Source organism: Balearica regulorum, chromosome 5 (assembly GCF_011004875.1).
Source record: "Balearica regulorum gibbericeps isolate bBalReg1 chromosome 5, bBalReg1.pri, whole genome shotgun sequence".
Classification (NCBI taxonomy): domain Eukaryota; kingdom Metazoa; phylum Chordata; class Aves; order Gruiformes; family Gruidae; genus Balearica; species Balearica regulorum.
The window spans coordinates 60154098-60274151 of NC_046188.1; the positions used below are offsets into that span (position 1 = coordinate 60154098).

The following is a 120054-nucleotide window of genomic DNA, read 5'->3' on the forward strand; positions in this document are numbered from 1 at the left end:
GACCACATTAAAGCCTTTTTTATAGCATTAAAAACTATACTAATATAAATAATAACATATCCTGTACAAAGTGCTACTTATCTCACCTTCAAGAAAGCATAGTGATAGAGAGGAACCTGAGAAGTTACATACTTTAAGCATGAAAAGGGAAAAGAGGTCATTTAGTTTTACTAAATCTTCCAAATAGATTTCCAATAACCTTCAGTACAATGTGTATCAAGAATTACCCCAAAATGCAAAGATTCTTGGACACAAAACAAAAAAGTATCCTCAATTCTGCACTTTTCCACAAGAGGACACTAAAATAATGAGAAAAATAGTTGTGAAAGATACAACTACCATACACCATTCTTATTCATTAGCTAAGTACAATGTTTTTCACTTAGAAACTATTTTGCAGTCAAGTAGACATTAATGTGTAGTTACTTTTCTTCAAATGTGTATTTTAGTCATACTAGTGATTATTACTTTACTTTCAATGTGTCTCAGGTAGCATGAAAAACAGATATATTTAAGCTTGTTGTAGACAAAAATCAACAAGTAATACCAGAGAAATATGCTTTTATTTCAATAGAAAATATGCTATTAACACTAAATTTACAGAGAAGCAAGCACATGCTTCACTTCACAGTATGACTTCAAAGAACAACTTCTAGGCACTAAGAGTGCCTGCACATCAACAGGATCAGGCAGCGCTTACTCTTCTACTCCTGCCAGCCTCCCAATACCACAGCCAGGCACTAGCAAGTTACATCCACATGTGAAGAAAAAAACCAAGTAAAACAAATGGAAACTGCAAACCGTGTCCACTAACTCTGACAAGGACCCCTCACCGGCAATACAGCAGCTGTGGAACAAAGCAGACCTTCATAGCATAGGAAGCTTGCTGGCTCCTATACCTCGTGTTACCTCAGAACAGAGGCCCAGCACACCAATAGCCCCGATGGCGAGCCTGCTCTTATGACCGGGGGAAGGCCCCCACGCCCACGGGAGGCCCGTATAAGCTTTCTCCCGTACCTGCAGACCATATCCTCTAGATACACTGCTTCCTCAATTACTTGGTGCAACGTAATTTTAGCTACTTGTTACTCTCTCTGCCACAAGCCCGGAGGCCCCGCGGTGCAGAGGGGACACCCCACACCGGCACGGACGGGCTGAGGAGAAAACAGTGCGTACAAGTGGCCCGTCCTCCCGCACTCGCCCTGCTCTGAGGCCCGTGCCGGCCTCCCCACGGAGATTTCCCGCCGCTGCTCTCTGGGGCAGGTTAACGTGGGGGGGGCGGGGGATGGCGACAGCCGAGCGCCATTGACGGCCCGTGAGCGCAGGACACGGGAGGGACAACGGGAATCGTGGCTGAGCCCCGGCCGCCTGCGAGGGGTTGTACGTTGCTTCTCCGCCTCGTACTTAGTCGACAACCGCGCGCTTGAGCTGGGCGGGGGAACACGCCAAGGGCCGCCGCGCACAGCAGGCCGCACTGCCGAGGGGAAAAGGAGCGCAACAGCAAGACGCGCCCTCACCGCCTCGGGTCGGGTCGGCTCTCGCGAGAGCGGCGGCGGCCATTTTCCCCATTGATTGGTGCTGGTGGAGAGGGCGGGGGCTGCGGCGCTGCCCTCGCCGGCTGGTGGGGCGGTGGCGGGGGAGGAGGATGAGCCTCTGGCGTCCCTCCGCCTCCCGCTGCTGACGACGACGCTCAGCCTGCTGCGGGCCCAGCCGCCGCGCCACCGGCCATGGTGCCCAGCGAGGAGAACCAGCTCGTCCCCAAAGAGGTGAGGTAGAGCGGGGTCGGGGTGGGGGAACCTTGGGTTAGGCGCCGGAGGGGGAGGCTGTGACGGTCCCTGTGGCGTGCGAGAGGCCCGGCGTGCAGGGGCCGGCCGAGTGGGGGGCGGTGGAGGCCCGGCCCGGCCTGGCTCGGTTTCGCTGTCTCGGTGCGAGGCCCGGCGGGAGGGAGGGCTCGTCTTTGTGAGGGGGCCGGGCAGCCCTTGGCCCGCGGGGCAGCGGGCCGGGGGTTAATGGTGGGGCGCGGGGCGGGGGGGAAGGGGAGGCTTTTCCTTGTGGGCAGGAGGAGGCCGGGGCAGAGCCTGTGCTGTGCATGGCCCCGGAGGCGGCCGGAGAGTTGCACCTGTCTGTGTCGCGGTATGCGGGGAGGCCGGCCTGCGTGGCGGCGGGGCTGGGGCTGGGGCCGGGCCGGCGGCGCCTGCGCTCGGCCGCGGGCCGGGCCGCTCCCCGTGTCAGAGGTCTTGTGCGCAGTCCTCCGGGAGGGCAGCCTGCCGGCTGGGCTGAGGGCGAGCGGCGGCTCGGGGTGAGGGCCCTGAGCTGAGGGGGCAGAGGACAGAGTAGGCCTCGCCGGCGAGGCGGGTCTCTGAGTGCCCGAGGGCGTCCCCGGTTGGGGGAAAGGGGCCGGCGTGTGAAATGGCAGCCGGGGCGCCGCTGCCGAGTTTGTGGGGCGGCTCCGTACCTCCCCGGCGCCGGTACGGAGCGCTGCAGAAAACGGGCGGTAGTGCCTGCGGTGGGTGCCCGAGAAAATGTGGCCCGGCTCAGCAGTGGATTGAGTTTCCTTTACTGTGGGCCCCTCGTAGCTTCTGTGCTGCAGGAGGAAGGGAGAAGACTTGTTTTGGGCTGTAGGCTAAAGATAAGAGGCTGCGTGAAAGAGGAAGACTAAGCCTCTGTCCTGCAGCGATAGGCAAATGACACGTGTCAAGTAAGAGCGATACTGTTCAGGGGAAGGAGTCTTCGAGTGATGGCGTGAAGCGTTTGGAAGCAATTATTCATAGACTAGCATTAGCAGAAACTTTTTCATGAGCAGCTACGCTTACCTCTTCAGCCAACTTTTCTGACAGTTTTTCTGTTCTGATAAATTACTCAAAGTCTTGCTGTTGTTTTTCATCAGATGTCAGTGGTTTGCTATATCTGCCTGTTCCATCATGTTGTCTTGTAGGAAGCTTTGCAAGGCAAGAACTTAAATTTTTTTAGAGTTTAGCAAAAAGAGGGCATGATCCTTAAATGCTATCCTTGAGCATAAGGGTGAAACAAATACCAATACTGAATTTTGGGAACAAATTTTTGTGCATACAATTGTACAGGTAAGTATAGGATGTATGTAGGACAAAGGTAAAATTTACTTCTTGTTTGCTTCCTTAAAATCCTAGGGTTTAAAGGACTATGTTAAATCCTTTTTACAGGAAAGAGAAATCTCCGGAAACTTCAAACAAGGGATGGAGTGTAGTAGCTAGTGTGCTTAAATATTTGCTTTGAAAAAAAAAAATATCATCTCCAAAAACGTAAGACCAGGGATAGAAGATAGTAGCTAGTACACTTAAATATTTCATTTTAAAAATAAACAAACATAGAGATAAAGGAGACTGGCAGGAGAAACCTTGTGGCATTAGTTGTAGTTAACTGGAACAGACAAGGTGATTAATAAAAGCAGCTAGCTGAGGCTGTTTCTTGAGTTATATGTATTAATAGTATCCCTGTTGGCTTTAAAGTTGTATTCAGAATATACATATGATTCAGATGTGTATTTTTAACTGACTCATTGGACTAGGATTTTGAATGCACTTTTATCTGTGGAGAGGGGAAGTGTGGGTAAGGGAAGATGAATACATGGTATTATAGATATGGATATCTTAAACATACAGTGTGAAATCTATAAACTTTGTACAATGATAATGCTAGTGTGAGTTGCTTTTTCTCAACGAGTTTTCTCAAGTTCTTCATTGTGACCCTATGCTTTTTGTACCTAAAAGAACCTGAACAGAATTTAAGAAAAATCAAATTGAGGCATGAAACGGATTAGCTATTTAAGCCTATCAGGAGATACATATATATACTTTGTAACAGAAGTTTATCTTCAGCTTTTCCAACGTTTTTCATTATATCCTCACTTTTATTTCAGTGATAGGAAGTTTAACGAATCTTATGCTACAGCATTCACTTTAAGTCCTTCTGAGATTCATTAGTAGTCTCATTGCAAAGAACACTGAGTTATGGGTAAGCAGAATTCTCCAGATCTCTGAGTTCTCAACAACCTTCTAAATATTCCTATTATGCCATTATTAGCAGCTGGAGGGAAAGCAGATCGTTTGGAGTTGCAGTTCTGCCCTTTAGGGGTGGATAAAGGATTATGGTTCATGTTTTTTGTCCCTTCTCAGTGGGCTGAGTGGTATTGCTTGTATAGCTCACTGTCTCGTGCTGTTTCAAGGATTAAACTGGGATGTGAACCAATGTCTGCTAAAGATGAGTACACAGCCATATCTTTCCTTTGCGTTCCAGCGTAAAAGAGCAAGAAGAAACATAATGTTGTTTGCTTTAGGCCAATCTGAGGAATGACTAATCATCTAAAGGAGTGGACGGGAAAAGGATTTTGGTTCTTATCTACCACGGCATCACATAAGCTTGTAGACAAGAACCAAAATCGCATATCTACCATGACATCGCATAAGCTTGTAGACATGTGATTTTGGTTCTTGTCTACAAGCTTATGTGATGCCATGGTAGTAGGAGGTATCTATAACACTAACAGCCTCTGTTTTAAGAATGGAAAGATGGGTATTAGGTTGTTAGTAAGTCTTCAATTTTGTTTGTATATATCTATGTATGCTAACAGTATATTGCATGATTTTTTTTCATTAGTTTTGTAAAGAGTAATAGCATGTTTTCATGGATAGAAAATACTAGTAGTTCACTGCTGCACTTAGAATATCTTTTTAGTCTCATGAAAACTTTTCTTTTGGACATTGCATAGGTTCAGATACATCTCTAAAGTACAGCTAGTCAGTGCCTTGTTATTTTCTGTTGCTCGTAACTTTGGCATGAAGTTCTTTTTCATTTGGAGCAGATGTATTAAAGCATTTTCTCATAACCCAGTGTTGGGATTTCTTTTTATATCAAGATTTTTGCCCAAGTTATACAGGCATTTAGTAAATTTGTTCTTGCATCCCTACCACTGCCTAAAGCTTTCCCAACTGTTCCTGTAGTTGTGTGACCAGTAATTCCTTATGGTGGGGGCAATGAGAATCCCTGTTCGCTAGCTCTGGGATTCAGTGTGAACTGGTCCATGTTCCTTTTCCTTCCAGTCCTCAATCACTTTTCTCTCTTCATCTGAAAGATAAGTCATTCAATTTAGTTATCTTTTATATCCAATAATACAGAAGGCCTTGAGTACCATACAGGACATTACTGCACCCTGGTAGTAAATACTAAGCATGTTCTTTAAAAATCGCGTTGTTCTTAGGTGTCAGTTTTTTCCCTGTGAGTCTAGTTAAACTAGACTCTCCTCCTGGGGAGGAAGGGGAAATAGTATAAGTAAGATAATAATGGAAATAAGTAGAGAATGGTGCCATTAGAAAGGAAAACACTTATACAGTTTTCAGTGTTTCTGAGAGGAAAAGTAGACCTGAAACTTACTTTGGGCACATCTACCTCAAATAGAAAATAATAAAATACTCTAATCCACACAGTTGATGAGAAAGTTAGATGCATGTGTTTGTTTACTGGTAATGTAAGTAAACTTTACTAAGGCTTTTCTTGAAAATCAAGATGCATCAGGACTTAGTGAATATTGCCCAGAATTGGTCAGAATATAAAAAGAATTGGTTGGAATATAAAAAATATGTTCTACTATGAGGTGAAGTGTCTGTGCCACTAATTGAGTGCTGCGCTGATACTTTCTCAACATGTTCCAGCATGAACTGTCCAAAGTACACCTGTCAGAATAAATATATATATGCTTTGTACCTGCTGCCATTAAAGAAGGTAGTGTGAGTTCTTGGCTAACTAGTGTGAGTCTTTTCATCCCTACAGTAACGAATCCATTTTAATCATCTGCATTGAACAAATAAAATATGTTTCTTGATGGGTATCGCCTTAACCTCTTCATTAGAAGGGCAGGAGTCTGATTAAGGTATTTTGCAATTCTGTTTAGTAAAGGGATGTTGTTCTTTTCAGTACTGGTGCCATCCTTCTTTCATTCCTGTGTATTAAGAGATTCTACAATTGGTTATGGCTTGTGTAATATATCAGGTTTTCCTGCTTTTCTTCTGGTGTGCTCTGTTGTAAAACATAAAGGTATGATTCTGACAAATAGAGAAACTGACTACTTCATTGACTGAGCAGACACTCTGGAAATCAAATTTAAGAAACAAACAGAAAATCCACACAGAATTTCACTAAGTCATTTGTTATTGCAAACAGGCACTTTATGAATGATATCCAGGTAGTAATTTAGTTTGGTGAATAAGGCATGAGAGAAGAATGGACGATCTTTCCCTGCTTAGTTCAGCCACTGGATTTCTCAGTCACAGCTTGGTTTCCCTTGCTATATACATCTGGGTATTTAATCTGGAGTGTGAGAAAGATGATTAGGAAAATTATCTCTCGAGATCATCTGATGAAAAGTTTTTGCCTAAGAGGTACCAACTACCTCAGTCTTTAAATGCTGTAGCTGAAGTTATTACTCAGTAGAATAATCTGACAACTAAATAACATACCACTTTCATTTTTAAAATTTTTTTTCTGTGGTAATACATTTTGAACATCACCACGAACAAGAAATGCAGTTTTCTCTAGTGTTTTATGGGTCACTGGTGATTAAAATTGCTAAATCAAATAAGTACAGTAGTATAAGTACAATCCTTAAAATTTTTTGTTCAGCTGCGCCCTGTTTCCTCAAACTAGTAATGAACTTTTTCCTAAGATGTGAAGTAGTTATTTGGTGGCAGAGAGTATTTTAAAGATCTGTCAGTGTTACATTCTATACTGTCTGTCTTGACCTCAGAATTTCAGTATACAGTGAAAAAGTGTCTAGTTCTTTTTGTTGCCACTTTTAAATAAAGTCTGCTAATTCTATTTTCTGTTTTTAAAACCTAAGCACCTGTGGATTTAGAGCAGTGTGGCGTTGTGTCATAGTTTTAAAATATGAATTTTCCTACCACACAAATACTGATGAAAGTCATTATCAGCCAACTTTCTTTTGCTGATAGAATGCATTGATATTAATATAAGATTAGAACTTGCGGATGCTTACTGAAATAGACCCATACCTTGACTTTGTATTACTTTGACTTGCATGTTGTAGTCTTGTCAGAATTAAAGTGGGGTGAGGAGAGGAAGGAGGGGAAGGTATTATTTTAAACCTTTTTCCCAGTACACTAAACTTGGTACAGTAATGCACTAAAATATAAACAGATGTTCATATATCCAGTCACAGTTCTACTTGTTTTGTTATATTTGAAAATATATTGGGGTTTATGTAAGAAACTAAGTGTGAAAGTTATGTCTCTAGAAAACTGAGTGATTGAGTTACATAAATATATTCAGTCTTTTTATTCAGTTTGAAAAAGTTTTTGATTTCTTTTGTGAACACTTAAAGCTGATATTTTACATTTTATCCCTCTGAGAATTAACATGGTATACGTTCAGGTGAGCTGCCTGTTGAGCATTTTAATTTTCTTGTATTGAACAAAGTATTCTCAAAACAATGCCACTATAACTAAAGAACTGATAATCGAAAATACTAGTATGTTTTTAAAAAATTTTTGTAAGCTTCTGATAAAATGACAACCAACTTGATAACAGTGTAAGTCACTGAAGCGTGTGGTATTTTCTTTGCTTTTCGCAATGTTGGGCATATAATCAGCTTGCACTGAACAAATGGTCTTGCGCAGCATTGGCAGATAAAATAACTTATAAAAAGGATATGCTGGCCATGTTCTAAAAAAATTAAGGGGTAAAATTGGTAAAAATCACTTGATTGAATTTAATCTATGAGATTGTGACCACAGGGATGCTTTAGGTGCTTCTGAAAAATGACAACAGATTATTTTTAGATCGGTAGTTCTGTGGAGAGCTTAGAACTGGTTATTGTGCTGCAGTTCAGGTATATCTTCTCAATAACTGCATGTGATGAAGGCCTTTTAAGTAACATGAGAAAGCACATATGAATTCCATAGGATTGATGAATGTTGTAATTTTGAAGCTGTGTGAGAAATATACTTGATATACTGTGAAAGTTTTCACTGCAAATAATATCTGAAAACAGATGTAAATAGTGGTTTTTTGAAGAAGTCTGGCAGAGTACTGCAGGAGCTAAAGGAATGGAAGGCAGATATGTTTATTGATTTGCATAGGTATTGTGTTCAGATCAGTAAAAATGACTGAAGGAAAAGAAAAAAATAGCAGGTATAACAACTTGCAGTGCCTGGTTTTTGTAAATAAAGTATTTTCATCAGTTAATATATAGAAAAAATCATCTAGGTCCTTCCTTGTACGTACATTGTATCTACACCTTCTGTGGAGACATTGTGTGTCAGAGTTCCATGTTCTCCCTGGAGCCCTTCGTGGTAGTGGTAGCAGGTGGTTTATGTCTGTGCTTCATGGGTGCTTACGTTCTTAATTATTATCCTTCGTTCTGTACAATATTGCTAGAGAACTACACAAAGAATCCCTGCTGACCCACCTTGCTGTTTAGCTTCTCTTTATCCTTCCCTAGCGCCAGGTGGACAGTTAAATATTAGAGAGCTATTAAAGAGTTAAAAATTATCCCTGTATTCACATCTTTTAATCTCTAAACTCTACAAAAATTTCATTTTTTAGCCTACATGTCTGTTGGTGATTCTATAGTGAAGTAAACCTTCATTTCAAAGTTGTCTAAAGAGAGAACTCTTATTATTTTTGCTCAGACTCTGATTTGGTTTTATGCTAATGTTGCATTTGTAACTCAGTCCAGCAGAAAGTCCTTTAGAATATTAGCAGCATAGGAAAATGTTTCAATAAAGTTCATGGTAGTTCTGTACTTGAAAGAATGGAGAGCAAGTGTAAAAGCATATCCACTGTTTCTGTGACCCTCCATAGGAAACAAATGATGTGATTATAGGTTAATATATAAAACGGTAATAGGTATCTTGTGATGTTCTTGCACCCCCTTTTTTCAGATTTTTTTTGAAGGAAAAACAAGGAGCATGGTGATTAAGAAGGTGGAGACAAGATGCAAACAAAAGATGAGGCTATTTCAGATCTGAATGTAAAGTTTGTATTGTAATGAATGTATAGAAGGTGACAGTTTGCAAATCTATAGAATTTAATTTACATTTAATTTTCACGATTAGTCTGGTTACAAAAACCCTTGGAAACTAAACAATTCAGGGTTATAGGATGAAAGAAAATATGATCAGTTGAAATTATAACCTTTAAGAATAAGAGTGTGAAATACTCAGTGTCCAGTGGCTAAATTATTTAGATTTTAAAACTCAGTCTGTTACTACTTTGGATGTATTCTTTGTTACCTCTTCATTTCCTTAATTTAGTAACAGGAAACTTTGTTAGAGTTCTTGTGTGATTGTAGGCATGACCAGGAAATATTTGTACTCTTTCCTTATTGACAATTGCTATGACTTTTAAGGGAAGTAATTAATCTCGAATCACCTTAATTTACCATGTTTAAAAGACCATTAGGAGATAAGCATAAGATGACTGTTTCCTCAAGACGTTCTTAAGACATGTTTAAAGTCTTTTAAAATACAGAACTTAGATGGAAAATAGCCTCTATAGAACTGAAAAGTAAATGTTTTCATCTCTTGTTCAGCTGTCCCCAGACACATACCTTCCCCCATATCCTTTTCTATAGCCTTTTGAACCCCCTGAATACATGTACTTATCTCTGGCGCCATATCAACTTTTTCTGGTTGTCATTTCTAGTCTTTCATAAATGCTTTTTACAAATGACCCAGTAATCCACAATAGTAGGAACAAACTCTCAAAGGTAAATGCTAACTTCGTATTCAAATACTCTTTATTTCTGAGGTGCAGTGTTACTTTTGCACATATTTAGAAAGTTGGAAGTATTAGACTTTGAAGGGTGTATGTATTACAAGAATAATTTGTCCATTGGCATGCAATTTTGTTTCAGTGAGGTGGCAAACACTTTGGTTAAATTTGTTTTAATTAAAATTTTGTTACTAGAGAAGCATTTTTAGGAGACGGTCTTTGAAAACAACAAATGAATCCATAATCTACATGAGGCAAAGAGTAAAACATGTACCCCTTTTTCAAAAAGGAACAAGGTCACAGAGGCCATGCTACAGAATTTTGTTTTGTACCTCTTCTCTTTCTGTGTTGAGTCATCCACCGTAGGAAAGCATTCTTAGGGTTCCCTTAGCCAGAGCCATTAGTCTCAGTATGGCTCCAGCCTTCTTCCATGATCCCCAGCAGTTACCCTGTATCTGTAGCAGGCTGGAAAACACAGTAAGCATGGGGTGAAAGTGAAAGCAATAGGATGGCTGCAGTAACGATGCTTTTTGCTCTTCTAGGCCATTCAGGATAGAAAGGGGAGTTACTCCTCTTGTCCTGTGAGCAGCACTGGCCTTTAGAGAGACTCATGCCTAGGGATGGAGTGTGTCATTTCAATCTTTCAGAATACTGAAGAAACTTGCGTTATGCCCAGGTGGTGTTGGTGTTTAGTATTACGTATAATACCTGCATTTAAAATACTGCTACTACTGCTCTGCTGATACCATTATATCACTCGATCCTTCTCCAGGAGAGTTAAGGATTCTGTTGAGAAGCTAGAGAGCTGACTCAGGTTAAAGCTAACCCACTGAAAAATCAACCAGAAATGATTAATTTTAAGAAGAATTAGCTATCTGAGCCTGCTCAACATGTAGCTACATGACCATTTGTACCAGCACGAGAAAGGGGACGGTGTGGGGGTGGAAATAAGCAGGTGGGAACAAGACTGCTTCTTCTGGCAGCAGTTGCAGCTAGTCAAGCCTTAACTCCTTGTGTAAATGAAGCGTTGCTGTGTTTGAAGCTTTTAGGCTGCCATATACATGTGATGTGTTTTAGTGCACTGTAAATTCAGGAAGGTCTTATGCGTTAAGTTTCCAAAATAGATGGGTATGTTCATATTATTGTACAGGGCTACCATAATTATTTTGTACTTGCGGTGGTCTTAATGAGTTATTTCATGCAGGCATCAATTTCATTCTTTTAAAGTATATCAAATACTATGAGAAGAAAGCATAGCTAAATACCATGGATTGAAGTAGAGGAAAATGGTATAACCAAGGACACAATGCTGCAAATGTTTTTAAGTGAAAGAGTAAAGCAGCTTGTTTGAACTGAAATAGATTAGGGTTCATGAGGTTGAAATTGGAATTCAGGCTTTGTAATGGGGATCATAACTGGGCTAGCCTGTATGGGTTTTGAGAGTCCCAGATTTCTACTCTATTAATTTTCTAAAATATTTTGTCAATTTTTGACTCTCTGTTCCTTGCACTGTCTTTGAAGTCTCCCTAACTAATTGTAGGGATGGGGAAGTTATTTGAAATCTTTGTGATCCAGCAGTGGTGGATATGTATTAAAAGTTGGTAAGCAATGAGGATAAAAACACAAACAAAAAATAAAGCCATATATCAGTTATGCTAAATTAAACCAATAATGATATCACTTTCAAGATTTTTTTTTTTTAAATCACCCTGTTGTGTGTTAGCCCTGATTGGTAGCTGAGCAGCATGCAGCTCCTTGCTCACTTCTCACCCCCAGTGGGACAGAGGAGGAGGAAAGGGAGAGTAAAAGCAAGAAAACTTGGAGGTCAAGATAAAAAAGTTTTGTAAGTGGAAGAGAAGAGGGGGAAAAAAAAACAAACCAAAACAAGGGATGCAAAGGCAATCACTCACCATGTCCTATGGGTAGACCGGTGCCCAGCCAATTCCCAAGCAAAGATGGAACCTAACTACACCCCCTCTTTTCCCTTTTGCTGAGCATGGCATTACATGGCATGGAATGTCTCTGTGGTTAGTTTGGGTCATCTGCCTGGTTGTGTCTCCTCCCAGCCTCCTGTTCACCCCTAATCTATTCACTGGGTGGAGGCAGAGTAAGAATTGGAGAAGGCCTTCATGCTGTGTGAACACTGTTCAGTGTGAGTTAAAACATTATTGTGTTATCAGTATTTCTTCAGTCACAAATCTAAAACACAACACAGAAAATTACCTCTACCCCAGCCAGGCCCAGTACACACCCTTTTAGTAGTTTTCCTTCCTATGTTCCAGTTGTGTTCCTAGTCAAGAGGGTAGACTGAAAAGGCTTCCCTAAGTCTTGTGATTCCTTGATATCCCATCCTGGAGAAAAAAAAAGGGAGGTTCAATGATTAGGAAAGCTGTCAGAATCAGGGTATATATTCTTGATTGTGGATGGTATTTTAGGCTCAGTGTGAAGTAATTTTTTCCTCACTAGTAATGGGACAGAAAGCTTCTGTTTAGTTTCACTAGCTTCAAAGCACAGTTGTTGGATTTTGCCTGAAGTTTCTCCAGGTGTAATGAAGAATTTCAAGTTGAGGATAAAATGTTATTCAGGTACTCACAAACCTGATATCGTAAAGTCAGTCAACCACATTCAAAATTAAGTGCTTGTGTCTAAAGGTTGTACAGGATTATTTTGCCTTGGGAAACATTCCAACATGAGATATATCAAGTTAACAGCTCAAAATTATTCTGTTTGAGACCTCCTGGGATCAGTGTTTAGAAGAAGTGTATTCAGTTTGCCACAAGTGTACTATGAAATACTTCTTTGTAAAACGTGTTTTTGTTCAGGCATTTGTAACAGAATTCTAAGTGCACTGTTCCCTCATTAACTTAAACTTGGCTGCAGCGAGGCACCTGTGTTGAGGAACAGCTTGTAATGCTCTGACAGAATTAGGGTATTTAAAAAAAGTTACTTCTTCCCTCTAAAATAAAGCCAAATGTGAGTCTGATTTCTCTTTTCTCTTAATAACTACAGCAGTGTCCAAAGTGATGGAGACCACCTGCTCATTTCAAGGACTTTTATTGTCCCTTTTTTTACTTGCCAGAGGAATGACCTGCTCACCTGGCTATATCAGGGAAGCTGGCATTTGAAAAAGCTTTTTTTTTTTTTTTTTTTTTGGAGCTGGGAAAAGCATGGAGTGCAACTAGCCTGGTTGCGGGGAGAAAGGAGTTGTGGGCTGTAAGGACTTTCTGAGGTCCATAGTTCAAAATGCACAGGGTAAAGAGTTTTTAGAGTGGAGACAGTAACCTAGCTCTCTGATTATTCTCCCCTTACTCGCTATATATTTGAAAGGGCTTTGGTCTTCATATTTTGTGCAGAATGCAATGCTGTCAGCAGGTATCCAGTGTGATGTTCAGTGAGTTGGAATAGGCGAAGGAATTCCTGAAATATGGTTGTGGTTTCACAAGGAGCTGATTTGGTAGGGATTTGTCATTGCTGAGAGTTGAAACAAACTTCTGCTCAGTTGAACTGTAATTAATGTCCGAATGTTTCTATGCGATGATACTTGAGATGTAAAATGAGAAGTCACTTTTTTGTGACTAAAGCTACCGAATTTCACTTTTATACCTGTAATTGCTGGAAATGCGCACCCAATCAGTTACACAAACTTGGAATGTACACTGTAAAGTTTGACCAGCACTAATGTGATAGACAGTAGTCACTTGTGTGCATTTCATAGGGGCATCTTAAGTTGCTGAAGCTACATGAAGTTTGGGAATTGCTGTCTTAGGCTTAATCATCCGAGTCATTTTGTGAATGTAAGCACGATGTCTGCCATCGCCACTCGCTACTGATCTCTTTCTTTCCTCTATTGCAGTGATTTGTGAGAATTATTTATAGGGTGTGGAAATGTAGGAACTTCTCTACTGGTGATCACTTTAAGTCTCAATAGGCCATTAACTTGGCAGTCAAACATCACACATCTGTTACTTAAACTCTTGACCTGAAACTTGTGATTTTACTTACTGATTCATGCTGTCAATGTTTTTGCCTGTTGGATATATTGGCATTTGGAAACATTGGGTAGAATCTACAGGAAGTTTGAGTTTTCAATTTCTGAAAACAATTTTTTAAAAAGAACTGACAGGAGTTAAAATGTTGTGAGAATCTTCTGTCATTTGAAAAATAGTCTGTATTTGTATTGGTTGGTCCTCATGAGGTTAGTAAAATGCTGCTATAGAATTTTAATGAACTCAGTGTTTCAAAGCTGAAAAATAGCAAGCCACATCTAAATGCAATGTTAAAACCACTACAGTTTTACATTTAAATATTGTTTTGACAGATCTAGTAACACAGTAATTTTTTTGTTCCTCTATTTTCAACAAATACAGAACCTATATGGTCAAAGGTAATGTCTCAGTCTTACAGATGGCACTAATACCAATGCTTCCTTTGTTAATGTATACAGAATTACAGCTTGAATTACTTCAGTGCTACGATATGCTTTATGCCATGCAACTTACAGATGCAGATCTTTCATGTAAAAAAGACAATATATTTTTTTAGAAAGGTACATGGGATAAATGCTTATGTAGAATGGTGCTCTAGAATGTCCACATCAGACCTGTGTGTTGATTGCATGTTTGTATTTTAAAGAGTCTTTTGGAAGTCTGGTCTAATACATAGTCAGAAACTTTCTACCTACAGTTTTGGGAATGTGATCTCCTTTCTAGAAATGGAAGAGTATAAAAGATGGAATGACTTGGGATGAAAGTGTCAGTGTTTCAATGTTTTTAAAAGGTTAACATTTGAAATTACAATTTCAAATATTTATTGACCAAAATATTAGCTTGAGAAGACTTCTGTGGTAAAATAATAATAGGATGGTTTCCTAAATTGTAGCCTTAAGTAGCCATATGCACTTTGCATTTGCCTTTTTAGATGCTTATGCAATTGAGGGTCTGCAGCTTATTTTACTAAGCTACTGGTGGCATGCATACTATGTCATGGTATGGCAAAGTAGCAACATCTAGCTTTGAGGATTTCTCACAAGTAGAGGATACTTGCTATCTGAGTAGTTGCTCTTACCTATTCTGAGGAATAGGCAGTAGGATATTTTTGTAGGTACCTGTAAATACCATGTGTATATTAGTTTGAAACCCCTGACCTGTGTAGTTAATATGCTCATCTATTTTGTGAGGTGTAATAAACAATTGGTTTGGTGAATTCCAGGGTCATTTTTATCAGGGTAAACTTTAGGCAACTTTATGGTACAATCTTTGTTCTCTTAACTGTGCTTCAAAGCATAAATTTCCATGGTGAAATGAGCTTTTCTGTAAAATGTAGAATTGAACTAGGGATTAGTATAAAATATATTCACAGTGGTAGAGTGAATAATTGAAAAGTGGGTAATGCTGCATTTGAAAGATTGACACATCTGTGTGATTTTGTGATTTGTCAGAGCAGCTGAAGGCTCTTAGTTACTTCTAAAATTCCTGAACATGATAAAACAGTAGAATTTGTAAATTTGATTTGTTTGTGTTACGTGGAATATCGAAAATCAATTTTTGCCATTCAGAATTTTTTAGAATGAAATATCTTCCGGCAGTCCTTTACTGAGAAATCAAGAGCTGAGAACCCAGCATTAGAGCATTCTTATAAAAGAAGCAACCTATAGATAATTCTGTCCGATTCAGGCAATGCTTGGAGTCTGTCCCCCCCCTCTCCCCCTCCACTGCACACACCAGGTAAAATAGCACACTAAAAAATTACATGTGCCCTGTGTATACTGGACTTAACTTGCCTCTCTCTGGAGAAAAGGAATTCAGGCTGAAGTAAGAGCTCTTTGGAGACACCAGTTGGGAGGAAAATTGAAAGACTCAACTCTTCAGCACAGGACAATATACTGATGATTATCATTATAAATCAGCAGTTTCAAAATTAGGCTTTGGGGACTCTATTAACCTTTAAGTCACTTCAGCAAAATGTATGTAACTTTCAGTTGAGAGTAGGTAAAACTAGTAAGCAACAAAACATTTAAACTCTAGTGGGGTTTTTTTCTGGGTTTTTGAATTTTTTAAAAATCTGTTAAATCTGAAATTAAAAACTGATGCGTAAAGAAAACAATTGCTAGATACAACTACTAATCTTGGATTATTAAGACTTCAGAACTAGAATTTCAGTTCTCTGTATGCAAGGAGGGAAATCTTGCCTTATGCGTCATCCTGCTGAGAAGTTAAATGCAGTGCTCTAATTTGGTCTATTTTTGTAGGTCATTTGGTGTGGCAAATAGGGTATGTCAGTAAAGATTATGTTAGTATTCTGTGTTTTGATAATCTTGACTGAGGACGCAGTTGAAATTTAGAAAAGAGCAATGATGTTATTAGCATCCTCATTCTCACTTCCTGATTTTCCTTTCTGGAAGAATACAAAGTGCTATGCTTCAGATTCAGAAACCAGTTAATTTGATGTTTGTCCATACTCAGAAAACAGTTATGTACAGGTGATGTTTATTGTTGCATTTTTGGTACAACAGAGATACTAAGGCAGGCTTTCTTTAAGAGCAGTGGGAATAAGAAAAGTCAGGAACTTCATCTCTGTTACTTTCAGCTGAATACTTCAAAATGAGTTCATTTTCATAAAAAACTTTCCTACAGGAAATAATTTAGGGATGAAGGAACAGTTTCATATGAAACTGGATAGCTTCATAATTTATAAATGCAATAATAAATGGAATTACAGGGTTATAAGCTAATCTTGCACTTGAGCCATTTGAGGTAAAACATTTACCTATGTCTGGAGGGCTTTTTTTAATTTAATGAAGGAATTTGTTAGTATGAATTTATATCTTGAGCTGTTTACATTTTCTTATCCACTTCCTGTGTTTTTTACTTTATGAAATGTAGTCTGTGTATTACAACTTAACTAACATTTTTTGTAACACTTTATGATAATTTAAATGTTAAAATAGTGTGTGCTGAATGTCATGCTACTAGAGAACTTGTTACAGTATTTAGAGGCTATTCCTTTTAAAGTTATTCTGTGAATTGTGGTTAGGAACTTGGTAACAATCATTTACTTATACTATAAAACTGACTTTATAAAGAAAGTCAATGTACTATGTTAAAGACTTATGACTTGTTAATTTTGTTTTTATACACTATAGGATATGTTTTGGAGTTGCAGACAAAGTATCTTTGCTGAAATGAAGAAGAAATTTTCACAGGTAGACAGATGAAAGCAACTTTATAAAATGATAACCAAGATAAATAGTAACAGCATGATGCTGTAGCTTTTATTTCTTAACATGAGCATGAGCTTTTGAATTTTGTGTGCATGTTCTTGAATACAAAGATTATGTACATATTAAATGCAGTCTTAATAGGAGAAGCTTCAAACTGAGTATGTGTTTATATGCTTTTACACTGGTGTGTGGGTTTTTGGCCTGCTGTAGCTTTTCATAAAAAATGTAATTGTGTAGCTGTTGTAATATCAGATTATATAATGATTAAAATTAAGTTTTGTGTTTACTTTGTGGATGCAGTTTGATAACAGCCTGTCAAAACAGTTTAGAGACCTATTGCTGGACAGTATTGCCTTTTATACTATTTTCATAGTAGCCACAAAGATGTTTGTGTTGTTATCTGATAGTTCAGATGGTATATGTGAATGCTTGCCATGAATAGAGTTGGACTGAGGGTTTTTTCTTTATTTACTATGAACAACTTGAAGCAGTGGCAGCACAAATGATGGCTTAATATCCTTTGCTATACTAACCCTGAGTTAAACCAGTTCAGTCTGTCAGAATTGCATCTCTGAACAAGGAAGAGAGGATTTGTCTGCATGGAACATTCAGCAACCGAACCAGCACACCTTCTGTAATCTTCTATAATTTGTTTGCATAATGTTATATCCATCTATCAGATACTGTGACTATTTTCAGTAGCAACTCCAATGTAAGTCACAACTTATTCACTATCAAAGATAGTGGGAAAGTGTGAGTAGGATGAGTTTGATCCTGTGTAGAAGGGAGGGGAATTAAGGTGTTGGCTACGTAAAGGCAGTAGGATGACAAGGAATTGAGTCTTCAGTGGTGAACTTGTATTCCTGACGTGCTCATATACAGTAGTAGATCAAGTTGTAGGATCAGTACTAAATTACTGTGGGTATCATTAAATCTGAGTTAACTGACATTTTCCTAGATTAAGCTGAATGAATAGTAGCAAATGCCTCAACCTCTCTGCACTGTTTTATAGAGGAGAGTGGGCTTCCACCCAGAGCAAGTGTCTACCATTGCTGGGGAATCTGGATCATAAGTGAAGGTTGATCTTATGAGTTTGTTGGGTTTTAGCTGTTGCTCATCTTTTCCAGAAAAATCAAGAAAGTAGACCACTGAAGGAGCTTCATTCTCTTTTGCAAGCACAATAAAAGAGGCAAATTGTGTGCTTATTCTTTAGCAAAAAAATGAAGAATGAAGTTGTGCTGGGAAATTTAAAGGAAAGAACCCAGGAGAAGTAATCATTGGTGGAATTTAATTTCAGTCTACTCAAGTACCGCCCTGTGTGTGTCTGTGGGTTCTGTGGATGAAAGTGAGGATATAATATGTCAAAATTACTTTGACTTCTAAATTGTGCTTTTCCTAATGTGTGGTTTATGTTTCAGGAATAGTTTTGTCTGGAAAGTTTTTCTTGGAAAGTAGTTCATAAACCTAAAATTCTCCAGTAAAGAATAAATGTATGAAGATGAAGTGTTGCAGATTTGCTGGAAATAGTGCCTTGAGTCTTTTTGAACATAACATTAATGAAGATTTCCACACAGGACATTACATCTGATAAACTTAGATAAATTGGACTTTAAAGTCTTAAGAAAAAGTCTAGAGCAAACTAATGTAATACACATTGGAGGAAGTGTGGTTTTATTTGCCCTTCTGTGACAATGTTTTTCTGATGATGATAGGAATAGACGTTGCAGTCAGTTAACGTTTTATTTTATAGTTGCGTGAAGACTGTCAGCTGAACTTGAAATTTCGTAAAATGAAGGGATGCAGCATCAGCCAAAATGTTTTTGTTCCCTCTTACACCACCAAACCTTTTAAAAAGGGTCTCATAAATGACTATACTGCTTTGGTGGTCATCTGTGTGGTGAGGCTGGTTGTGTAGAAATACAAGGGATGTTGAACTTGTTTAGATCTTCTTTGTAGTTCTTTATTCTCCAATAGATGCTTATGACATGGCAGTTAATAAATAGCGAGAACTGTGTTCACGCTAAAACTAATGTTTTTATCCGCTGAAAATTGTGATAGCATTGCATGTATCGTTTTGCTGGTTTAGCCATGGACTGAGGTTTGGGTGCTCTGACATGCATTGCTAATGCTTTTTGTGTGTTACAAGTTGCAAAGGCTGAGTCCTTGGGGACTAATTATTCCTTTTACTGACCTGATGCTTTCTTGTGTGACCTGTATTTAAATATTAGTTATTCCTTATTGTTGTACAACTTTGGATAATTGAGAGAATTAATTGATTGTGCTTAGGTCTTTGACTTCCTGTGGTTTCTGTGGAAAGTGTTGGGGGAAAATGTCATTTTCTTGGCTTACCTGGGTCCATAAAATTTTATCACTATTCCGTTGCCACTTCTGTTCAAGATTGTTACTTTTCTGATTTCAGATGTATTGAAGTTGCTGTTTAAAAATCTCTTTACTTTGTCTTGTAGCCATTTGGCAATGTTAATTTTCTTACTCTGTTCAGGCAGAAGAATTTCTCCTGAGACTCAGCAGTGGATTTAGTAGAAGGAAGTTGGTGGCTTGATTATGAAACTTTTTGTTTAATAGTCAGCTTCCAAGATTATTTAGAAACTTGCAGATCTGGGTTGCATTCTGAAAAATCATAAAAAGTATACTTGTACCTCAGCAGGATTTATGATCATGTCAAAGCAAAATATGAGCTTGAAGTGATGATTTAAAAGTCTATTCCTGATTTGAAGCAGTCTTCTATCTGCTTACTGGCTGAAATTCTGTGCAGAACTTGAGAGTATCTCTACTCAGTGATCCGCCCATCCAAATTCCTTCTTGTTCTATAAAAATGGAGCTTGTTTTTACGTAGGTTTTCCAAAACTGGAAGGTTCTTAACTTTCTTATGCCTGCTTTCAAAAATTAAGTCCAGTTTTAGGATCCTTAGGTTGTAAAAGTATATCACATTTTATTGGTGAATTCATGTTTTGATTTTTCAATTAAACTCCAAAATGTTCATAACTTTACTCATTAATTGTTGCCTGCTGTCATTTCAGGTGGAAAGTGCTGCTGAGGAACCCAGGGTGCTGTGTATAATACAAGATACCACCAATTCCAAGACAGTGAATGAGCGTGTTACTTTGAACCTACCAGCCTCCACACCACTTAAAAGGCTGTTTGAAGACGTGGCTTCAAAAGTGGGCTACGTGAATGGAACTTTTGATTTAATGTGGGGGAATGGAGATAATGTAACTGATACGGTATGGCAAAAATGACTTGTGTTTCCTCTTGATAGCAAATATTTAAATCTTTATGTTATAGAAAAGTGCTATCTGTATTGCATAATTTTCATTTTAAGTCCTGTAAAAATTAGTAGTAGGTGTACCAGAGTCGACAGCCAAATCAAAATAGTGGTGTCAGAATTCTATTTTGTGTTATATCTAAACTGTATGTATAAAATGTGCTCTTAATTGATACATGTATTTAATCATTAAACAAAAATGATCATTCAGATGTAGCGCTAGTTTTCATTATCATTAGTGATAATCTCTGATTCCTGTTGTTTTGTTTGGAAAATGTTTTCTTCTCAACAGAAGCATGTTGAATAGTGACTTTCCACGTTGCTTATACCTATTTGAATTTATAATGCAAAAAATTATGATTAATATGACTTCTGTGCTTTACTGTAAATCAGTGTTGGTTTTAGCTAATATGATTTCTGTAGATGGATCTAGAAAAGTTTGTAAGATTCCTTAAGAAATAGATGTTAGTTTATTTCAGGTCATGTTTATGCTTGCTGAACTTTTTTCTTTTACAAAAAATGTATGCAAGCTATATAGGACACTAGATGGTTTGATGTTCTGCAAGAAACTTGGAGACCAGTGTCTTGACTCCTGAATAGATTAACCAACTTTTAAGTATTAAACTGTACTGCAATACTTACTTTACACTGTTTCTTAAAACTGTTCCCAAGTTCTTTCGGTATTAATGATGTTTTGTTTACACAATCTTAGTGTGTCAGAAGCTATTTCAAACAATGTACTTGGATAGAATCTGTTAATTGTGTATAGATCTGTTTTAAAAAGTGGTTTGGTTTTTTTTTAGCAGATTCCAATAGATCAGAACAGTGACAAAACTATTCTTGATGCTGGTTTTGAGCCAGGGAAGAAGAACTTTCTGCATTTGACAGACAAAGATGGTGAGCAGCCTCATATAATGCCGGTAAGTAAAATCTTCACTCAGCTACTGAGCTGTAGTGTTGCGGGGGAGAGAAATGTATGTTCTATGTATTACTCTTATGAGATCGGAAAATGAAATAAAATTGGGCTGTATATTTCATACAGTGAGCTTCTTCAGAAACCTTCTCACAGACTTTTAGACTAGTATTTTACACTTCTAGGTTTCTCCTGAGTAGAACCAATTCCATTAGTAATGATTTGCTGTCACTTTTCCTGTTTGTCAAATATTTATGTAATGCTTTGCTGTGAGTAATTTTCTACGGTTATATAATTAATCTTTGACATGTTTAGCGATAAGTCGTCACAATACAGGGTTGAATCATATGCTTAATCCTTTTCCTCTTGGTGTTTGAAAGCAGTATTAGGCCACTCTGACAGAATTCTCAGAAATGGCAATCCTGTATCAGCAGTTACCTGTCTGCACACTTACCTTTAAGAAAAAAAAAATACATAAGAGGAGTTGTCAGCATTGCTAGAAGCAACTGTCTGCCATAACAAAATATTTTTAAATTTCCTGCTTCTCAAATACATGATGCAGTGAAGGATAAACACAGCTGCAGTTTATTTAAATCAGGGATTGGATAGACTAGTGATATATTAAGATTTATTACTCAGCTCTCATGTCAGCATAATGCTGGCCTACTTAGCCTTTGTTGTGAACTTAACCATCTGAAAAGGGGGGGGAAATCCCCCACATTTAAAAGTGCACAAGATCAGAATTTGAGGGTGATTCTGAAAGAATATTCAATTGTAATTTTTGTGTCTAAAAAACAAGTAAATCTCATTCTGTATTTCAGTGCATAGGAGCTGAACTTTGAGGCATAGGAGATGCTAAATTGCAAACTTGCTTGTTGTATGCATTATAGTACTATATCTGATTGTACAGTGTTCTAAAGGCGTTTGTATGCATTAATGCAAAGAACAATTTCTCAAGGGATTGGGAATTTGGAGGGCAGAATTAGTTACACAAGCAACTGTATATTTGCAATTTTGTAAAATTTGTGATACGCTACCAAAATTGATTCCTTAGCCATGAGAGAAAGTAGTAAAACTTGCAGGTGCTTCATTAAAGATTTGTTGTTTAATTTTTGTGTAAAATCATTGTATTTGTTTTCAGGACGAGTCAGGTACAACAGATGACAGTGCACAAGACAGATTTATAGGCCCTCTTCCAAGAGAAGGCTCTGTTGGCTGTACCAATGACTATGTCAGTCAAAGCTATTCCTATTCTTCAGTCCTGAGCAAATCGGAAACAGGTAGTGTGCGCTCTCTTGTAAAGGCAATGCTAATTTGTAATTATTTTAGCATATTTTCAAGTAACAGCACTTCAAAATTTTTTGAAAGAAATTGCAATTTATTTTTAAAGAAACCCCACATCACTACTACATTTTCTATCATGTTTTCTACAATATTCTCATATTGCTTTGGGAACAGAAGAGCTGTATCCCATCCCTTTCTTATTTGGACAGTGCAATTCAAATTTTGTTGGGGCCCTCCTTTTCAGTATTAATCTGCTGCTGTGTCCCTTGCTGGTAGTCAGGATTGTATTACCAAAAAGTATTCACCTCAAGCTGTGTGTTCACTCACAGCTTCGTGAGTATTTGAGACTGTTATAGAGGGACTGTTGCAAATCTCTTCATGTGTTAACCGAAGTCTTCCTCCTGTAGCCGCCTGGTTGCAGTTTCTCTGCCTGCACTGTGATTCCCCAAGAGGTTCATCCTCTGCCTGGCTCCCTGCTGGCCAGCAGAGACTCCTCGGGAAGGGAAGTGCAGCTGTGGCTGCAGATGAGGGCCAGGGCAGATCCTGGGAGGCTGGCTGGGTGCCTTGGCTGTGCAGAGCACAAATGGAGGCAGCAAGTTACAGCTCAGTAATTAGACAAACTCCTGATACTAAATTTGTTGAGCAGGCACAAAGAGGACATTCATATTACACCAATTCATGCATGTTCAAGATGTTTTTAAGAGATAAGAAAGTTTATCTGCCACATACTGTTTTTCATTTAATGTAACTATGAAAAGTTGATCTGTATAGAGTAGAGTAATAAATAAAATACACATGTTCTTGCTCTCTTCACAGAAAATGTCTTTGTTTTGCATGGAGTAGCTGCCTTTTTGTTACTAGTAGGGGACAGATTTCTTTGAATACTTTCTAAGAGCTTCAGAGTATAAATAGACATTTAATTTCTTTATTACACTGTGCTTCAGTATATGCTGCTTACTTATTGGCTGTTAATATTGTATATTTTGGAGAAAATCTTCAAATGATGGTAAGATGAATATAAGTAAATTCCCTTTTCAGCTAATGAAGATTACACTGATTTGTAGTGGCTGTTTTAATTGGTTATTTTGGAGAAGGTTTTAGAAGATACCTGCGCATGGTGGCTGTAGAGATATCTTTATAATTCTGAGATGATAGTACAAACCAACACAGATATAAATTATATTTATAACTAGGATATTTTTAGTTGACATCAGGCAATAAGTAAGCTAGTACACAGTTGTTTCTCAACAAATTCTGGGTGGTTCTTTAAAATATTTAAATCAACTATTAAAATATTTAGTTACCTGTGTCCCCATTGGTGCAGTATTCAACATTAAATATTGGTTATTGTGAAACATAATTCATGATCACCAAAATAGCTTTGTGTCATTCAGGGAAATTATTTCTCTGTAAACCATTACTGCCTGCTCTCAAGTGAGCAATTGCAATATTCCCTCAATTTGTATAGTGCAAATAATAAATGACAACAACTGGGTGCAGTTCTTGAAATGAAACAATTCTGTAATAATGTTTAAGTGTTTAACTCTTGAAGTGGTTTCCTATATTTTTGCATTAGTTCCATCTCATTCTTCTTGTACTTTTAGGTTATGTGGGGCTAGTAAATCAAGCAATGACTTGCTACTTGAACAGCCTTCTACAAACACTTTTCATGACTCCTGAATTTAGAAATGCATTATATAAGTGAGTATATATAATCAAAACCTGTTCTTAAATTTGTCCTGATATATATTGGTAGTAGACTGTTTTGAATTCCTCCTGTCGAAGTTTTCTTGTTTGGATACTGAAAAGCATCCTTGAAGTCAAGCTGGATAAATTATTATAAATTATATCTGCTTAAAAGCTTCAGATTTTTAGTAAAATACTAAGGTATATTATTGGTTGTGACATGGGCAAGCTTTTTAAAGAATTTGCCCCATCTTGAAAACATCAAACTTGAAAATAAGTTTGATACTAAGTGCAGTTCGTGTCTGTATTTGTGCAGTAAATGGCTTCAAATGTATTTCATTTGTTTGTGTTAGGTTTGTACATTTAAAGAATAGTATTGTCATTTACTGCAGAAATGGAAAGCAATTCCATTTGACTTCTCCCAAGAAACAGAGCTTCAGTTAACCTCTGTAATCTGGCAGACCTCTTGAAATGTAATAAATGCTGATTTAAATGCCTTTTTGAGTAATGTTTTCAAAGTATTTTTAATTGTCAAATATCTTGTGTTGTGAATAGATGGGAATTTGAAGACTCTGAAGAGGATCCTGTGACAAGCATCCCCTACCAGCTTCAAAGACTGTTTGTTTTACTGCAGACCAGCAAAAAAAGAGCAATTGAAACAACAGATGTTACGCGAAGTTTTGGATGGGATAGTAGTGAAGGTAATATGCAGCTATTAAGCTTGCAGAAGTTCAGCAGCTGCCTGTTAGGGGCCTAAGCTGCTGTTGATGGGGAAAAATGCTGAAATAATTAAAAATAATTATTAGAATCCACTTTGTTTCAATGGAAACAAAATAGCCTAAATGGATACTTTGTTTTGGTGTGTGTTTTGGTTTTTAAAGAAATTATGTCTGAGTTTCAGGCTGTTAAAGTAAAAAACATTTTTGTAATTAAGCTGCTGTTACAGTTGTTAATTGTTTCTTGAGAAGTAGCTTTTTATGAGAAACTTGCATCTGTTTTGAATCACAAATGTCAAATCACTTAAGTAGATAATATATGGATAATTTAATAAAATCAAACACTGTATTTGTCTTTTTGACACTTGTATAGTGTAATTTTGCCTCATAACCTGCTGATTTTTCCGTGGACTAATCACGTGATAGAGTTGGATTTCAGTGTCCTTATAAGGAAAAAAAAAGACTTTTAGAGAACCAGCACAAAGTGGGAAATAAGTCAGAAGCAGTTTATTCTGTAACAGTGCATATTAGCATTTCTGTATTTTTTTATGTATTCTTGCTTATGTACACAATTCTTGTTTATGCATAAGCATTGTGAGTGATGTCACTGCTTATTTTTCTAACTTAATTTGAGAGGCAGCTGCTTGTGGAATTGAACACTGGGCCAATAGTGAATAATGTAAATAATAGGTACAGGCTTAAACAAATTGGTAACTTTTTGGAAAGTATTCTCAAGCTACAGTTAGTATTGGGGCTAATAACATTTCTTGTTTTTAATTAAGATTAATTTAAATTTCTAACAGCATGGCAGCAACATGATGTACAGGAGCTTTGTAGAGTCATGTTTGATGCTTTGGAGCAAAAATGGAAGCAAACAGAACAGGTAATTGTATAACAACTTTTTGCCATTGTCAGTGGTGTGGTATTGTTGTGGGGTTTGGGTTTTTTTAAGGATGATTGTGAAAAATATTAACTGAATTTTAAATACAAGGTTATTGAAAGTCTGTGATAATTGCCTGTTTTCTTGTTTGATGCAGTAGTTAAGCTACTATAATGTAGCACTTCAGAGAGTGTCTTGCCTATGTTTTCCTCCCCCAGTTAAAAGTGGAATATTCTGAACTCTGGTTATTTAGTCTTTATTTGAAGTACATAAAGTGATTGTGTAACTCGTCTTCTATGATAGCTTCCTCACTGTCATTATTTATTAGGGTACAGGGAGGACTCTTGCAGCTCAAGCCCACTCTTCTGACGTAGGAGAAAGATAGGAATACATTCATAACACATGCTGCATTCTGATAAGTGGCCAACTTGTTAGAGGCCAATTTTCAGATTTGTAGATAGACAAATCCTTCCTCTGTCTTTCTGCACCTACCTCTGGAGACACAGGGAAGGACAGCCATATCAGTCTGTCAGCAGTGTCTGGAAGTTCAGGCTTGTTTTTAAAACAAACTTCAATTTTGGTAGTTTTGTAGTCACCCTTAAGATGTGACCATAAAAGATACTGTGAAGCTTGTATAACATGCTTTGAGAAGCTCATTTGAGATGTGTTTTGTGCAGTGGTGAGGCAGGGGAAAACAAGAAAACGAGATGGATGTCCTACTGGGGAACGGTATTCTGAATGTGTAGCTATGCAATTAAGATATAATTAAAAAAGGCATTTTCTTGTAAAATTAAAGAAAGGAAATATGTTCTGTTTCATTTGTTTAAAGCTCTGTTGCTTATTTGTTTGTTTCAGGCTGATCTTATAAATCAACTGTATCAAGGCAAACTGAAGGACTATGTAAGATGTCTAGAATGTGGCTATGAAGGCTGGAGAATTGACACTTACCTGGATATTCCTTTGGTCATCCGGCCATATGGCTCCAACCAGGCATTTGCTAGCGTGGTGTGTACTATTATGCTGACTAATAGTGCATCCATACACACATAGAATACATAATGCGACAGTGGTATAATTTGTTACATGGTAAGTATCATCCTAGATACTCCATCTTGGGGTGTTCGTCTTTGTGCAGTGAACCAGCTAGCAAGTTCTAGAAGATTTTTTTTTGGCTTTTTGGTTTATTTTTTGTTTTGTTTTTTCTTTTGCCCTTCAATGAGTCCTACTGGTGCATGTATAAGGGGAGGGGAAATGCAACTTTATTGCCTTAGGGCTGCAGTAATCAATTATTTTCTTCCTGATAAAATCCTCAGCATTTACCCAAGATATTTTTATGAGATCACTAAGTTTTATTTGGGTTGTTCTCTTTGACACATCTGCTAAATTTTCATAGCATTGTTGAAAATCTTACTGAAAGAACAGGATGTTGACTTAGAATTTTTAGTTTAATTGCCATGTTGTTGCTGCTGTGCTTTTTAAAGTTCACTTCTCAAATACCATATGCTTTTAACAAGCGATTTAATAATAAAAAATCGTATCGTACATCAGTGTTCTTGATCACTTTTGCTCCAGCATTACTGATGTTGGCAAGCATATATATTGCTTAGTAAATATGTGGAAGTTTTTTGTTTCATTTTTTCCACCCCCCCTGAAAAGAAGTGATTACAAACTGTGAAATTCCACTGTTGTGGCTTAAAATACCTGTACTGTGGATGAAGTTGTGAGAATAAATCAAGTCTTTCAGTAAAGGTTGTTTTAAACAAACATTTGTTGTGTAATTGGCTTACCAGGATTATTTATATATATAAAGTATTTTTCCTTTTGTATTTAGTATGCTGGCAATATTTTTTAAGCACTAGTAGTCCATCATTCTTAACAGTAATTCTGTTAAGAATTGTTAGAATTAGGTTAAACTGCAGTGTAGGTTCAAAGTACTTCATAGTTTAAAACTTTAAATACCAATCTTGAGAAGTGGTAAAGATGAGGAACATTGATCTCGCAAAAAGGATTCCAGTTAGTAAAGTCCTTTGAATTTTTTTAAGATTACATTAAAATTTTAGAATATCCAGCTAATTGAAGCTGTATTTTGAGCTGCCATTCCATTCATATAGATTGATGTTTTATGTAGATGGCTTCCCTTTTCACCTTTTAACACTTATTTCTAGAAATATTCCCTAAGACAAAATTTTTTGTTGTAATTTTTATTCAATAATGAGACTCTTCTGATCTATTAAAGTACTGAAAATTATTCAGTTCATGCAGTTGTATTCAGCATTTAACAATGCATTGTACATGTGTCTCAAATTTTTTCTTTAGTAGAGAAGTCTATAGCAGAATGCTAAAAAAAGGACTTTGTATATTTGTAAAAACACAAACAGCTTGAAAAATTAAGATCTTAAATATCAGATTACTTTTAGTAGTAAAATTTGATACTTCTCCTGTAAATCAGCATTTACTGGGTTTACTACATTGAGGAAAATAGTTTTAAGATTTTTGTTACACAGTTACATTGTTGCAGTTTGTACTGATGCTTCAATTTTTGAGCCTTTTTAATTCGTATTCTTATTGTATTCAGTTGATTCTCCTCCCTGCATTTGTATTATCTATAGCAGATGTAATTTTTAGTTTTGTAGTCTTCAACAGTGGGGAGATATGGAGGATACTTGCTTTTGGAGAAGGGAAAAATCGCCTGTTTCTAAATGGAATTCTCTGAAGGTAGTATCCTCCATTGATCCATAGATGATGGTGATTCATTAGGTGTAGGTCAAAGGGTATGAGTGAGAGATCAAAAACTTCACACATGCGCTAATAGGGCTTATAGAAGGGAATGTAAAACTTTTTAGACCTTGCTAGTCAGCTCCTGAGGGAACTTGCAGCAGGCGACACAACCCAAGATAGGGGATCTAAGGAGGATACTACCTTCAAAGAACTCTAGTTAGAGGTAAGTGATTTTCCATTACTTTCTAATAAGAGAGAATGGATGTATAAGCTTTAAGTAAGGTCAATCTGTAGAATGCCATATAAAGTGTATTATCCCACTGTTCGACATTGTGTACTACCAAAAAATGTAGATACCTGAAATGTTGCAATTATCTATAAATATATACGTACTGCTACTTAAATACATGGGAGCATTGAAGAACTGGGAGGGATAATGTTATGCTTTCTTTATTTCCTAATACGAAGTAATTCTGAAATTCTTCAGTATGTTTTTAAGGTTTGCATTTTGAATTCTTTTTTTCTGATTCCCCACTCCATCCCCGATTCATGTAGCAAGACTGCACAGCTACAAACTTCTTAGGGCTTCTCTGGGGCACCGGGATCTTCTCAGTATGTATCTGAAGATAGTATAAGTACTTTTTCAGAAACTGTCTGCATTGTTCAAGGACATGGTTTCAAAAAACCTGAATCAATGTTTTCATGAGGTCATTAGAAATATAAAAGTACATAGCTTATTTCAGGAAGGTAATCAGGAGCAGCAATTCACATACTGATTTTTTGTAGGTACTAGTATCTTTTGTGTAGATGCCTGAATTTAACAGCATTAGACATAAGCTAAAATTTTTTTTGACTGCAAAACAAAAGTTTTACAAGGTGGAGAACATCTGAGAGAAGAGTAGATGCAATGGGGAAGTAGCTGTCATGCTGAAATTATGTTAATAGAAAACAGTGGAAATTGCTCTGTAATACCAGAAGACTGGTAATAGTACAATTATTCTGGAGATGTAGCAAGTACAGTTCTGTTTCATTAAGTGTTGTTAGTTTTCACCATCTTTTCTATGTTAACTTTTCTTCTGAGGGTGTAAGTAGGCATACAAGTAGACCTTTTTTGGGCAGAAATTAATTTGGACTTGTGTGAACTTTGTGGTGTCATTGCCAAACTAAAAGTGCTGGCAGTTAGAATGTGGATGATGTGATACTAACTTTAAGCTAGACTGGTAACAAGAAGGTCTTATATTTTTAATTGAGCATATTCTTTGGACATGATAATACTAGATGAGCTCTGAAAATCTGAGATGGCAATTAATTTCTAGCTTTTTCCATGAACAGTTCTGCCTGATTGCTATTTGTTGTGTAACTTTTCTTAAAGCTTCTATGGCTCCTGTTCACAGGTTTTATACAAATGCTTGCATTAAGATACCTTTCAAACTACTGACTGTATCATAATGCAGTTTTGTGGAGGAGAGTGTGTCCTAGGTGCCTACCTTCAGCCAGACAATAATTAGTTTGAACTGTTTGTTATGGCATGTTAGTATGCTAAGTGTTATAAATCTCATAATCAGAATATTAAAAAAATGGATTTACTCAGAACTTGGCTGGACAAGGCCCTGAGCAATGTGCTTTAAGTTGGACCTGCTTTGAACAGGGAGTTAGGATCAGAAGATCTCCAGAAGTCTTTCTCAGCCTATATTGTTCTTCTGATTCTGTAAATTATAAAAAAAGTTTAAATAAACTTTGTCGTACTAATCTGTTGTTTCATCTTTTATTGTATATTTTGAAGTGTATGTGTGTTAGAAAAGCTTAGTAGCTCTAAGACTACACAGTAGTTACATCTTTGAAGATAACTTCAAAGGTAACATTTACTCTAAAAGTGGAATTACATAAAAATGGGGAATGTCATGTGACAGGTTGTGCAGTGTAGAAGCTTTATCACTGGTTTTGCTGAGTAAATGGTCAGAGTAGAAAATAATGAACTGCATTAGAGTAGGAATTGTATTAAGAAACATCCTAATCAGCAGAACTAGCTTTGTTGTAAAGATTACATGGGATAACACTAGAGGAGACATAAATGAGTAAACCTGAGGAACAGAGTTGTTCCTTATACAAGGATTGAAAAATACATGTGTATTTATATAGCTCAAAAATAATGGAATTCTCAAGAGTTTTAATCAGGTTTTTCAAAGCACAGCTAGCTATGTGCGGTAAGCAGTGAAACCAAAAGAGTAATGTAATAGTCTTCATTCGGTTTTTGGGAGTCTGAAGGATTATCACTTTTTTCCATACATAAAATGTAGTGTGTTTCCTTGTTACATTGCACATCACATGAGTCTGTCAGCATTACATAACCATTTGTCTCCCATCATTCATACATTCCCATTCATTTATATTCATGTTGATGCATGAATTGCAACTTTTTTCTTACACTTGAAATATTTTTTTATTGTCTTAACTGGCATTTGATTCATAAAAGATAGTTCTGTGGTCATTATGTAATGTCTTTATGCTTCATGTTTTCTGTGCTGGTTATTAACTTTTTTGCTTTCATTTAAATAGTTCTGAATATTAATTCCTTGACTAGTTCACAGAAGAGTCAAAATGCAGTAATCCCCTACTTCCCCTTTCTCTTTAAGCAGGGTTATAACTTGGTTAGACCTCTTGCATTTTAGAATGAGATTCCTCACATTTCAGTGTATGATCTTACTAAACATGAGCTATTTGTTGCCCTTGAGTAAAAAGTAACTCAGCCTCTGTAGCATTCAGGAAGTAAATGCGTAGACAGTAGTTTAATTCAGACTCTAAAATGTTTTCACATGCCTAGAGAGTCTCTCTGCCTAAGAGCCATGATTTCAGGGCTGTTCAAGGGCTTTTCTGACTGGATCCGAAAATTATGAAGTGATATGACTGCCTTCAACGTACCATTGTCTTACTGAGTTTGGCATGTTTTTCATTTGCGAGTGATTGTCACCTGGAATACAGTCCTTTTTAAAAATTCCTTTCTTGTTGAACAGCAACAGAGCCTTTGTAAAACATTTTTTTTTATTGTTGTTCTTGCTGCTTCTCTGAGTTCTCAGAAAGAAAAGAGGGAGAAGGGGAGAATTGGAGGTGTTTTGAAGAACTTGACATATCCTTGACTTCCTCCCAATCAAACAACATGATTTAGATGGTAATCTTAAGTTCTGTGCCAGCCACATTACAACTGGTTAGTTTACTCTGCCCAGTTAAGCCCCTTCTTATTCAGACTTGAGGGAACAGCTGCACTCCTTTGTAAGAGATGCTAATTTTTAAAGCATTGCTTCTGTTCATCTTTGCTTTAGACTGAATGTCTAAATATGCAGATGGTACTTGTTTTCACCACCGTATGTGAACAAAAAACTTCTGGGTTCCACTTGGAGTTCAGAAACCCAAAGCCTATCGGCTTGCAAGGTGACTGCATTAAAGGTTTTAACTTTTAAAGTCTCTGGGTAAAATTCTTCACTGAATCCATCTCAGTATTCTTAGTGAATTTTGTTTGAACAAGTTTGTTCTCAAGTATATAGAATTTCTGTGCAATATCATTGTTGCAAATGATGTTAAGGGGAGGACTAATGATCAGTTTGGTTGTATTTTAAATATTCTTTGGTGTAGTGAGGAGCAAAGTAGAAATCATTAAAACTCCTGAGTTTAAGGATTACTGACAGATCTTTTAGGCAGCTGCTAAAGGACAAAATTCCAGTTATTGGTCAGTCACTTCATAAGGTTTATTCTAGGAAGCTGGTCCTGTCTTTATAGGAGATGGCCATATCTCATTCTCACTCCTTTAGGAGTGGAGCTCAAATCCTCTCTGTCCTTCCTTTCCCCACCTTTCACTTAAAAGAAGTAATATCTTTAAATGTAGTTTCCCAAGTCCTTTTGTGGAATGGGACCATGGCTGTCTTCAGGCAGGGCACTGAGGAACTAAGTAACACTGTTTCCTGCTGCCTCTACCCACCCAGTAATTCTTGGATGATAGCTGTTGGGAAAAACTCTTCTTGAAATACAGAGGAACCATCTCAATTTATGGGAGGACGGGGCCAAAGCAGGATTAAAAAATACGCACATTTTCACAGCAGTTGATTGAACAGACATAACTAAATGTGATGTGCAAGGTAACAGGAGTAAATGTCATTTTATATTGTGTTTTTATAAAAGAAAATGGCAATTTGGATTCATCAAATGCTGAATGAAATATAGTTAGCAGTAATTTGTGGTTTGACTGTTTAACCTTGGGCTGGGTAGAAAGGTTGGTTTCTCTTAATATTTTCCTGACTGTCTGTATCAAAGTCTGTCAATCAAGTTTTGGTTGTAGATTTAATTGAAGTAGTTTGTATGTGTTTGCAACTTCATTGTAAATTTGTCATTATGCTTTACACCTAAGTAGCAAACATTTTTGTTAAAAATCAAGTAACATCTTTTTATTATTAGGAAGAAGCACTGCATGCTTTCATTCAGCCTGAGATTCTTGATGGCCCCAATCAGTATTTTTGTGAACGATGTAAGAAGAAATGTGATGCAAGGAAGGTAAAGACTGTCCAAATCATTTGTGAAAATGACTTTTGGTAAATACCAGTCCTGACGATGGTAGCATAATCCTGTCTTTGCTTCATTTAGGGTCTGCGGTTCTTGCATTTTCCATATCTGCTGACGTTACAGCTGAAGAGATTTGACTTCGATTATACCACTATGCACAGAATTAAACTCAATGATCGTATGACTTTTCCTGAAGAGTTAGACATGAGTGTCTTCATTGATGTTGAAGATGAGGTAAAGTGTTTGGTTTCAGAGAAGAGTCTTTAACATCCCTTGAAGTTTCTCATTAAGAAAATTAAAATGTTGGTCTAATAAACCCATTTTAACAATGTTATTCATCTATGTAAAATGTTCTTTAGCTATGACAATGTTTTAATTTGAGGTTATTAAATCTCTCCAAGTGGATTTTTCTTATATTGAAAAGGAAGCATGTTCCATACTCTCTATAGAGTTTCCATGATTGAATAAGAAGCTGTTTTTGATTTCTTATATCTTCACATAAGTAATTTAAAAAGGAAAAATCTCAAGGCTTCTACGTACACTGCAAATCCAGAATGAAACATATTTCTTAAACTCGTGTCTGAATCAGTTTTGGTCACAAGAGGTGATCTAAAGTTTTGAAACTCTGAATGGTGAGGTTAGTCCAGAAAGCATTACTGACTACTTCCTCCCCTCTGACTCACAATGTTGTGTACACTGCAAAATTTTGTCACTTCTAGTTTTGGCCAAAGTCCCTGTTGCGCAATTACATTCACCAAAAAGTATTTAACATGCCTTCTGCATTAAAGACTAAATTCACTCCTCTGATTCCATTCCTGAAAAATGATGTCACTCTGCTAGCTTGTTGTGGTATAAGAGAAATACTGCATTGATACGCATATGGAGAGGCTTTTCTGACTCTATACAAACCTTTGGCTTATGAAGTATGCCATTTAAGCAATTTGATAGCTCTTGAAGTGTTACTGGGGGGCTAAATGATAATGAAGATTGATCTAGGAGAATAGAACTTGAGACAAAATTAACAACTGTCAGAAAAATCAAAATAATTATGCAGAGGAAAGAGGATCAGGTAAGAGATGGATATGCTGACTTCTACTAAATGAATTACATTCATAGTGTTATTGGCATTGTGCTTCTAAGCTGATAGAACACTAATCAGTCTTACTGTAGATACCTTAACTCTGTCCAGTGAGTTGAAATGGAAAAAAATCTTTGTGGATGAAAATATTTTCAGTCAAATCACTTCTGATTAACAGGGCCATGTTATAATAGGATTTGTTACCTGATGGTAGACTTCCAGGTTAATTCACTTAACTAGTAAATGGAACAGGGTAGTAAGTAACAATCTTGTCAAGTGTGAAACCAGCTAATTACCATTCAATTGCACACAAGATGTGAAAATATTGATTTAAGAGGTGGACTGAAGGCAGTTGCTAACAGGAACAAGTCAGTTCTCAATGCTGAATTGCAGAGGCTTCTAGATTTTTGACAAGTTTCATTGTTTTGCAAATTGGAATTTTTTCACAAATGTATTGTTATTTCTTGTTCTGTGTAACTTTAAATGTTGTATAATATTAGTATGTGTGTCTTATTTTCAAGAAGTCTCCTCAGACTGAGAGTTGCACTGATAGTGGAGCTGAAAATGAAGGCAGTTGCCACAGTGATCAGATGAGCAATGATTTTTCTAATGATGATGGAGTTGATGAAGGAATCTGCCTCGAAAGTAATAGTGCAGCAGAAAGAATTTCTAAAGCTGGCAGTGAAAAGGTATGTTTAAAAAACGTACTGGGTCTGATTGGGATGGAGTTAATTTTCCTCATGGCAGCCTGTATGGTGCTCGGTTTTGGATTTGTGACTAAAGCAGTATTGACAGCACACCAGTGTGTTAACTCTTGCTGAACAGTGTTGCACAGCACCAGTGCTTTCTCTGTGTCTCATTCTGGCTGTGTAATGAGTAGGGCTAGGGGTGGGCGAGAGGCTGGAAGGGGAACATAGCTGGGATGGCTGCCCTGGATTGACCAGAGGGATATTCCATGCCATTTTCCCTGCTGTGTAATGTCATGCTTAGAAGTAAAAACTGGGGACTTCCCAAAGTAGCTGTTGCTCAGAGACTGGCTGGGCATTGATCTGCTGGTGGGAGGTGGTAAGTAATTGCCTTTGGATCATTGCATCATTTTTTCCCCTCTTTCCTTCACTTATTAAATTCATTATCTCCAACCACAACTTTTCTCACTTTTGCTCTTCTGATTCTCTTCACCATCCCACTTGAGGGGAGGAGTGACTGACTCAGTGCTTAGTTGTTGGCCAGGGTCAACCCACCGCAAATGTGAATGATAAAAATATAATTAATTCTGATATTGGGGGCGAGGGGGGTAGGTGGGACTATGTGGTTTTAATCAAATTCCAAAAATTGACACTGCAGCAAAGGAAAGCGCGCAACTGACTTGGAGGTCACCTGAGAATAAAGGTCTTCCGAGCTTGTCGGGCTGAGAATTCCCAGATAACTTGTTTTGGCAACAGACCTTCAGATTGAAGATTGTTTTGTCTTGTGAGCAGTGTTTTTTGTCATTGAGGTCAACTGTTAAAGGCTTACTAGCTTTGAGTGTAAAAATGTCTTGCAGTTTAGTAGGAGAAGATTGGAAAGTTTTGATCAGTCTCTACCATCCATTTTTTGTCCTTATAAAAATGGTTGTATAGATGAGGCCATGGGTGTAAATGTTAAATATTCATTCTGTCACCTTGTTAATATAAAGTAATAGAGCAGCAAGTCAGTCTACAATAGCAGTCATTCTTTAGTGGAGTGTAGAGATTAGCGGAGATCTTCGGAAAACCTGTTTTCTTGCCGAAACAAAATGCGTGGAAAATCTTGAATTTTATGTTAATATCTATGATGTATACTTCATGTGTTGCTATTCAGTGCTCCTGTGAAACTTGGCCAATAGCTTGTGTCAGATTTGTTAGGAAGCTGTTTGGCTGTAACTTTCATAAACATTTAAAGGCTGACTTGTATTTTAATCTGCACATCTGTCCCTGTTTACATTTACCTTAAACCATTTGAGAGGATTTTTTGATAAATGTTCTGAATGCTGTCAATCTTAGCTGGAAAAAAGAAATTAATTAATAGATAGTTACTTGCGTGGAACAGGGACAGAATATTGTAATGTAGTATATCTGTAATGCAGATGTCATGTCCTAGTATTGACAGTAGCTTTGGACAGTTAATTCATACTGCTTGTTCTCAAGGCAAGCCAGCTGTCAAGCCATGTTGTTAGCTTTTTGGTTTGGACATCTTAATAATGGATGCAGTATATGCTAAGAATTTACAGAGCATTTCCTCTGTATAATCTAAAAATATTTATTTCTTGAAACACTTGTGTGAGTCAGTATTGTTCACCTTTTAATGTATACACAACACTGAAGGTATTTTCTTAGTACCCTTTATTTCCATCCTTTCATCTATGAAAAGAAAGGTTTATGACAGCAAATGTGGAGTGCTCTGAGAAATTAATGCAGAGTGCTGATAAACATTGAATGGTGCGTTGCTTGTTTGCAATATACATTAAGTGGCAAAAAGCAATCTTCAAGAGTGAAGAGTGATAGATAGCAAATAAGCCTAAACTTTGTAGCTACAGGCAAGTTGGTCATTACTTTATTTCTTTTGTGGAGATATATTTAATACCTGTCTAGCATAAGAATTCATAAATTCAGAGCTCTAACAGAAAAAAGTGACAGTAATGCTTTAAGCCAGTTCAAAAATGTTTCCATGATTTTTTCTTAAGTCATTCCCCACCAGCAAAAGGGGAAATTCCTCTTTACTTCCATTATTACATATTCTTGTATAATGTTTAGCATATCAGAGCTGTGACTTTGTTCGGTGTCTGTTGCAGTAGTGCATTTCTGTTGTATCGATCTGGTTTGTAACATACAACTATTTATATATTTGGATTCATGTAATTGTTTTAAAACTTTTTAATATGATAATTTGGTTACCTTTTCTTAATATATATCACACCTCTTTTTCTCTCCCCAGAGTTCTTTACTGTATGAGCTCTTTTCTGTTATGGTTCATTCTGGAAGTGCTGCTGGTGGCCATTATTATGCCTGTATAAAATCTTTTAGCGATGACCAGTGGTACAGCTTTAACGATCAGCACGTTAGCAAGGTAAAAGTAGTATTTCTACTTCTCTTGTGTACTCATAGATGAACCAATGAGTTTGTATTTTGCATGGGATTTTTCACTTGCATGTAACAAAGCTGGATTTATGTGCAGGTATTTCAAGCATTTACTTTGTTTCATCTTCTCATCCTAATGTCCTGCCATATGCATACATTTCAGGTATTAACTGATTTCTAGGGTTTTTTATTTATTTATGTGTGGGGTTTTGTACATTGAGAAGAAGGAGTGTTTCTTCTTGATGGTTCATAAAGATGCCTTTATTCATGTACATTTAGACTTCTGGTTTCTGTACCTGTGAATAATACTTGCTTAGAGAAGTACATTTATAGATGTATTACAACCTGGACTGTGTTGTTAAATCTGTCCTGCTGATGCATTTCAGGTGTTACATGTGTCCATAAATGTTATTGCAGTCAAGAACCTGGATATTTTTTTCTAAGAAGTTCCTACTTTTTAAAAAAAAAAGATTGTTTACATTCATTGTAAAATGAAGAGGCAGATCACTTTGAAACAGATTTTTTTGCAGTCAGCAAATAAGCAGAAATATTTAAAAAATAGAATGATTACTATATTAATATTGTGTGTTAGTTATGTAATGCTTTTTTCCCTAAAGAGAATAAATGCATCTTGATGAGTGTGAGTTTCTCAAATAATAATTAAATTGATTTTCTGTTAGATAACTCAGGAAGATATTAAGAAAACATATGGTGGATCTTCTGGAAGCAGAGGCTATTATTCCAGTGCTTTTGCTAGGTTAGTAGTACTGTAATACTACTTTTCTTTCTGGTGGTGTTTTGGTGTAATCAGATGAATGGCCAAGATATATGTGCTTAACATGTTAGCTGAAAATTAATGGTAGATACTTCAAATAGTTCTAAAAATTATCCTGACTGCTGCTTCAGATCATTAAAATAATGTGGTATTTATTTTTGAAAATCCTTTTTGGTTAGCATATTGCTAAGATATGTATGATACAGCTCCTTACTAAAAAACCCTAAAACATCTTTTGAAGTCAATATTGTCTTCCTGTTTGATAAATTCAGATAACTATTTGTTTCTCCACCAGCTCCACAAATGCATACATGCTGATATATAGACTGAAGGATCCAACAAGAAATGCAAGTAAGTATGTTTTGTAGCTCTTAACTAGTAAGAGTCTGTTGTGGACTAAGGAGATGTTTTACATGTCATGAGTCCTAATTTTTGTGAGGATGGTGGTGATGGTATGGCAAGATAAAATAACTTTCATATAGGAAGCCTTCTTGTATAGCTTCTCATGATTCTTATAGTAAAGCTTTAGGGATCATTAGGAGGTAATCACAAAACAAATTTTCTAATTTTTTTAGTATTTTGGATATCATGGAAATGAAAAACAGATGTACTGGGTGACACTGAATAAACTATAATGTAATACTATATTAGTGTCATGATTAATAGTGGAATAAAAAAAATTACTTCACATAATGGCAAAATTTTACACTTCATAACCAGCCCTTATTGTTTGTTTCAGTTAGGAGGTGAGACAGTATACTGTAAGTTATATAGTCAGAAACAAATCTTGGATTTCATGGTCTTTTATTCCTCTCATCTCTGATACAGTTCACCAAGGCTTAGAGGATGTGTGGCCCCATGTAATAGCTGACAGGTTGATTAATCCTTTCGAAATATGGCACAGTGGAAAATGAAGATTCTATTTGGATTCAAAACAGGAATGTCTGGTTGGAGGCGTCATTCAAGTATTGGCTAATTTCATAGGGTCTTAAACTGTTCAAATTACTAATAACTGTAAACTTCCAGGATTTCTCGTGTTGTAGAGTTGTTTAATAATACTGTATTTGCTTGAAAACACTAATGTTTCTCATTTGAAATCTGAGCACACCTAAATGATGCAGTAGTAAACGGAAGTTTGATAGAGTTTTTTTAATTAATATCAAAATAGAAGCAAGCATGTTAGTTTGCTGTTTTCCCCTTGTTAGAAGCACAGATGTGGAAGGGAAACCAGAAGAGCAGTGGCTAGTCACACTTGCTCTCATCAGCAGCATGCCTGTAAGAATCAAGTGTTTTGTTGATACTCTAACTGGTTGAATTGAGTCAAAGATTAATTTGTCTGCAGTATGAAAGCTGTATTTATTTTTTTCTTAAAGAAAAAAGTCAATAGTCTGCCCTTATAAAGGGAAACTTGTCAGTTTGTAGCCTGTTTGAAGTTAGGCTGATAGTGTAGACTGTTCTAAGTTTTCAAGGTGTATATAGGTCAGTTGCCAGAACTTTAATGCCCTGAAGTGCACATAAAAATCCTGTCAGTGGATAATTTTTCCTAATAACCTGAGCAGATGAGAAGCCACATAAACTTTCAAAGGCAGGTAAAAAACCTCTAGTACCTCTGCATTCCTTTTTTTTCTTTTTCATTAAATGCTCAAGAGGTCAGGTGTCCCATAGAATAGATTTACATTCTCAGTCTTAAAATCATCCTTTGTAGGTAGAATATTTTGATAGCTGGATTTATTTTCATTTTAATTGTTAAACTGAAATTACATATTACTTAAGAGGAGAATGCCACTACTGAAACCTTTGGCACCTCACGTTGTGTAGCTCCTTTTGGGGCATTCTCATTGTTTTTGAAGAGTACGCAAGTGTAGAAAAGACTTGTATACTTGAGAAAGTTTGTAACGCACCAGCTTGTAATGTGTCCAGTGGGGGAGGGAATAAAAAAATCTTTGGAAATAACATTTTGTTATCTTATTCTACTGCTGTAAATGTTTTAGGAGGGTCATGAATGTTTTGTCTGTTTCCTTTTAACTGCTGCTTTTGGGGTAAAATTTTGAATTCCACCATGAGAAATTGAGGATGACTATTAGCAAGAACAAGGAAAGACATTGACAGTGCAAGGATGAGTAAAACAAGCTTTAATGCTTTTTAGAATACAAAATAAAAAAAACCCAAACACACCTAAGCTTATACTAAGTTTTATTTTAAAAACAAAAAATAAATAAAAGTAAACTTGCAACTACTTCTATATAGGTATATTCTAAAAAGTGTTTTATGATACTTGGAGCAAATTTGTCATCTCATTTCAACATACTAATAAACACAAATTACATTTTTTTTAGCAACAATCTGTTTCATCATACATAGAGTACTTTCAGACATGTTATTTTCTACTTTTTTTCCTACCTTTTTTCTTTTACTTTTCTACTAGTTTCTCCGTAAAGTTGAACAATGATATTTTCTCTGAGGAAATAAGGAGGGAAAAGCCTAAGTATCTCACAAAATCAATTTTGCTGGCTTCTGTTTGTTTCTGAGAATCCATGATACAGGGGACAGTGCAGTTATAAAAACGTATCATTTGGTTTTAAAGTAACTGTGTCTGAAGTAGATGCTTGATATAGTTTTGAAGTGGATTCAGCACAAGGATACTGTTGAAGCCTTTTATCAACAAATTGATAAAGTAGTAAGTCTTAAGAGCAACAAAAATAATATTGTTTCAATATTTGAATCATTGAAACAATATTATTCATTCTGAAGAAGTGACTGTAAATTGTATGAAGCTTAAGAATAAACAGCAGCCATAAAGGAAATCTTTGGGTCAAGAGCTGTCTTTGGAAATAGATTTTCCTGTAAGTGCTATGATTGTTAATTCTTCAACAAGCAAATAAAGAAACTGAATCTGCTATTTCAGATGTCTTGAACATGCCAAATGCATTTTTAAATCTGAAATATTATTTGCTCAATTCCTTGCGATTAGGGGTGGCACCAGGATTGCAAGAGAACTGTATTTGCAAAAGTTGATTTTTTGAAACTTGAAGTATTGCATGTTCTGTTTTTGTTTCACTTTATGAAACAAAATCTCATGAAATACACTAATCTGTATTTAGTGCAAAATTTATTTTATTAGAATATAGATTATATTTTGTGACTTTTATTCAATTTCCAGAACAGAATTTACCTTTATTGTAAAAACAAGCTCAAGTGCAGTCATTAGTCTGTGTATTTCTTTACAATAGTAAAGCTTCCCTTACTGATACTGAAATATTAATCTTGTAGTAATGCATTTTCTGGTGTTGCTGATGTGTAATTAGGCAGAATAAAAGGCTGACTTCACTTTCATTTAAATCATGGAAAAGAGAACAGGACGTGGTATAGTGGGGAAATTTGGGTGGAGAAGAGAGTGGGAGGAAGGCAAGACAATAACTTACCCATAATTCCTAAGATGTTGCCCACAGTGGAAAAAAATTTTTAAACTACTGTTTTGTTTTTATTGGCAGAGTTTCTTGAGGCACATGAGTATCCAGAGCATATTAAACAATTGGTACAGAAAGAGAGAGAATTGGAAGAACAAGAAAAAAGGCAACGTGAAATTGAGCGCAACACTTGCAAGGTTAGAATTTCTGCTGATTAAAGTAACAATACTTTTCTAGTTAGAAATGTTTCTACAGTAAATAACATTTTTTTTACTACAATACAGGGATTCTTTTGTGATAAGTGTATTTGTATTAATAACTCTTTAGAAGTAATTGTACACCTATTGGAAGCCTGTACACAGTGGAGGCATCTGTTAGAGGTATTCACCAGAGATTTTTGTTAAGTTCCTGTCTTTCATGTGAATATGAATTGATATTAAAACCAAAACATAACTAGTTAATCTGACATCACTTGCAGTGAAATGTGCATTTTGTTTTGAAGGATTTGCACACTGCCTACAGTTTAAAGATGTTCTGGTTGTAGACGATGTATCTTAGCTTGCAAAATGATAGAGATAGCACTAGTGTGTACATACGTATATCTACTGTGCCTTTGGCATTTTCTATCTGCAGTCGTATAACCAGCTGAAAGTAAACTGTCCTATAGGTGAAATAGAGGTAAAGATGTATTTTATACTAGATTGTTTGAATATAGGGTTGTAAGTTTAAATGTACTCTAATACGAAAGGTATTTGCAAATACCTTTGTGATCATTTTTCTTCCTTTTGTATTTCATAGATTAAACTGTTCTGTATGCATCCTACAAAGCAAATAATGATGGAGAACAAATTAGAGGTTCATAAGGATAGGACACTGAAGGAAGCTGTGGAAATGGCTTACAAGGTATGCTACGCGTAACTGAATAGCTTCATTATTAAATGTAATATTTTTCTGCTGTATATTTTCAGGTTTTATTTTTATTTTCATGCTAGGGGAATGTTTTGTGGGTGGTTGACTGGGATTTTTTTGTTGTGGGTTGCTTTTTTGGGGTTGGTTTGGGGTTTTTTGTGGGTTTTTTAAGAGGTTTTCTAGTTGGGTGTTATTGACTGAGTTTTCTGTTAACCATTAGATGATTTCTGATATAGCCTGCCTTTTTTTTTTTTTTAAAAGGCAGTATGATTTTACATAACCTTATTTTAAAACTAGTGAGAGCTGCTCGTAGACTCGCCACAGCCTCAGTAAATTGAAAGAATTCTGGATGCTTATATTTGTAGTGCAGTAAAAATGTTGTATTAAATATGTAATAAGAGAATTCTTTGAAGAAACTTCCCACATAACTAATACAATAACATCAGCAGGCACCAAAGCATCTGTTGATTTTTGCTTCCACAAACAGGTAGAAGTTGAAGACATCTATTCTTGCTTACCTACTTGTACTCTTTAGTTCTTGCCATATGCAACTTTGGCTGGGAGAGTACCAGCAAGGCAGTTACAGATTTGGAATGAGTTAACATCTCCTTGAGATGCACGGAAGATTAGTGGATGAGACTCCCTCAGGTCTCAAAGATGCCATTTGGTGTAACTGCTAGGCAGTATATTCTTCTGCATGTACTTCCAGGACCTGTCTTCATGTGCTTATATACATACTTTTCAAACTTCCCTGTTCTCTGCGTTTGGATGCAGGCTTCTCTTTTGATTTTAAAAACATGTATATATATTGCATGTGTGTGTATATAATATATATGAAGTATGTGTATGGTTTTTTTCTAAAACCAAACTGAAATCTGTGAATTCAAAGGATTCCTGGATGTACATGTATTGAGATATTTCTAGCTTACAAGGGAAAAACTAAACTCACAAATAAACCACTATTAAATGTTTTGGGGTTTTCTTTATGTGCATGATTTAGCTAATGGATTTAGAAGAGGCTGTTCCTTTGGATTGTTGTCGTCTTGTCAAATATGATGAGTTCCATGACTACTTGGAACGGTCTTATGAAGGAGAAGAAGATACACCAATGGGTTTATTACTTGGAGGTGTCAAATCAACGTACATGTTTGACTTACTTTTGGAAACAAGAAGACCTGACCAAATTTTCCAGTGCTATAAACCTGGTGGTAAGACATGTAATTACATATAATCAAAGATAAACTAAAATTGTATATTGCCTGATGGCATGAAAATAAAACTTGTAAAACATAAACAATTATGATGGGTGAAAGAAGAAAAACTTTGTTGTACTAAATTTTATGAAGTCAGTACTCAGAGCTACATACTGTGCTGTGTTGTCAACTTGTTTCTAATTGAAGCAGTTCTAAGGTATACTAGAATTTGTCAAAATATGGAACATTTTTGCTTCTCTGGTATTAAAATTGATCTGAAAATGAAATTCTGAAATTGGACTGCTTTTCAAATTCATTATTCTTTGTATGCATTTAATGCAATCTCTTAATCAGTGTACGTATCAGACAAGTGTATGTGTGTTTTGCCTGTTAAATTCTCTCTCCCATATATATATGGTTTTGTTTTCTTTTTCCTCTTCCCTACAGAGGTCATGGTGAAGGTTCACGTAGTTGACCTAAAGACTGAATCTGTTGCTCCTCCAATAAGTGTACGAGCTTATTTGAATCAAACAGTTTCAGAATTTAAACAGCTAATTTCAAAGGTAATTTACTGTCATTAAGGACTCATAATACACAGTTTTCTTTCATTCTGACTGTGAAAGTGTCATAATTTAAATACCTAAAATGAAAGCCAGCACCTTTTGCAGTTCATACTGTATGTCATGTCCAGAAGGATTAGGTTAGTTGTTAGTTGAGCTTGTCTGTCCTCTCACTGTTGCTAAAAGCAACAATCTGCTGCTTACTTCTATCCAGAGTTCTACCCTGGCTTTTGCACAAGCTTAGCCACTATCTGGCCATATTGCTTATTATCTTACCAGATAAGTTTTTTGGGGAAGTTGAAGAGTCGGGTTCATATTCTTTTGGATTAGTATCTTGAATCACCTCACTGAGTATCCAGTCAGTGGCAGAACTATTGAACTGTTACCATATAACTGAACCAACATCTAACTTCCCCCATTGGCTTCAGTAATTGAAATTAACATCCAAAGCTGTCTGCATTTTCCCTGCAAAACCTCCTTTTCATCCTAGCAGCCACTTCTTAAGATGCAGATTGATTTTTATATTGTCTTAAACCATGGGATATTACCACTTCCATTGAATTGGAAGATGGATATTTTACTCGGTCAGTTCTGTGTAAAAATAATTCAGTGGTTGGTGTAACTTCATAATATTTGTTATGAAACATGATTTCAGTAATTTGAATTCAGTCTAATGAAGAATTAAGTAAATAGTGTGCAAAGCCTGGTGCTCGAGAATATTTTTTTATTTTCAGTTGGTTCATACCCTAAAGAATAAGACCAATTCCTTATATTACTGGTCATTAACAATTTGCCAGTTCTCTGCAAAGTGGAGCCATTTTAGTGTACTGAACTTTTGGAAAACCTAACATTTGCTACATGTCAAAGGAACTAGGACTGAATGGGTTTAGGAGGTTTTCCCCCATGTTGTCTTTGCAGTTTGTAAGTCAGTAAAAACAACCTTCTCCTTTCCCTAGGAATAGTCTTTAAAAAATTAAATACTTGGAACAAGTATTTGAAATTATTTGTAATGCACATATTACCTTGCTGTCAATGTCTTATTTTAGGCTACCCACCTGTCTGCTGAAACAATGCGAGTAGTATTAGAACGTTGCTACAATGACTTGCGTCTTCTGAATGTTTCCAGCAAAACACTGAAAGCTGAAGGCTTTTTTAGAAGCAACAAGGTACATGCTCTGGTTTTTAAAATGTTCATTTCTTGTATAGATTTCTCTGTCGTGTTATTAAAAAGTATGGATATCTGTATAAAATTAATAATGGCTGTCACTTAAGTATCAAGTACTGTGGGGTTTTTTAACTAGCAAATATTGTGCTGGTGAATACTGTAGGCTGTATATGAAACCAAGTGTACATAACAAGGTAGAGCAGATTCAGAATCAGACCTCTGGTTGATACCCGGAGGTTCAAATGATGGTGAACTTAACAACCTTATGATGAAGATTTTTAAAAGCTGACCCTTCTTTAGGGAACAAAGGTTGGCATAGTACTGTGAAACCTGCCTAGTTTTCTGAACCTTCTGAACAGCTGTGCCTGCTCTCAATATTAAAGTTCTTAAGAAACAAATGTCAAAACTAAGAGCAAGTGTTTGGTAGGTTTTTGTCTTAAATTCAGTAATTTAAGCTATTGTGTTTCCAGAAAGACTTTTAAGTAAATGTTTCCAATAATATTTGTGTAATGCATTCAGAAAAATAGTAACTTAGTACTTAAATAACATCTGTAGCATTGCCCTTTTTACTGCAGTATTAATAGCGCATCTTTAGCACTTTTGCACATCCTCTGTCTCCTGAAATTTAGGCCCAAGAACATACTGTCCTTGATGAAGAAAGATTAGTGAAGGCTTTGGCTTATAGCTGAGCAAAACAGTGACATTGGCTTGTTATTCAGTTATTTCAAGCTCTTTCACATTCACATTGTCATTACAACACAGTGGCCTTTGACAAAGGGAAAAGAAAAAATTGTTCCCGTGTGTTCTCATTTACCCTATTGCTTACCCATGTATACATTAAAAGATGTCTTATTTGTGATGCTGTACTAGAAAATAGACTGCCAACTGTAGTTGTGGGACTCATTACTACTATAAGCAGGGTTAGTGTACAGGTGAAGGACGCACATGAAAGTGATACATAAATATGCTTCTGAACATGGAAGTGCTTACTGCAGCTGGTCAGTCTGCTTACAATTCACTCCAATCTTAACATGATTATGAAAATAAGGAAGAGTGAACTCATTATTAAATTACAGGCTCCTTAGTCTTTCTAAATATGTATTTTAATTTTCATAAAAGGTGACGTTTCTTAGTGACATAATTTCTCATGTGTGCTCAGTCCTATCTCTTTGCTGTTGTTGCTTTTACTTTTAACTAAAATAACACTGCATGATAAAACACTGTTATCTTATGTTCAGGTGTTTATTGAAAGCTCAGAGTCTTTAGATCGTCATGTGGCATATACAGATTCTCATCTATGGAAACTTTTGGATCGTCATGCAAATACAATCAGACTATATGTTTCATTACCAGAGCAATCTCCTGGATCTCAATTTAGACGAGGAGTTTATCAGAAGTCTAGTGGAGATTCAGGCAACTTGGATGAAGCCTGTGAAAGAGTAAAAGGACCTGTAGGTAATATGAAATCTGTAGAGGCAATTCTGGAAGAAAGCACCGAAAAGCTTAAAAGCTTGTCCTTGCAGCAGCAGCAGGAGGGGGATAATGGAGACAGCAGCAAAAGCACAGAAGCCAGTGATTTTGAGAACATTGAATCACCTTTAAATGAAATAGACTCTTCAGCATCAGCAGAAAACAGAGACCTTGACAACCAAATTCAGATTTCCGATCCGGAAAACCTCCAGTCCGAGGAACGGTCAGATTCAGATGTAAATAATGACAGGAGTACAAGTTCGGTGGACAGTGATATCCTCAGCTCCAGTCATAGCAGTGATACTCTATGCAATGTGGACAATGCCCCACTTCCCTTGGCTAATGGACTTGATTCTCATAGTATCACAAGTAGTAGGCGATCAAAAGCAAATCAGGGGAAGAAAGAAACCTGGGACACAGCGGAAGAAGATTCCGGAACAGACAGTGAATATGATGAAAGCGGCAAGAGTAGAGGAGAAGCACAATATATGTACTTTAAGTCAGAACCCTACACTGCAGATGAAGGTTCGGGAGAAGGGCAAAAATGTATGTATTATTTTTTTTGAAGTGCCTTAAAATAATCTAGCTTTTATTACTATTTAATTCATAAGCTGTGTTTAAAAAGCCTAATGACAGTATTGAAAAACTTGATTGTATGTCAAATTAAAGCAAATGAAAGTGCAAAGATGGGCTGTGGTGTTGATGTTCAGCGACAACCTAGCCTAATTTTGACCTTGCAGTAAGTGATTACGTATTTGAACAGTATGTCTTGCCTTTGTTTTTAAGAAAATGAAAAGCTGCCTCTGATACGTCTATTTCCTTATACTGAAAGTGATTTTCTGGAGAGCAAGCTGAGTTGTCTTCTAGTGAAAGGAAAATAGTTGCATCTGCCACGGGTGATTCACCTGTTTCATAGTGCAGTTATTGACTATGATTCACAGAGCAATAATTCTGTTAACATTTCAATTAACAAACTTGAGAGTTCCTAGTCATCTTACTGTAAAGAAAATTCAAATATACTTGATACTGATCATTTAATTCAGTAGACTTGCTTTTCATTGATTGAAGTACAATAGGTACAATGAAGCATATGGCTGATGTGAAAATGTCTGTACAAGTTCAGTGTAAGAGCCTAAGTAGTGTATTAATGGTCACAAAGATAAACAATTTTCAAACAGTGCTCAGTACCTACATATGTTTTATAATTAACAGAAGAATAATTAAAGAACAGTAGGCTATAAGATAAATATTTTGAAGGCAAAGGTTTTTCTCTCAATCCAGAAATCCTGATGTAATAAGAGAGTCAAATAATGCTGGTTTGGTTGGGGTTATTTTGTGAACAAACATTTTCATTTTTAAAACCACAGAGAAATTTAATTGCAACTAGTGCAAAAGGTTGAACAAAATTACTGCTTTAGCCTGGAAGGATTTTTCTTTGGGGCTAATCTTGAACTACTTTAATCTTTTCCCTTTTTCTGGTAGGACTAGCTGAATGCAGAAATTAGCTGTTCACGGTAATTTTGACACTTTCATAATACACTCTATAAATGATTCTCCTGAGGGGAAAGTTTTTGTATATATTTTAGTATAACAACATGAATGGAGTTATAATTCAAATAATTTATTTGTTCAGTTAAATATTCTGCATACATGGCAATTTTTTTATTCCAGTGAGTCACAATATAATCATACTGTAGTTTGTACAATAGTCCAAATTGCATATATTAAGAGACGTAACTTCTAAAGATGAACTATTCATCTTACTTTCCAGAATTTCATATTACTTACGGTAGTTTTTCCTTAATTACAAAATTATTCTGCAAAAAAATTCCTTAATCTACACTTGAGCTTGCCTTGTGATATCCTCTGGCTTTCCTGAACACAGAGTTAACCAGACTTTTTAATCCTGAAAGCCAGGAGAAAAGTAAAAGCTTTGGTTGGCACGTGCCTGGCCAGCCCCAACTCAAAAGCACTTCTGTCTCTCACTTGAGGCATGGGAAGCCTGTAGGGGATTATCTGCAAATGTTCCATCTGATCCCTCTATTTGTGGTCTCACTGAATGGAGAAGTCACTGCTTTGCTCCACTACTTCACTGATTGCAAAATAGGACGGTTTGGAACTGCTGTGTCTTCCAGGAGTATCTACCCATAAACGCTTAAATACAGCAAAGCCCTTAAAGATTTCGGTATTGCCCTCAGATAAAATGTAAACGTGGCCATTAACTATAATTCTGACTTTTCAGTGCTGTTTTGCTGCAAGTGATAACTGTGAATATATGGAAATAATACACTTAGAGTGCTTTTTTTTTTTGGTAGAGCAGTGTTTCATACCTTTTCTATCTTTATTTTTGCTTAGGGCTGATGGTGCATGTTGATAAAAGAATTACGCTGTCTGCCTTCAAGCAACATTTGGAGCCTTTTGTTGGAGTTCCATCTTCTCACTTCAAAGTCTTCAGAGTCTACGCCAGCAATCAAGAGTTTGAGAGTGTTCGGCTGAATGAGACACTTTCGTCATTTTCTGATGACAATAAGGTTATTCAGAAGTTATTTTGAATCATTAAAAATATATTGGTACAATATAGACAAAGTTATGAACATAATTTACAACTTTTTGTTAACTTGCCAGGTGGAATCATGACATTGGTCTTGGTAGTGTGTTACAAAATGTAATTTTGATGTCAGTCCTAACAGATAATACTTTTGCCTTCTAGATAACTATCAGACTTGGAAGAGCCCTTAAGAAGGGTGAATACAGAGTCAAAGTCTATCAACTTCTAGTAAATGAGCCAGAGGTAAGGTGTTGAATATTTCAAGATTGATTCATGACAATATTATGTGCCTTGGCCAAGGTTTTTCTCCGAAATCTTGGGAAAAAAGGAGGTCCTACTTTTCTCTGCATTTTCCTCCCAGTTTTCCTAGATTTAGAAAGGAAACTTATGCTGCTCAAAGTATACAATTGGAATGTGATCCGCAGTATCTCTGTTCAGTGTCTCTATTTCTGCAGTGTAAATAGAGGACAGAGGAAAATAGTGGTTTCTTTATTTTCCTTAAACGTGTGAAAGTCATGTAGAATTCTTTCCAAATAAACTGTTCTTGCTCATGGTTGCCGTTTTCACTAACACTGTACTGATATAATTTGTCACGTTCATGCAATGCAGACAGTGCTTATCAGAATGGATATCTGGATAATAGTCCTCTCTGCATAAGACAAGCTTGAAGGAGTGCTAAAACCAAAAATGCTGCTCTTGCAATAACACAGCTCACTTGCTTGTTAAATCTTTTGGGATGTGAAAAGTATAGAAGTGATTTCACTACGTAGATTGCAGTCTTTAAAAGTTGACCTTGTATGCACCTTAATTTCTGATTTTACTTTCTGGACCAAACTGCAATGTATTTGTTAATAATGGATAAGAATAAATTGAGACCAGAGCTGAATTGATAAAGCAGGGAATTAATAATTTCCAGTCATGGAGTTCTGGTCTATCTGACCAAAGCCAAAAAAGTGGTGTTTTTATAATCATATGGCTTATTTAATTTAAAAGCTGCTTTCAAATTTGGAATGCTAATATAATGTTACCAATTAGTAATTCAGACACAAGACATTGTTTCTGCAGTGATATGCATTCAGAGTGTTTGATCTGTCAAAGGGCTGCTGCTAAACCTGATTTTAATCAGTTCATTGGCTACCTTGTTTGTGAAAAGCATTCTAATGGTCATTTTGTGAGGCTGATGGGACTGGTATAAAAACATGAACAGGAGGCAAATCTACTTTTTCCTGTTTAAAAAAAAGTCTTTAATCTCTTTCTATTTATGTTCACAGCCATGCAAGTTTCTTCTAGATGCAGTTTTTGCTAAAGGAATGACTGTCCGGCAATCAAAAGAGGAACTGCTTCCTCAGCTTCAAGAACAATGTGGCCTAGACTTGACAATCGACAGGTAAAGAGACTGCAATCTGTTAAAGTTACCTGAGTAAATATTACTTTAAAATGTGGGATTTTTTCTTTTGTGGAGAAAGGAAATTATGAAAGGAGCACAAATAAGTTACTGTGGTCTTTTGAATCAGATTGTGAACACAGACATTAATGTAGCAGTTCTTGGCTTTCATCTCATGTTGAATGAATCATATTTACGTAGAATTGCCTGTGTGCAGAATGTCTACAGGTTTAGATCTGAGAAGTTTTACTCTCTTTAAGAATGATTTTCTTCATAAAGGACAGCATTAAATCAGTTTACCAAAAAGCCACCTTCTCTCTAGATGCAGGCTCAGTGTAGATCACGGCAGTAAACTGTCTCGTGTACAGCACTGCCTGTCCTTCTCTTTACCCATAATCGGTTATCTCATCAAGGCTGAACTTGCTTTGGGGCCTTGATTCCACATACTCTCCACTGTCAGTTACAAGCGATGTGGTCTGTACTGTGGCGTAGCTGATGCTCTGTGTTCACTGGAATTAAGAAAAACCTGTAAGATGTGGTAAGCCAGCTGGCGGGGCCTTCACATATGCCTGAAATCAGGCTGGAGCAAAACATTGGAAGACAAGTGTTGGCCCTTTCCTGTTAAGAAAAGGAGTAGAAACCTAGATATGAACGAGGTTTTTCTCCTTTCCTCACCACGACTGGGCCAAAGGATTTTTGACTGCCATGCCTTGGGTTATGTTCTCTGGTGCCCTATAATTATGGTGCACGTCACAAAAGTTGTTTGCTTCTGTATGTAGAAAAACCATTACAATTAAAGTTTTGTACTTGTGTTTAATTGCATTTTAGTTATTCATACCTCTACCTCCATATCTAAATCAAAGCTCATACTTTATATTGTGACTGTATTGATGCAGTAGAACTAAGCATGTAAATCAGATACCATTCCTTTTCTAATTCTACACCTCTCTACTTCTTCTCTACTTCCTCCTCAAGGAAAAAAAAAGGAGCAGCATAATTGTCAGAAGTGTTTGGGAATATTCTGTTTTCTTATCCTAAATAGGAAGCTGTTCTCTTCCTCTAAATCCCTGCATGTTTCTTGCACTGAACAAACACGACACAGGCTTGTTTTCCTTGTGTTCACGAATGATGCAGCACTAAGAGCCAGCAGTGATACCTTGCTGTCAGGACTATTTCAGAATGTTAAACTCATTTCTGATGAACCTAAACAACTTCACATAAATGAGTTGTATTTCTGGTTTGTCAGAAAATACTCGGTTTTGATCAATGGCAAGTGTTTAGATAAAAACTCAGTGTTTTCTTTATGATGTATTTACAGGTTTCGTCTACGAAAGAAAACCTGGAAGAACCCAGGCACTGTGTTTCTGGATTATCATATCTATGAAGAAGATATCAATATTTCAAGCAATTGGGAGGTCTTCTTAGAAATACTTGATGGTAATAATGATATAGTGTGAAGAGAAAGTAAAGATAACGTTAGAGATTTTTTTTCTGTAGAGAGCATTGGAAAATGTACTTTCCCTTTTTTCCTCTTTTAAAGGCTATTACTAACATTTTAATAGTGTTTTATTAGAAAAATACAGAAGCAAAAAGAGGTACGAATAATAAAAGCTCTGCATGAAGCTAGGGGTAGGAGGATTGTGCAAGTGCAATTTTCCTGTGGCTGCGATGTGCTAAAGGTCTAATAGTACTGTTGTTTTCTAGGTTTATTGGAAACTCTTGGACTTGCTGTAGTACTGTACGCAGTTTTTTGCATTGTACATAAAAACTAGGAATGCCTGTACATTAGACTTTTATATTTAATTTTTTTACTAGTATTGGTGATGTTTATACCTAGCTGAAGTGTGTGTATGTACATAATATGTATATAATTTGTTTTTAAAGTCAGCACAGCTGTTCAGTCATTGAGTATCTTTCAGACAGGAGTGAAAAAACACTGATTTTCTGTCATGAAATGCTAACTTTTTTGACAGACCTTGGTCATCAAAACAACTTTGGATCAAATGTTAGCAGCTTGTTTATTAAATTCTGCTTAAATATCAAAACCATGGCATTTCTTAAGCTATCCTTTGCATATACACTTAAAATTTGAATTCTGAACACAAAAACTTAAGGGGAAAAAACTAGGCCATGCTGATTTTCCCCTGTTAATGGATAGATGAAGAATTTTAATTCCATTCACTTGGAAACTTTCTTCACAAGCCTACCTGGCTTCAGAAGTTTCATTTAGCTGTTACTCCAGTATTCTGTGTTCAATCATGATATTTTTAATTTTTAACAAAATTGTGCCAATGCAAGTACAAAAATTTGAAATGAACATGAGAGGTTCGGGAAGCCTACAGATCCCTGTCAATGTATGTATCAGCTCACACCTCAGTTAAAACTTTGCAGTTTTAAATATTTTTATTAGTTTTAGATTAATTGTGGTAGTGTTTCTGTAGTGAGTAGGTCTTGGAGGTACTACTTTTTAGACCGCTGCAGCCCACCTAGTTCACAGACATGCCATATTATAGACTACAGCGCTTCCAAGCGTTCTGTAGTATCTTGTGTAACTGTCTAGCTCTGTCCCAAAGGTGCTGCTATAATCCAGTTCTAGAAGATGCAGCTAGATCCCACTATATCCTGTGAAAATTAAGTTGTACGTACCCGCTGCTACCACAGAGGTTGGAAGAGTGTAAAGGCAACTGCTTTAAGTCAGAATTTGTAAGGCCTTCCACCATCACCATTGCTTTCATCTTATCCTTAGCTAAACATTGAAAACATTAGGCAGGTAAATAAGGCAATTTAGAATAATTTACTGTTAGATTTCTTAGTATAGCAGCTTTACATCCTGCTGTTGCAGATATATTTAAATTAGTTACTCTTTGGCTCTGAAGAAAACTTACATAACTGCCTCAGACTTGAAATAAATGCCAAGAAGCACTAGGTGGCTGTATCTTCATTTTGGACAATAGGTCAGTGTTGAAAGGCAGCGCAAATGCAGTCGTAGGCTAGAGTGGAGAAGGTATTTAGGGAGAAGCTTCAACAGTGGTGATGGCTTCATGCAAAACAAGCATGTAATGGTAAACACAAATGTTTAAGCCACAAGTCCTGCATGCTAAATTTCAAATTTACAGACTGATTTCAAATAAAAATAAAACCAGCCCTTCGTTATCACTTCTACTTATCTGATTGTAACGTTAACAGTATTACCCTGTCAACCAGAAAAAGCTGTTACCTGAAACTAATATTAAAAGGCTGGAGGCAATAGGTACTAAAATTCTTCAAGGTGGTAGGTGTAAAGCAGGCTTTAACTACTGTATAGTTAGTGCATGAAATCTGCAAGTCAAGATTTTGACTTTATTTTGGTAAAGAAGGTGAAGCACATGAATAATAGCAGTCATTTACTATGAGGAAAGTCTCATGCAAATGCAAGATCTGGAGGTCGGCCTCTGGTTGGGTGGATAGATACTGTATGTAGAACTGAGCCAGGTGTGATGGAAAAATGTGCCCTAAAGAAGAATAAATGGCATGGCTTCGAAGAGGTGCTGCCTATGAGAAATTCCTTGAAAGGAGTTAATAAAGAAAAGTTCAACTAAATTCTAGTCCCCTCCCCCTTTTTTTGTGGACTATTTGCAGCATGCTTACTAAGTTACTGCCATATTTGAGTATGCTTATGCTATGGAAAACCCCTAATTTCAAATAGGATCTTTTGTGATGTTAATATAACAAATTTCTTTCCTAGGAATTGAAAAGATGAAATCCATGTCACAGCTTGCTGTTTTATCAAGACGATGGAGGCCATCAGAGATGAAACTAGATTCTTTCCAGGAAGTAGTGCTAGAGAGCAGCAGTGTTGAAGAATTAAAAGAGAAGGTAAAATGTGTAACGTGATGCGAGTTTCTTGTGATTTCTTAGAGATTCTTATTGATGTTCTCTGTTGGGAAGCACAGAGATGTCATAGCTATGCAAATGTTGTAGCATGGTGATTATTTCTTTCCCCAGGAACTGAGAACCTGTCCCATCCTATTACCAAAGCCATATGAATTATCAGCTTTAGCTCTTAGTTTCATATAATGGTCTGGTATCAAAGTATTCAGGTGAATGCATGCAAAAATGAAGTCATATCTTGAAGTTTAAGAATAATACTACCTATGTCCCTTATCCTTGAAAAGCACACATGAAAGAAAAGTTTAAACTATTGTCGCTTTGTTTTCTCAAGCCGGCGTTATGGTGTTCCAAAATACCAGACTTCTCAGCCTCTTCATATTTGAATTTGACAGCTGTTGCTCAGGGACAGTCTAACTGTACCAAGTAGAGTGAACTGTATGTTGTTTGGAAAGAAATATGGCTATGATATGGTTTGTTTGGGTTTTTTCACTTAAAGGCCAGAACCCTCTAACAGGTAAGCAGACGTGTGCCATCCTAGCAGAAGTCTAGAGTAGAAAAGTGTGTCTCGTACTGACTATTAATCTAGTGTATCACAGGGTTCTGCTCTTAGAGAAATGGTTATTTATATGTGGCAATGCCCAGATGTAAGAAGCCACCTTGGATGTTGAGGTCAGCAAAAATCCTAGTATCAGTGAAGTGTGCCAGAGTCTTACCTCATTAAAACACTTGGCAGTTGTGAGTGAGGAGTTGGTTCATAGGCTGGAAGGAGGAACACTGTTCAGGACCATAGAATGCAACAGCCTCGGATTTGTGCGTGTGCACAGATTAAGCTATGGACTGATTTCTTGTATTCTTCAGGTAGAAGAGAAGTTCTAACTACAGGTTCTTGAATGCAGTCTTCAAGATTTCCTCTTGTATCTGAAGAAAGAGTTGGCTGCTCTTGTTTTCTTGTCTTAAGAATTGATGTGCAGAGAGCAATTTTAGCAGTGTTCTCTCTGAAAGGCCTTAATCTCTTTACTACCACCAGCAATAAGAGAAATTTGAATTTGACACATCTGTAGTAACAGATATGTTCAGCCAACTCTTCTCTTTCAGACAAATTGTATTCGTAGAGCGTAGGGCTAATAAGACACTTCAGAATTTGTCTGGCTTTTGTCAGTATTGTTTATTTATGCTTGTTTCCTAAGGAAATGAGAGTTAGAAAATTACACTGGCTGTTAAGTCTTTTCTTGTCATCAGTTGAATTGGAATGTGTCTGTTTTAACAGCGGATTTGATGGAGGCAAGAATCTCAGAGGAAATCTCTTTGGGGAAAATAAGCAGCCAGGGATAAACACATATCTAAGCTAGTGTCTCCCTCGCCATGGAGACGAGACCGCAGCCCATGCTTGAGTTCAGGGCGAGGCAGTGATGGGACTGTGTGCGTCATGAGGCTGCTCCGTGGGGGGAGAGTTCTGCCAAGACCACGTGATGGGTGCTAGGAGTGGGCAGTGGCAGCGGGGGGTGGGTGACGCCTCCATACGTGGAGGAGCTGCACAGCAGGGCCAGTTGCAGGGGGGAAGAGCAGCCAAGCGTGCTTATTGGGGAATGGTGAGGTTGGTATGGTATAGGACGTGCAGGTGTGTGGAGACGGGTTTGTTGTGTGCGTCTTACGGCTTTGCCTGCTCCCAGGTTGACCAATAATAGTTTTCGCTTCATACGGGGAAGCTGCTGAGGGCTAACTGACGGACTGGAGTTTTAACATGAGGCAGTTGGTCTCTTTGTATCTTGGAACTTGGATCTGTTACTAACAAATTGTTTCTAGGAAGTTTTTTTTCTGTCACCCCTTCACTGTTAAGGGAAGTGTGATGAAATACTGTCATAGCAAGTGTCACTTGTGACACATTAACTTCAGAAATGTAAAAAATTTGTACTGTGTCACTGTAATTTTGTGCTAATTCTTTGGATCATTTGAGGACTTTGAATATTTTAGTTGACTTCTAGATTTGGCAGATCTATTGACTTTATGTAGAGACTGTAACATTGTTGTGGAATAGTATTAAATCCACCATTTTCTTCACTTTCCAGCTGAGTGAAATAAGTGGAATACCCTTAGAAAACATAGAATTTGCAAAGGTAAGTAAGATTTTTGTCTGTTTTTACCTTTAGTGGCGTGGCTATGTGATTATGAGCTTTATTTTATTCACTAAGTAATTGCTGCTTCTCAGGGTAGAGGAACGTTTCCGTGTGACATTTCCATACTAGAGATTCACCAAGACTTGGACTGGAATCCTAAAGTATCTACACTGAATGTCTGGCCTTTGTACATTTGTGATGATGGTGCAGTAATATTTTATAGGTATGTATTTTGTTACAGTACAATAAACCATGGAAAAAATCTGTATGTAAGATTTGAGGGGTGACGTAATCAACAGAATTATAAAGATACTCTTCTATTGTCTTAAAGGAGAAATGCTTATGGAAGAGCGTTTAAAACATTGAGCTGAAATGTTTGTGCTCCTCAGCTTCCTAAAAACCCGAGTATGAATTGTGTTTATTATTTAAGCAAACAAACACTGTACCCTCTTACTCAATTCTCCCTCCCCAAACATTGAAAATAATGCTGAATACAAAGCTAGTTGCTATGCTTGAGTGTATATCTGGATTGAATCTCTTCAAACAGAACCGTATCCCTTGTGGAGTCTGTGAGAGCCTTGCCATAGGTTTTGGAGAGCCAGGATTTTATTTTCTGAGTTTATTTCATTGACAAATTAGTATGGCTTCTTTGGAAAAAAAGGATGATGTGATAAAAATTTTGTTAATATGAGAAGTGTTCATTAGCTGGTGGCAGTAGCCCAAAGGCGCTATTTGAGGCCTAAGCTTGAATATTGTCATTTCTGCTAAACTTGGGTGGGGTGTGCCTGCTCTATTTTTCATAATTACACATGAGTTTGGGGGAAACAGCTGGTTGATAATGTGCTGGCCTTGAAAATGATTTGGGAGAGCAGCTGGTAGTTTCTAGTAGGGGCTGGCTGACATGGTGCTTCCAACTGTTGGCACTGGGACCGAACAAAGAGCAGAGTCGTAGCTGTCTGTAAAGAACAGGACTTACCAGGTAGGTGGAGGAGTGTGGGCTTGGTTATTGCTGCTTTCCCCTGGGTCTGCCATCAGAACACTGAATGTCTCTGTTAGAAAAGCCGGTTTAGAGAAATTGTTAGTTTCTGGAGAAGGAAATAATCTGTAAGGAGTATTATGCTTAGTTATGTTTTTTACTGAGTTGCTCCAAGTGAAAAAATGACAGAAGTCTAATTATGGTTATTGTATTAATCTGAATTTTAACATATATTTACATTTTAGGGATAAAACTGAAGAATTAATGGAATTAACAGATGAGCAGAGAAATGAACTGATGAAAAAAGAAAGCAGCAGGCTCCAGAAAACCGGACACCGGGTAACCTACTCTCCTCGTAAAGAAAAAGCACTAAAAATTTATCTGGACGGAGCACCAAATAAAGATTTGACTCAAGACTGATACTTGCTATAGCATTTTCCCTGGGGAATTTTTTTGTTTAAAATAAAAAGGTTCACTACTACTGTGTAGTGCCATTACGGCAGGACACTTATTAGGTGTAAAGCGCTGACACCAGCACTGGTTGGGCTGTGTTACCAATCAGAAGCGCAGTGCCCCGTTGGGTCACTGTTTGACTTGGAATCATGTTGTGCACTATAGTCAAATGTACTGTAAAGCTAAAAGGGATGTGCAAATAAAAGATTAGAACTAAAAAGTGGGCGGGGAGGGAAATGAGTGGAAATTTTTGAGGACAGTGTGCACATAGTAGCTAGTGAAACTAGCCTCAAACAGGATACTCATAGCTTAATAATAAAAGCTGTGCAAAGGCCATGAAAGAATCCTTTTTTCTGTTTGTTTCACTGATACACGCATTACCTCATCAGAGAGTCTGAAATAAATGTTAACACATTGGTTCTAGAAAAGCAGCAGAAAAGGGTTGAAGATGGAAGTGCTGCCCGCGTCAGGTTTTAGAATATTCTTCCATAACACAAAGTCTGAGAGGTGTCTGCAGAAAGCTGCCAGTGGGTGTTGGTTCCTTTTGCAGAAGTACTGTTGTAAGGTAAACTGGGTTTTAATAGGTTGCGGAAGCTGATGAGCAGCTCTACTATATTGCGTTCAATGTGTAAATAAAATTTGCCCTATCCAGTCAACAGAACTGCAGTTCAGCTTTTTACCATGGTATTTCTTTTCACATATCAACAGTCATTGTGTACATTTGGAAGTATAGTTGCTTATTTAAATTTGTATTCATTTTATGTTTGATGATGCTGGGTACTATAGGGTTGTATTTCCCCTCGTTAATGAAGTTTTTGTTCAGCTACTTTTTGTACATTTTGTTTTTGAGACTATTACAAGTTTGCGTCTTCTCCACCCACTGAAAGTCATTTTCTTTTTCCCAGAGTTGATTTCGTAGCTATATGTAGTCAAAGATGGGGGCGACCTCTAACACCTCAACGTACAAACTTGGTAGTTCAGGTTGTGGTGCAAAGACTGATGCAGTCAACATGATTTCATTGCAAAGCCTAGGAACAGCAATTTTTTGCTTTGGTCCATAAAGATCAATAGAGAACAATTCTCCGTAGTTTTTGGAAAACCACCTAATTTATAACAATCAAAAGATTTTGGTAAACTTTTTCCATGCCAGATGCTGTTTACAACAATGAACATGCCAATAAAACATTTGTTCATTCTGTTGTGTTATTTTAATCATTAAATGCTGTGGTTTTTATTTGAAAAATTACAGAATTATTTCATGGAAATAAAGACTTTTCCAAGGCAATGTCACCAGTGTAAGGCTGTGTGTATATATGTGTATATGCACACCCCACGCGTGTGCACAGTATTGCAGGAAGTGCTTTGTAGCCTGTCTGCTGCTCCACTTTACTTTCATTCACACCAAATTTTTCTTCAACTCTTAAGTTTCCTTTTCCAGAATCGAATTCCTCACCAGCAAAAATTCTAAGCTGCAGATACGATTGGCAGCTAAGTTCTGCTCCAGAAAGGAAAAAGGGGTTTGAATAACTGAAGGTTCAGTTCTTCCTGGCATGCTAACCCACAGCAACATAAAACTGCTGAGGGCTCTGGCAGCTTGAGAACCAGGCGCTGCACAGAGGAATTTCCTTGTTCTTACTCCTCTGTTTGACCTGTGCCACCTCTTGTCCAATGTAGATGAGGTGGAAGCATAGAGTGAGTACTGTCCAGGAGGTAGAGTGCTTCATTAAACTACCATTTACATGGGTATATAGGCTGCTTGAAGGTTCCTTGGAGGTTTTGGGAGAGAAAACCAATCAAATGGGTCATGAATTTTCTTCAAACTCAGACATTTGGAGAGGCAAAAATCTAGAGATGGAATAAAGTATGGTTAAGAAAAGAATTCCCAAACCTGCTTGCTTAATCTCTAGCCCTGTTTGGGGAACTTCTGAGCAGAACGTCTTTGAAGAAACTAATTTTAAACCTGGAAGTCAACAGAAGTCTGGGTGGAGGACTGAGGGACATCCTTACAATGATTTCCTGTCCAGCAGTGCGCTTCCTTCTGCATCAGTGTACTAGAATATATTCTCGGTGGTTCTGGGAGACATTTGTCAGCATCTGCTTTATATTCTGATCATTTCAAATGTTTTTGAGTTTGACCATGGGCATGTAAAGAAACACAAAGCCATGAGTTTCTGATTTGCTTAGTTCAGCAGGAATCTTGCTGAACTTCTCATGAATACCAGTACTTGATCTTTCAGGAATTGTGGCAGCAAGAAGCTTGAAGGGAAAATAATGTTATCCTTAAGTAGGGTGGTATTTACAGACAATTAATGCTCTCATGCAGTATCTTAACAGGAAAATTGCAATGATACTTAGTTCCTTCTCCTTGTATGTGACAAGCTGTCTCTGAAGCGCAGTAATTTTATTAGAGATAGAAAAGAAAGGTAAATTCAGTGAACTCTGAGAGCAGGTGCATGTGTTGGTGTGAGAACTGGTGGTAGATCTGAATCCTTAAACTAAAAGACCACTCTGAAATATCCTTCCTGTTCACAGTGATAATGGTTGTTAACATTAATTCTGGTACTGAAGAAATGTGTTGAAAAGCTTTCATAGGCCAGAAGTGGTGAAGGACTTGCAGGCTGGTACCACAGTCTTGTAGCTGCTCTTAAGTCATTGGTGCCCTACTGTTCCCAATTAGATGTAAGCAGGAGGGATTATTTAGAAAGAAGCTCCATGAAAAGTTACTTGGCTGGAGCCTCATGTCCTCTTTTACCCATGTACAAGAACGGATGGTGAAATCTATATCCCAAAAAACCATTAACAGTGGAAGAGCTATTGTAGCAAACTGTTGAGACAAGTGGGAGCTGGGGCGTTTGGTGGATCAGATTTTACTCTTAGTTTGCTATTGATTTCTTAAGTCGATGACCTGTTAAGATGGTAATGACAATCACATTTTGTTACTCTTAGCTTGCTATTGATTTCTTAAATCAATGACCTGTTAAGATGGTAATGATAATCACATTTTGTAACACATATAGATTTATGCCTGTGAAGTGTGTTAACAGCACAAGCCATTTCTCAAAGAATTTTCTCTGGATGTAATAGAATCAAGTAGGAGAAGCCCAAGTCTCTAAATGTAAGAAGCTGTTTAGGCTGTCTTTACTGCTCAACTGAAGTAATGAATTTATGTTCACTGCCTCTCTCAGAAGAAGGGTGGGTGATGATTGAGTAAGTCAACAGATCCTTTAATTGATGTTATCCAAGAAGGTGTGGCTGGGTAGCACAGAATGCTGCCATGTATGTGGCACTACTTAGCTCTGGCTTAGGCATAGCCTTGTAACTGTAGCTGCACTATTCTATATATTGATACTTACTCAGTGTACAACAGAGAATCTATATTGTTTGTAGTCAGCTCATTTAGCTGTTTGTTCTGCAATTTTAAATAGTATATTTTAGCCCTTGAGAGGGCCCTGAATAGTCAAGCTGAAAGTTCCTCTGTAGAAACCAATGCGTTATATGGATATAAGTATTTGGGTTTTATATGGAAAATGTTGTAGGCTTTCTTTTATAGTATGCCCCTCATGTAGTGGGGGAGGCCAAGGACCATTGCGTGTGAAACTCGAGGGACACTCTAGCTGTGGAACTTCAGTTACACAGAAGGCTGCTGCAGGACAGGTGCCATCTGTTGTACGCTGCTGACAAGAAGCTCTGGGTATGTTCATCTACGGGGGTAAGCATCCTTTATCATCCTTCCACAATGTGTGTGCTGGGGGGGGACATGACACCCAGAATCTGTATGTTGCAGCTTCACTGATTATATTTTCTAAAGAAAAAATAAAAAATTGCTTAAAATCAATGACTAAACCAGTCCAAAGCAGATGGTTCTTACTCTAGAACAATAAACAATTCTAAATATATGTACTCAAAAGTCACTTCTACAGTCACTAATAACTTAAGATTATTTATGCTTATGTGTATTTTTAATGAGTACAAACACTGATTATTTCTAATGTACAAAGGGAAAGTACTAATCCAGAAGAAACACTGATATATTTCTCATTTGTCTTTGACAGAAGGTTTGGTCTAAGGATTGACTGAATTCAGCAATAATGTAAACATGCGGCTTTGGTGCACAGAAAAGGATGCTCATTGAAGACCTTCTTTATTGCACTTCTATCCAGCAGTATGTGTTTAGGGTTTATATAAGCGAGACACTAGACAAAAATTTCTAGAAATAACTAAACTGTCTGGTGTTTGGACTTTAAATTTCATCTCCCAAAAACAGGTCATGAGCTAAGTCAGGCTCAGGCTTCAAACCTGCTTGGTCCTCCAGACTTTCTAATTCTTTACGCACTTCCTGAATGACACTGCTTTCTTCATAATCAGAAAGAATATCGCTGGGTATCAAGCTGAGAAATGGCATCTCCTCCATGATTAAGGGATCTTCTTTTTCATTATTCCTGGTTTCGTTGGCAGACAGCTTACATACAGATGTAGTGCTGTGGCTGTTGGAAAGAGACACACATCTGGTCATATAGTGCATCTTTTCATGTTCTTTCGCTAGTTCCTTAATAAAATTCTGCATTCCCTCCCCACATGAAAACATGTTAAATGCATAATACTGTCAAATATACTATAGCTGACTTCATCTGATTTTTACATGCTTGACAGCTGGAGAGTTAAAGATGAGGTTTCCACATGCAGAGCTAGAAGAAAGATCCTAACAGCAAAACTTTGACACTGGCACTTGAGGTGGCAGTGGACCTCACCAAAGTCTGGCCCTTTACCTACAAGCACTCATGGCGACTACTCCTTTCTGTTCATGTCACAATACCAAGTTAAGAAACGTGATACTCCAGCTTAAAAGGAGTGCAGAAAAAATGTTTGCTATCAGGCTGTAGAGTTGAGGAAACTGTGATTCTACATCTCTGTCTTGTTGGAAGTTAATGGGAGCGTAGGAACAAACTTGGAGAGCTTATTTCACAGATAACATCGAGGTTTGCTAAAAATGCTTTTAATGCAAAACTGAAATGATCTCACTTTCTCCCAATGAAATTGCTGATAATGCAAATAACTGTCCTTTTAAAGAATGATTAAAGGCATGATATATTAAGTTTTAGCTTCTAGCAGAAAATACAGAGTCAGCCTGCTTCCTATCCAGTGAAACTCAATGACAGTGGAGAAGTCTGCACAGTATGAAGTGTTTCAAGTCTGAACAGCAAATCTTAAGTCAGTTGTAGGGAAACCGAAAGGAAAGTGCAAGGAAAGATATCTCTTTTTTTTTTTTGTGATAAAAGTGACCTTCTGTAAAGCTGATCAGTAGTACAGAAAAATGCCTCTTTATACTTACTGCATGTATTAAAATGTCTTTAATATGTCTTATGAAAGCAAGGAAAACATCTAACAAAAGCTAAATCTAACATGGCAAGTTGGTGGACAAGAGCTGTAGGTAGAGACTTAAATTGGAATGATGCATCTCACCAGCTGTTAATGCTTTCTGATTGATTAAAAAGCAGTACCAGCCTAATTCACAAACTTGATTCATACTGGATTAAGGTGTTGCCAAACTCAATTAGGCACATCTAGGGGGGACAAAGCAGTAAGTTTGAGAAAGTTTCAATGCTACTCATGAGAAAAGCTGTGAAAATACTTTCTAGTGTGGAAGAGTCTGCAAGTTCTGCATCTATTTACCACACAGACACCCCTCAAAAATTTGAAGCAGCTTGCTTGCCAGGTTTGATCTTTACCTCTGAGGCTGGCAGATCAAGCCACTTGCACATGGGCATCGCTCAAGTACTCCATCAGGTTCCAGTTCCCAGGTGATAAGGTTGAGGAGTCTGTTTGAAGGATCATGGCAGGGTTCGCCTTCTTCAGGTAATGGAGTGCACACAGGAAACAGGAGTTCTGCATGACAGTAAATTAATTTTATGAGAAGTCGTTAACTGAGATGACCTAATCTTTAAGTCTACATGCAAGATATAAAAAGACAGACTTGGTCTCTTTTTAAGTCCCCTTACATATTGGGACAATGTAACTTAATGTTCTTTCCACTAGGTGGTAGTAAGACATTTGAAGTTTATGCTTAATGTGTAAGATCAACTCCTGCTTCTTCATGAAGAGACTGCTGTCAATACAGTAGTACTGCACAACTCCATCCCTTGGAGACTAAAAGATTACTAACATTACAGTAAATATTTTGCAATGCATAGCATTAATGGCTTAAAATCTGAATAAATCTCTCCATTTTCGAACTCCCTCTTATTTGTCCTATTTTTTGCAGAAGTTACAAATACAGAGCAATTGTTCAGAGACTAAATAATGAGGTTACAAGAACTAACACTCAGCCATTTAATTTGTTAAAGTAATGCTACAATAGGCAAAGCTGTCTGGTATTTGGGGCTTAGCACCCTTGTTTCTGCATGGGAGTGAATTTCAACCCGTGTAAGAAATTATTTAGAAGGATATGTTGTTTGGATTTCCTGATACTAGTAACTTACAGTGTCAGTCTTAAATTCAGCTCTTCCAGATGTTCCTATCAAACCTCCCTTCCTCCTCTTGTCTTCATTCACCTCACTTTTTGTGGTATGGTAGGATAAAATATGTGAATAGTTCAGAATTTAAATTTTTAAAACAGGCTTGGTCAAAATATGTGTGTGTGTGTATACACAGACACACATGGTTTAATATGTATGACTTATCAATTCCTAATTCAGAATCAGATTATATCTTAAGTAGCGAATGCTCCATAGTTTACTATAGTTTTATATTTAAAAAGTATAAAGGTGAAGACAGTCTAATCTTTGAGGACAACCTTTCGTGATATTCTAGTGATGGAGAAAGGCCTTGAGGTTAGGCCAAACCTGAAAAACCCTAAAGCACTGCTAAGGCTGACACTATAGAGAATAATAGTCCATTGCTATTAATAAATAGCTCTATTTAAAGTTTTAATAATAGCATTCCATCAATATTCTTATTTACTGTATTGTTCCTTCCTGAGTTACAGGTTTGTACTAAATTTCATTTCAGGCCAAGCGCTAACGTATGCTCAAGTTAGTGTGAATGCCTTATGCAGCTGAAATAGTGGAGACACAGCTGCTTTGGATCCCGCAGGACATCAGGGCGACAGAAGCAGTATTGCCCTCACAGTAGGCTAGCCTACTGCTACTAACACCAATGGATGTAAATTACTGATTTACTCATCTCTACAGCATGAGCAGAGATTCAGATTCCTGCATGGTAATATTTTTAAAGTGCTCTTGCTGTCTCATTTCAGAATCGGAGTGCAAAGAAGCCTCTAACAGAGCTTGGCAAAACCTATAAATGCTTTAGGCAGGAACCTGATGAAGGGGAAAATAGAACTGCTCTAACCAAAACTTGCTGAAACCAAACTTAACACCAAAGGTCCGCTATGTAATGCTCAAAATTAACAAGGAAAAGCTGAGCAGGCGCATGTGCCTTCAAATGGTGTTGAGCTTTCTCCTTTGTTTCCCTGACATGCCCTAGCAGCCTGATCCACCAGCAGGCTGACGGCGGGACAGGCCCCCCAACTGTCAGCAAAGGTACAAGATCACCCCTTGCTCAGAGCAAGAGCCAGGAAAAAAGCTATCTAGAAAAGTATCTACCTGGTGTAGAAAGATGGTTGTAATTGTATCCTGTCACTACAAAATTAAGGTGAACTCTGATATAAGCAGTGAGGAACCTGTGGGTATGAAACAGTAGAAGAAGTTGGGCCCTGACCAGGCAGGATTTAGAACTGATTTCAGGCCTGACACCTTCTCCTCCTCTCCTAACTTCTGTAAATCAAGTTTCACATATCCATGTGGACTGGCAACATAAATAATGTGGAACATCATTCTTCTACGTATCTTGGCTGTCCGGTCAGTATTGCATAGCATGGCGCCCTGGAAGGCTTATATAAAACTCATGAGTATGAGATACCTCAGCGGTCTGATTCTGATGGCCTGCTTGCTGATACGAAGGAAAAGCCACTTTCTGTAATCTCATTAATCTATTTTGTGTATTTTTAATTCTCTTTTTTTTGCTCTGTTGCGTGAAAATTTGATACAGAGCTCTGCTACTTTTTAATGACTGAGACTCTCCCTTAGAAACAGTAGATTTTTGTGCTTCTCATGCACATCTCTAGTGTGCAATAGGTTTTTTCTTTAACCATTGCACACGTCACTTGTTTCTCCTAATTTTATTAAAGTTTATAATGAAGTTGACGTGGTGTGCTCCATAGGCCAAGGGAGAATGACCTATTGATTCTGTAGAGATTTAACGACTTCACCTGGGCAAAAGAGCTAAATATTAACACTCTTGTATGATAAAATGAACAGGATAAAAAGCAAAACTTCTGTACCTTTCTGGAAAGCACAGCACATTCCAGGGTTGCAGTCATGTTGGTTCTCACAAATGGTGCCGTTCTCTCCTTTTGAAGTGGCTTTCCTACACTCGCCCCAAACGCAAAGCTGGTCTCCACAGCATTCAACATCCCGTGAGCAGTGCTTGCAAATGGAAAGAGCACGTGACAAAACTGTCACTCTAGCACTAATTTCATATAGTGACAGCCAAACATATTAGACCCTGGTCCTGAAGATAACTGCATATATGTGCTTTAAATATATGCTGTTGTTTAAACAGAACTGCTTCGAGCACACATAGAACTATTTGCCAGACAGGAACCTCTGCAGCGGTGTAACAGCACTCTTTCTATACTATTATACTTTCAAGCTTACAAAACCTGAATTCTTATTTTACCATTTACATGAAAATTGATCAGTGGCCAGACATCCTAATGTATAACATGGATTTCAAGACAGCCTTTTGCAATCAAGGGAAACAAAAATTAATAAATGAAACACTATCAATGGAAAACACTACTGATTTTTTTTTCCATTGTTAAATGCAGTCAGGAATTTACAATTTGTTCAGAAGGATTGCTTTCAAAGAGCAAAGTAAAAAGTTCTTACTAAAATCCAATTTTTAGTTGTAATAAGAACCAGACCTCATTTGTAGCCAAGAATCTTTGAAAAAAAATCTCTTTGAAAATCAGAAATGCAAATCTCTAACTAGAGATAGCTTTGTATGACAATTGTCCCAGTGTTTCAACTATACACAGCTAATAAATCAACCTGATAAAAATGGTGTGTCACTTTGTTTCTTTTTTTTAGGTAGTTTGATTAACATCTTAAAAATTCCTACTAGGTCAGCACTTTAACAGCTTTCTTCTGTCTGTGTAAAGGCCTGTCTGGGCAGCCACACAAAATCAGAATTTCTTTTCCAGTGGATCCCACAAGAAGTGCTTAACATAGGGCTAGAAGTAGGACTATGCTAGCACTATTAAGACCTGCTAATTCAAAAGAAAAATGCTTTGTAATTGTGGGGGTTCTAGGTCAGGGAATTGATCCCACCACCTTCACTCTGAGCTCACTTTATAACAGGAGTGCAGCTAGGACCCAATTTTTAATTTCTCTATCCTACAAATGTTCTATTGAGGACTGCACAGAAAAGGGGGGGAGAACGGGTGTTAGGTCATCCCAATCTTGATTTTTAATTATTCCATGTTAACATGAAAAATTATCAGTTTAACATTTTCTAAAATATGAAGAATAAGCTTTCTTAATGACACTTGAGCATATGTTCAGGACTTGCGTTTAAACAAGCATTCAGTCCACTGAAGTCAATAGAGCTCCCTGAAGTTACCAAGTATTTAAATAATTTCAGGAACAGCCTGGTGCTTTTAGATTATAATAATCCTATTGACTATGTGACTTTACAGCAAGGTTTGCTTGCTTGTAGACCTAACTCTCTGCAAATGCTTTGCAGAATGAATTTGTTTCACAGAGGCTATCAGCAGAACTTGGGTGACAAGGGACAGTCAGATAAAAGGCTGTTCTTAAACTGGATTTCCACCACAGAAAAAGCCTGAACTTCTCAGGCACCTATCACCTACACAAGAGAATCTAACCACAGCTACTACCAAGAACATTTATCTTTTAGCTCAAAAGAGAAGAATTTACTGCTTCCTGAGGTTCACTGATTCAAATAATGTAAATGATCCATGCAAGAGGCTCATTTACAGTAACAATTGCACTACAACATTGTACAAGTTGTCAACAAAGGGAAGAGCTCAGACTGCTGCAATTCTCTTTGTGAATCAAGAGCTGGAAATGACCAGCTGTCAGCTGAGCCTTTGGAGATGGCACAGTATTTCCTTTTTGCCCATTCCACTGGCAACCTACAGTGTGTTAGTTTACGCTCTCCTTAGGCCACCTAACAAGTCAAGCTTGAGTCAGGAGGAGCAGAGAGCAGGTTTTAAAACATATGAGAACAGAAACCTTAAAACTTAGTTGTGTTAACAGGAAGAAAAAACCCCAACCACCCAAAACACTCTACACATTTTTTAACCTCATGCAGAAGGCTTTGCATCTTCTTTTCTATCAATTTTGACTTGCTGACATTAGCAACAATAACTTAAATATATTGAGTTTCTAAAGACCACATAAAATCACATGTCATTGAGGACTTACTGTATGCTGGGTTTTACAGAGCTGACATTTGTATTCAAAGGTGGAGAACTGGCAATATTTCCCTATTTCACAGTCTTCGTCAATGATACACTCCTGAAGAAAAGGATAAAAGTGTGATTTGCCACTGTGTGACAGAAATCCATGCCTCTTCTTGAAATACTAGGTGGTCTTGATTGATTGTATTTCTTATTTGGGAACCAAGAAAAAAAGCTTGCTTTGGTTCTTTGTACAACCACAGTTCTGTAATAGAACAATGCTATCTCCCTGGCATACCAAAGTATTGTGGCCTCAAAGTAGCTTCACTTCTTGTATAAATATTAGTACCAGCAACCTCAAGAAAAGAAATTATCTTGTTCTGTAGGCATTTGGGTTTGGTGGTGTTTTGGGGGTTTTTTGGGGGGAAGGGAGGGTGTTTGGGGTTGCTTTTTTTGGTGTGGGGGGAGGTAGCTGAAGACGTGTATTACATCTATTCTACTTGTATTAGAGTACAGTTGAGATTCATTACTTCTTTTTTTCAGATGGGAAGCAAGACTGAAGGAAAGAAGCTACAGTACAGCAGCTGCAGCAGCCAAGAGTATCTTTATGCTCTGTGGGAGACCATTCAGCAACAGCTTCCTTGATCCCAGGCCAGGTATGCTGTCCTCCCTCCTTTTCCCCAGCAACATTAGTGCCGACCCCAGAAACTTCACAGCATGGTTAGCTTGCCTACGCCCGCAAGGACAGCCCTAAGGGAGAAGGGAGATGTGTTTCATTTTCCTTTTAACTGCTCCTCTGCTGCCCTTTGCATGGGGCAGACAAATTCTTCTCAGAAAATCTTTGCAGTGCCTGAGCATTTTTGTCAGCAACAACTTCTGTGCTGAAAAATGCAGTGCTTCTTTCCACAGCACTGGGAACATTAAACATATCTGGGACTTTATGGTAACAGCAGGACTACCTTATAGCCAGTACTTCCAGGAAGCAGTAGATGTCGTACATCATTCGATTTCCTTTTCTTGGTTGATGGCATCTCTCTCATGTACCTATCATCATAGCCCATCAGCTGCAAGCTCACAGCTGCAAATGTCTAAATACCTACACGTGTAAATTGTAAATCCTTACTTTAATTTAATTTGAATATTGCAAAACATGCAGGAGCAGATTCTCAGCTGACATCATTCCTCTGGCATCTCCCTGCTGTCAATGGCATTAATTTACATTTAGTAACGTTCTAGCCTGTCGAAGAACGCGATTTCCACATTGCACGCTTTTGAAATACACGTAATAAACTTAGTGTTTCCTCCTCCTGCATGCAGAGCAATGCCTCATATAAGTTACCCATTTTGGCCACCTGAAATGTTTTCAAACAGTTTGATTACACAGAAGATAGAACAGAAGCCAAACAGAGTCTAGGGCCTGATTCTTTTCAAGTCAATAACATGATATTCAGGTTATCTGTTTATAATTAAGAAGCAGTCATTTCAGCTGTTTTAAGACATTAGTATCACCGGGTCTAGGCTGCTATAAATTATCGTAATGGTTTTGTATCTTCATTATTCCAGTGCAGTGTTGCTGTGGTTTAACCCAGAAGGCAGCTAAAACAACCACACAGCCATTCGCTTACTCCACCCCCAGTGGAGTGGGGAAAAGAACTGGGAAAAAAAAAAAGGTAAAACTCATTGGTTGAGATAAAGACAGTTTAATAGGACAGAAAAGGAAGATAATAATAAAAATGATAATAAGTACAATAATAGAATATACAAAACAAGTGATGCACAGCACAATTGCTCACCACCCACAGACCACTGATGCCCAGCTAGTTCCTGAGCTGCCCCCAGCCAGCTTCCCCCAAGTTATACACTGAGCATGATGTCATATGGTACGGAATATCCCTTTGGTCAGTTGGGGTCAGCTGTCCTGGCTGTGTCCCTCCCAACTCCTTGTGCACCCCCAGCCTCCTCACTAGTGGGGCAATATGAGAAGCTGAAAAGTCCTTAACTTGGTGTAAACATTGCCTAGCAACAACCAAACCATCAGTGTGTTATCAACATTATTCTCATCCTAAATCCAAAACACAGCACTATACCAGCTGCTAAGAAGAAAATTAACTCTATCCCAGCAAAAACCAGGACAAGTGTGTGTTCTGCTTGTTTGCTTTTGTGTTGCTACATAATTCAGTGGGCCAAAATCCAAATGTTATATAGTATGTTTGAGGTTTTGTGGTTCCAAGTTAGCAGTTAGCCACTTCTCTTCCTCAGCAGCCATGCCCTTTCTGGCCAATTTTTGTCTGTAGCTTTGTCAGCTGCTTTTCTGAATCCCTCTGTATAAACCATACTTAGAATAAACTATACGGTTTCATTCCTGTTCCATCCACTTTCAGGCAAACAGCCAGGTCTCAGTGTAGTCAGTTTTTCCAATTGTCCCTCTCCACAGAGAAAAAATCCTGCCATAATTGTTTTTAAGCTCATGGAATAACTCTCTCTCTCTAGCTCTAAAACCACCTAACATCAAAGTTGCAATTCTGCAGTCACTGCTTTCTCCTGCACTAATGAGTTCCCTGCCAAAAACTTCTTTTTTCCTTCTTACTGAATTGTGTCCCAGCAGTTCAGACTTCCAGTTTTATGAGGGTTTTCAGTTGGGGAAAAAAAAATCCCTTCACAGTTTTCTTTCCTGGCATGGAAAAAGCTTGCTTTCATATAGTCTCTGAAATTTTGTGCCACACTCCAAACCAACTTCCTTCACCCAGGTATTATAATCCATAATCAATGCCAAACTCGGTAATACTTACACATGCAGATATGTAACACTTTATCTTTTTTCCCTCTCTCTCTTTTTTTTTTTTATTTATTTAATCAGGCTACAGACCTTTTTAGACTACCTTGAGACACAACAGCTGCTGAACAAGGAGTAGACCTAAACATCTTCATCAGCTGCAATAGATTCTGAACTGTCAATTTTTTTCTGGAATTCAGCAAACTAAGTTATTTCTCAGAATATTTTGTCTTTGCAGAAGCAACTGTGTAAACTGAGGAGAGGGGGTGCTGGCTTCTGACATGCAGCAGAGCATACAAGTTGAGCAGATAGCTTAAAGACAGAATTAGCTACTTACAATGGTGTACCATCTCTCTGAAATCCATTACGATGTGATACCAGTTAATTTAATGAAGCAGCAAAGGACTATGCTGTTTCAGAAGTGCTAAAGAATAATTCAGAGTGAAAGCAGGATTGCCTATTTATTAATTGGTATACTAGGACCCATAAACAACAGAAAACAGGATGGAGAAGAGCATGCTATGTACTTGTAAGTACATATTCGGCATCCTGTGGGCTCTTATTAGAATATTGTACTCTGCAGTGAATATCCTGCAACACCTGAAAGCAATTTGGGGGTTAGGATCTGTTCCAAAAGCAACAGGGAAAAAAAAAAAAACAACCCCAAAACAACAAAACAGTGAAACTCATGGAAAAGGTTCCCCATCTTCTAAGACTGCTAAAACAACTGCTGCTGAAAGAAACTTCAATTTTCTTGTCTTTGGCAGATTATGCCAACGTATCATTCGCTTTTCTAAAGAATGGTTAGTCTCTACACTTGAGAACAAAGAAGTGACTGATGTTAGTGATAGTGAAGTATGGTAGTACCACAACTACCAGAAAACTGGAACAGATGCCTGAGCGTGAGATGGCACAGCAGTGTACAGGTCAGAACTGGTGTAACAGGTTTTGACAAGAGTACTCTCCTTCGGGCTGAATGTTTACATATACATGGGAAGGCACAGAAGAAAAAAGTTTTCTTACAATGTGATATGACAATCTTCACGCTCCACCCAATAGCATGCCTTTGACCTAGAAGGCACTATGGGCTATTTTGGCAGATTGTACTTGACTGGTGGAATGTAGTCAACTGTGGCATGGACCACATTATCATCTGCCCATATAACACACTAAGGGTAACAAGGGAGAAGCAAAGAATTTCTCAGTTCAAGTTATGAAAGCAGAACTACAAGGTCAGAATTAACCTACTTTCACATAGAAACCCACTTGTGTCTGCAGTGTTCATATGGATTCTGTACCTCACTATGGTAATATTTTTAATACTCTGTTTTGCTGGTGATATAGTATTGAAATTATGCTCATTTTGCTTTGCTCATTTCCCCCTCAATTCCTAATTAGCACCCTAAGTGTAGACTAGAACATATGCTCAAGTCTATTCTGATAGTGTTTGACTTTCAAAATGGAATCATTGATTTTAAATTCAAAATTGACATTTGATTTGTCTATTCCCTCTCCCCACTCCCACTCACCCTACCTCCCACATTCTCAAAAAGTCCTTGTTCAAAGATAATTTTACATAAAACTCTCTCTTCACTATTCATATTTTCATCCAGTATTTTTCAGGGACAGGCAAATGACCATCCTGAATGAGCTTTCCTTTACTTCTGGGCTCTTTACACTTTAGCTTAGAACCCAGGAAAGCAGAGGAAGGCACTGTTGATGACTTTATATACAACTTTTCAATGGTGATTAATACATTTATCAAAGCCAGACACTGAATGCTAAGGGGGGGTGGGGGGTGGGGTGGTATATGGAACAGTGAATGCCCCTGTGGGTAAGGGGCAGCTGTAGTGGAGAAATTCAGTAGCAGTTGTCTGCCAAGGTCTCTGACTGCTCTGACATGAGAACAGTACGTGGAGTCAAATGGGAGAACCACCTTTCCCCTCCTTGTGTAAGCTATATGTCCCAGTTTGCTGGCTTATTCTGATCCAGTTGTAGTTTGTGACTACAAACCTTTTGAAACTGCCTAACAGCTGAAGGAGAGGCAGGCTTTTTTTTTTTTTTTTCTGCCTTGGCACTCTCTGTACAGCTGTAAGCCAAAATAGCCATTCCAAAGTGTTCATTCCTAACCCTCTGTGGATTTCAAGTTCATAAGCCAGAAAGTATAGAGGCAAAATTCACAGACTTCAGAGAGGTGAGGAAGTTTTGCCAGGAGGGACAAAACATAGGAAGTGATGCTACAAAAGCAGTTGCTGCAACAATTAGAAAATTATTTTTAGTAACAGCCTTGGAAATGTGTGGGGGCGCCTCTCACAGTCTACTTGGACAACTACACTCCAAAAGCTTCTGTGAACAAAAAGTCCCTTTACATGTGTCTTAAAAGCTCTTGATATAAAGAAATTTCCTTTTCAAAAACCTGTAACTCAAGTAAAATTCAATGTTGTTATGGAGTAAAACTCCATAAATAGTAGCTACAGATCCTTCCCAAACAGTTCCAGAGCTCACCCAAGTGTATCTGTGAGATGATGATAATTTCAGCCATAGCTGAAGTGCTCTAGCAAAACCACTTGTTCACATTGAAACTGACATTTCTTAGCAATTAGCACTCCTAAGAGTTAATATTTACATCTGTGTTTACACATCCCCTTCCAGGTTTTGTTTTAATTTCTACAACTCATTTCACACAGGGCCGGTCTCCATTACTGCAGCAGATGGCAAAAACTGCTGAGTAGTAGGGGAAAAAAAAGAATAAAAACTGTTTTATATCCTATATATATTACATGTATTAGAAAAATGGCAAAATTACATAGAATGGAATATTGTTTTATGGAAACTACTATCATAGTTTGAATTGCAGTAGCGTTCCAGTTCCTAATCTCTTAGTTGTCTAGACAAAGTACATAATGCATTTGTCTTTAATAAGATATGAATTAATTTGCCTTGAAATACCTCAAAACCTCTGTAATACTTTCCAGCAGAGCAAACCTCTTACTGCTGTCCTGCCAAGTACATAGCACTCGTAAAAATAAGGACTACTATTAAAAAAAGACACTAAAAAGAGCAGACATGTCAGTTGCAAACTATGGTATTAGTCACATCCCAGTTCTATGTGGGAAAGTCAGCTATTTATGTGCCTGTTCAACAGGAATGTGACTTCTGAGCTCAAAACTAATAAATAAGAAAATACAAGTGACTCCCTCGGTTTTGTCTTGAACTTCTCCTTAGAACTAATCTCACCCATTTCCTTTTCCCCTGTCAAGAAAAAAGAAACATTTTAATTGGAAAAACTTTGTTCCTGGCTCTCCACATGATGCAACATGAATGAATGCAAAATATGTCTACATGACATAACTGAAGACAGCCCAAAGGCACCTGAGCTTGGCTTTATGTACCAAAAGCAACATTGCTATGTTAGCCTTAACATGCTGTCAAAAAGTCTAGGGAATTAATTGAGGCAAGTTGTAGTCACCCAATAAACTGCCTGCCACCAAACTAATGTAAGTTCTTCACCCTTTTCTACACCTTCTGCTTATTCTCACCACAAATACAGCAATCCTGTCACTGATCAGACTCTCACGCAGTTAATGTTCCAGGTCAAAAAAAAGAAATAAATAAAATGTCATATTATCCACAGCTTCAAGGAACTGAGACTTCAATGAAGAAACTACACACAAAAGTAAAAAATAAAAGATTGTTGACAAATGCCTCAGGGTAATGAGAAAAATGATGCCTAAATGCTCTAGCAGCATGGTCAAAATCTCTGTATGCCATGTAATAATTTCATGGCAGGTCACTCTGCAGAAGCAGTCACTTTACTTTCTTCCCTCACACCCTCTTTTTCTCAGTAAGCAATGTAATAATCTGATCCTAGCAAGACTACAGCCTCTGCAAATGCTCCTGAGTAGGAAACACAGTGCAAAGTACTTATTTCAATCTATTTTGCAATGGTATCAGAGGAGGCATGCTAGAAGAACTGTTCAAATTTGGTAGAAAAACCTCACAAATTATAATCTGACAGGTAATTAACTTAGTCTGGAAACTAAGAGCTATCCAACTAAGAAAGAAGCAAAGGGCTGTATATGTATATATAAATACATATATACATATATATATGCATACCACCATATATACACATTTATAGGCCCATATATTGCAGTGACTGTCTGCAATAGCAGAAGTCTCGTCTCATCCCACACATTTGCCCTAGAGCAGGCAGGACAGGTTTTAACATGAAATTTCTCTTCTCCTGTTTGTCAGGTATACCGTAGGCAGAGCAGGATGGCAGAAATTCTGTCTTCTGCAAACCTGATGCCATGCTAGACACTCAGTCCATTTTTTTTTTAAATACACAAAGACTCTATAATCTTCTATATGCATAATTAAACAGAGAAGGAAGATTGTGAAGTTGACAGTCATCTGAGACACAAAACTAATAGCCATGTGCTGCATGTTTAATTGCTCCATGTTTAGAAAAGCTTTTTCACATAGTATGAGATTATCAAATGAGGTCAAAATACTGATGCATGTTTATAAACAGTTTTCCTAATGATTTTGCAATAACCTTTGGTAACCAGAAGATGTGTGTAAAACCTTGTGGTGTAAAAGATCTTGGTTTTTATTCTAAATGTCTTGAGATACGGTAACGGTTACGGAACCACTGTAAAACTGTGCTACAAAGCTCTAAAGTGCCATTATTTCTAAGTAGTCAGTAATCATATGAAGATACAGTTTTCATGTAATTGTGTGCCCAGGGGCTGAGTTTTAACACAGGCGTCTCCTCTCTCTACAATCGGCAGCTACAAAGTTTCCATGATTCACTACCAAACTATGTAAATTTTGAAAATTTATAAAAGCAAAACAACCCAGAGTAGATGTACACAGCAAGGATGTGAAACAGCTGTGCAAAAAGAAAACAAGAATTCTGTACTTATTAGCTGTTTGCTCATCTTAGTCACTAAATTAAGAGTAGCACACAGGGTAAGATTCCAACCTGTGCCAAATCCCTCACAGAACTTATTTCAAACCCTGAACCTTATGTGCTTTATTCTTACATGATACACATTTTAGGTAGCTTACAGTTTCAACAGACTTATTTACTGTTTAAGGTGTCAACCAAAGATAATAATACTAGAACAGAAATACATGGGTAAGAATTCATCTACAATGGATTTTGCCTACAGCAGAGTTGACAGTGTGGGAGATTGCTGTTACTGTAGAGGAAAGGGAATAATTTATTTTCCATGAGCTGTAGATGGAAGAAGAAGGAGTTTAAATTACAGCAATAGAGACTTTAGAGTGAGCATAGAATCGTCTCCAGCACTTGAGGATTTTGAGAACACAAGACAAATGTCTGCCTAAGGATGGAATAGGCATCTGGGTGGTAAATGTTAACTTTTTGAGGCTTCTTCCAGACCTCCTCTTTGGGGCATTTGTTGGGATTACAATAGAGCTCCTTTTTTTTTTTTCTTTTAATTTAATTTGATTCTCTGTCTGAAATCATGTGTCTAGAGGATATCAACAACATGAGATGATGACTATTCATGAATATTCATTCCATTTCCTAAACAAACTCCAATGAAGAAGAAATAAAAAAGGGTCTTCAGCATACTCTTTTTATGCTTTATGACCTTCCAAAAAGGACATAAGAATGTGACTATATTGCAGATTTTTACCATGTATGAAGTCCAAGACAAACACCTACTAGGGGACCAAAACTTTCCCTTGCTGATGGCTATGAAATATCTTGGACATAGAAAGACTACTAATGTTTTCCTTTGCCTGACACCATGATGTCAGCCTCTCTACTTGCTGTAATATGCTTCTTTCTCCCCCTGGCATGAGCGGACTTGCTAAAGGAACAAGTTTGAGGGATTCCTCATGTGATATAAATTCACAGAACAGGCTCCGAGTCATTTCCAGACTGAATAACAAGTAAACAAATCCAAAACTCCCTGCATATCTTTTTACCAATTATGCTATATTATGTTACTAATTGGAAGGGAGAAGTGGACTCATTATTGAGGTAAGAATTGGGACAGGTAGAAAAGCTGGAGGGGGGTTCTCTCTATAAGCTGCAGTAGCAAACAACCATGATTTGACAGCTAATGCATTCACTGGTGTGGTATTCCTCAGTGCTAACTATTAAAGTGACTCCGTCCCTGAAAAGACCACGCAGATGCTCACTCCACAAAAGATGCCAAAATGCTGGTTTTGAATCAGATGGGAGGAAGGACAAAGTGAGACTTATTCAGCTGACATAGGAATGCATTTCTCAAGGGAATACATTTGAAGGCACCATTCTACAGTGCTTTTCTTCTCACATTTGCCAAATCTTTGATGAAACAGAACTAAACAGAAACAGACTTGAATTCATCACTTTCCTTCAATTTCCATGGTTTACCTTAGTAAACTGTAGTACAATACACCATCAAGCTGGACTAGTACCATCTCCTACATCTTCCTGGCCATAACAACTACACAGAAGGCCAAGCAATCACAGATGACATTCATTCTTTCTCTTCCTACTCACTGGTGTAAAACCAGTGTCATTCTACTGATTTTGATGAATCTACCCCTTCTACAGTCCAGGAAATTAGGCTCATGGTATATGGAACTATGTGTTACTGGGCCAACCTCCAGCCATGGCAAATTTGCACCATTCTGTCACCTTACATATGACAATACAGATGTAAACCAGATGCAGATTTAGTCCATTCATCTGTATCCTTTGTATCTCAATCATTCTAATATTATAACAGATGTAAATAAAAAATAAAAAGACAAAACATTTATGCTTTTTCATCTGGTACCATAGCCCGTATTTCCTAAAGCCTTTGCTACACGTTTTTACCCTACCAGCTAAAGCTTGCTGCTTAATTAGATACCATGATTTCAGCTAAAATCTCAAATAACCATCTGCTGGAGCCAGTGGATTAAACCGTGTAACCAAAACCAGTGGAAAATAATTATCTTTTGCCTTAAAGCTTTTCCTATCATGTGATTAATTTTGCTACATGGGTCTGACCAGAGGAAACATTGTTGTTGAACTTTCACTGCTGCCTAAAGACAGTCCATACTATGATCCCTTAACAGATGTCAGTAGATCACAGAATTGTCACCAGCTCACATAAAAGATTCATTCTCCTGACTGTATGTTACCATACGGAGAACATAAAAAACATTTCGTTTCTCTTAGGATAGATAGGTGGATCTAGTAGAAGCAGAAAGTAAAAGTATTTGTGGTGATTTGTTTTTATATCTCCCTACAACTTGGACATGATCTGTAAAAGACATTTGGACAGCCTTGGTTCCCTAAACTTAGCATGTTATATGTGAGAAGATTGAACTAAAACCAGTAAAAAGGTAAACAACTGCTCTTTGAGTTGCACTACTCCCTTACCGCAGCTTGTTTGCAGAAGAGTTGTACCAACCAATACACAAACAAGGAAGAAGCACATAACTGAACATGATGCATACCTCCCCACAGATGAAAAGTTTCAGACAAGCCAGAATTTATTTCCACAACTAACAAGAATGCTGTAAGCTTTAGAAGTGGTGAATTACTCTCAGATGGACCTTGATGATGCAGTGGGTGGGCACTGACTCTCTGAGAGAAAGTCTGTTTTGTAAGCTTCTAGAGATAAACTTACTGGTTTACTGTTGTGTTTTTGCTAACATAATCACTTAGAACATTGAATCAATTGTAGGCACTGTTACTATGTTACAGTAATAGCTTATTTTTAGAAAGGAGAAATTTATTCCAAGAAAATATTTCTCCCTTCAATATTTAGCTACTCAAAGGGTAAGAGTCCAGATATAGATAAAAATGGTGAGGCAGTTCTTCAGACAACTTGATTTTGTATAAAAATATTCTTTTTCTTTGGACTTTAACTGGAATAGAAATACCACATTATAGCACATGGGGATCTGGCAAATTTTAAAACAGTTCTAAAACAGGCATAGACCAGAATTACTAATGAAGAATGTTACTTTCAGAATATCAATTAGTACTACAGTTTTGTTTGCCTAACTTGACAGAAAAAAACCTTACACTAAGCTAGACCAATAGGAAATATGAAAGAAATCCTAGTCACTCTTTTGAATTTGTTTTTGTTACTGGCAAAGTAAATTTACTAAAGTTATCTGAATTACTTCAGACTCCCACTGATATAAACAAGAGCAGGATTTGATACCTTTAATTAGGAGTAACCTCTTTACTGTTGCATCAGTTACTTGCCCGTAAATCCAAGGCGCTATTTAAGACAAAAAAATATGTTATAATGATCTGTGTTCTCTGACCTTTGGTTGTTGTGTTTTCAGCTGAAACACCTGCCTGGTTTGCCTCACCTCTCAGCAAAAGGCACCTTGCTTCTCTTACTCTGATAAGGTCTAGCAGCTGTTTACACCTGCTTGTTTGTTCAGGGTCACCAAGCATATCTGAGACCATGGAAACTGCAGTCTCACTTTTCTCCACATCATGGCCATTGCAGCACTATAGTATTACAAAACCATCTTATGTTTGTACATACTATTCGTTCCTGATTCTCTGTGTGGATCCATTAACTCTCTACACGTCATTCGCTCTAAGAAAACAAGCCAACTGAGAATGGACTAAGTTCAGTAAATAAAAGATGTGGACACTGAGCTGTATGACACACACCTCAGCTGGCAATTACAGAGATTTTTCCACCTTCTTCCTCGAAGAAGTTTCTTCACGCAGGATCAGAGGCAACACATATTTTTCAAACTCCTTATGTCAGGACTTTCCATTCATTCTTTGGCTATAGTCCAGTGAACATCAGATGAACTGTAAAAACTTTGGTCTTACAGATACACTGTGACTGACAACAAGGCCATCAATCTCTCAATAGTTTTTGCTATTGCAAATGCTAAGAGGCATTTGCTGTTTATGGAGTTAGATATGAATACTCAGGGCTATGTGCACACTCCATCACACCTTTCATACAAGATGGCTATGTCCCTTGCTCTACAACTAGATTCATAACCTAAAAGTATTCCAGATTAATAAGAGGAATTCAAAATACTAATTGCAAAGTTTTTCTCATCTTTGGCTATATCCTCTTTCCCTTTGCACCCTTCTCCACATCATTTTCTACTCTAACAAACACAAGCTGCTTGTCCTCATGAGCTATTTGTACCTTTGCCTCAGCTTCATATTCTACATTGCCAAAAGCATGAAACTGAAGAGAAGGGGAAAAAAAAAAGGCGGGGGGGGGGGGGAGTTCAGTAAAATGTTCAGAATGTCTGAATCCAGCCTGGCTGAAGAGCCCTGGCTCTCTAAAACAAGCCAAGGGATGGATTTGCTTGTTTCAAAACAAGACACAGGTATTCAGGCCTCTCAGGATCACTATCAGAATACTCTTCCACTAACTGGGCTCAAAAAGCTCAACACCTAGCGTCAGTTTGCAGGGCTACTGCACATCTTTTCTAGGGGAGTAAGTGTAGACTATGAACAGATTGCTAGCATCAGACTTAAGCAAACTTAAAACATCACAAGGGCAAAACATATCACAGTGCCTTGCTGAGGTTGTGCAAGAGACTGAAAGAACTGAGGGTAGATTTGCTAGTGAAAAGCAAGAGGTGTTTTGTTTTAAAATGTAAGCTATGACTTACAAACACTCGAGACATACTGCTTTAAAAGTACCAATTCAAAAAGACAAAAGAGAGCACAACAGCATGCAGGTATTCTGCTTACAAAAGGCTAATGAAGCTACGGTTCACTTTTTTAACTCATTGCCATTGTAAGCTATTCATGCACTTGTTTCAGAAAGCTTTAGCCTATACTATAATTGTAATAATCGATCAAGTTACTGTTTAGTATATACACTTGAAAAACAGTGATGCAGTTCATTCAGGTCTCTTAATTCTCTCCTGGAGCATTAGTGAGGAAGTACAGTTTGCCTTATCTACTCCCACACTAAGAACTACCTAAAGGGTGGGCTGTTTTGAAAAGAACTGTACTAGTCAAGACATGAGTCAGGTAACAAGTTATATCAACAGAGCAGACTGGACAGTTAACAGAAAAGCAAACTAAGAGTGCTAATTAATTAAATTATTAAGTATACAAAAACTATCAGATTTAGATATTATGGGATTTTTGGCTAGACAAAGACCAGGATTTCAACCCAAGAATGCATTTAGTATGTCTATTGATAGGTTAAGGTTGTTGAGTGCAAGTCACCAGGGACTAAAAGCTCTGTGAAAAATGAAACAAAAAAATTGGATCCAAATGTAGGACTGGGATGCCCAAAACAAGTGTCTTCCCACTTATCATGCCAAAGGGAGCAGATGTCAACACCAAGATGCTGCATGTTCAATTTCCACCATCAGCTGCTCTCCTGCAGTACTGCTGATGGAAAAATTGCAATTTCCATTCCATTAATGCTTCCTTCTCAATTTTCAAAGCTTCTTTTCTATTCAGCACTGGTACGAACTCCTCTCCTGGAGCAGTATGAATCTCAAAGAGAGCCACTCCAGCATATGTGGCTGAGGACACACTTAGTAAAATCATATAAAAGTTGCTCAAAAAGGAATCAAACAGTTACTTTACCAGTTCAGGATATCTGCTAGGAAGTGGAAGCTTGGTTATGAAGTGCTACAGCTTAGCCATTTAAAACCAATTCTTCTCTAGAAAAGGGGCAAATAGAACCCCAGAAATTAACGTTTATTTCTTCTACTATTTTCTTTCTTCTTACTATTTACAGTGAGACTAAAGATAAAGGCTGAAAAACGCTTTAAATAAGGCCATTATAATAGGGATGCTATACATTCTCTCTCTACAGATACACCAGTGATCTGACTGACGGTGACTTCCAGAACCTGGGAAGTCAGCTTGTAAAAGCAGTTCCATAGTGATACAGCTCTCCCTGTCCAGAGCTGCAGGGATCCAAACAGCACCCTCTAACCATGGATATAAAGGCCTGGTATCATGAAGCATCTCTCCTAGGGACCTGAGAGTGTTTGAAATTACTTACTAACCAGCTGCTGCTGTGTTTACAGAAGGTGGGTGCCAAATACATGTGTGCTTACAGCCACACACCCACTTTTGCAGAGAAAGAGCAAGCGCCTTGCACAGACTCACACCGGAGACACCTCTCCTTACTCTCGCACAAAGAAACTTTGACCTGTACTGTGTAACTAATGAGAAGGCACAGTCATGCCCTGAAGAGCCTCTACCATCAAGGACACACAAAAGAGAACAATGGTTTTTATAGCGCCAAAGCCAAATGAGAAATGTATGATACTCTTCTAGTTCCCTGGTACACCCTCCCTAGATATCAGCATCTTTAAAAATCTCTTTCAAGAAAGACAACTGAAAGCAACCAGGTATGCTTCTATTAAAGTTTGGGGGAGGGGAGGAACCCAAACAAATGTGCTAAAAAGAAGCTGTTGCTATTGTTATTTATCCAATTAATACAGATAAGAAAAAAAAATCTTAGATACTCTAGCTTTGAATTAAAAGAGAAAGTTCATATAAAATACTACTCTAAAAACAACTGAGAAGAAATGCAACTAATCTTTGTGCAGCAAATCTTATCAGTAGCAATTTTGTTTCCTTTTATTTCTCATGCTTGCTTGTCATCAGTTAGGCTAATGTATCACACTTGAAATAGGACTAGTCAACAAGCTAGAAAACATTTTGATTTTCATATGGTAATAAAGAGTGCTGTTACTTTATCTGTGTTCTATACTTGAGCTTACTACAGGAAATACTCTATTAATTTGCAAGCTAACCAATGTTCCCAGAAGTAAATTATAGAATATTTGAGCCTTAAACCCTGGAGCAAGTGGATGTAAAATCCTGTACAGACGTAAAAACATGCAGATCCAGCTACCACTTGCCTGTATTCGGCCTCTTTAAAGATACAAGACTGTTGGATCAAAGCCTGACATCTATGCTGGTGACTGTCAGTCCTCACTGACATCTGAGAAAGTGAATGCTAGTCTGGGAATGTAAATGGCGCCTCCAAATAACGCAGCACCTCTGAAGAACTGGATTGCAGTGCCAGAAATGGCAAGCAGCCCAATTCATCTTCTGGAGACTTAAAATAATGACAGTCTTCTGGTCATCCAAATACAGTCAAGTGAGCCATTCAGTAACAAAGAACACACTCTGAAGAGAATACTCTTGTGATGCAAAGCCAAGAAGAAATACTGAGAGACAAAAGTGTATGTGTGGGGAAGATCATGCCTTATGTTTCTGTAATAGTGTATATACTTACATATATTTATATGCAATATATATATATTTGTACCTGTTTACAGGAGGACATAGGGGTGGCACAGGCACTGTGATTTAAAAAGCAGACACAACCTGTTTTCTACAAAGCTGCTTCTCCAGTGCCGAATTTCATTCCAGCCAGTATGTGGATTTATTATTGCAACAGAGACCCACCACAAGACACATCTTTGCCTACCTGTGAGGTTTTTGCATCATGTCTCAAAGCCCAAAAATGTCACTGGAAAAACTTTCAGTGATTTCAGTGACTTTTAACTCGGCTCAGAGAATAAATGTGAACTGAGGGTTGTAGGGTTCCAGTTAATCCTTATTACTGCAGTAATAAATTATATAGAGTTTACATTTCAGACCAGATGGTTTGCTGAAGTGTTTGATGAATTCTTGTATTTACCACCCAATTTTGTAGCTAAAGAGCAGGAGCTGTGGGAATCCTTAACTTTTATAAGGTAAGCATATAAACTGAACCTATGAAACAGGTTTAGCTTTCAGCATTCAGTTTCCTTACAAGCACAAAAGTTGAGCTTGTGTGATAGCATGTGCCTATTTCTTTTACTCAGCAGGTTGAAAATAAAAGTGCTGTGCTAAAGAGGCACCAGTCTGAAAGCTGGTTCTGAGTAGCATCAGAACAGAGGTCCTGTTCCCAATGGCTGGCTTCCTACAGCCTCTGCTACCAAATTTTCCATTCCCAGAACAAAATGTCAGTATCACCCTTTTCAAATGACTGATAATACTTACAGCTACAACTACACAAATCTCTTGTTGCATTATACTATACAGTAGGATAAATCACTGATGAGTATTAAGGATGTGTATTACAGAACAGCATATATTAGCTGCATTTAGAGGTCCACTGAGATAATCTCCAAACAGATTTCAAAAGGTTTCCATTTACAACTGCCCAGAGAATACAATGCCTATACATGTATTACTTTGTTGCTAACATTTAAAATAAGCAGCAAAGAAGCTTCCACCATCCAGTGGTCTGGGAAGCCTGAGGCCTGGAAAGTGACTGAAACACCCCACGATGTCACACAGCACTTAAACTATGAAAATTTATGTATATAAAAATGACCTAAGGGGCCAGTGCAAAGTTTTATGCAACTTATTTTCCCAATACTTTTGTCTTAAATTTACAAATCTAAGTAATAGTGCTTTTTAATTTTGACAAAATTTTTCTTCCACTTGGTAGACCTCTCCTTGGCAGCACACTTTTCTTGCTGTAACCCAAATTTTCCAATTCTCAATCTCATGCCATTATTCCTACAACAATAGTTCTTCACCCTTGTAGTACCTAAGTAATTCATATTCCTCCTTAATGTTTAAAGTTTTCAAGTATTTTCAGATTTACTTCTGTTAGGCATCTCTCAGTCAAATTAATATATGTGTGTTTGCCCACTCTCCTTAAATAACCAAATAAGTCTGTTGGTTGCTTTTCCCATTTAGCTTTTTCTCTAACTTGGCAACCTCTAAATAAGGTGTTTGTACCACGCGCATGCTGAAAGTTCAAAATGAGTGTGAGAGGGGAAATAAACATTAACAAACATAGGTTTTTTTCAGCAGCTGCTGCAGTAAGGATGTTGATGAAGAAAGTGCGCCCAGGACTTAAATGATTAGGAGTTAACATGATCAGTTCTGATTATGCTTACTTCATAACTGAATAAAGACTGCCACCATGAAGTTCAACAAAAATTTGTATTCAGCCCTCAAATTCTTTAGCTGGAAGACAGTTCTGGATGCAGCACTGGCTTGGTAAGTGAGGCAACCTTCCCATAATGAAAACCCAGATAATGTCACTTGATATATGAAGCTTATAAGGAACTTTGTATGATTGTTGGAGAAAGCTAACTTAGAAATATTTTTTACAGCTGTGAAGAATGGTTAGATATCACAAGCAAGCCAAATACATTATGAAACAACATCAGTGTTGTGTCACCCGTGCTAAGAAGGTTGAAAGGTTTGCCTTTGTAGATCATAACCGTATGTGCTTGAAAAAAAAATTAATTGCCATCATTACACATTTCTCATTATTAAAAAGCATTGTAGAATATATTAACACTTAGTATAAAACCAAACCACAGTTGCAATTTATTTTGTAACTTGACTTACAACCAAATCTATAAGTTTTGCCAAATAGTATAAAAAAAAGGAAGTATAGCACACACAGGTAACTTTATTTTGCTACTTGCCATTGTCACCTTTAATAGCACTATAAAAATATGAGCTGAGAGAAAACTTAGTCAGAGCATGATAGCAGAAAAGCTGCACTAATTTCAAGATTTACACCTATTAAAAATAGGAACTACCACCATAACTTTTTCTTTTTTTTTAATGTCTTATAAAATAGTTAAAGAGCTGCTTCTGTGAAAGAACTGGAAGAAATTTATTATAAAAAAGCCAAGGCATGTTAAACTAAATTAAACCACAAACTATTAGTCAGATGAAGCCAGCTATCAGAGGAAACAGTGACAAGTCCTGTCTTAGTAAGAGCATAGAAAATGTCCATTTTGGTAAGACTATAACCAAAGAAAACCTAATGGTTGTTCTAAGCAGTGGTGCATGCTGAATTTCTCATGGGACTACTGACATTCAGCAAATGTACCTGTGTTTGCAAGGCTCAGGTAAAGAATATTCTTGATCTTTTAAACTTTTTTGAGAATCCTGAAACAACCATATTTCCAGAGGGGATGGGGATTTATTGCCCTGCCCCTCTCTCTCTCCCTAAAGTGACATTTTACAACCACTTGTCCATCACTAGGTTAGGCTGAAAAGCAAATAGAGCCATATATTGTTCTACAGCCTCCTCATGATAGACTATTTGGGGGTTATTTTCCAGTGTTAAAAAAGTCTATAAAACAATTTTTGTGAAACTCAAAAGCACAGAGAGGAGATATATGAAGCCCTATTATACCAAAGGCTTATTCACACTCACTGCAAAGGGCTGTGTAGCTATCTTTGCTATTTGCGTACAATATTTACATTTGACAAATTGAATATTCAGATCAAGCACCTCAGTTAACCACAACATTAAAACTCTGCTTCCAATTCATAATATAATATTCCTAAGTTAAATTAATTAAAAAACAAAAACATTTTTGACTGCTTACCCAGAGTGGTTTTGTAGGTTTTAAAGCATTCAGAAATTTTGCTAGGTGAACTATATCACCTTCTTCTGAATGATGAACCCAAAGTATTTGTTTAATTTTCAAAAGGAAAAAGAGTGTTCACTTACATGATTTCTTTTGTTTTCTCCATCTTTGATAGATGTAATAACTGTCTCAGAAAAAACTGTTGATCCAGTTTTGTTATCTGTAACCTGATATGGCAAAAGAACAAAATATTAAACTACATTTTTATTAGTCTTTTGTTACTCTCAGTCCTACATTCTGCAATAAATAACTCACACCCACTCCCTCCTTTTTTTCCCATTTTGCTGTCACTCATATAAAATCCTAATCTGGGGAGGAAAGTAAATGACAAGTCTACCTCTTTATCTATTCAAAATGTCACTGTAATGAAGCTAACTGAGGGGGAGATGGTCAATCTTTTATGACCCATGTAATAGCTGTACCTGTGCTCTATTTTTAGCAGGCACTTTTTTCAAAACAAATTATTTCACATTAACCTTTTATGACATATGCCCCTACACAGTGATTAGGCAAGCAAATAAGATACAATAAACCCCCAAAGTAATTATTATCAGGAAAGTTTATGCTCTGAATTATCTTATTTCTCCCCAAAATGTGAAAAATTGTTTTTGTTTTTGAAGAAAAGGTGTGTAAAAACCAGCAGCTTGCTATATGTTTTCTCATACCTTATCAATTTCTTGATGAGTCTGAACAGTTTTATTACCAATTCTGGCTTCCATGTTGGACTCATTATGGTAGTTGGGAGGTAAGTTTTCGAAGTTTACCTCTGACAGTTTTTTTGCCCCTTCCTCTTCAGCTTCCATCTGCCAAATTTAAATAAACCATCTGAAAATTAGCAACAATTACACAAAAGAGAACAAGCAATGCTTCTTGTGCAGCCCTCAGTAACACCCTAATTACGTGACGCTGTTAGTACAGATCCCCCTGTATGTGAATGCTTACTCAGCTGTTTCAGGCAGTGACCACAGCAGCTCTTTTAACAGACTAGAAAAACAGGGGTGAGCTAAATCCTTGAGCTCTGGACTGTTTAAGCCAAAGTCAGTCCCTGCAAGGAAAAAGTGTGTGAAGGCTAGTGACAATTTGGCATCTGCACAGGCTGATGCTGGTCAAGAACCCACCTTTCTATTTTTCCCAGAAAACCACTATACCCTTAACACAGACTTTCTCATCTCACAAAGAAAAGAAAATATTCTGGCAGGACAGAGAGATATAGCCAAAGCCCCTTGAAGTCAACAGAAGCACTCCTACAGATCAGGGTGCATACATCCAGCATTTCATTGTCTGTTTCAGTTCCCACTGTGTTAGCCAGACAAAGACTCAACACAGAAAAGGTGTGCTCTCTGAATCAGAAAGCAGAGCAAGCTCAGCAAAAGGGTGAGTCTTGTAAACAACACAAACTCTGAGTAAGTTGTGTCCCTTTGTTATTTGCAACTGCTGTAACAGAGCTGGGAGGCCACAAGTTCAGCCAGGCTGAACAACAGAATTTTTCTGAAGACAAAATTTCTCTTTCTGGTGTGTCTGTTTATTTTAAACAACAGCTGCAAACCTTGTTAAGTGTAAAGCATTTATCTGCTAAGACACAGCTCAGACAATCCACATTTTGTGCTGCATACAGACCATTCCTCAATCCAGAACTGACTATAGGGACAGTAAAACTAGCAGAAATTTTGACTACATCCTTATTTATAACTAAGCGTATTTTCGGCATTGTACAGAATACTTTAAAAACATGATTTGCCTCAATGTGTTTGCAGTCTAAATGAAGTGGATGACAAAGGTAGATTTCAGCAACTGTCCAGAGGACAGTAAAAGTTCAGAAATTATCTAATTATAGTAAACATCCCCAGTGGGTTGTCAGTAAAAGGGTTTTTCAGAGTATGTATTTTTGAATGAGAGGAAAAGAGAACTTGGAAGGAATCATAGAATATCCTGAGTTAGAAGGGACCCGTAAGGATCATCGAGTCCAACTCCTGGCTCCACACAGGACCAGCCGAATCAGAGCATATGACCGAGAGCGTTATCCAGACTCGAACTCAGTCAAGCTCAGTGCTGTGATCACTTCCCTGGGGAGCCTGTTCCAGTGCCTGACGACCCTCTTGGTGAAGACCCTTTTCCTGATATCCAACCTAAACCTCCCCTGTTGCAGCTTCATTCTGTTCCCTCAGGTTCTGTCACTGGTCACCAGAGGGAGGAGATCAGTGCCTGCCCCTTCGCTCCCCCTCGTGAGGAAGCTGTAGGCCGCAATGAGGTCTCCCCTCAGTCTCCTCTTCTCTAGGCTGAAAAAACCAAGGGACTTCAGCCTCTCCTCATACGTCTTCCTCTCTAGACCCTCTCCTCATACATCTTACCCTCTAGGAAGATTCTAAACATGAGGGGGGGAAAGCTCAGAAGGGGAATGCAGGAGCAAGGTCTTTTGATAGCGATATGAAACAATGGGTTGGGGTCTAGACTCAGTGCCTGGCTTTGAAACAAGTCCTGTACAATTCTGGGCAAGCAGTTTGGGAGCAAGACAAGAAATTACATCAAAAGTAAGCCACTTCTCCACACGTATTTTCAGGACTGTCTTTACACCTTTGAATCCTGGTTTGGGATAACCCCTTGTGTCTTCATTCCTGCTGTACAAAGACAATAAAATAACTCTTCACTCCTCCCCTTGCCACGTACTGTTATTTTCTCCGTTGAGGATCCAGACGGACTATTTACCTGCACTTTTGCCTCACTATCTGCCTGCATTGCTGCAAGAGGGTGGCTTTCCAATGCAGCCCCCAGCGCCGCAATACAGACACACACGCAGGGCGAGTCCCGAGCCGCGGGGACGCACAGCAGCCGAAGGGAGCCGAGGTGGCGTGGGCGATGTGAGAAGCGGGGAGGGAAAGACTGCCAGCGAGAAGAAATAGTGCCAGAAGCAGAGGGAGACCTTCCCCGACAGCAGGCGGCCGCGCCGGTACCCCCCGTACCTCCCGCCTCCCCGCCTGAAAAGGGCGGCAGCACCAGGCGCGCTTACGGCGGTGAACACCGAGCTGAAAGGATTTTCGCGCTCCCCCGGCCGAGAAGCGCGCAGGTCGCCGCTTCGGGCAGCGGCTCCTCACAGGGGGGCGCGGGCAGGGCCGGCCGCTGGCTTTCTTTGTGGCACGGATCGGCCCGGCCCCGCTGAGGGGACGCGGAGAGGCGGCCGCTGACAGGAATCGACGAACGCGGGTGAGATGCTCGAGCCGCGCGGCGCTGCCCGCAGGTGCCGTGCGGCCCGGCCCGGGGAGGTGAGGGAAGAAGGGCTCCCCCCACCCCGCGGGGTCCCCCCGCCGCCCCCTCACCTCCTGCACCGCGTTGCGCAGCTTGTGCTGCGTATCCTCCATAAGCGCCTCCACCTCCCGTAGCATCTCGCCCAGGCTGGCCGCCCGCCGCCGGCCGCCACCCCCCGCCGCGGCCGCCGCGGCGCAGCCCAGAGCCCCCAGCAGGGCTGCCAGCAGCAGCCATCGCCGCCGCGGCCCCGGTCCCGCTCCGCGCCGCATCCCTGTGGCGCCGCTCCCGCCGCTGCCCCTCAACGGTGCGGGCTGGCGGCGCGGAGATGGGGCGGGGTAGAGCGGGAGCGGGCGGCTCCGCAGCGCCGGCCCGGCCCCGCAGCCTCCCGCCGGCCCCGCAGCGCCGGCCCACATTGGCCTGGCCCGGCCCCCGCAGCCCCCGGCCGGCTCCATAGCGCCAGCCCAGCCCCCGCAGCCCCCCGCTGGAGCCCGCAGCCCGGGGCTTGAGAGAGGCAAGGCAGGGCGCGGGGCCCCGGGCAGAAAGCCTCGTCCTGGAGGAGCGGGAAGGGCAGAGGGGAGAGAGGCTGAGGGAGGTGGGGGGGGAGAGATGCTGAGGGAAAGGAGCCGTATGAGTTTCCCGTTCAAACACGAGACCTTCTGTTGATTCTTTGAACAGGTTTAATGCGAAGAGAATGGTGGGAGCTGCCTGACATCTCCATTATGTATTTTGCTTTCCAGTCTTCAGCGAAGCTTTTCAAAAGATGCTTTCAGCTCCAAGGATCAGCCAGGTCTCTGAGAGGTGACACATCCTGCATCTGGCTGGCTAGAACCCCACCCTCCCTGATTGTTACCTTTCAAACTTTTTTATAAAAAAAAATCAGACAACATCATCATTTTGTATCTGTGTGCATCTTCCCCAATTTCCACATTATTTTTCCTTTTCGTGCTGCACCCCAAGAATTTCATGGACGGTTTTTGCTGCAGTCGGCTCACTGTTCCGGGGCAACATTGTTGTGCCAAGAGAGAACTGACCTACACGTCTCATTTTATTTTGGAGCCTGGGTGAGAGGTAATAGTAAAGTATTTCTGCAGAAACTATTTAAGTCCTGAAAATTTCCTGCAAGTGCACTATTACAATAATCACCAATATAAAATCCAGTGTTACTGGCAGCCTAAGGCAGCTTCAGTCAGCTCTGAATGCTAGCAGAATGTGGTAGAGAGCAGTGGAGATGGGAAGGCTCCCTGTGTCCCTGAGCGAAACCCTTGCTCAGTCTCCCAGCCACAGCACATCATACTTCTCTTCAGTGCCACAGAAGGTTTTGTTCTCAACATATCATAAATCTTAGATTTTTTAAAATGTAAACCTCTTGGACTACACATTTTAAGTTATAAAGAGTGTTAGGAATTATCTGGAATGAATTCATAGTTTAACTATGTTCCTCATGTTGCAGGAAATATGGCATATGAAACAATCCTGTAGTGGCAGAGAAATGTTTAGAGAACATATTCCTCTTTCCCACCTCTGTCTTTATGGCTAGGTTTCCAGTTCACCCACAGACTCAAATCAGCTTAATAATATTGACAATGTACAGGTGACACTTAGGTAACATTTAGAATTTTAGTTTTCTTAGCTTTGAGGAATAGTTGAAAGTTAGATCAGACACAATGAAAACATTTAAGAAAAAGACCTGAGGCCCACATTCCCGAAGGTATTTAGTTATTGGACTTCCAAGGAGATGGAATAGAAGCTAGGTATTATTTGTAGTATCTTTGTAAATTTGGGCCTCAAGCCAACTTTCCAAACAATCTAACCATATGTAAGTGTTAATTGCCTAAATACTTTAGAAGAGGTGGGTCTAAAGAGCTAAAGTCTCCCTCTCTTGCAGTGAGATGAGGGCCACAGTCTCAAACCCTGGCTTGCAGGCAAGACCCTCCCCTACTGCCTTTGATGAATGTGGTTTAACAAAAATGACCCTTACATTGACAGGGCTAACAGGATATAAAGTCATGCATTGTTGGACCAATGAACAAGATGCTGCAGCATACGCTTTACTTGGTATTGTTGCAGTGAATTAAGACTACATTCATCTTTCAATATGGAGAAGTACTGTGGAATAAGCTTACAATGCAATCACAGTTACTCTGTTTTCACAGACTTGAACTCCATTTTCCTAGCTCCTTCAAGTGAATTTTCTTTGCATGGGGACTGGGCTGAGTGGTGAGGGTGCACTTGTATCCCAGCATGGAAGATCTGCACCTGACATCAGTGCAGAATAGCTCTTCTGGTTTTCTGCTATCACCTTGGTTTACTTCATAATAACTTCCTTGCACACACAAGGCTTTAGGCTGTGCGTATAGCCAGGTGAGACAAATGTCTTCTAAGCTCAACCTGCAGCACCCTAGAACACCTGCTTAGATTTGCACTTTGCCCTGGAGCTGCTGAAGTTCCCAGCACCCCTAACAGTGTGTCTGCAAGGACAACCATGGGCACGGAGGTGATGTGCCTTGCTCATGTGTTGAGCCAGCAAGACACGAACCAAGTCTAGTTCATAGTGACCCTGTGTTGTGCCTGAGCTCATTAGCCTTAATGAAAGGCGAGCATATGCATTAGGGCACAGTGCTATGCTAGCAGCCTGATGTGATTCTCAGCATGATTAGGTTCTTCCCTGCATTTGGATCTAGGTACTTTTCCCCTCAGTATCACTTGATCTGCTGGGTATAGGGACATTGCAAACTAAGAGGGAAAAATTGTCATAGGTGGTAGTGCACCTAAAACTTAAGTTTTGTAATGATTAATCTTTACTTTCCTTCTTGGCTCTGTCCTGAGTGCCTATGCAAAAGGATTTATCTACATGGAAAATTTTGGGTGTGCACATTTATTCTAATATGGCTGCATTACTATAAAGCCCAAGTCTGTACTCCTCTTGTAGTATTCGGGTACTTTTTTGATTTATAGTTAAGTTGTTGCAAAGCATGCAGCTAACAGGAGAGCTGTTACTGATTTTTCTTTCGGCAGAATTTGAATGCCCATGTAGAAAATTACACCTTTATAGCTATGTGTATAATAGCACAGAAAATAGCTACACTGTATAATTACATTGACATACATCTAAATCAGGGCCTTAGGTACTTTAATTACTTATACTGAAAATGTTAAACCTAGATTATCTCCCACTGAGGTTAGTGGAAAAATTCCCATAAATTTCAGTGTGACTTGCACTCTGTTTAAAGACAGAATTATTGAGGATCAGAAGGAGCTTGTAGTATTGATCACCTCTTCTGGTCATTCTCCCATTTTTATCTTGTATGATTAAAGCAACAGTGACAACCACAAAAAATCAAAAAAGATAAAAATTCATCTGTATTTAATGTAACAGAAGCCTGTAATCAGGTTCTCTCTACTGCATTTTTGCAGCAGGCAGAAAGCCACATCTGTATTGAAAATACTGCTTCTGTTTAAAAGCATGCTTCTGAGGGCATAAGATTAACTATGAATAATATGTTCTTATGTTACGCTGGTGCAAAGTCTTGTTTATTATGTTAGGTAGAAGATGTCAGAGAATATGTTTTAGACTACAACAAATTTTCATAGTTAAGGTGTAGCTCAGAGAACTGATATTTTTTGAAGACGAACTAACACAGCTAAAGACCGTCTCTTCATAAACACATATATTACACAAAAAACCTACATTACACAAAACCACATATGATCTTTTTGTCAAGATATAAATTATTCTTAGACATTGATTTAGAAAGGACATAATAAGCTGGAATAATTTAGCTGGAAACATAGTTAGGAAAAGCATATCCGAGAGATATTAGATAAAAAGAATTTGTCAGACTTAGGTCAGCCTCAATACAAGACCCTCAAGGTGGATTTGAGGCACAAATGCATGCCACCCCACCCCCCACTCCCCCTCCCATGGTGAATGCACTCTTGTCAAAGGCAGACATCATCTGAATCAGTGATTCTGCAGAATAGAAACCACCTTCTGGTTGGATGAACTTTGAGACAAAAGACCATGTTCCTGAAAGCAGCAGGGTAGGGAGTTGTGCATGTTTGATTTATTTTTTCCCATGCATTGTTTATTCATTTAAAGGCAGTCTATTATATTCTGTTTTCTGTGTTTCAAACATCTGTTATTTTGCATGTTCATTTACCAATTAATTAATAGAGGTCTCTTCCCTTTCCAACAATTGTACTGCAAACAATCAATCAATTAGTTAGCTGCAGAAAAAAAGAATAGCAAGATGTCTGGCTAATGTACAACATATAATATGAAAAGAAAAGACAGCCTTCCAAAGTACGTAAGTACAAACATCAAAGAACTGTACAACAAAGACAAAATCTATCACCACCAGGCGAAAATTCCAGAAAATGAAAGGCTAAATTCCTTGCTGAAGGGGAAAGGAGAACATGAGAGAGGGAGAGCAGAGTTAGGAGAGGGAATTAACACCAGTGAAGTTTGCAGTTTCTACCATTTTAAGCCACGTGTGTCTTGGCTGTTCATGTGCATTTCCCCGCAGAGGCAGTACCGTATGGCTGGAGTCAGACCGGGAGGGATGCTGGGGCTGATACTGCCAAGGGATTGTCCTGCTGCTGGACTGACTCTGTCATCTGCAGAGCAAATTTCCCTTACTTCCCTTAGTCCCTGCAGTGCTTCTTTTCTTTACTCCCCAAGTATGCAGGACACCTACATCAATTTGTACCCATTTGTGGCTTTTGGCCCATGATGGTTTTAGTATGAGGCTCTTGAGAAAGCTGGCCAGTTCAGTGATGGGTGCTCAGGGGAAGATCATAGTTGGTGTCCTGCAGGAGACTGTGCTGTGCCAACGAGGCCCTGCTAACAGCAGCTTGAAAGGCCAGGTGTGACAGCAGCCAAGGGCAAATCAAACTCAGTGCAACTGACTGACAAAGTGGAATAACGACAAGTGACAAACGGAATGTTTATGGCCTACAATGAATTTATATATCCATGCTACAGTCTTAAAAAAATATTGTTTAGCATGTCAGCAGTAACTTTAATTCCCTGGTGAAAGTGATTGCTTTATTAGTACAGTATCAGTTAGGGGTTTTCCATGGAAGAGGCACTATCCAGGCAGATTAAGATGTGATAACAGTATTGATTGTCTACTCTTTTTACTATGCATTTCTTTTATCAGATTGCTTGGACTTATAAAGCTCTGAGTTGTAGTAAAAATATTTTTCTACTCACATCAGGTTTTACAGTATGGAAACTTGTAAATGTTAGGACTAAATAGCTGTAATATAAAAAAACCACAGAGTTGTTTTGCTGGGTCAGCTCAGTGTTTAACTTTCTGACCATTTTTATATGTTAAACATATATAAAATTTTTAAGCTCAATCTGAGATCTAGGATCTTTAGGAAAGAATTAGGATTTTAAAGCAGTTAGAGCAGAATCATTTAATGATCGCAGTTTTTTCAGGTCTTGCTCAAGTATGTAGGTGTTAAGTACACTGAAATATTAACGTGTGTTTGGGAGAAACCTGACTGCAATGAGAGGAGTACCAACAGAGAGAGTTTTCCTGGAATTACAGGTCCTGAAAAATTCCTCATTTAATACTTTTGGGGAATAACTGTGCCTCATTCTAGTTTAATTTCAGTCGCTCTGTAAGTTAATTAAATCACAAAGTAGTAAGACCTTGTTTAAAAAAGGCAAGAGTATCAAACATAGATTTGATTATGAACAGTGTTTAACTTCGTGCCTTGTCAGAACCAGAGTAACTTTCTGGTGTAGGTGAACACCTTATGGACTTTTATTTAATAGATTGAAGAAGAGATTTGTGGTTTGCTTAATTTTATTTTCTTAAAAAAGGAAGGTGCTTGTATTAGTTCTGTCTTCACAACTGCCGAGTTTAGAGAGGAGCTCTATTATCTCCTTTAGGCCTTCTTATGGATGATCATAACATTTTTTTGAAGTTAGATTATTGTATGCCAAGGACTTATGAAATATTAACCTATCAGCACACAGTAAATCCTTGACAGTCTTTTCAAACACAGTCATCATGTGGCAGCTGTACTTTACTCAAGAAAAATAGAATTATGCAAATACAAATATTGTTTGGTTTTAATGGCACATTATTTAGCCAGATATCAGATACACATTTGAAATATGTACATGCTTGGATTTCATTTTTATTGCTTTGTGGACTGTGTTTTCCTTTTGAGGTACTCGAGGTTTTAACTGGTGAAGACCTAACTAATCAACAATGTCTTTTTTTAGTGTGCCTTGTATCTTCTCAGTTACTCATGACCAGAATGGATAGAGCAGTGAGTCACCTACCAGACATTATTAGAGCTGTGACAAGAAGAAACCAGATGAAACCTCTAAACTATATCTGCTTTCCGGACCACGGAAATACAGCATATTGAATTTGCTCTGATTTATGCAAACTGCAAAGCCTGGTAAGGACTCTTTTGTACCATCACAAGTGCAAATTACGTACATAGGCAAACGGCTGTATTCTAGCATGTCCTAGACACTTTAAATGCCACTCCAAGCGATTAGCTCCATTTAAAATAATGACCTGTGGCAATAAGGTTCTGAAAGTTATAAGAAAGTATTGACTTCTATTTATAATGCATAAGTCCACGGCAGTGGATGGAAATCTTTTTTGCTGCTCAAATGTATTGTCCATGTGCATTCATACAATCAAATTACACTTTAAAACTTCTGCATGTCGAATTATTCTAACTATCCAGGAAGTGCAATATGTCTGATAAATGAAAATGTAAATTCTTTTTACAGAAGTATGCACATATGTTTTTGTTGGGGAGGAGGGAGAGTGTCAACTGATAGTCCATAGCTACAAACACTCTCGTGAGGACTATCATAGTATCTCATGTTTTTAAGAATTTGTGGTTAAGAAAACTGGGAGTGAAATACAGAACATCTATCTCCTGATCTTTTTTAGAGTGTATTTCAGATCAGTAAGTAATGGTTGAAAGCTTTTAGTGATTCATATGAAATGAATCAATGTCTCCACTCAGTTTGTAGTAGATAGATAGCTGACAGCTGTTTTGATACCAGTTCCAAAAAGCAATAGGGTTGGGTATCAACAAATATTAAGCCATTCTCTCATTATCAGAGGGGATCTTTCCAGGCCACCGTTGAGTGGTATTGCCTGGGTAGCATAGGGAAGCAGGTCCCCTTTTGCTTAAAGGTGATATATGTAGTCAATTTTTTTAAGTCTACTCCATGGTATTACTTGGTGACCAGTCCTGTTAGTTTCAGCACTTCATAACATGAAGTTAGGTATGACCTAAGTCTTGGTACAGATGTCATCTCCTAGCTCCAGTTCGCTATTCTGCTTCTTGAAATTATACTATGGACAAGCACAATGTGCATATATGAGAGCTGGGACAAAAGTACCAAGAAACGGGCAAAGAGCTGCTGTGAAATTGGGCCAACAGTAACTCATGAAGAAGGTGCCTACAAGAGAAGGAACCAAATATAGTGAGAGATGAAATGAGTTGAAGTAAGGTAGGCAGAACTCATACAAGGAGAATTGAAAAGATAATCCCTAGAGCAGCAGGGAGGTTTTTTGAAGTGATAGTGAGAAGACTGGCTTGGGATGTGGGAAGAGAGCAGCAGTGTGAAGGAAGAGCTGCAAAGAAAAAGTACTTGGGAGTGATTGTATGAAAGAAAGTCACATGGACAAAACAGTGAAGCTTTAGCAGCGAAACAAAAAAGCTAGTTCAGAAAAGCAAATGATTGGGGGAAGGGGAACCTGAAGCTATAGAAATATAATAGAAATAATAGAAAATGTGCTTGCATGGAATAAAGGACATAGGAGAAGAATCAAATGCACAGTGAGAAATTGAGAACTTTTATTATACATGTAACACAAAAAGAGACATTTAATTTGTGGAAAGAATTCCTTGCTTGCCTCTTTTTTTAACAAAATATAGGAAATCTAATGTATAATAGTGCTTTGATTGTGTATGAGGATAAAAAATTTTTCATCCCTTGGCCAAGAATGTGTGTCATATGTTGGCCAGTTTTCTCCTATTTTATGCTATAAATGGCACTTACTGCTACCAGAACCCCTACAGATAACAGTTGTGTTAGGAAAACATTATAAAACATGCATCATCCATCCACTTAGATCTTTGCAGATTCTGAGCGTTCAAGAAATCCCCCAAAGGTGACACAACCATTTGTTCCTCAAGCATTTCTCAAAATGATAAGCAAGTAAGCAATGACAAAATACACATGAAGTTCGCAGCTTGGCAGCAACCATTTTATAGATGACTCACTAGCTAGTAGGTTGTCTAAGGATTTGCCTAATCAAACAAGCAATTCAATCTTCCCTCTTATAGATTTAGTGAAACTATGTCAGTTATGCTAGATGGTGTTTAGCCACATATCTTAAACATTTATGAAGTCAGGAGAAATACAAAACTGTGTATTAAAACATCATCAAAAGCATCAGGTATAATTGATTAAGACCTAACAAGGTAATTTGTCTTCTGTGACATATATAGCCTTTCTCTACCAGATTTCCATTCTCTCTAAGTAGTACGTTATAACTGAGCATCATTGTTCAATTTTTCTGGTTTAGTATGTATTCAAAACCTAGTTTAATGTCACTGTCATTTCAAAATAAAGAAAAACACAAACAATGTGATAAAACCTTATAAGAAAATCAGTCATTCCTATATTCTGATTTTCCATTTCCTATTGTAAATGTATGAACGTATTTCCCCTGTGCCTGTGTATCTAACATCACAGGGCACTATGATTTATTTATTTCACAAAAGACAGAACTTTAAATTAATTTAAGCTAAAATTGGGCATTGTACTTTACTTTCACAGATTTTAGCAGATTTATCATTATTTATATCCATGTAAGAGGAACTGCTCCAATATTTCTGGTTTTAAAATTGCCTGCCATTCTGAATTATGATATTTTGTACATCTTTCCATTATGGATCTGAAGTTTGCTTGAATTAGTATTCCTTCAAGGATGGGTATTGCTGCCTTTTTTTTTTTATTGTTTCGTGCCACACAGTTTTTAGTGGTTGTTATGGTGAATAAGTTTGTGTATTAAATAGAAGAGAACAAAAATCCCACAATAAAGGTTAGCCATTCACAGTTGGCTGCTTCCCTCAGGCTATAAAGACCTATGAATCTCTCATTTGGAAAGATCGGATTTTATAATTCCTAAATTAAAGATGCTCTAATCCATTTGCTCAAACTAGGACTAGCCAGTATTCCCAGCTGACTGTATATCTTCAAAGTTGCTAGTGCAAGTACAAAGCCATTGATACACTGATATTTAACTTGCATATGGTCCTTTTTAAAGTACACAAGAAAAAGCCATTGAATGATTCAGAACAAAGAAATGTATTTCATTAAGAAAAAATAGGTGCTCCATCCATCTTGCCTTACTTGAGTTTGTGAATCATTATATGATCAATTTTTTTCATGGGTATTTTTTTACTTTAGCACACTATTTTCTCACATCATTTGCTTTTCAAGTTTGTTGTTGAAGTCAGCAGAACAAGGATTCCTCTGTGGAAATTAAATTTCTCTTGCAATATTCCTTTTATGATGAGAAATGATCACCAGTGACTCAAGTTCTCTGCTTACATTTGAGAACGCAGGAGGGGCATAGGGAAAGGAAAAGGTAGTGGACCCTGGCAGCCCCCTCGCTGACCATCAAGATTTGGGAGACACCCTCACTGTGTCCTTCCCTGCATCTCCTACTGCACCCTCCACTTGCCTGCTGCCCTGGGAAGACCTGCCTCTGTCCTGCAGCATTTCAGTTGCTGCTCATCCTTGAACATGGGAGACATCAGAGTGAGGTTCCACTAAAAAGTGGCATCTGGGAGAAGGCATCAGTGCTGGCATTACTGGATCCAACCCCCTTGCAAAACCAGCAACAAATAATTGCAAGAGCTGGCAACACTCTCATAAATATTCCGAGATGTACTTTCTGAGATAAGATAAAAGAAGTCAAAACAGCATGCTATCTTGAATGTGTATTCAGCTGATATTTTCTACCTTTTTTTCCAATATTATTTTGGCAAGATGCTCACTTAAATTCCTGTTGAAATATGAAGGGCAAAGTTGATAATCCATATGGAATACCATTTGAAAAAAAATATTACTGCATATCCCTCTGTAAATTCACATTATCTGCAGTCTACAGAGGCTGCTATAATTCATTAGCTTTAATACAAAATTATTATGCACACAAAAATATTGTTAAACAGTTTTAATTTACAGTAATGGACTGTGATATCTCTTGCAGATTTTGAAACTAAACTTTTATTGTTTACATAATAAAATATAAACCTACTAAAATAACAGAGTTAGAATTGGGTCATCTACATGGAAAGGCTTGAATAAGCATCTTAATTTTAAAAAACCCAAATACTTCTATGTACTTCAGTACAAGGGAGGATTCTACTTTTGATGGAGGCCTGAATCCTATGTTATTTAAGAATCAGAAAGGATCTGGGAGCAGAGACAATGACCAAACTATGAAAATTGCAGCAAATACTTTGTTTTGCAAGTTATTTTCAAGTACTTAAATGTGAGTAGGCCAGAGTGGTATTGTGCTGTGGAGTGCAAATAAATTTTTGTGGTCAGGTTTTAGGAACAGGAGCCATCAGCCCCATACAAAGTAAAATCTAGGTGACATTAACATCACAAATGGCCTAAAGGAGAGGTAAAGTGTGCTAAAAGAGTGGCATATGGATAGCAATGGCAACAAGAATTGCTGCATTGCTGCAAGAACTGTGAAAATAAACAGCAAATGGTACCATGAAGGCAATTGGGACAAGACTTCCCAGAACATGAAGGTTGTCGTTGTCCATAAAACACCGTTAAAAACAATCATCCGAAACTATAAATAAGCACTAAAAGGAGATGCTTTACAAACAGCAGATGGTGCAACACTGGCAGCTGGAAAGCGTGGCAGAGTGGTAATGCCAAAGCAGCTTGAAAGGAGACGGAGCAATTTGCCATTGTTACCAGGTGCCATAAATGTTATTGGTAGATGTGCGGCTGCACAGCAACAGTTGAAGAGGATCACCTACTGTTAAAAAGCATTTTTGACAAGTATTTAGCTTTTGCACTTAGTCTGAAATCTACAAAAATATGACTTGCCAGGAAGCTGCAAGCCCTGAAGATATATTCCTGTTGCTGATCTTGTACTGTGCAAAGACAGGAAAAGGAAGAATAGTTGGAAGAAGTTTACATCATATCATGAAATTTATCATTTAAAAACAGGCTGTCAGAAAGAATAAAAACAAATGGATAGTGTGACTAAGCTTTAAACAAAGAAAAAACAATAAAATCATGATGCCTGCAGAAAAACAACAAGTTCATTAGCTGTAGGGGACAACTAGAATTAAAAGTACAAGTTGTGGAAAGAGAGCAATTATTGAAAGAAGAGAATATACTGATTTCAACTAAAATTCATCAAGAACTTCTCAAAAGCTTTAACAATGTCCACTTAACATGGTCTTATGTGAGAGAGGAAGAAACACCCATAATTTGCCCAAAATGAATGAATGGATAAAAGAAATTACCATCTGTGCAAAGTAACAAAGACAGAATCTGGAGGAACTGAGGGAACATTAATGATGTGTCCGACAGAGCCAGGCAATCAATAACTGATTCGAACACAGCCATACAACTATCAGTCATATTTCAAAATAAACGAATGAATCAACACGGTTGTCAGCCTGCAGCAAGACAAGTCATGGTAACTTTCTAGATCATGCTCTAATGAGATAACAGGTGCAGAGCAGATGTGAGACACCTACACAGAGACAGTGCAATGAAGGACTCGTCTGCATCGTGGGTTTGCCCAGGATGAGTGAATCATTTACTGGGCCAGTGACTCAAATCACATTCTTTTCACCTATGAAGCCCTTCAGTTTTTGAATAATGTGACTTGTCTGGCTTTTGGAAGTGTGTTAGTCTTCCAAGAGCATACTTTTTATTTCAACATCTTTGAACATCTTTCTGCAAATAGGCAACAAGTTCTATCCTTGTCCCTTATGGAGAATACCGGTTGCTGAGGATCTTTGATTTGTGTGTCCTTCTTTGGGGTTAGGAGACAACGCTTGTTGCTGACAGGGCTCTTGAAAGCCTTTCTGGGCAATGCCATGCAATCTGGTAGAGGCGAGATTTCACGTGATTTCTGAATTCTTCTGGGTCACACCCTTCTCCCTGTGGTCACACAGACTACCGAGAACCTAGGACCCAGGTCGGATAAGGGACAGACCATCATCTTTCAAAGCTTGCTTTGTTGTGCCCACCCTGATATCCCTGTGCAAGTGTCTGCTTTTATTCCCTCAGCATCATGTTATGGCTGCCCCCAGGGAAGATCTCTGCTGGCATTAGTCAGCAGGTCCAGAGTTGGCCTTCTGTATCAGATTTGCCTAAAAATCAGCCTACAGTTTCCTTCCTTCCTGCTCCTGGGGATCTGAGATCAGACTTTGAAGACATATTTTCCTGCTGTATTTAAATTTTAATAAATTTTATTTTAACAATACGTATTCCTGCTTCTGTTTTGTTTAGGTGATATTATTCTCTTCCGTTCTAATACCATTTCATAATGGAAATGACATTCACTTCCAAAGTTCCATATTTTAAGGTATTTAAGTGTAATTTTTTTCAACTAATCAATCAGTAGGCTGCATTTTTCAAATGATTTTAGTATGCTACCCACTGTGATTACTAATTTAACAGGTTTCTGCTCTTGACTGAAAAAACAAAGAACGTACAGGATTATTTTAAAACTCTTATACAACTTTCTTCTTACCTTACAAGGATTGCTGAACAATGAGGAATATAGAACTGTAATCCTTGGTGTGAAGGTGTAGATATACATGTATGTATGTATGTATCTGTGTGTGTGTATGTATATGCTGAGTGCACATTAATAATTTTCAATGTATTTAAAGCATGAGTGATTAGTCCTTCAATAAAATGAATATAACAGTAGTAAATTTTGTAATGGCACCTGTCAATGGCACTGATGGATGTTGAAAGGGCATATATTACAGAACCTCTTCACTATTATACCCCAGCATATTAAAAGATGATTTCTGTTTTAATGCAGCTTCATCTGATGATAGAACAGTTTCCTACACTTATCTTAAACTTTTGTAATTACTACAATGGTTTTTTACTAGCTACAGTGAATACTTCAGGGTTTAATTGCTCTTCCAATTGCAGTGTAGACTAATGACTGTGCAGAGCCTGTCCTGGGACAATAAGGAGTTTGGCATCTGCAAAGGGGGCTGACAGCTCCACAAGATCCTTATAAGATGAAAAGGTAGCAATGGCAGAAAACTATTTCTGCAGTGCAGTAATAAAAAGCGAGGGCACAGCCCTGTAGGAACTTGGGTTAATTCTATTGTGTTGAGAACTTTTTTTGCTAACATCTCTACTCTGGAACAAAATTGTGTAAAGAAATAAAAAGATGTTTGATTTATTTGGGTTTTGGTAACCTTTAAACTGGCCCAGATTACCTGATAATTCTATTTTATCTGTGTCATGAAAACACATCTTGCTGTAGATACTTATTGAAGTAAAGCAATTAATAAAGCAAATACCCCAGGAAATTTCAGTTTTCTTCTTATCAGAACAAAGAGTCCACTGAGCATGCAAAGAATCTTGCTGTGGTTTACAATAATGACTTTTATATCCTTACATATTTCAAGGCCTTGTGTTTGTGAGTTGAGTTTTCACTTTTTTTCTAGACTCACAGCCTAAGGCAGGTAGCCCTGTGGCCAGGAGCTGACTAGGAAGATGTGACTGTTACTTAGCTGGAATAAAGCATTTATACTTCAGCTTTTATCTTTCACAAGACTGCATCCTTTCTTATATTTCTGATTGATTGCTCCCAAGACTGCAGTCAGACAAATACTTTCACAATGTTATTGATCTGTCAAGTTCTGCAAAAGCAAAGCCCAATTTCCGATCGTGCTGTATCTTTCATCCCTTCTATGATATATATGTTACAGAGATGTGGCAAGGGAAAAACATATCTTGTGTCTCATTTCCCAGAAGGCTACAGTATTGACATCAATTAGGGCAAAAGATTGGTTAATAAGCCATCTATCTCAAGGTTTTAGTACACTTTAGTAAAATTATACACTATGCAAAACACAAGTTTTCCTATGACTTTTTAACATGCATATGTTTGTTTCCAGCATAATTCACACAAGTGGGTGGATTTGTGGATTCTTGCTGCATGCACATACATCTGTGTCAGCCTTTGAAGGAAAAGGATTTCGCCCTAAGTTACCTACTTTTACAGCTATGTTATTTAATCCATTCTCAATTTTTTTTAGCAATTATGACTGTACTTTTTTGCCAGCTCCTGCATAGAGATGTTTCCATGGACTGGTCTGTCATTCCTGTATGTGCTTGTTTTGAATAAGCTCTCCTTTCTCTTGGCTGCTCCATGTGGAGCCTGTGGTTAGACACAAAAAGTGTGCCATTAAACTAGAAGCCGTCACATTAGTGTGGCACAGTTGCACTACTCCCCTAATTAATTAATTTTCACTGGTGTGGCATCCAGTTCTTTATTGGAGATATTCTGAAGTTGACATGAAAACTAAGAAACAGGCAAACTCTTGGTGCTTGATGCCGTTCACTGGAACAGGCTGCCCAGAGAGGTTGTGGATGCCCCATCCCTGGAAGTGTTTAAGACTAGGTTGGATGAGGCTTTGGGCAACGTGGTCTAGCAGAGGGTGTCCCTGCCCATGGCAGGGGGGTTGGAACTAGATGATCTTTGAGGTCCCTTCCAACCCAAACCATTCTATGACTCTGTGATTTCAGTTACAGTCTCCCTCTTGTTTCTTTTCAGATTCCCTTTCACGGCTTGGGCTGGCATTGACAGATGTCTCTGAAGTTAGGGTAGGAGGGGTGGGAAGAAGACTGATCAGTGGAGCACACTGACCTCATTCCTGGACCTAAGCCTGGATCAGAACTGGGTCCAATTGATCTGGCATGGCTGGTATCTCTACAGCTATTCAGCTGGTGGGGCTGGCTTTTAAATGCAGTCAAAACAGTTGTTGTAGGCTCTGCGCTTGTTTGATTAAAACTATCCCTCCCTCTCCCCCCCTCCATGTGGTGGGAATGATGTGGAAGCATGAAGATGTGTTTGTGTGATAAGGAGCTATGAAAACGAGAATTGCTGTTGATCAGCACAAACCATGATACTGCTACCATTTTTATAAAAAGATAAGAGAGGGTCATTTGTGCAGTGTGGAATACAACAAAGCTGTAACAAAATAACTTTCTAATGACTAATATTTTGTTGTAAATGACAGAGTTAAAAAATGAATCATTAGAAATTACTGTCTTTACTGTTGTCTCTGTATAATTTCATACGTTGGTTCGAACTAGATTCTCAACTATTTGTGCATCACTCTCTTTTGAGCTCTATAGGACTGGAAAACAAAAGTGGTTTTTAATCTAAGGGATTCTTTAACCTCCGTTGAACTGCAAGGCTGAGCTCCCTGAGCACCATGCACAGACTCATCATTGCTTTAATGTAAAGACTGCTGAACTGTGTCCATGATACTACCATCCTGCCTCTCCCAATGTGCTAACCATGCACATGGTTTTCCTTTGGTCACAGCTGCTGGACAGTGGTTACAATGTTCTGGTTTAGAGTACAAAAATATTTGTAGTTTATATCTAATACTGTCTACCTACTTCATAGCAAGCTTTCACCAATGGCATTTCAGTCTTTGGAGGGCTTTCACTCTATGTATTTGAGAAAGGATCTCAACATTGCACATACATGAAGTTAATTTAGGCATTTTTTAAAGGACATGTAACACCATGTAAGTATCAACAACAACTTTTTAAATGGAGTGTCTGATTGTTTTCCTGCAATGGTCTATACTTAAACTGAGATATGTTTCCCACAACAGTTTGAATACATTAATGTTTTTTAAGTTAATGGGATGTTACAATTTGAAGAAGTATCAATTTGCTGATAAACAAAGAGGCTGGCCAAACACTTCTCTGAAAACATGATTTTACAAAGAGCCTCTTGCCTTACAATAAAAATTTGATTTAACTTCTCTTGGACAACTCTTTCTGGCAGTTCCACTGGGTTATATCACTGAGGCTGGAAAGTGGTCCAGAATTAAGATTGCATCAACTACTGACTGATGGTTTATTTCAGTAAAATTGCAGGCTGTGGATAAATTGCCAGTTTACTTAGTCATGGTGTATATAAGCTATGGCATGGGGCTGTAAGTTGTTTTTTCCATATGTTATACACTCTAGTTTAATGCATGCCTCTAATTTGCCATTTGAAATACTTCTGAATAAACAAATTAGTAGGCGGAGAAAGGAAGGTACTTCAGCAAATTTGAGTAGCACCTAATACTTAAAGGAAAACCAGCTGCATCAAAGAAATATAGCAGAGACCAAGGAGTTAATCTGTTCTGGTGGATCATCTCTACATACTTTTCCCAGCCACCAGCCGAGTTATTTCTCAAATGCCAGCCAAGAACTACTTGCAGCTGGCAAAAATCCAGTTATCAGTGCAATGGAAAAGGGGTGAGACAAAAAAAAAAAAAAAAAAAAAAGAGCAGTGTGGCCCTGTTGATAGTGAGGTGTGGGTTCCTGTGCTCTTATCCAGCTCGTAGGGGTAAGAGAATAAATAGTTAACGAAGATAACATTTATACAGTGATTTATCTCATTGGTATGTTTGATAATTTCCTAGGTCTCTGGAATCTGTTTTGTGCTGTGGAGTACATGAAGTTCGTACAGGACCTGTGAAGTTCATATAGAACCTGGTTTCCCTGAGATTCCCCAAAAAACCATTTTAACTGTAAGTGATTTAAAAAAAACACCAAACAACTTGTTCTTCAGTTATTTTGTATATGACACATTAGGAACACAGGGAGGTTGACAGGTGAAGAGAGCACAAATGAAATACTGGTAAAAGAACACAGAAATCTTTCAAAGTCCTGATTATGTTATGTTCTTACAAACAGAAAGTAAGTGGATCTAGCAGATCCCCAAAGCTCCCCAAACCTGTGCAACATATGGTGAAAATAAGGGATATTTCCAGTTCTGAAGTTACATAAAATAGAGCCCCATAAAGCTCAGCATTTCTGTAACTCCTTATTCTTTGTGGACTCCATTGCATAGGAAGTACTGACCAGATTCTTAGACTGCAACAAATACTGGGCTGCAGAAAAGTATCTTACACATAGTCAAATCAGCCTTAGCTGAACACATACAGGAGAAAGTGAGCCATGGAAGATTTAAACTGGGGGTGAGTATTGCTTTTCAAAGAACTAGGAGTACGAGATAGGAAAAGCCATGCTTCTTGTGGCTGGTTAATCACTGTGATTAGTTGATCTCTGCAGCTTGTATTAAGGAAAATCAGACCATTGAAATTACAAAAAGCAAACAGCGTTAATGCGTTCTGGTGCCTTTTTCACTGTAATTGATGACTGTTTAATACACTCGGTGTCTCTCACTCATTGTGCAGGCTTTTGCACACCACATACACATACGCGCATACATAAATGAAATCAAAGTGTCTGATTTTCAAGCAAACCTGAAATATTTTTAAAAATTATAACTGAGTTTAACCAATACCAAACACACAAGGGCCATTGAAAAAACAATCTGTGCCCAAAGTCTTGCATGACTGAGTTGCCTAACTGTTAAAGGCTGTAGAAGCGCTTATTCCAACTAAGAAGCAGAAGGATCTGTGCTCCACTTAGGTTCTTGAACATCTATGTGTGCAAGTATGTGTAGGTTTGTGTGTGTGTACACAGATGCACGTTCATCTGTTCTTTGTAACGTAAAAAAAATTATTTGGCTCTGTTGCTCTTTAAAGAGAAAATCTCCCCAGGCTGTCCTGAACTGCATGTTACTGTTACGAATGAATATTTCTAACAAGTTAACTCTGATCCTATCCAAAACTCGAGAATATGAAATATGAATATGAGCTTGTGTTGGTACAGTCCTGGTGCACTGGATGAACACTGCTGGGGAGGCCAGTGCTATCCAGGAATGTCCTATGGAAATATCCCCATCTAGTGGGTGTCACTGGGCTGAGGAAACTCCTCTAGCACACCAGGACACTGCCTGTCCACTGTTTCTAAAGTAGTTGCATATCTGTTGTTTTCCTGAGAGAAAACAGCAAAAGTAGGAACCTCCTATTATCTGTAAAATTATTTCAGATTTAACATAGGTATTCCAAAAATATGTACAATATTTAATATCATCTTTCAATGATAGATTGTTTTGCTTTTCTCATTACAGTGTATACTGAGTCCATTATGTCTAAATAAGCTAAATTATCACTGATGGTTTGTTCAGGAATTTTCTGAGTAGGTTTTAAAAGAAATTAAAAACACTGAAAAGTTTTCAGGCTTGACATACCCTTCCCACAGTTAAAGGTACTGCTTATCTCAGAATGTATTTTACATAAGAAGGAGTTCAGTGGGATTTGAGAGCTGATATGTTTGTTAGAATTCATTATTGTCTTCAAGACAAAACATACAAGAACAATGTAAAAATAGAGTATTATCCTGACTTGAGACATGGCTACAAAATCCCGTATCTACTCTCTTCCCTATCTTTTTGAGTGAATTGTTCTTAGCTGATGAAAAAAAAAAGTTTGTTCCTAGGTCCACTAAATTTGGTAGGACTTCTGATATTAATAGAGTTAGGGTTGAGTGATGAATATTTCAGGAAGGAATACAGCATAGCAAAACCTGCAGTACATTCAGTCCTAAAGAAAGTATACTACTCATGTAATGGTCACCCAATTCATGCTTTCTTCTTACTTGTCTTTCTCAGAAAGGATTAGTGGCTGAAATAGTGTAATGGTTATTTAAGGATGGCTGAATAACGTAATGGCGTCTAACTAATCTGATGCCTATTGATGATATTTGTAAGCAAAGCTTCAGATTCTCCAGCATCCCATCCAGGCTAGGAATTTCTGTCTTAAATCCAGCTGCAGGACATTCTGGGATTTTAGGTAGAAGGTGAGAAGGTTTTCTGAGAGGCACTACGCAGCACCTCAGGTGGCTGGGATTGTAAAAAGTCCTCATGTCTCTTGTCACACTTTTTAATGCTTATTATCAACGTTTAGAACATACATAGTTTTACACACACACACATGCATGTATATGTATATTCCTAAGAATAGGTAAGATCCTTTCTCTATGAACACATTTATAGATATGTATTACTTTCTTATTCAGCTGGCTTGTTATGTGTATGCATGTGTTTTCTTCTCAGCAAAATTTCCCTCAAAAATAGTTTACATTTCAATCTGCAAGGTATTGTTTTAAAATGTAGGTTTGAATACCATGGTTATGAAACTAGGAGATTAACGTCATTAGCTCAAGACAGGCACCGTGGAGACAGGTGCCGTGCATGTTTCTCCATGTGGCTCTGCCAATGCACATTAATCTTGATCTGCAACATTCCTGCTATTCCAGTCCTGCACCCCTCTTGTGCCAAATTTTACAGTTTATTTGTTTATAGGTATAGCAATGTTTCTGTTGAAGCAGAAGTTACTGTGAATACCTTTTACTCAATTTCAACTTTTGCTTTTTACTTTGCTGGTATGTTCTGTCTTGTCCATGGTGCCTGTTACGAAGGGAAGGGCCCAGACATGAGGCTGACTGGCACTGAAGTAGTCCTATGATTTTACATGATCTGAATGTCAAAAGCAAAGAACCCCGGAGTTAATCATTGCTTACTGTGACTGAATCAGCCTCTCTAATCCTGTTCCATCCTCAGTCCTTGTCACTGTGCCACTTGACCTGCTTCCTCAGGGCTGGACTATGTACCTCCACCGTGCATTGCACAGGAATACAGTCTGGGAAGGGGAAAAGATTTTTGCAAAACTTTAGGGGCCAAATCTGCTCAGATCAAAAGTCGTTGGGGGAAGGGATGGTGCCTTTGAGCTCACTGGACATAAAACTTCCTGTCTCAGGCAGTTACTCACCCTTCCCTTCCTGTGCTTGCAACAGAACTACTTTGTCTTTTAGGTAGAGAGGAGTGTCCAGTTTCAGACAAAATGGACATTTGTACACAGGAGTTTTGCCTCCAGCATTGAGAGTAGAGACAACCTCCTGCCACCACCACACCTATTCTGAATCTATAGGAGGTCTTTTTGATTCCCTTTCATGCCATTCATCATCCCTGGCAAAGGGCTAAGGACAGCAGAACCCTGCTGAGCGATTGATATGTTTGAGCTGCTCTGTATTAAGAAGTAATGTTTTTGCATCACTTAGGTTACACACATCTAGTATATTCTGTTACCCACAACTTAATCCTTTCAGGATTCTTCTGCCAGCAGGCAAAATGGAATGATACATTTTGCCCCTAATTAGCTCACATATTGTGTACCTCTCCTAAGGAGTGATGTATGCCAAGTACTTATGACAGTAATAAAGCGCAAGTTTGTCGTAGACTCCAAATGGACTAGGATGAGCTTTGCAAAAAACCCCTGTGAGGTGATATCTAGAGTTCTAAAGCTTTTTCCCTTACTTCCCCTGTGTCACTGTTAGCACCCTCTACTAGCTGAGATGCAAGAAACAGCCTTGCAGGAAATGACAATGTGCTACAGCAATCTGCCCAAGTGAAACGTTCTCGACACTGGAGCATCTGCCCTGACACGCGGTGCTCGGCCCCTTGCCCGTAACACACTACTGGTATGGCTGGGAGCAGTGAGACCAAGCTCCTTCTGCACTAACACTTGCACCCATAGGAGCAAGGGGGCAGTTGAGATGGACAATTCTTTTTGATGTGGCACCCTGGTGTATATTGTATCCACTGGCATGAGATCTCACCAGAGGCACACAACATACAGATGGGCATCCTTCGATATTTCCAAGATTTCACTGGAGTGCTACTCGACACAAAGAATGAAATTCAGCAAGGTCATCCTCTTGTGCAGAAGGTACCAAGTATCAGCAAGATAAAATAGTATACAGGACCATAAGCTACAAGATCACTTTGCTGGTATTTCCAATTTTAAGCGGTAAAAATCTGTATCTTAGTTCCTTAGAGCATCCAGCTGGTGGTGCCAAATAGTAACTGCAAAGGATATTCTCCCTGTATTTTGAATGCTTGGAATATAAATTGTTTGGACAAAGGCATCTTTACAGTTGTTTCTTAGACTCTTTTTAACAACTGTCCTTCTCTCTCAGTGAACTTCGCAGGTCAGTTTCTAAAAGTCAACTGTTGTGTGTTTATGCCTCACACAAAGAGATATAACCCCCTTCTGCTCTGATTTATTTGAAAGCTCACTCTGTGCATGGGGTATAGAAGATGTATATACATGTACATGGATGATAAGCAGTGGAGGATCAGGCCCAGGACATTTTGGCCTGGAGTAATATGTTTATTACTTCATAAATCATATTAAACCTTAAGAACACATACACCTGTTTTCTTGGGTGGTTAGTATCTCTGTACCTGCCATTTATATAACTTCTATGATCTGATGTCCTGTCCAGGATATTTAACACATTTATTATGGCTGTTGATGAGTCAGCTTGTGACCTTCTTTTTCTATGAAGTTCAGTAGTTAAAAGTATTTTGTTTGGAAGAAGATACCTGTTTTCAAATTTAAAAAGAGGGGTGAGGGCAAAGTGGTAAAGGAACACCGTGTTATGTTTCATTGGCCTAACAGTGACCTATAAAATGTGCTGGTGAGAACAGAAAATGTAATACAACAACGACTGCAGCCACAGTTTGTTTTCATTCTTTTTGATATTTGATTATAAAGGTTAAAGCAGGGGAAAGGGAGTGCTAACCTGAAGTGCTAGCTTTCCTATGGCTCCCTGCCACGTAAGTCGGTGCTGATTTGAAAGGGTCAGTTTCTTTGCTGGCAGTTAGGAGGCAATGAGGAATAAACCCCAGGAAAGCCAGTTTTTACAACGAGGTCATAGATAAAGTTATTTTAGGAAGTTTTTTGCCCTGTTCTGGAGGGTGTCCTCTGTCCCCATGGGCGTCCTGCGTCCCACTGAGAGATTGCAACAGACTGCTGCTTGCACAAGACGTGGGTTTTGCTGAGATAGGCTGAGCAGATGACAGACTGCGAGTATGACCAGTCGGGGCGGGGAAAGTATCAGAAAGGTGAGTCAGGCAGAGAGAGGCACGTGGAGAATGGCACGACTAAATCATGCTTCCTTCACTTGGACTCCAGAACTGGTGGACTTGTGACCAATGCAATTCATCCAGGCACCATGATAGTCGTTTTCCGGATCGTAGTGCTCAGATCTTTGGTCACTAAAAGAAAGCACGTAAATGTTATATGCTGAGTAAACACTGAGAAAGATCTGGCTCCAGAGACATCTGCTTAAGATTTCCACTTTTCCACATTTCCATTTATCAGAATAATTCCTTAATTTGGTTTCAGGGATAAAGGCACTTCAATATGCATGTTTATGGTAAAATCATGATATGAGAAAGAATATTAATTCTATTGTCAAGAAAAAAATTATGTATAGTCTCTGGTACAGTAAAATCAATCAATCAGTGTGATTGATTTGTTCAGTATTTTAAAAATATACTGTGCAGTAGAAATATTAGAGGAACAGCTCACTCTGTTCTGAGACCTTGTGTCCAACAAGTGTGACTTTGTCTGTGTTGTTTTGCTCTGCTAAAATATACCTCATGAAATCTCCTGAAGTATTCCCTTTCAACTGTGGAGGGTAATGATTTACTCAGACTCATTAAGAAAATTAAATCCTCTTCAAAGAATTATATCCAATCATTCTGCAACTGTTTTGAAACACAATGGCTGCACTCTGCCCCTAGTTGCTCTTGTGAAATCCTGCTGTAGTGAATGGAGGCTACGTGTGAGGACAGGGCTGGACTACAGCCTGTTCATACTGGCTGAGCAGTTACGGCATACGTTTGCAGTATTTCTTCAGGGAAACAGGGAGTCCATTTAAAATCCCCACAGTATCAGTTCTTGTCTCCACAGTACGTTGAATCTATCTCAGAAGAGTGACTTGAGACACAGTAAAGGAAGAAATATGGGACAAATACTGCCATCTTTTACATCCACATAAACTGTGAATGTGTTTGAACAGAGAGATGTAAAAAAGCAATCACTAGTTGCTCACACCTGGGTTGCATGACTGCAACTAAGAACAGAATGTAGCTGATTGTCCTTATGTGTATGTACAGTCATTTACCATTTGATGAAATCAAGAGGATAAATTTTACCACTGATGGAATTTCTCACACTATGTATATGCTGCCTTTTCTCCTGGGTGTTTAGTTCAATGAGGTTTTCCCTTTCCTGCAGGCAAGCAAATTGTTTTCTTTTTCCTTTTGATCTCTCAGGACTCTGTTTTTCAGTCTGTCTGTCTTACCTTAATTCCTTTTGAAAAAAGAGCCCTTTATCATCCATGCTAAAATTGTTGGATAGGTCTGTATGACATGGCATGATGAAACTAAATAAGCAGCTTTATAAATGTCATGTATCACTTCATTTTTCTGTATGTCTCATCACTGGATTTCACAATATCATGAGTATCATGATTATTGGTGGGTTTTGTTGAGCTCCAGCTTCTGGATTTTTTTACTTACACATGAAAATAGCTTACATATCAAGCTCTTGTGGTTGCAGAAAAGCACTTAATAACCTGCTCAGTTGTATGTGAAAAGCAAATCACAAGCATATTTATTCTGAAAAAACTTCTGATTTGGGGGGCCTAAGCCATGATTTTAAAATGCTTGGGACTGGTGATATTCCATACACAGTTGTTGGTTGTTTAGTAGCAGATAAGCAACAGGACAGGATTTCTGTACTGGAGAATTTCATATTAGGAATTTATTAACTATTTAATCACACTTACTGCCTGTGCTGTCTTAGACACATGGTAATGTTCAACACATCTAGAAATAATAATTTAGCCAATTACTATAAAAATGAAATCTATTTTTATGGGCTGGTCAGATTATCTCCTGCTTATGAGTTTTTCTAAACCAGGAACATCTGAGCTACTTAATGGATATGGCCTTTAGTTCCTGGGAAACCCCTACACTGAACATTGTATTTTAATGACTGACTAGAAAAAATAGGATTTGTAAAACTTTTCCAAGATAAAATTTATTATTAGATATAGAATTGTAAAAAATTCCCAACTTTCAGGGTTTAGTTTGGATGTTTTTTTTTTTCTTACCAGGCTGTTGTGTGGCTTGGAAGCAGCAACCTATTTTTGTACCCTGTCACTTTTATTTTAAACAATTAAATTAGCATTCAAATTTCCTGTCCTAATCTAATTAACACAGTATTTTCTTTAGTAAATAGTAGCAGCATCTCTTTTGACTCTTCAGGCAGAAAGTATAGAAAGATACTTTAATTAGTACCTTGATTTTTTTATCTAAACTAAGTTTTAGAAACTTGTTTAAAATACTGGAAAAAGACTACTATAGGCCTTCAATCTGCAAGGATTTAAGTAAATATGAGATCTTGATGAACGCATGGACTACCAGGTTGGAAGGGACCTCAAGGATCATCTGGTCCAACATTTTTGTCAAAAACTCTAACAATGTCATATAGAAATGACAATTCCTTTATTATATTATGACTTATTTTCTGTATTTAGCTACTGCTACTGTGTTTCTGACTCATGTAGCTTTTCAAGACTTTAAGATTAATGCTTTTAATAAATTATATTCGAGCGAAGGTTTGTTCAAAACCTTGAATTTTGCAGCAGATATCCTGTAATGATAGAGGGGGACTTTTATTTGTTTATCGAGAGTGAAATCAATATACAAGCACAGAAGACGTATTTAGCTGTGAATTTGCTGTGGAAGCTACTCTCTGATAGCAGGGACATGCTGTTGTAAAATAGTTTGCATTTCATAACCTCAGTTTTACAGGCATCGTATCCCTGCAGCCTATAAAAAAAGACTTGACCCATTATGCAACTGTTAAAGATGAACTATAAAGGATAAAAGAAAGTGATAACTTCTAAAGAAGCATTCATACCCAATGTTTCTCTTACCAGTGAAAGTATTTTTTACAGGTGATTTATAAAATAGATGGATTTCTTTTATAACTAAAGGACAGATTCTGACACAATTAGATTCTTGTTAACATGCTAAAGATTGTTCCTTTATTCATGTAATACTTGCTCTATTCAGTATTTGAATACTTATACATAATTTTCAGATGGGCAGGAATTTCTGAATTTACCATTCATACTCTGGTGTTGAGTTTTGACAGGGTATTTTTTGAGAAAAATACCCTGTTTTTCTTCCAATGGTATCTGAATCTTAATCGTACACTGATCTACAAAACCAGCAGTAATCACTGTTGGGTTTTTTCCTGGTATTATTTTCTTCATAATGAAAAAGTAAAAAATATATGCAATAACTGGCATTCATTCTACATGTATAAATTGAGTAAACCAGATGCCAGGCCCAAGTAGCTGTTTTCCTCCTCTTTTATTTCTAGAACACTTTTCATTTTTCTGAGAGTGTTTATTCCTAAAATCTGACCAAGAAAATACTTCTCACCTGACACATCTATAGTCTGCCTGATGTTTTAGAATATATTTTGTTTGGAGACCTCTTTTTCTGCCCAGTTTCTTCTCTCCCCTGCAAAAACATGGAAAACTTGTTCAAGAAATGCAACTATTTTCCCTCAAATTAAACTTCTAGTGCTTTACATAAAGGTGAGAGACCAAATCCACAGCCAGAATTTTTGAGGTGGGAAGGACAGGGTAGCCTAGCTCAGCTGAGGGCTATAAACACTCATTGCTTAGCTTTTAAATTAAAGAGTAGCTTCTCTCTTTCAGCTCTCCTATTTCTAACCTTATCTTGGTTGTTGTTACAGGTAAAAGCCTTGCAGCATTTGCACTCTGAGGTATCTGGGTAGGTATCCTGTTTGATGGTTTAGAGGATGAAGATTAAAAAAAAAAAAAAAAGGCTTAGAAACAGAGTGGGGGGAAACATTAAAATAGGTATTGGGTCACAGCAGAGTGAGGAATATTTGTGTCAGAAGAAAGACTGCTACAGCCAGGTCCCTATCTTTTGCAGATGTACTTAGCTTTGCATGCTGATTAAAATCCTTTGAAGCTGATAGGACTGAGTAGTTGTTGGTGAATTTAAGCTGATACTTAAGTCCTCAAATGCTTCATACTCCTAAGAATGAGTTTCTATCAGAAGCCACCCTAGCTTTTTTCTTGTTTCTGTTGTATCCTTGATAGATATAACCAAAGCTGGAATTTGTTGAATGTTCCAGTTCTGACCCTGATCTTCCAACAACCCCTTTAACTAGTCACATGATAAAGTTATTTGTAAATGTTAAATCTTTGCAGGATTATGATCTAAAGGAGTATTAGAGCCTGATCCAACTACTTCAGAGGCCTGCCCTAGATTTTGGTGATCAGTGTATCAGAGCTATACTAAAGGGATTAAGATGCTGCCAGTGCTTACTGAAGACAGAGTTTTCTGAAAAGCACAATTCAGTGTTCTAGTATTGACACATCCAGAGCATGTGATAGAACAGTGCACGTTATATACTGTATCTCACCATACTTAGGCTAGCATAACTCTGATGCTTTCCAGTGGCTCCAGTAGCCTTCATTCTATTTATGCTTCCATAATCCAAATGCTTAGCAGTGTAAATATTTCCTCCACGCAGCTATACACAGAGAGATGTATTTACTTATATGTGTGAGGCTATGTCATGAAGAAACATAAAGTTTTTACTAGTGTCTGAGATGAGCGTGTTACCTGCTGCAGTAGCACGGAGGCATTAGGCAGGCTGCTGTGGCCCTGTCCCAGGGACTCTGCCATGCCCAGAGCTCTCTAGGAGACTAAGACTCTCTTTAGATGAGGGCAGCATTGCAGAAGTAGATTTACACTTTATAGGACTTCAGCAGCTTGTATATATTAGGCTTTTGTAAAAAATAAAGGAAGAAAACTTTAGAACCTTTTTCCCACTTCTGATACAGAAATAGTCTGGGGTCATTGTCTTTCCTCCATCCATTTTTATCGTTTCATTTTGTTTCTCTGCCTTCCCTGTGTCAGGAGAAACTTTCCATTGTTTCACAGGTGCGGCAAGCAGGACTGGGGAAATGATACAGGGAAAGATTTGGCACTTTTTTCTTTCACCAGCTGGCAGGAGATATAGTCTGTGGAGTATTGCTGAAATGTGAACCAGGTGATTGAAGACCAGGTAAAAAAAAAAACAAAACATAAGTGTGGTGAATCCTTTTTATGTGTGTGAGAAATCTGCTAATGAACCAGAAAGGCCAAAGACCCAGTAAAAGCAGGCAACATGCTAGACTGGAAGACTTTATCTACAAAAAAAAGCCCCAAACAATGTATTTCTTTTTCCCCACATGGTTTGCAATTTATCTCAGGACTACAGAAATTATGTTCTCTTGTCTGATACGATACAGTCCTGTTACATGTTATATGGCCATTCCCTCCAAGCAGCTTTGCACCCATCACAAACACACATTAGTTTTGCTGAAGAACACTAGGGCAACAACAACAATTATCACTTCTGTTTTGTGGTGAAGAAGGTGAGGGTCTGTGATGTAGCTATGCCATATGGACATGGAAAATTTGTTGCATCCAGACAACAAGTTCCCTTGCCAGATCTGAGTGTCTGGCTTAAGAATACTTCCTTTCTCATTACATGACATCATCATGAACATATTGATATTAAATGGTATAAAATCATCATTCTTGTGTAATACCTTTCATCTCAGGATTTCAAAGCACTTTACAATCATTAATCTGTACCTCTTAACCCAGTAATCACATGAGTAAGGTCTTCCTCACACAGAAGAAACATTTCTAAATACTTTCACATCCTGTTGAAGATGAGAGGAGAAGCAGCCAAGTTCACCCAGACAGGAACTGGGATTAGAACTCAGTGCATCTGCTCTCCATAAGCATCTTTCTTCCTTTCAGATACAAATACAGATCCAAAAGTCCAAATAAATATTGAGATATAGGTGGTTTTGGTGCATATCTGAAACCTGATGCTGCTTGGTTTAAATTTAGGATCTCCAGCTGACACGGGTCTGTTCTGTTGCTTTGTAGAGAAAAAATTCTGTCGTGTCATGCATGCAATCACAGCTGGTTTGTTTGTTTTACAAATGGCTTTCTTCACAAGCTGGATTTGTTCAATAGGTATTACCAATTATGGCATATTGGTCAGCAGTGTTTGGGACAAGAAGAATACTTACTCAGATGAATAGTCTTCTCCCATTTAAATGACTATAGTGACTTCTAATCCACTCAATAACTCCGTATAGAGAAAGCATAGAAACAAAATCAATGGGACAAGAACACAGCTGAACTCAGAAAAAGCTTTCAGAATATTAACTGCAAGTTATTGGAAGATTTAAATTCTTCATAAAAGACAAAATATTGCTGTGGCTTTTCAAAGTCAAACATTATTTGTCATGCTTTGTGTTCTGATTTTGCCCTGGTTTTGTTTTAGGGTCATATTTGTTTGTTCTAGAGTGGATGGGCTTAGGGCCAGTATAAACCTGGACTTACTGTCCAAGAGTCAAGGGTGTCAAGTCTGTGAATGAAAATGTTTCTTCTGATTGATCTCACTCTGCCATAGAAATCCACTGTATCAGGTTTTGGTCCCTTGCATAGCTGCTATGTATGATCCAGTGCAACCTTTCACTATCTTTTTCTGCTAAGTCTTGGCCATCTTTGTGCTTGTTTCTCATGACCAAAAAGCTGCCTGTTTGATATTATTTATCTTTAGAAGGAGAAGGGTTGGCAACAACTCATTACCAGAAAAAAAGTTGGCACTAAAGCCATCTAAATATAACCACTTACTGAATTTACTGATTTTATTTTTTTTTTCTTTATATGGAATTACTTTTCAGCTACTGTATCCTTTCAGATTTGGGCTGCTCTGTTATTTTTGAATTTTCCCGTTCGAGAACAGTATTTCAAGCATTTGAACATTTTCTTTTTACCGTTTGTAGAAGAGTGCTGGGCTTTGACCCTGTCACCACCCGAGATGTTTTGAAACTTGCCCACACCTTTATTTACTGCGGACTGGATTACTGTGATTCCTGCCAAACTTCCTGCACAGATACTGCTATTAAAATGATGTGTTGGAGTCAATATATTGAGAGCAGAACTTTATAGTATTTTTAAAGTTTCAAGTCACATTATTATTGATTCTTTGCATTGTGTGATGACATGTTTCCCTCTTGACTCCTACTTTTAATTTGTTGTATGTACAAAGATATGTTTACAGCTTTGATTATAGTCCAATAATTTACAGGATATAGCTGGGATGGTTAAAGAATTTTTCAGTCAAGTAGCATTTTCACCTAAAAATAGGACTACAAATAGATGATGTACCAATATTTAAACTGAAAGAACGTATGGATCATGAACTTCAGAGTGGTTATTCTAAGACTGCTAGAGGCAAAATCAGACAAAATCTGAGATGGGTTGCAATAAGAAAACAAATAATTTATGGTAATGTAATTAATACCAGTTGACATAGTTTCATGGGTAATAGAGCTTGACAATCAACATGGAAAGTGCATTTGTAAGTGTGGCTAATAAGCATACCTATGTTGATCTAATATATGATTCAATCATCCTAAGGACATTGGACATTCTAATTTAAAAAAAAACGAAACCAAAAAACCCCCATATAAATGCAATATTAAATAGCTAGTTAATTGATAGGCTGAAAAAGTGGTTATAAGAGTAGATTAGTTAGCTTGAATTATTTCTCTCATTCCCACGAATTTGTTCTTGCTCTGGTGAAATGCAATGTTTTTATCAGAATCAACACGGAAAATGCTGATGACTCCAAGTCACTTATAAAACTTGACCTGAATAATTTGATAAGCCATGATCACTTGAATAATATGTGTTTGAATATTAACAACCAGTGGTTATGGAGGAAGAGTCTAATAAAGGCTAATTTATTTGTTTAATCCAAGAGTTAGCATTTATCAAAGCCCACAAGTAAAGGAAAGGTGACTGTCAGTTCTACAATCAAGCAGAAGAAACACCCTAAATTTGGAAGCAGAAACTAGATACATTCAAGCCACAAATAACTTGCAGCAGCAGGTTTTTTATTCTGAGACAAGCTAGTTCTTGGTACAATCTTCTTAGG

The 120054-nt window shown here is 38.0% G+C and overlaps 2 protein-coding genes and 1 long non-coding RNA gene across 12 annotated transcripts; 2 read left to right on the forward strand and 1 right to left on the reverse strand.

Moving 5' to 3' along the window:
* Positions 1 to 1608: 1608 nt before the first annotated feature.
* Positions 1609 to 59291, forward strand: USP47 (ubiquitin specific peptidase 47). 7 transcript variants are annotated; one of them, XM_075755194.1, is made up of 29 exons: positions 1609 to 1766; positions 16904 to 16963; positions 20020 to 20223; positions 21068 to 21184; positions 22319 to 22457; positions 24066 to 24162; positions 24703 to 24848; positions 25667 to 25746; positions 26599 to 26748; positions 32905 to 33000; positions 33091 to 33243; positions 34612 to 34776; positions 37040 to 37171; positions 37863 to 37939; positions 38253 to 38308; positions 41449 to 41561; positions 42163 to 42267; positions 43274 to 43481; positions 43914 to 44029; positions 45073 to 45192; positions 46430 to 47207; positions 49017 to 49192; positions 49372 to 49452; positions 50481 to 50596; positions 51912 to 52030; positions 54318 to 54448; positions 56530 to 56577; positions 56670 to 56800; positions 57799 to 59291. In XM_075755194.1, exons 1-29 carry the CDS (start codon positions 1728 to 1730, stop codon positions 57971 to 57973), a joined length of 4128 nt encoding a protein of 1375 aa, XP_075611309.1. In that variant the 5' UTR covers positions 1609 to 1727; the 3' UTR covers positions 57974 to 59291. The 7 variants fall into 7 exon arrangements, with proteins under 7 accessions (XP_075611309.1, XP_075611311.1, XP_075611307.1 ...); XM_075755196.1 differs by having other exon boundaries at positions 21071 to 21184; XM_075755192.1 differs by having other exon boundaries at positions 1610 to 1766; positions 34609 to 34776.
* A 2818-nt stretch (positions 59292 to 62109) lies between these two features.
* DKK3 (dickkopf Wnt signaling pathway inhibitor 3) lies at positions 62110 to 90249 on the reverse strand. Of its 2 annotated transcripts, none has more exons than XM_075755201.1 (7): positions 89979 to 90249; positions 87432 to 87470; positions 86751 to 86834; positions 68515 to 68607; positions 66345 to 66489; positions 63733 to 63889; positions 62110 to 62490 (listed from the first exon to the last, which is right to left on the reverse strand). In XM_075755201.1, the coding sequence occupies exons 1-7, from the start codon at positions 90174 to 90176 to the stop codon at positions 62247 to 62249; spliced, it is 960 nt and encodes a 319-aa protein (XP_075611316.1). In that variant the 5' UTR covers positions 90177 to 90249; the 3' UTR covers positions 62110 to 62246. The 2 variants fall into 2 exon arrangements, with proteins under 2 accessions (XP_075611316.1, XP_075611315.1); XM_075755200.1 differs by having other exon boundaries at positions 87333 to 87470; positions 89979 to 90248.
* On the forward strand, positions 89465 to 119634 carry LOC142602109 (uncharacterized). Of its 3 annotated transcripts, none has more exons than XR_012835803.1 (6): positions 89465 to 89865; positions 90583 to 90975; positions 96152 to 96333; positions 105345 to 105753; positions 106648 to 106755; positions 118898 to 119634. It is a non-coding gene; the product is annotated as an uncharacterized LOC142602109 (long non-coding RNA). The 3 variants fall into 3 exon arrangements; XR_012835802.1 differs by lacking the exon at positions 118898 to 119634 and adding an exon at positions 115765 to 115991; XR_012835804.1 differs by lacking the exons at positions 105345 to 105753; positions 106648 to 106755; positions 118898 to 119634 and adding exons at positions 102470 to 102545; positions 104110 to 104645.
* Positions 119635 to 120054: the final 420 nt, after the last annotated feature.

Excerpts from the sequence above, each read along its gene's own strand:
- USP47 (XM_075755192.1), top strand. The coding sequence starts at position 1,728 with ATGGTGCCCAGCGAGGAGAACCAGCTCGTCCCCAAAGAG. Across the intron at positions 22,458-24,065 it reads CCTGAGCAAATCGGAAACAG|GTTATGTGGGGCTAGTAAAT; the intron begins GTAGTGTGCGCT and ends TTGTACTTTTAG. Across the intron at positions 52,031-54,317 it reads CTTCTTAGAAATACTTGATG|GAATTGAAAAGATGAAATCC; the intron begins GTAATAATGATA and ends TTTCTTTCCTAG.
- DKK3 (XM_075755200.1), bottom strand. The coding sequence starts at position 90,176 with ATGCGGCGCGGAGCGGGACCGGGGCCGCGGCGGCGATGGCTGCTGCTG. Across the intron at positions 86,835-87,332 it reads CTCATCAAGAAATTGATAAG|GTTACAGATAACAAAACTGG; the intron begins GTATGAGAAAAC and ends TTGCCATATCAG. Across the intron at positions 63,890-66,344 it reads GTGCTGTGCTTTCCAGAAAG|AACTCCTGTTTCCTGTGTGC; the intron begins GTACAGAAGTTT and ends ACTGTCATGCAG.